General features: G+C 42.2%; 2 protein-coding genes across 9 annotated transcripts; one reads left to right on the forward strand and one right to left on the reverse strand.

Annotated features, from left to right (window-relative positions):
* Positions 1 to 5312: 5312 nt before the first annotated feature.
* Positions 5313 to 120584, reverse strand: C2H2orf76 (chromosome 2 C2orf76 homolog). Of its 7 annotated transcripts, none has more exons than XM_060411179.1 (8): positions 120464 to 120584; positions 103751 to 103948; positions 58863 to 58932; positions 57397 to 57541; positions 27978 to 28028; positions 21360 to 21397; positions 14223 to 14304; positions 5313 to 5489 (listed from the first exon to the last, which is right to left on the reverse strand). In XM_060411179.1, the coding sequence occupies exons 4-8, from the start codon at positions 57527 to 57529 to the stop codon at positions 5413 to 5415; spliced, it is 381 nt and encodes a 126-aa protein (XP_060267162.1). In that variant the 5' UTR covers positions 57530 to 57541; positions 58863 to 58932; positions 103751 to 103948; positions 120464 to 120584; the 3' UTR covers positions 5313 to 5412. The 7 variants fall into 7 exon arrangements, with proteins under 7 accessions (XP_060267162.1, XP_060267161.1, XP_060267160.1 ...); XM_060411178.1 differs by lacking the exon at positions 103751 to 103948 and adding an exon at positions 111574 to 111759; XM_060411177.1 differs by lacking the exon at positions 103751 to 103948 and having other exon boundaries at positions 58750 to 58932.
* On the forward strand, positions 96291 to 101411 carry DBI (diazepam binding inhibitor, acyl-CoA binding protein). Of its 2 annotated transcripts, XM_004004750.5 has the most exons (4): positions 96291 to 96377; positions 97411 to 97528; positions 99734 to 99796; positions 101127 to 101411. In XM_004004750.5, exons 1-4 carry the CDS (start codon positions 96369 to 96371, stop codon positions 101198 to 101200), a joined length of 264 nt encoding a protein of 87 aa, XP_004004799.1. In that variant the 5' UTR covers positions 96291 to 96368; the 3' UTR covers positions 101201 to 101411. The 2 variants fall into 2 exon arrangements, with proteins under 2 accessions (XP_004004799.1, XP_060267163.1); XM_060411180.1 differs by having other exon boundaries at positions 99734 to 101411.
* Positions 120585 to 129182: the final 8598 nt, after the last annotated feature.

Genomic DNA, 129182 nt, shown 5'->3' on the forward strand with positions numbered 1-129182 from the left:
TTTAGGCCTTGGGCAAGTGGCTTAACACCTGAGTGCATCAGGGTCTGGGGCTTCAAACTGAAGCTGATGCTGCTTCACAACTCATGAGTATCATAAGACATTCGATGAGCACTTACCCCACACCAGGCCCTGCCTACTAAGTGCCCTGTGGACAGTGTCTCACTTGACACTAAGATCCTGTAAGGTGGGCATCATCACCTCCACTTCACAGATGGAGCTACTCATAGCTCTATCCAACTCGAGGACTTAATATATAAAACGCATGCAGTGTCTGGTACACAGTGATTTTTCAAAAAGAAAATGAGACTTCCAGGACTTCCCTGGTGGTCCAGTGGTTAAGAATCCACCTGCCAGTGCAAGGGACACCAGTGTGATCCCTGGTCTGGGAAGATTCCACGTACCTCAAGGCAAGTAGACTCGTGTGCCAGAACTACTGAGCCCCTAAGCCACAATTACTGAGCCCAAGTACTGCAGATACTGAAGCCTGCTCACCCTAGAGTCTGTGCTTCACAACAAGAGAAGCCACCGCAGTGAGAAGCCTGAGCACAACTAGAGAGCAGTCCACGCTCGCTGCAACTAGAGAAAGCCCACACACGGCACGAAGACCCAGCACCGCCAAAAACAAATAGAGTTTGTAAAAAGAAAGAAAATGAGACCTCTATATATATGAGAATAGTTTAAAATATTTAAATGATAATGCTTTAAAATGCACACTTAAAAACTGATATATGTGCAGAAAAAAAAACAACTACAGTATGAACACCAAGTCATGCAAAAAAGAGACCGCTGAAGGGCATTTTATTTCACCTTAGAGCTGTTTTTAGTTATTTACTTAGGCTGTGCGGAGTCTTCATTGCATCTTTGGGGATCTTTCATTGCTGTTCACAGACTCCCTAGTTGTGGCGCTTGAACATCAGAGCGCACGGCCTCAGTATCTGCAACTCACAGGCTTGGTTGCTCCATGGCATGTGAAATTTAAATTCCTTCACCAGGGATTGAACCCATGTTCCCTGCATTGCAAGGTGGATTCATAACCCCTGAACCACCAGGAAAGTCCTCTAGAGTTGTTTTTAACAAGCACATATTACCTGTATAACTCAAAACACAACAAAAAGATCAGAAACATTAAAAAAAATACATAGAAAAAATAACCTAGGTGGAATATGCCAAAATATTAATAGCAATTGTCTGATGGGTTCTTTTCCTGCCTCTTTTAATCTCTATAGTGTACTGGTTTTTACTAATTCTTAACACAGATACATTCTCCTTAAATATTATAGATAAAGCCTTTTACCACTTTCACCTCCCAATCCTAGGCCCCTACCAAGGGGTAATCAATATTATCAGTTTGGTGTATAGTCTTTCGTGTATATGTACATATGCGTATACAATGTGTGTATTCACACATACACACGTATATATAACATTATATATATTATCATTTTGTGCCTTTTTAAAACAAATGACATCAGTTTGAGACCCTCTGCAATTTCACCCATCAAGATGTCTCAAAGATTATCCCATGTCACTAAGTAATATGAATGGCTCTCATTGCTTCAGATTAAGTAGCAACACAAAATATAGATACACCAAATGTCACTTAGTTACTCTCTACTAACAGCATTTAGTGTTTTTCTACTAACAATAATTCTGCAGTCAATTCTCTTGTAAATGCCTTCTTCTGCAGGCATTAGAGGGTTTCCTTGAGATTCATTTTAAGAAGTGAACTGCTAGGTCAAGAGAAGACACACATTTGTTATTTTAACAGACAGTACATCAAATTGCTTGACTAAGTGACTGCACACGAATTTATACTCCCAGTGTAGGCACACATCACTGTCAATACTTGCTAACAAAACCTTTAACTTTTTGCCAACTTGATGAATAAAAATGACTCTCTGCTGTTTTAATTTCCTTGAATCACAGGATGTGTGTCTTTTCAAATTTTTATAAGCCATATGTTTCCTTTTTTACAAATTTCTTCTTTACAAAATGTGTCCATTTTTCTGTTGCAGGTTTGTCCTTTTCTCATTGATTTTTATAAGAGTTCTTCATATATTCTGGAAACTAATCCTCTGTCCACCTTATATGTGCAAGTAGCTTTCCCAGTCTTTGTCTTTCAATCTGTTTATATTGGCAGGGGCGTGGGAGGAGAATCTAGTTTTTCATACCAATACATCAAATTCAGCAAATAATGGCATTTGCACGTTTTGTGTTTTAAAGCCAGCCTTACCCTGAGGTCATAAAAATAATCATTTTTTTCTAATAAATTCATTTATTTTTTCATGTTTATTTAGTCCATCTGAAATTTCAGTGAATGGTAGGAAGTAAGGTCCTTAATCATTTTTTTAAGACCTAGGCAGGTGCTAAATATCCATCTTTTTTCCACTGATTATAAACACTTTTATTATATACTAAGTTTCCATAGACATTGGTCAGTTTCTATTCACTGATATTTTGGTTTGCTGTATCACAACCAAGCTGTTTTAATTACTTCAGTTTTACAATGTATTTTGACACGGAGTAGGCAATCCTCCCTACTCCTTGTTTTTCCAAATTGATCTTGGCTCTTTTTATACATTTGCTTTTCCAAATGAACCTTAAAATCAATCTGTCAAATCCCAATATAAATACTGAGGTTGCACTAAATTACAGATTAGGTATAAATCAACATCTTTACTACACACCAAAGTTTCCATCTATGAACATGTAGTATCTCTCTACTTAGGTCTCTTATATCTTCTAGTTAACAGTTTTATAGCTTTTGTGCACATTTTAAGTTCATTATTAAGCACTCAAAGTCTCCTGTTAGTTCTCATAACTTGTCAGTTGATTCTCCTGCAATCATATTACCTGCAAATAAATGTTCTGTCTCCTTTCCAACGCCTGTGGTTCTCACTACTTTTTCTTATTGCACTGGCTGCAATATGAGGCAGAACCATTCTGAATCGTACTGGTAATACTGGTCCTCCCCGTCCCATTCATCTCATAGGTTTGCTTAAGCACTTCTCCATTAGTATGTTTCCTGTGGGTAACCTTCATCAGGTTAGGGAGATTCTGTTCTATTATTCACACATGGGGTTGTACATCATCATATGCTTCTTTCTGGCATCTCTTGAGATAGCACAATTTCCTTCTTTATAGATTTTGCAAATTATGTACAGTGATAAATTTTCTATGTTTTCAACCAATCTTTCACTCCCGGTAAAAATCCTTCTTAGTCATAATATATTTTAATTTCTGACTTTTACATCTGTGTTTACAAGTGAGAAAAGGCTATATGTAACTTTCTAATAAGGAAAATAAATACAGGCCAAAACAAAGGATTAGACATACATACATATTTTTGCATTATTTGTTAAAAAGAAAACATAAAGGTAAACAATGCTTAATTTTTCTTAAAAAAGAAAAAAGTGTGGGTAAACTGAATGTTTGAAAAATAATCAAACTGAATATGCTTTAACTTATTCTTCTACTTACTTAACTTTCTGTTTGGGTTCAGGCTGTCACCATCAATCCAGTCACTTGCTCCAGCAAGAATCTGGAAGAATTAAAGTCTCCTTTCCTCCTTCTTCTACACCTTCCACAACAGCCATTCAGCAAGTCCCAAAGATTTTACCTCAAAGCTCTCCTAGGAGGCCACAGGATAAAATGGGCAAGGTCAAGAATTTAAGACAGACCCGGCTCCGCTCACAGTGCACAGTACTGTGTTGCCTTGAGTAAGTTGCTTTACCTCTCTGGGCCCTAATTTATTCATCTGTAAATAGATATGATACTATCAAGACCAAAGAGCTGTGCATGCTTAATCACTTCAGTCATGTCTGACTCTTTTCAACCCTACGGACCATAGCCCACACCAGGCTCCTCTGTCCAGGGGATTCTCCAGGCAAGAATACTAGAATGGGTTGCCATGCCCTCCTCCAGGGGATCTTCCCAATCCAGGGATCAAACCTGTGCCTCTTATGTCTCCTGCACTGGCAGGCAGGTTCTTTACCACTAGTGCCACCTGGGAAGCCCCTTAAAGAGTTGTGGTAAAAATTAAATAACACATGTAGATATCTAACACAATGCCTGCCATCTGATGCGTGACCAAAGGTTAGCACTACTTCAGCAAGGTCTCCTGCCTTCCCCTCTGCTGGGTCCTAGGTTGAGGCCTTCCAACCTTCACCTGGTCTATGACAACTGTCTTCTAGTCTTTCTGCCATATGGACACTGCTGCCAAAGCTTACTTTCTAATATACAAGTCTAATCATGTAATCTACCTGTTTAAATCTTCCCACTGGCTCCCAACTACCTGCTAGGTAAAGTTCCACCTCCTCAGCATGCCTTATAAGGCCTAGTTCAATGGACTTTCTGCCCTTATCTTCCTCTACTCCAAGTGCTTTGCCTTTAGACAAAGCAACGCATCTTCTGGCTGTGTTAACCAGGCTTTCAAGTTTGATTTTTGTTTGTTTGCTTGTCTGTTTTAGCAGAATAGATTTTCTTATATTAGCCTCACCACAATGAAGCCTTACTAGCAATTTAAGGCTTCATGGAACAATTCTAGAGCCAACTAACCTCTCTCAGAGTTCTGATTAGATTTATGCTTGCTGAGAGGCCCCCTTGAATCCACTATTCTTCAGATGCTGGTAGTCAGACATCAAAGTATTATATTATTTTGAAAGAATGTATCATCCATAACTTAGACTTGTTCTCAATGGACGATTTTCTTCCAGAAGTGCAAACTTCCTGCTACCTCCTCTCTCCAAATAAATGAGTTTGATTCTATTATAGTTTGCTCCTGTAGTCAGGAAACATAGCTCAGAAAAACACATTTCAGCAATGTTATTTGTGTGGGCTGTAACATGAAAAGAAAGAAGAAACTCTCTTATATCAGAAAACCTCCCTAAAATATACCCAGTTTAATTTCATGTGTGGTGGTGTTTATCACAGTGACTGAAAAGACGGCATTCATGGTCATAAGAGACTCTTATGGTCATTCATGGTCATAAGAATCCCTGCTAGACAAAGATAGTAACAGGGGCTCCAATTAGAAAACTTCGGAGACAACACAAAATAAAAGAGAATGACCTTAGTCTTATAATCTTTTTTAAAGAATCCAACATGCAAGTCACCAAAATGACCTCTAATTTAGAGAAACAAATGATAACGAAAGAGCCAACACTCCATGGTGATTTTTGAATAATTATTTCTTTCACTTAAAACCAGATGTTTTTCCCATAAATAAACACATTATTTTACAACAAGAAAGAAGAAAATGAGACCTGCACAAGAGAGAACACACCACAGATTTTACCTCAAACAGCAGAGGCTGGGATTAATTTTTTTAAGTTTATTTGTCAATTTCAGAAACTCACTAGTGGAATAAAGAGCTTAATACAAGTATGCAAAATAGAAAGCTCTGTGAGGTTTTCACCAGGATGAAATGGGATTAGCTTTGTAGTTCTTATAGTCTTCTTCACAGAAGAATGCAATTTCAGTTTCACTGGCTGAAAAAAAGAATAGAAAATGGAAAAAAACTGTAATGTAAAACTAGATTTTAAATAAGTATGGAAATACATATTTCATTGATTTAGTGCTTCCAAGGCCCAAAGTTAGAAAAACAAGTATGGTTTCACATTTCATAAAATCAACAAGAAGTTTAAGTACGAGAATCTAAAATTCAACCAATTTAAAAGTAAAAAGAAAAATTACCAAAAAAATTAAAAACAAGAGTTAACACATGAATCTGGTTTCCAAGAAATCATAAAATTGTTCATTTATAGTCCTCTTGACAATCCTAGAAATAATAAACCATTATTTTTTTTTTCCAAATGTGTTACTCTGGTCCTGAAGGAGGAGGAAAACTCTTTTCTCCCCACTCTGAAATTAGCCTGTAGGTATAATAATTTAATACTTAGAGGATCAGTAGAATATTTTACAGATCACTTTACATTCTCCCTCATGACCCATCAAAATATGTGTCTGAAGAAGTTAATTTTTTGCCCGCTTATGACTAATTCATGAGGCTTCAACAATATGCAAAGTGAAAGACACAAATTGGCTTCTACCGCAATACCTTCAAATACCTCTAATTATTCACAAGGGATATGGCGCAGCTAAAGGACCCACAAAGGTTCAGAGCAGTCACAATTCTTTCAACCTAGCAGGTCAAGGACTCTGTCTTCTAAAACAATAAGTCAGCAACATTATTAATTCAGACTGGAGACAAATCTGATGGAAAGCCTTCCAATTATTAAACATGCAATTCTTTAAGGTGTTGCACCAACAAGTTCCACATTTTTTAAATTAAATCAGAAGTTAATACCGCCTGCTTAGCTTTTACAGAAAGAGCAAAAGGGCCTTCAGAATCTTGACAAGAAAACAGACAAGATTATTTGTAATGAATACTGATCACTCAATTAACATATTCTCTAAAAACAGACAAGTGAAACTCTTCAAGCCAAATAAATAGGATAATCAGGAAGGATGCCAAGGATTACCACTGGTCTCCCAGTTTAAAGCTCTCATCTCTTCATTAGAATTTATCACAGAAGAATGAAATTAAAGAGCTTAGCATAACATTTCATTAAAAATGTTTTTGCTGGTTTTAAGTATACCAAATTTAATGTTTCTCAAACCTAAATTTCTGTGGTCTTTACAGAAAATATGGAAATGTTGAAAGAAGAAAATAAAATCACCCAGAGTCTCAGATCTTCATTCCAGCCCTTTTATATATTCAAGATCAAATGAAGATTAATCTTTATAAAAATCATATTACGAACTCTTGTTACAACAAGCCTGAGTGTGTGTGTGTGTAGGCAAGCAGGGAAGACACAGCAGAAAGAAACTGGGAATCGATGAGAGGGGCTGTATAAAAATGCACCCTGGGCAAACGATAAGTTAATGTACAGTTAAATTTTACAAGAAAATGGCATTTAAAATAATAGCTAAGAGCTCTATACTAGGAATTAGTAAAAAGTTGAAAAGGGGGCTTCAAAAAATTCAGTATTCAAAGTTAAGATATTCTGAGATCTATCCTTTAAATAAAAAGCTCCTTTTTGGAAGAGAAGCAAGCCCAAAGGTAGACCTACAAAATTTGCAAGTGATTCTAAAATCCTCCTCCTGATGTTAGGAGAATAAGCAAAAGTCCCCTGTTCTTAATAATCACAATGCAAGATTTCATACACCATGTGCTATTTACATATAGAACTTTACACAGTGCTTTGCCCACACAGCACTTTGCTCAATACACACTAACTGTAATTACAATTTTCACTTAACCGTAGCTGACATTTATCTGCACCCCTTTTGAGAAACTAGTACATCTTACGGCTCTTCAGGATACCAATAATCGGTTTAGGATTAAATGAATGTATAGAAAAAACTGACAAAGCATTCCTGTTTTGACACATAAGTTCTCTTGGGTCTAATTAAGTTATAGATCAATCCATCTTTTATACACTACAGGGTTAAAAATGAGGTCATCTAAGGTAAATATTTTATTTTCAGATGAATGTTTTTTCAGGAAAACTAGATTGACAAATGGGTTAAACTCAAATGGTCCAGGCTGATAAAAATGTTCACCCTTAACAAATTGGAGAATAACACACAAATTAGGAGTTGGCTGGTTTGAACATTCAAAAGAAAGACATAAGGTGGATTTTAAATTTTAGTCATGTTTCTTAAGCAGAATCAGAATATAATGTTTTTTCTTAAATCTACAGAACCCTATTGGAAATCTCTGAGACAATGATTTCACATATTTAGACTGCAAATTTACTTGCCAATTACAGTGAAAACAAATTACAAAAGATTTTCAAGACCTCTACATAATCACCCTTTCCTCCATTATCCCAAATTCTATTTAAAATGGCTCCAGAAGAACCCTCAGGAAGTCTACCACACGCTGGTCCCCTAGGGCTCCTGATTTTAAATTAAATGTGCTGCAGGCGGCAGTGCACTCAGGTGCAGAGTGCCTTGGCATGTGAATGTGAAATGAATGTGCATTCTCAAATCCAATAAATATACCACCAGCTCATCCCTTTGTCTTACTAGCAAATGAAACCAAGTAAGAACGCTCCAAATACATTTGTAGACCATTTTAATACTGACTTTCAAGTTTAATGAAATGAACACAAGCCAGGACATTCAAATGTTGGATATGAAATTAATAATTAAGAATTTTATAATGTTTCCATTACAAAATGCACATATATACACCTTCAATGGGAAAATAATAACTTCAAATTTTTTAAAAGAAGAAGAAAAACCAATTTTAAATGCAAAAATCTCAGGAAAGTTGAGTATAATGAACTTAAACTCCTCAACTAACTTATTTCAATAAACCCATCTATAAACAAGGATTTACTGTATGGCTTCTAAATCCCAAGCTTCATATCAAAGCTGTATGCAGCACAGCAATTGTCGTCCAAGAAAAGAGGCTGAGAAATGTGTCCTGACTGTAGTACAGACAATTAATGATCAGAGCAGGCTGTAATGTGAATAATAACTCCAGATTATTGGCCAAAAAAAAAAAAAGCCAAGAAGGGCAAGGTGTGATTTCTGCAGCAATTTGACACCAAAAGGACAAAGTTTCACTGTCTCACCTGGTCCAGGAGTCATCCTTGCAAGTTTCACCAAAGTATAATCTAAGAATCATTCAAAACCATGCCCACAGCTGTGTTATATTTCTAACTTTTTACCAAAGGAGGTCAACAATCCAACAAGTAGTTCCAAACAACCATGTGTCTTTTATTTCTTATTTGCTTGAGATTCCGTTTTCAAGCTGGTTGAGAAAGATTTCAAACTATAGTTTGGAGAAAACAAATATAGAGATAAGTCTGACCTTTGATAGACTGGACACTGTGATTTCCACATCAGCATGCAAAGTGAAAGTGTTAGTTGCTCAGTCGTGTCCGACTCTTTGTGACCCCATGGACTGTAGCCCTCCAGGTTTCTCGGTCATGGAATTCTCCAGACAAAAATACTAGAATAGGTTGCCATTCCCTTCTCCACGGGATCTTCCTGACCAACGGATCAAACCCGTGTCTCCTGTATCAGCGGGCATATTTTTTACATCTGAGCTACCAGGGAAGCCCGAGGGGAGTGCAAAAAGGAAGAATCATGTCTGGAAGGTTCCTTCTGATCTTCTTCCTCTGGGATCCCAAATTCCCTGGGCCTACCACCTATTTTAGCAAGTACCAGATCATCGCTGCTATGATGTTAACATGAACAGCCGGTTAAACACACTGTCAAAGCAGGAAAGCATGTATGCCCCCAAGATATTACTACCTAAAAAGAGAATGGGAAAGGGACTCAAACCTTCAGGAAACACTAATCATATATGAGCCTGATAAAGAAGCGGAGCCAAGGAAGCCTACAATCTGAGCTGCTTAGCCAAGGTCACCGAGAGGTGCCGGGCACCAAGACTGGGTTTCGGCTGTAGGCAGACAATAGAGGAGCGACACACAAAGTGGAAACAAGCCACAAGGGAGCTGGGGAGTTAGCACAAGATGTGGCCTGACGCGGACTCTTCCCAGAGGTGAGCACTTAGAGTTTGCCAGACTGTATCTTGCTCTAAAATATTTCCGGTAAAACATAACTGACTTTAGAAGAGTTACCCTATCTCAGTTTCTTTCCTAAACCGGAGACGATTCAAAAGACAGCAATCGTAGAATCCAGCAAAATGAAAGAGATAAAATATAACCCCAAAAATATTTAACATGAAAATTTATTACCTAGGGGAATTAGTCCATAAAACTACAACTGTTAACAACAAGATCTTTAAATTATAAACAACAATTCTAGGTAAGGCCTTCTTCCTTCTTCCACAAAACAAATCTTTTTATTGATGTATTTTAGGACGAAATCCACAAGCAAAAACCTCCCCTGATGTCAAGCGTAGAATATACAATTGGGATCTGCAATGCAGATAAAAGGCTAGAGAATTTCTTGGTGAGAAAAGAAATCTTCAAACCAGTTTGTTCCCCTAATTTCCCCCCTTACAGTCTCTTTTCCTTTCATGATTTTTACAGAAAAGTCATAATGATACATTTGTTACACTGGCCTTATTCCCATGGCAACTGGCTGTGATGGCAGAGTGACAGCTCTACAGCAAGATCAAGTGGTAAGAAGGGAGAAAGCGATGACTTGGAATTTTTCTCCTAAAACCTCTTAAAAACCTAACCAGGCACAGCACCAAGGGAGGGAAAATTCCCTAGAAAAATCACACATTTCAAGTACTGCTTTTACAACTCTACTCCCACTTAGAATTTTTTGTTGCTCTCCAGGGGCCATCACCTCCTTCCCCATGAGTAGTAACTGTGGCTTGTTCTCAAGGGTACAGAAACACTGCTCTCAGCAACAAAGGGGAACATGCAGAAGAGGGGGTTGCTCCCAACAGGGATGGCAGACACCCTCAACCAGAGCTACAGACTTGCCAGGGCATGAGAACAGTTTGAAGTAACCTGAAACCAGTGGAGAACTCATGAAAACGATCCAATTCTGATCGAAGATCTATATCGCCTTAAAACAAGAATGACCAAAAAAAAAAAAAAAGTGATTTGATTTATACCTTTATAGGTGGTTTGTTATATAAGTCTGAAATTGATGACAATTAAACCAACAACTTGAGATTTTAACAAATTCAAAACATTTGCCAACTGCTTTCTCCAAAATGGTTTCCAAATAAAATGAAGTGTTTTTGAGGGCGTTTACATGCATTGCTCCAGATGTTTTCATATACATTCTTTTACTTAGCCCTATGACAACCGTCTGAAATAGGTTTATTATTTCTGTTTCATTTTACAGAAATCAAAGTAGAAGTTCAGAGAGTCTAAATGGCTTCCAGAAGGTCACAGATACCGAGCCATCATTCAAACCAATTTTCCCTAAATTTAGGAGTTGATTCCTTAAAATTGGGCCCTTACTTTATAAGTAATACATGTAAATTATACAAGAAAGTTTAAATTACAAGAACAACTAGATAAAATGGAGAATAAAGGGAAAAAAAAAAACAATTGCTAGCAATGCCACCACCCAGGGAAACCATTTTTATAATTTTAGTATATGATCTCTTCTTCATATACATATGAAAGAAAGTGAAAGTGAAGTCGCTCAATCGTGTCCGACTCTTTGTGACCCCATGGACTGCAGCCTACTAGGCTCTTCTGTCCATGGGATTTTCCAGGCAATAGTACTGGAGGGGATTGCCATTTCCTTCTCCAGGGGATCTTCCCAACCCACGGATCAAACCCAGGTCTCCCGCATTGTAGACAGACGCTTTACCATCTGAGCCACCAGGGAAGTCCTCATATACATATACAGACATGTAAATACATACATTTAAAAATAATAATGGTATCACACAATACATTTTCTATTTCCATTCAATAAAGCTCTACATCAATGAATCTCAAACCAGGAAGGTGAAAGATAACACTTCTGAACGTGTATCACAACCTTGGAGGAGTCACAGAGTTGAGGAAGCACTTTTCTGTTGGCTTGGTAATAGAGATGACAGAAAATTACTTAGTAAGGTTGAGAAAGTCTTACTGATCAAATTGATCAACAAAGTTAGAGGTAATACACCTTCCCAACAGTAGTACAAGAGAACATCCATTTTCTAACATTCCTTCAGATACAACCACTGTTCTTTGTGTCTGCTAGTCTTAAATTATTGCTTGTCTAAGGTCACCCAGACAGTACGTGGCAGTCAAGCTGCTAACCCAAGCACTCTGACTTCAGCCTCTAATTCTTAATCACTAGAGTAGTAAAGTACATAAAATTTAGTCTCTATTTTCATGTATATTGCTCTCATTACTAATAGGGCTGAACTATTTTTTATGTTAGCTATTTCTTCTTCTGCTGCTGCTGCTAAGTCACTTCAGTCGTGTCTGAATCTGTGTGACCCCATAGACGGCAGCCCACCAGGCTCCCCCGTCCCTGGGATTCTCAGGCAAGAACACTGGAGTGGGTTGCCATTTCCTTCTCCAATGCATGAAAAGTGAAAAGTGAAAGGGAAGTTGCTCAGTCGTGTCCGACTCTTCGGAACCCCATGGACCACAGCCTACCAGGCTCCTCTGTCCATGGGATTTTCCAGGTAAGAGTACTGGAGTGGGCTGCCGTCGCCTTCTCCGAGCTATTTCTTCTATCAGTAGTTTATTTCTCTTTTTTGTGCTAATTATAAGACCTCTTTATAAAGTCAGGCTTTCTTTGTCATATATGCTGCAAATATTTTTTCACAATTTATTGCTTCTCCTTTTAACTCTGTTTATGTGGTCAAATCTATCATTTCTCCCTGCTTTATGGCTTCTGGCTTCAAGGGCATGCCTAGAAAGCTCTTCTCCCCAAGATTATGAAACTACTGACCTGCATTTTACCTAAAACCTTTTTTACATTGCAAACATTTAATCTATATAGAATTTATTTTAGAGTAAAGACTAAGAACTTAAGTTTTATTTTCTCAAATGTTTTGGCAATGGGCCCAACAGTTTCTGGCTAATTCATTCTTTTCTCCACTTATTTGAGATGTCAAAATTTTTTCATACCATGAAACTGCTTTTTAGTTGGTTTTTGAATTTTCCAGTCTTTTCCATGGAGCTGTCAATTTCTGTATAAATGCTTCTGCTGCTGCTAAGTTGCTTCAGTCGTGTCTGACTCTGTACGACCTCACAGACGGCAGCCCACCAGGCTCCGCCATCCCTGGGATTCTCCAGGCAAGAATACTGGAGTGGGTTGCCATTTCCTTCCCAATGCATGAAAGTGAAAAGTGAAAGTGAAGATGCTCAGTCGTGTCTGACTCTTAGCGACCCCATGGACTGCAGCCTACCAGGCTCCTCCATCCATGGGATTGTCCAGGCAAGAGTACTGGAGTGGGGTGCCATTGCCTTCTCCGGCCTGTATCAATACCAGTCTGTTATACTAGGTACAGTTTTACGCTTAATAAGCAGTTAAGTGCTACTTGCTGTAATAAAATAAGCACCAAATTAAGAAGAAATAAATGCCAAATTAAACATTGTTTTTTCAGATAACAGCAATCAATCTTAGTCACAATATGGAAAGACACTAAATCTAGCCAGGAGTATAGACTTAGACACAGAAAACAAGTCTGAGATTATATAACATGGCATTCAAAATGATATCTAAGTTAGAGAGGTCAGGAATCCACTTCAACCACATGTGTCATTTAAAAATGACTTCCTGACAGATGCGACAATAAAACACCTGTCAAAAAAATGTAAGGATTCCTAACATGGACTTCGTGGACCTTGCTACTGCCAAGTCGCTTCAGCCGTGTCCGACGCTGTGCGACCCCATAGACAGCAGCCCACTAGGCTCCTCTGTCCCTGGGATTCTCCAGGCAAGAACACTGGAGTGGGCTGCCATTTCCTTCTCCAATGCAGAAAAGTGAAAAGTGAAAGGGAAGTCGCTCAGTCGTGCCCGATTCTTAGCGACCTCATAGCAACCCCATGGACCTTAAAGTGTCCCTTAACCAGTGCATATAAAAAATTAGAAAGTAAGTGTGATTTGTGCTGCTTCATTATGTCAGAGGCATAATGCCTTCAACTGCTCACATTTCTCTCAAAACCTTCGCTGTACTACCACATCATCTCTAAGTATACATGTAAGTAGAATTACAGTGACATCTAATGGTCACAACACATGTCACACAGCATTTCTTTAAAACAAAACTGCATGCATATTCCAAATGGAAAGGTTAAATCAGGCAATTTTTCAACTGCATACCATAGGCTCCTATTTGAAATTCCATGACTTGGTCGGCTCACAGTGATTTGGATAACTATCAGAAACCACGCTGCTTGTTATACAAACAACATCTCACTTCATTATTCCACGATACTTCTACTGGGCCCTTTTCTCTTAAACTATCAGCTCAAATGAAGCTGATATGAGTAAGTAGGTTATTAAGTGAGTAATAACCTGTCAATCACTTAAAATAACCCTCAGCAGAATTCTGAGCATACTTTCTAGAAAGAACTATTTGCATGTTGAACGCTGGGAAAGCAGATATCTACTGCCCTCAGTCAAACGATCTGAATGTACATCATTCTTGTCCTTCCCCTCTGAATAACTATCAGGTAGTGTAAAGAGCACCAAGGGTAGCATTTACTTTGCATTAAGTTATCTGAATATAATCAGCCAGACATCACCATCCAGGCCGGGAAAGACAGTGCCCCCTCCAGCCCCACATGCACACACACACACACACACTTTCTCACCAATTCCAGCTGCTTTCAGGGTACTATCTTCTTTTAACAGGAGTCTGTCATCGTCTTCCAAACTCAACACAAGTTCATTTGTCTAGAAAGAAAAAAAAATCCACTTTTTACCAGTACTTTTATTAGTTTCACATTTGGTGAGATTCCTCAAAGACAAACGAATTGATACTTTGGGTCACAGCAATAATCCAAGTCACATTTTGCTCCCATCGCTATAGGGAAAGCAGTGAACAGGTACATAGTGAGTGCTTCCTAAATACACACTACATAAAGCACTATGGAGACAGGGCTAGAACACAGAGCTTTTGTGCTAGAGCTGGGTTAAAATTCAGGTTCCACAAATATCCAGCTGTGTGGTCTCAATAAATTACATAGCCTTAGGAAAAAAAAAAAGTAGGGGTAGCAACGCATCTTCTTACTGCCATGTGGTGAGGATGGAGAGAGATGCAGTATATAAAACCCCCAGTGCAGTGTCAGTCACATAGGGAGCAGTGTCAGCTGTCAGTGTTCTGTTTCATCATCATCTCATCCTCACAATACCCCAGGAGGATTCAGAGAGGTTAGCACACAGACTGAGGATGTGATCAGGGGACTAAGGTTCTGTTAGTGGAAACACTGACGGAAACCGCCCACCCTGGTCAGGCACTACAGTAACCATTTGCGTGATTTTACAACAGCAGATCTTAGTAAGGAAAACAGAACTAACAAGCCACTATCAACTGGAAGCATTTGGGAAAGGTCAAAAGGAGATGCCACATCTCCTATCAATCTCCCAGAATCCTTCTCACTGGAATCCATCTTGGCTGAAGAATGCTTGCTCCACCAGGAAGGACCCTGAGTGAGAATGACTGGCCAGAGACAGCCCAGAAGCTAATCTCATCACCACAGAACCTGGGACTGCAGGCCACATGGCAGAGCAGTGCCCCTGGGCTCCCTTACCCTCCTGCTCTTCACCCGGGAGCCCTTCCCAGTAAAGCCTCTTGCTGTGTCAGCAGGTGTGTCTCCTCGGACAATTCATCTCCCAGTCTTAGACCAGAGCTCAGTCTTGGGTCCTGGTAGGTGTCCCTCTTCCTGCAACAGATCCAGTTTTGACCAGTCTGACTTCTGAGAGAAGCAAGTTTGCCTTTACTGAAAGCTCACGTATTTAAAAACCCTGCTCCAGCTAACAAACACTTGGTCCCAAGTCCTGTTAACTAACATTTCTCTTTGTGATTTAGGGAAAGTGTGCTCTCCAATGCTACTCACAAATCCACTTAAACACCATAAATGTTGATCCTGCCTCTAAACAGCACCTAGTAGTGAGCACTCGCTGGGCACACAGTACCACCTGTCAACCAGAACGCAGTTGTTTAGTACCAGACTCTCTTTCCAGAATATGGCTGAGAGGGAGGCTCAGAAGAAAGGCCTTCTCAGCAGTCAAAAGAGCCACCCTGGGAGGCATGCTCCACAGCTTTACGCACTAGAAAGAGCACAGGGGCTTAAACGTGCACAGATTAAAAGAGGGGACAAACTTTACCGAAGAAATCATTTTAGAATGGGCAATACATATTCACAAGACAAAATTCTCCAAGTACATATGGATAGAATGAGATGTAGGCTCCTCCCTCCTCCACCCAGCTACCCACCTTTCCTCCAGAGAATTTGTACTAATTCTTATGCATCCTTCCAGAGACTGTCCTTTTACCTTCCAGAGACTGTTGCTGTACATGTACATGCAGGCAGAGATGTGCCTATAAACCTTTTCACACAAACGGTGGCATGGTATATGCTGTATTATAACTTCTCTTTAAATATCTTAAAGTCATTCGGATACAATGAACTTACAAAACAAGACTTACAGAAAGAGACTCAGAGAACAAACTTATGGTTTCTGGGGGAAAGGATAGTTAGGGAGTTTGGGATGGACATATTTAAAGTGGATAATCAACAAGGACCTACTGTATAGCACAGGCAGCTCTGCTCAATGTCATGTGGCAGCCTAGATGGGAGCAGGGTTTGGGAGAGAATGGATACATGTATATATATGGCTGAGTCCCTTAGCTGTTCACCTGAAACTATCACAATATTGTTTATCAGCTATACCACAATACAAAATTAAATATCTTAAAATCATTCAAAATTAGTTTAAGAGCTGCATCATAATTTATCAAGGCTATAGTATATTCCAGTGGAAGGATTAACACTCTCTCTGTCCCTACTGATGGACATTCAGGTTGTTTCCTATCTCCTATCCTACTCAGTCCTGCATCAAATGTCCTTGTCCATGTATCATTTGGTATATGTACAAGTTTTGTCTGTAAGATAAATTCCTAGAACTGTTCGGTCAGAGAGGAAGTACAATTTTTATTTTGACAGATATTTCCAAATTACTCTCCAAAGAAGCAGTACCCATTTATACCACCACTACCCATCACTGGGATTCCCTGGTGGCTTAGATGGTAAAGCATCTGCCTGCAATGCGGGAGACCCGGGTTTGATCCCTGGGTTGGGAAGATCCCCTGGAGAAGGAAATGGCAATTCACTCCAGTATTCTGCCTAGAAAATTCCATGGATGGAGGAGCCTGGTGGGCTAAAGTCCATTCGGTCGCAAAGTCGGACACGACTGCGCGACTTCACTTCACTTCACTTCACCCATCACGGAGAGTCCCTGTTTCCCATACCCTCACCAGCACAGTGTATTATCGAAAGATTTTGATATTGCCAATCTGGCAAATGTAGATTAAGAATAGCATTGTGGTGGTTTAGTCACTAAGTCGTGTCCAACTCTTATGACCCCTGGACTGTAGCCCTCCATGTTCCTCTATCCATAGGATTTTCTAGGCAAGAATACTGAAGTGGGTTGCCATTTCCTTCTCCAGGGGATCTTCCTGACCCAGGGATTGAACCTGGGTCTGCTGCACTGCAGGCAGATTCTCTACCTACTGAACTACCAAGGAAGCCCCCAAGAAGAGTAATTTATATTTATTTGGGTGTGAATAAAGGCTGAGAGGTTAAAGCGTCTGCCTGCAATAAGGGAGACCCGGGTTCAATCCCTGGATTGGGAAGATCCCCTGGAGAAGGAAATAGCAACCCACTCCAGTATTCTTGCCTGGAGAATCCCATAGACGGAAGAGCCTGGTAGGCTACAGTCCACGGGGTCGCAAAGAGTCGGACATGACTGAGCGACTTCATTCAAAGGTGTGAATAGTTTCTATTTTTTAATAAACTTGTTGGATAATTTTTTAAATGGAATTGTGGAATATTGTTACATTCTAAGAAAACTAGGCTTCCTTGAAGGCTCAGATGGTAAAGAATCTACCTGAAATGCAGGAGACCTGGGTTCAATCCCCAGATCAGGAAGATCCTCTGGAGAAGGGAATGGCTACCCACGCCAGTCACAAAGAGTCAGATACAACTGAGTGACTAACACTCACTTTTCACTAAGAAAATTAGGTCTTTTCTGTAATACAAGTTAGAAAATCTCCCAGTTTTCCTTTGTTCCTTCATTTTCCTTCTAGTGCCTTTTTTTTTAAAATTTTTCTATCATATTTGAAAAGACCTTCAGTGTAAGGTTACTTTAAAATCCCATGTTTCCTTAAAATATTTTAATTAACTTCACCTTTTAAACTTCTAATCACAGAGTATTTCAAACATAAAATGCATGCAGGATAGTACAATGAACCCCTCATGTACCTAACACCCAACTTGAGCAGATTATCCACTCATGTTAATCTAGTTAATCTCTATCCTTACCTATGGGTTTCATCTTAGACTTCTTTGAGTATTTATTTTGGCATAAGGAAAAGGATATGGATTCAACTTAACTGTTTTTTAGTTGTTCCAGTAATATTTACTGAATCCTCCATATTTTCCCCATAAATTTGAAATGCAATGTTCACTATATACTAAATTTCCATATATAATTGGGTCTATTTTTGGACTTCTGATTCTGTGTCTTTGAACTAAAAGTTCATGTGACAGTACCACACTGTTTTAGTTACTATAGTTTTACCATATGTCTTAATGCGCCAGGGTTAGTCACTTTCATTTCTCTCTCTTCTGACTATTCTTCATTATTTATCTTTTGCATGTTAGTTTTATAATCAGTTTCTTTAGCTTTTATATACACACCACATACACACACACACACACACATATACAAATATATATACACACACCACTGTTACTAGAATTTTATTTGGGTGGCATTAAATTTGTCAATTAACTATGAGAGAACTGACATCTTCATACTGTTGCCTCTTCCCATCCAAATACCCTTTACATTTCCACTTAAATCTCATCTTATATCCCTCTTTGCATGTTTTTCTTTTTTGTTAAATTAAGGTGGAATTTCATATAAAGATAGCACATAGTTCTTAAGAGAAGTTCAGAGTCTGGACAGTCTCAATGAGTCTGGACAACCAAATAACCTCTCTGCAATTTTAAAGTTTTCTTCTTAAAGATCTTGCATATTTCTTACAAAGTTTACTACAGGGTGTGACTTCTTCCTTTCATAAACTTTTAACAAGGATAGCTATCCAGTTTCCAAACTCACAAAATGTAAAACAGAAATTGGGTTATTTCTTTCAAATCTTTTTTATAGGAATTATTATGACTTTACAAGTAGCCTACTGATTATACCCCATACTACACACATAGACTCACAAGTACATTTTCTTGCCAAAATAAACCATACTATAATAATTACTTGCACTGGACTACTGATTCATTCAAGAAACACTGAGCTCATCGTCCAAACAGGAGGCTTGGTGGGAAGGTATCCAGTCACTTTTTTATTGTGGTGATGGCACCAAATTTCTGTGGACACCTGGTAATTTCAATTAAGAAAGTCTAAACCTAGAAATTTGGGGAAATGGGGAACATGCCTTTTGTGAACAAGTTCATTAAGATACAGGAGTTAGTTGGAAGTTTCTCCCTTTGGCTAAGGAAGAAGACTAAAATTACAGCAGGGTTAGAAAACCGACAGGCTGGGCCAGTGACGTCTACAGGCCTTGTAAATGGGAAGTAGACGCACATGCAAAAACGAGAACCACGGCTGGCAGTTGGAAAAGGCACAAAGGAGGGACATGTGGGTAAAAGTTTTAAGTCTTAAAACTGTATCTCTAAAAATATATTGACTCCTTCCTTACAAAAGTTAAAGAGGAAATCTGAAGAACTATCTCTTAACTGGGTTTTCCTGGTGGCTCAGGGGTAAAGAACCCCTGAGCAGGGGACATGGGTTCCATACCTGGGTCTGGAAGATCCCCTGGAGAAGGAAATGGCAACCCACTCCAGGATTCTTGCCTGGGAAATCCCATGGACAGAGGAGCCTGGTGGGGCTGCAGTCCATGGGGTCACAAAACAGTTGGACACAACTTAGCAACTAAATAACAACAATCTCAACTAGAATCTCTATAATTTAGATGAGAAGTTTATAAAGCCAGATTCCAGAAACCTCCTCAGTGACTCAATTTGTTTGGAGAATCTTTAAGTAAATACATTGCTCAACTGAAAAATGGGCTCTAATTTCACAACTCTAATGTGCCAAGATGGAACATATGTTTTAAATATAAGAAACAATTCTAAGATATTTCCAACTATAGCAGGAAAACTTTCTGATTTTTTTAAATATCATAATACTGATTAATCTGAATATTATGAACTAGGTCTTCATTAGGATAAAGGAATACTCTACTTATTATTCCCTTTTAGGAAACATGAGCATATGAGCAAGCTATGATATAAATGCAACACTAAATGGAGGATGACAACCTTTTTAAAGAGCCTATTGTTTCATTTTAACTTCATTTATTTTCTTTCTACAATAAGATCAAGATTCCTACTCTCCACATTTTAAGGACAAGCCTAAAAACAGTCCTGGCTTGGACAAGAGAAAATGGATGGAGTCCGTGACCAGATACAATTCTAGCATCCATACAAAGTAAAGACTCCATACCATAGTCACAGACATACACAAGCACCAAATTTCAAAGCATTTGACAATTGGATCCTGTCAAATTTGTATACATAGTCCTTGGTATAGAAAAATAAAGTTACTGGAAAGAACCAGCTTGATTTTAGCCCAGGGAAACTGATTTCAGATTTCTGACCTCCAGAACTGTAAGACAGTAAATGTGTGTTGTTTTAAGCCACAGGGGGGAAAAAAAATTGAGTTACTAATCCACAGTCAACAGATATATCCTTATACCATCCTCTTTATGATCTCTTGCTATACGTTTATTTGAAAGCTGACGGAGTTTATGGGGGGCATCATCTATGAATAGCAAAGAGAATGAAATTAAGTGAATCCATAAATAAATACTTCCTTCAAAAATTGTTAGGAAACATTCCTTTGAATGAGGCATTGTGCTAGGTATTGGAAATATGAGGAATAAAATACAGTCCCTTATCCTTGAGTAGTTTCTATAATAGAAGAAATTATTGTTTTAATGAGAAGTCTATATGAGGTCACTGAGATTCAAGAAGAAAGATCACTCTGGTCTATCTAAATGAGATGCAAACATAAAAACATTGTTCTAAAAAAGTATGAAGACGGAAATGTAAACATACTATAAACACATAACTAAGCAGTCCTCTTTGGGGCAGCCCATGTCCTCTGTGAAACTAGTAGGCCTGTTTCTGAGAGCCACAGTACGGGGCCTTAACATACAGAGAGAGTCAAATGAGAGAAAACACGTTATTTTCATAATGCCCTCTTCTGGTATAGAAATAAGAAAATCAAAGAAATTGGACTAAATATAATATTTGATTTCCTTTATTTGTAAGCTGAATTTATTTCAACAAGTTTTATGCTTGTTAAACATTTGCTTGATATACCGGGTTGACCAAAAAGTTCATTCAAGTTTTTCTGCACCAAAAAAACCCGAACAAACTTTTTGGTCAACTCAATATATTAACAACATTTTTTTTTTTAATTAACACTTTTTTAAAAAAGAATCTATTACCAACAGGAATACAATTTAGAGGTGTTTTTTTTTCTTTTAATGGATAAAAGGCTATTTAAAGGGTAAATTCAAAATGAAAAATGCTACTATAATGAAAAATATCTTAGAAGTACACATGTTCATTCATTTATTCACTAAGTCAACCAAAATTGATCACCTGCTATGTGCCAGATACTGTCCATATGAAACATACCTTTGATTTATGTGCTTGATGAACAATCTTCAGTTTATCTGAAAGAAAAAAAAAAAGTTGTCTTTTTACTAAAATTATTCTAACCTAAGTGAAATATACACATTTATGACATAAAATAGGTCACAATGGCTAAAAATAAGCTTACAATGTATGTACACAAGAAAACAAACAAATGTGACTTTTGAATTATCTATTACACTAAGTTACCTATTACACTCTTTTTCTCACTATAAATATATATTGTTTGTTACTAGAGACAAGTTAGAGAAGCCAATAGTAGTTGCTTTTTTTTTTTAAACAAAAGGACCTTGATTAAAGTCAGTTATAATCGACCTGCAAAATTGCATACTGACCTCTCCAAGTGTCATCATGTTCTACATATTTTGCTAATAACTCTTTAAGTTAGAAATATCTTTGCTCTAATATGCTCTGCAACCCCACAATAAGGAGGCAACATTTTTTTTTAGCAGAAAAAGAAATGCTTTGAACATAAACTTTTACCAAATTTTTCTCTCCAACAGAAATTGGTAAGAATTGGGAAGAAAAGAAATGCCCCTTCCCTTGTTAAATCATCTTTTTCACTTGTTTTTACTTCTTAAAAAAAAAAAAAAACAATTTCAATTATTAACAGAAACAACTTCTGCAGGTATTGTTTCCTTAGTGCAGATTTCTTGAGGAAAACAACCTCATAAAGATAAAAATAAGATTTACAAGATTTACATTTGCAGAGTATTTAATGTGTTCACATTGTTTAATGTAATCTCACACAGCCTTAGAAACAAACAGAATTAGCAGCCTCACATTGCACAACAACAAACATTCACTGCACACATACACCATGCCTAAACAAAAAGAATTTAAAAATAAGACAACATCCCCTGTGCTTTAAGAACACACCATCTGACCAGGGTAAATCAGTAATAGATGCAGATGCCAATTAAACGGGAGGCAGGGCTCTGAGAAATCTCTGACTCTTGGCAGCTTGGCAGAGAGACTAGACGTTTGTCCAAGGACACAGAGATGGCAACCAACAAAAGTGAAATCTGACTCTGTGCCCTTTCCACTCCCCAACACCCAGTGTGTTCAGTCCCACAGAGAGTGTAGCAATAACGGCAGGACAAGGACAGGTGAGCAAGGAACACTTCAGCGTTTCTTGTCAAAAACAAAGCGGCAGATTGTTAGAGAGCCAAACACAGTCACCTGAATTCTACCAAAACCATGGTGGTTCTCTAATTTCCTCACAGGTAAATGTGTTCATTTTCCTGCCAATTCATCTGAGTAGTATAGAAACAAGAGGACAAGTGGATGTCAATAAGGTGGACTAATAAGAAAGATACACTATCTACCACCATGGTAAAAGAAAAAGCAACAAGGAAAGAGCACAAAATCAACTGCAGAATGAGGTTTAAATGGCAATAAAAACACATCTGGCAATAATTACCTTAATTATCAATTAACTAAATGCTCCAATAAAAAGACTTAGAGTGACAGATGGATAATAAAACAACAGCTTACAATATGTTGCCTACAAGAGACCCACTTTAGGGTGAAGGACACACATACATTGAGAGTGAGGGAATAGGAAAGATTCATGTATAGAGCTATAAAAGACCACAACTGCCAGAGCACTCCTGAGGGGAAAAAAAACAAAACAGAAGGCAAACCCCCCCAAACTTCGGGAAGGAGTCGATTGATACTATAATATTAACAATACTACAAATCTACAGTAATCAAAACAGTGTGGTACTGGGGTAAAAACAGACATATAGATCAATGGAACGTAACAGAGAGCCCAGAAATAAAACCACACATACAGTCAATTAATCTTTGACAGTGGCAACAGTATAAAAGAGGAAAGTCTCTTTAGCAAGTGATTTTGCCACATGTAAATCACTAAAGTCAGAACACATCCCTACAACATGCACAAAAATAAACTCAAAATGGCTTAAAGACATAAACATAAGACAAGACACCATAATACTCCTAGAAGGGAACACAGACAAAACATTTTCTGACATAAATCGTACCAATATTTTCTTAGGTCAGTCTCCCAAGCTCAGTTCAGTCACTCAGTCATGTCTGACTCTTGGCGACAGCATGCCAGGTTTCCCTATCCATCACCAACTCCCGGAGCTTGCTCAAACTCATGTCCATCGAGTCGGTGATGCCATCCAACCATCTCATCCTCTGTCATCCCCTTCTCCTCCTACCCTCAATCTTTCTCAGTATCAGAGTCTTTTACAGTGAGTCAGTCCTTCACATCAGGTGGCCAAAGTATTGGAGTTTCAGCTTCAGCTTCAGTCCTTCCAATGAATATTCAGAACTGATTTCCTTTAGGATGGACTGGTTTGATCTACTTGCAGTCCAAGGACTCTCAAGAGTCTTCTCCAGCACCACAGTTCTAAAGCATCAATTCTTCGGCACTCAGCTTTCTTTATAGTCCAACTCTCTCATCCATACATGACTACCGGGAAAACCATAGCTTCGATTAGACAGATCTTTGTCAGCAAAGTAATATCTCTGCTTTTAAATATGCTGTCTAGGTTGGTCATAGGTTGCTGTCTAGATTGGTCTAGGTTGGTCTCCCAAGGAAAGAGGCAATAGAAAAATAAATGGGACCTAATCAAACTTACAAGCTTTTGCACAAACAAAAGACAGTTTACATGAAGGGATAAAATATTTGCAGGTGATACGACCAACAAGGGCTTAGTTTCCAAAATATACAAGCAGCTCATACAACAATGACAACAAACCCAATCAAAAAATGAGCAGAAGATCTAAACAGGTATTTCTCCAGAGAAGACAAGAGATGACCAATAAGCATGGGAAAAGATTGCTAATTAACATTGCTAATTATTAGAGAAATGCAAATCAAAACTACAATGAGGTACCACCTCACACCAGTCACAGTGACCATCATTAAAAAGTCTACAAATAACAAATGCTGGAGAGGGTGTGGGGAAAAAGGAACCCTCCTACACTGTTTGTGGAAATGTAAATTGGTGTAGTTACTACAGAGAACACTATGGAATTTCCTTAAAGAATTAAAACTAGAGTTACCATATGATCCAACATTCCCACTCTTGTGTATATATGTGGACAAAACTATAATTCAAAATGATACATGCACTCCTATGATCATAGCAGCACTATAGTTCACAATAGTCAAGACATGGAAACAACCTAAATGTCTATTAACAGTTCAGTTCAATTCAGTCGCTCAGTCGTGTCCGACTCTGTGACCCCATGAATCGCAGCACGCCAGCCCTCCCTGTCCATCACCAACTCCCGGAGTTCACTCAGACTCACGTCCATCGAGTCAGTGATGCCATCCAGCCATCTCATCCTTGGTCGTCCCCTTCTCCTCCTGCCCCCAATCCCTCCCAGCATCAGAGTCTTTGCCAGTGAGTCAACTCTTCGCATGAGGTGGCCAAAGTACTGGAGCTTCAGCCTTAGCATCATTCCTTCCAAAGAAATCCCAGGGCTGATCTCCTTCAGAATGGACTGGTTGGATCTCCAGAGGAAGGGATAAATAAGATGTGGTACATATATGCAATGGAACACTACTCAGTCATAAAAATGAGGTAAACAATGCCATTTCTAGCAACATGGATGCAACCAGAGATGATCATGCTAAGTGAAGTAAGTCAGAAAGACAAATAGCATATGATATCACTTTAATGTGGAATCTAAATATGACAGGAACGAATCTACAAAGCAGAAACAGACTCAAAAACACAGAGAACAGATCTGTGGTTTCCAAGAGCAGTGGGAAGGGACAGACTGGGAATTTTGGGTTTGCTGTTGTTTAGTCACTCAGTCGTGTCCCACTCTTGTGACCCCATGGACTGCAGCACACCAGGCTTCCCTGTCCTTCACCATCTCCTGGAGCTTGCTCAAACTCACACCCATTGAGTCAGTGATGCCATCCAACCATCTTATCCTCTGTCATCCCTTTCTCCTCCTGCCTTCAATCTTTCCCAGCATCAGGGCCTTTTCTAATGAGTCAGCTCTTCAAGTGGCCAAAATATTGGAGCTTCAGCATCAGTCCTTTCAATGAATATTTAGGGTTGATTTTCTTTAGGATTGACTGGTTTGATCTCCTTGAAGTCCAAGGGATTCTCAAGAGCCTTCTCTAACACTACAGTTCAAAAGCATCGATTCTTCAGCACTCAGCCTTCTTTATGGTCCAACTCTCACATCCATACATGACTACTGGGAAAATCATAGCTTTGACTAGACAGACCTTTGTTGGCAAAGTAATGTCTCTGCTTTTTAATATGCTGTCTAGGTTTGTCATAGCTTTTCTTTGAAGGAGCAAGAATCTTTTAATTTCATGGCTGCAGCCACCATCTGCAGTGATTTTGGGGCTCAAGAAAATAAAGTCTCTCACTGTTTCCATTGTTTCCCCATCTATTTGCCATGAAGTGATGGGACCAGATGCCATGATCTTTGTTTTTTGAATGTTTAGTTTTAAGCTAGTTTTTCCCTCTCCTCTTTCACCATCATCAAGAGGCTCTTTACCTCCTCTTCACTTTCTGCTATAAGGGTGGTGTCATCTGCATATCTGAGGTTATTGACATTTCTCCCGGCAATCTTGGGTTTTGTAGATACAAAAATTACATATAGAATGGATGGACAACAAGGTCCTATTGTATAGCACAGGAAATTATATTCAATGTCCTGGGATAAATCATAATGAAAAAGAATACATACACACACACACGTACATACATACATACATATGAGTCACTTTGTTATATAACACAAATTATAAATTAAGTATAATTCAACTAATACATAAAAAAAGATTTTTAAAGATATTTTATGCAAACAAAAAGGATAAGAAAGCAGGGGTGGCAAAATACTCATGCCAGACAAAACAGACTTTTCAACAAAGGCCATAAAGAAAGAAAGACACTATAAAATGATAAAAGAATCAATACAAGAAGATACTCCACCTATTAACAAACTAATATACGTACCCAACATCACACCTAAATATACAAATACCAACAAAGGGAAAAATTGAAGGAATACATTATTTACCATCATGATGATTAATACCCAGATATTTTGATAATTTCATTATCTAAAACTTATCTTTCAAAATAATTTCCATGGAACATAGTTTGAATACATATCCACAGCATGTAAAAAAGGGAACCCACATGTAACTATGCTAATCTGAAGTGGTATCTGAAGGCAGATTCAAGTTTAAGGTTTTTATTTCAAGGCTTGACACTTTGAAAGCCGTGAAAGACAGAACTGAAAAGTTTCATAATTACTTAATCATGCTTTTTATTTCTCTCTTATTCAATATTTAGTATGTAAATTCTTTAAGTCCAATAAATCAAAGTACTTTCGACTCAGTGCCTTTAACTTCTGCGTGACTACCCCTTGTGACCTCACAATTAGTCTCTGAATATTAAAATGCATACACACGGTGAAGATTGTGATTTCAAAGTATTTTATGTCATAAGTTGCTCTAACAAATGGCAGCAGAATTAAAAACCACTCCAGAAATGATCTAGGGTAATTAAAAATTTATGCTTTAAAATGTCTGCACCAATTAACAGAAATATTTATTAGGTGCATCGTAATTCTCAAGTGAAGTCTCAAATCCAAAGTTTGGTGAGTGTCACTATCCTGAAGATTAATAACTGTACCATCTTTATAATGAATAATGAAACCTAGTTTCTTGACTTATTACTACATTTTAAAGTCCATAATTGCAACATACAAAATTACTATGTAACACGCTCAAGTTGCTGCTTTTGTTGTTTAGTCAGCTAAGTAGAGTCCGACTCATTTGCTAAAAGCCCTATGGACTATTGCCCACCAGGCTCCTCTGTCCATGGGATTTCCCAGGCAAGAATACTGGAGTGGGTTGCCATTTCCTTCTTCGGGGGATCTTCCTGACCCAAGGATTGAATCTGCCTCTCCTGTGTTGGCTGGAGAAGGCAATGGCAACTCACTTCAGTACTCTTGCCTGGAAAATCCCATGGACGAAGGAGCCTGTGAGGCTGCAGTCCATGGAGTCTCAAGGAGTCGGACACGACTGAGCGACTTCACTTTCACTTTTCACTTTCATGCATTGGAGAAGGAAATGGCAACCCACTCCAGTGTTCTTGCCTGGAGAATCCCAGGGACAGGGGAGCCTGGTGGACTGCCATCTCTGGGATCTCACAGAGTCAGACACAACTGAAGCGACTTAGCAGCAGCAGCAGCAGCAGCTGCAGCAGCTCCTACATTAGCATATAAATTCTTTACCACTGAGGCACCAGGGAAGCCAACATACTCGTTATTGACATCTAAAATGTTAAATCTCTTCTTTTAATTCCCTGTCTTTAATCATTTCTCCTTTTCTGACTATCTGACAAAGAAATTCATTTCAAATAGTTTTCCAAACATGCTATTCCTCATAAATATGCCACTTGATGACACAAGTAGTGTTTACTTTAACGATATGCTAGAATTCCTATATTTTTAAAGAACTTCCATATTGGTTTTTATATACAGGTTGCAAACTCATTTTTGAAAACCAAATTTAAATTCACTTCAAAATAAAACTAATGTGAAATTATATGTTTTAAAAGAATAAGAAAAGTTGGTTACCATATTTATAATTTCTGAATGGTGGTGGGAGGCTGGTCCTCAAAGGGATGTCTGTAAGATAAAGAGTATTTTTATTATAAAATATTCAAATAGTCATAGTATTAAGAGAATTGGCATTTTATTATACAATAGATCTACATACACTTGAAATATATAGTATGTATGAATGAAACATTATTATATAGTCGATGTTCATTTAGCACATGAGTCTGAGAATCCCTTGGGGTCAGTAGCAGAACAAAGATCTAGAACAATCTTATCACTCTTATCAAAATTCATATAACCTATAATGTAACTACTCTAACTCAGCAAAGAGACTATAAAATTTTCTTAAAACAGTGTTTTCAAACACTAGTATTAGTTTTCATTAATAATTAATTAAACTACAACCCTTACAGACGAAAATTAAGTAACATGTATCTAAATTACATATGCATATATCCTTTGACATAACAATTCCACTTGGAGAATTTACCATAGAAATATAATTTGCACATTCGTGTGTGTGTGTGTGTGTGTGTGTGTGTGTGTGACTTAATGACTTAAACAAAGGTACTAACTGTAGCACTGTTTGCACTAGCAAATGCCTAGGAAAATCCAAGTGTCTTTCAATGAGGGGACTTCCTAAATAAACTATAATATGTCTAAACATATTTTTCAACAACCAGTGAAACAACCAAAAAAGGAGGAGAAGGAAGCTCTTTACTAACATAAGATCTTCAAGACGCGTCAAGAGTAAACAAGGCAAGATTTTCCTGGTGGTCCAAGTGGTAAAGAATCTGCCTGCCAGCACAGAGAACATGGGTTCAATCCCTGGTCCAGAAGGTCCCACATGCCACAGAGCAATCAAGCCTGTGCGCCACAATGACTGAACCCACGCTCTAGAGCCTGGTGCTCCTTAACAAGAGAAGCCACCACAATGAAGTCTGTGCACAGCAATTAGAGAGTAGCCCCTGCGTGCTGCAACTACACAAAGCCTGTGCACAGCAACAAAGATCTAGTGCAGCCAAAAATTAAATAAGTAAATAATTTTTTTTAAAGAGCAAAGGAGGCATAAGGCAGAGCATTATTTTTAGTATGCTACCTTTTGAATAAAAGAGAGGAAAAATAAGAATATGTATTTGCTTTTGTTTATACTTCCATGGGAGAGAGCATGAGGTGCTGGTCAGATAAAGAACAGAAGTGGGAAGGAGACTTTTCACCGTATTCCTTTTATATATTCATCCTTAAAAACCATAGGAATGTGTTACCAAAGAAAACTTTTTTAGAAACCTACACATCCGAATTAGGGAAAGTGTTCAAGTACATTTAACATTTTAAAGGTCAGTAAAAGTGAAAAAGTGTTAGTTGCTAAGTTATGTCTGACTCTTTTGCAACCCCATGGACTGTGGCCTACCAAGTTGCTTTGTCCATGGAATTTTCCAGGCAAGAATACTGGAGTGGGTAGCCATTCCCTTCTCCAGGGTATCTTCCTGACCCAGGGATTAAATCCACATCTCTTACATTGCAGGCAGATTCTCTACCACTGAGTCACCAGGAAAGCCCAAAATTTAAAGGTCAAATAAACACCAAAATTAAAATATAATTTATTCATTTACGTTTCAAGCATTTAAAGTACCCACTACCAAGTATTCCAGAGACAGGGAAAATAAGAAGTTACTGAGACAAGTCCCCACTCTTGAGAGGGCATGCTCCCTGTGAATCCTGTAACAAATATGTGTTCATAGCTAGGGCTATGATCTCACCTGCCACATGCTAGAATCACCCAGCCCCACACCCAGAGATCAGACTCACAGCCAGCCAGTCCCAAGCATATTTAGACTCAAAATGAAAACCTGCTGAGATGATTCTTAGACAAACACAATCACAGGAGGACAACCAGATGACAGGACTGAGTGAGGCTGGGCAAACAGAAGGGCCGTGAGGTAAGAGCAAGCATCCCATTAAAGGGAGTACAGTCCCTTCATTCTAACTGGTCACCTAAAGGTTTAAATGGAAACACTAAGTCTGGGGTAGGGGTGGGGGAGGTGCTTCCCTGGTGGCTCAGAGGTTAAAGCGTCTGCCTGGAATGTAAGAGACCTGGGTTCGATCCCTGGGTTGGGAAGACCCCCTGGAGAAGGAAATGGCAACCCACTCCAGTACTCTTGCCTGGGGAATCCCATGGAGAGAGGAGCCTGGTAGACTACAGTCTATGGGGTCGGAGTTGGACACTGAGTGACTTCACTTTCACTTTTCACTTTAAAATACTGTAGGCAGGGACTTCCCTGGTTATCCAGTGGTTGAATTCGCCTTCCAACACAGGGGACACAGGGTGTATTCCTGATTGGGGAACTAAGATCCCCACAATGGTGGTAGTGTAGTCCCTCAGTCATATCCTACTCTTGTGACCCCATGGACTGTATCCCACCAGGCTCCTCTGTCCATGGGATTTCCCAGGCAAGACATGCCACAGGGCAACAAGCCCACATGCCACAATGAAGATCCCATGTGCAGCAACTAAGACCCAATGCAGCCAAAAAAAAAAAAAAATGCTGTAGGCCAAAGGAAACCTGTCTGTGGAGTCCACACGCCTGCCCAACCTCCATCTGAAACCTGTTTCAGCCTTAGCAGAGCACAGAACTTCATTTTATCTTTTGCTTCTTACTTTTGAATTATAGGCCAAAGAAGTGTTGACTAAATATCAGAAAGAAGAATTAAATCTGTTTAATTTATTGCCATTTGTATTTCCTAAACTAGACAGCAAAACTCCCTGAAGAAAGGACTAAGGCACAGAAGAAACAGTGCCATGACACTATCCTCATTTAGAGACGTCTACAGTCAGGACACAAATCACCCCCCTTGGACCTCAGAGGTCTAGGCTTCTGGAGAAGAGACTATGACAGACATGAAAGGAGCCATTTTTTCCATCTGTGGATCTCAGCTCAGCGGTCACCTCCACAAAGAGGCCTTCCAGGACAGCCCTACTAAAAGAGGGGTCTCCTCTCATAGTCCTCCACTCATAACATTTTTTACAATTCGAGCTCTGTTTACTTAGTTTGGTCTCTCTTCTCTACTAATTCATAAGTTCCTAGAGATTAAGACACAATGGCCTGTCTTCCCAAAACCTAGGACAGTGCCTGGCACATTATATGTTAATAAATACTGGTTCCAATGAGGGCAAGGACTACAGCCTATTTCCTTCATCATGTTGCCAAAACCTAACAGAGTGCCTGGCACACGGCAGGTGCTCTAAAACAGACATGAGTAAAAATGTATCATTTAATCCCTTTAATCAGCAGGTTAGGGCACTGAGGTCCCAAGAAGGCAGTCGATCAGCCCAAAGTGTCAAGAGCCAGGACTAGAATCCAGCCCTCCCAACTTCCATCTGCCACACTAAGAAGGGTAGGACTAAAGCTGGTATCTTCTGCGGTGGCAAAAGAAAAGAAAGAATAGATGTTAAACACATTCTGGTGAGGTGAACTTTACATATAAAAATGAAGAGGAAGAGAAAAAGAACGAACACTTCCTTATGAAAAAGGTTGTTTCCCATTTTGTACCGCTATGAATACGGCCGTGAGTATTCATATGTAGACACACACCTTCATTACACCTACAGGTGGAATGGCTGGGTTGTATGGTAGGTTCGTAAGTTTAACTTGTCAAGAATCTGCTGAATCATCTTCCAAAGTGGTACCTTTTTAACGCTCCCACTAACAACATATAAGAAGCTCCAGTTCTTTCACATCCTAGCCCAAAACTTGGTTTTTAACTTCTAAAGCTTTCTTATTTTAGTCATGTTAAGTGGGTGTGTTACGCTCTCATTGTGGTTTTAACTTGCATTTCACTAAAGACTGATGATGAGTATCACTGAATGTGCATATTCGTCGTCCATACATTTTCTCTGATGAAGTGCATGTTCAAATATTTTGCCCATTTTTAAATTGGGTTATATGTCATATAACTTGAGTGCTAAGAGTTTGGTCTCTTTCTTTAGTTACTATTATTCTAGACACAAATTCCTTGCTGGATATATGCTTTACAAGTATTTTCTCCAAAGTCTGTGGTTTGCCTCTTCATTTTCTTAACAGTGTATTATAAAAAGCGAAAGTTTTTAATTTTGATGAACCCTAGCTAGATTTTTTTTTTTTTTTGGCTCATTGTACTTTAAGAAATTTTGCAAAATCAGTCTTTAAGATTTTCTCTTATGTTTTCTTTCAGAAGTTTTTATAGTTTCAGATTTTAAATTTAGGCCTTGACCAATCTCAAATCATTTTTCATGTATGGCAAGAGGTGAGAGTTCAAGTTCATTTATTTGCATGTGAATATCCAATTGTTTCAGCTCCTTTTTAGAAAGATGACAGCTTCCCCCTAAAATGCTGTGATCAAAAACCAATTAAACATATATGTATAAGACTATTTTTCATCGATATACATGTCATCTGTATAACAATACCACTGAATCCTGCCACCGCTTTATAGTAATAAGTCACGCAATCAGATAGTGCCACTCTTCCAACTTATTTCTTTCTGTGATTTATTTATATAATTATTTATTTATATATTATGTCTTTACTTTCCTTATAATTTTTGAACACGTTAGAATAACTTATTCATAAACTTTAGAATAAGTAGACATTATCTGAAGGAAAAAAGAAAGCTTGCTGAGACTCTGATTGGGATTGGAATCCATACATTATTTTGAGGAGTCATGACGTCTTAACCATATTGAGGTTTCTGATCTATGAACATAGTATATCTCCATTTATCTAGGTCTTTTTAAACTTCTCAGTGATGTTTTAGAGTTTTCAGTGCAAAAGTCTTACAACTCTTATCAAATATACCCTATTTCAATTTTTTGGATGCTATTATTCTTTTTTAGTTTCCAACTGTATACTGCATAATTAGTTTTTATATATTCATTTATATCCTACAACCTTGCTAAAAGCTCAAGTTACTAGTTCCAGTAGTGTTTTTATAAACTCCACAAGATTTTCAACAAAGATAATCAACTCACCAGTGAATAATGACAATTTTACCTCTTTCTAACTTGGATGCCATTTATTTCTCTATCTTGTCTTACTGACCTGGCTAGAACTTCCAGCACAGTGTTTAATAGAAGCAATTTCTAAGAAAACAACTTGCCTAGTTCCTTATATTAGGAGGAAAGTCTTCAGTCTTTCACCATTAAATATGATGTAGGGTATCATTTTTTCACAAACATCCTTAATCAGGTAGAGAAAGTTCCCTTCTACTCCAACTTTCCTGAAATAGTTTCTAACAGAAGTGGATGCTGTAGAAGCATATACACTATCATATGTGAAACAGCCAATGGAAATTTGCTGTACAACTCGGGGGACTCACACCAGGGCTCCATAACAACCTAGAAGGGTGGGAAAGGGTGGGAGGTGGGCGGGAGGCTCTAGAGGAAGGGGACATAAGTACGCCTATGGCTGATTCATGTTGATGTTTGGCAGAAATCAAGGATTTCTTTCCTTAGTACCATCAACCTCCCTTCCCAGAAGTAACCACTAACTATCCTTAAGTTAGCATCACTTTCTTCATTGCTATATTTTCACTCTGTTAAGTCATAGCCACAGAATTTAAAGTATTATTTTGTGTTTTAAATTTATGGAATATTTAAACTAAGGAATTTATAGTACATTTGTAATACAAACAAGAGAGTATTACCCTAACACTGTATTGAAGGAAAGGTCCCTTTGTGATAAGGTGATAATGTGCTATGATTTTGCTACTATAAAATTATCCTGTTTCTTTCTAAATAGGAGGGACACCAGGGGAGCACCTCTTTACAGAAAAAATGCTAAACAATAAACACAGAAGGAGTCACAGAGTTAAAAAAAAACCCCAGTTACTGCAGCTACCAGAGATTTGGGTAAAGATCATCAATAGATACTAAAACCGGGACTTCCCTGGCAGTCCTGTGGTTAAAACTCCAGGCTTCCAATATAGGGGGCACAAGTTCGACCTCTGGTTGAGGAACGGTTTTGGTGTGGCCAAAAAATTTAAAGATGAATTTAAAAACAAAATAGATACTAAAACTAATGGAAACAACATACACATATGGTCTCAACCATTTATGAGTTGAAAAGATACCGTTACAACAGAGAAATCTAATAGACAGCATCTTAACCAAATGACTTAAACATCTATCACGAGAGCTTCCAGGTTGGTGAACGCATGTGACACAAGGGAGAATGGTGCCCGCCAGGAGGGCACAGAAGCTCCACCCCCTTTCCCCATGCTTTGTCCGATGCATATTTTCCATCTGGCCATTCCTCAGTTTAATCCTCTAACAAACGGCTGATCCAGTAAGTTCATAAATACTACCAATAACAAGTGCTTCCTAATATGATGCAATGAGGAGGAATCACCAACGTTAGGGATCAGCAAACTATTCCTGTAAAGATCAGTAAAAAATATTTTAGTTTTTGTGAGCCACATGGTTTCTGTCACAACTATGTAAGTGCCACTGAAACACAAAAGCAGTACATATAATATGTAAATCAATGGGTGTGGCTGTGTTTCGATAAACTTTATAAAAACAGGGGGAAGGTCAGACTGACCCATAGCTCGTGACTTGTCAACCTGCAACCTACATGGTAATCCTGTCAAAAATGCCTAATCTGAATCTAATCATACGAAAACAATCTGACAAATTCAAATTGTGGGGCATTCTATAAAAACTCAGATTTGGACTTTTCTCGAAAAAAAAAATCAATAAAATGACAGATAACTGAAGGTGAGGCCTGTTCTAGGTTAAAGGAGGTTAAGAAGATAGGACTTGCCATGAAAACATACAGAAAATCCTTAAATGCATGTTTCTAAGTGAAAGAAGCCAGTCTGAAAAGACTACATACTATATGATTCCAAGAACATGATATTCTGGAAAAAAGCAAAACTAGAGACAATAAAAAGATCAGTGGATGTCAGGGGCTTGCAAAGAGGATGAATAGATGGAAGCATGGGGGATTTTTTGGGCAACTGACTCCAGCTTGTGTTTGGAATTAAACAGGTAAGTAAATGGATGGCAGATGATAGGAGCCAGATTTCTCACAGCTGGAGTGAAGATGTACAGATAAGCAAACAGAGAAGGCTGAAATGATCCACGTGATAATGGATTAGAGTTGGAAGCACCAGTAAGAACTCACATTTAACATACAGATTCAGATAGTAAATATGAAAATATTTATACATACGTAAAAATAAACTGTGGACAATTCTGAAAGAGATGGGAATACCAGACCACCTAACCTGCCTCTTGAGAAACCTGAATGAAGGTCAGGAAGCAACAGTTAGAACTGGACATGGAACAACAGACTGGTTCCAAACAGGAAAAGGAGTACATCAAGGCTGTATATTGTCACCCCGCTTATTTAACTTATATGCAGAGTACATCATGAGAAACACTGGGCTGGAAGAAGCACAAGCTGGAATTAAGATTGCCGGGAGAAATATCAACAACCTCTGATATGCAGATGACACCACCCTTGTGGCAGAAAGTGAAGAAGAACTAAAGGGCCTCTTCATGAAATTGAAAGAGGAGAGTGAAAAAGTTGGCTTAAAGCTCAACATTCAGAAAACGAAGATCATGGCATCTGGTCCCATCACTTCCTGGGAAATAGATGGGGAAACAGTGGGAACAGTGTCAGACTTTATTTTGGGGGGCTCCAAAATCACTGCAGATGGTGACTGCAGCCATGAAATTAAAAGATGCTTACTCCTTGGAAGGAAAGTTATGACCAACCTAGAGAGTATATTGAAAAGCAGAGATATTACTTTGCCAACAAAGGACCAGCTAGTGAAGGCTATGGTTTTTCCAGAGGTCATGTATGGATGTGAAAGTTGGACTGTGAAGAAAGCTGAGCATCGAAGAATTGATGCTTTTGAACTGTGGTGCTGGAGAAGACTCTTGAGAGTCCCTTGGACTGCTAGGAGATCCAACCAGTCCATCCTAAAGATCAGTCCTGGGTGTTCATTGGAAGGACTGATGCTGAAGCTGAAACTCCAGTATTTTGGCCACCTCATGTGAAGAGTTGACTCATTGGAAAAGACTCTGATGCTGGGAGGGATTGGGGGCAGGAGGAGAAGGGGACGACAGAGGATGAGATGGCTGGATGGCATCACGGACTCGATGCACATGAGTTTGAGTGAACTCAGGGAGTTGGTGATGGACAGGGAGGCCTGGCGTGTTGCGATTCATGGGGTCGCAAAGAGTCGGACACGACTGAGCGACTGAACTGAACTGATAAATACACAGGTTGACATATTTCCTTGTTCTGTCAAGAACGCCTAAGAAATTAAAGTAGTGAAGAGCATACCTAGCACCCAGATTTTGGTCTAAAACCATTCTCCAATAAAAGCAACCAAGGCTCCTAGAGAAATGGCTGGTTCTAGGATTGGCACGGGAAATACACAAAATTAGCCTGGACCACCAAGGGGCACAGAGGACAACTGAAAGTTTTCAGTGACCAAATCTGTAACAATCTGAGCAACAAATATCTCCCATGCAAAAGAATTTCAAATAAATTATGTAGATATTCCACACTAAAGGAAGGAGAACATAATTCCCCACTCCTTAACTGTGTGCTGTGCATAGTGCCTTCCTTAGAGTACCTTATGAACAGGGAGATACCAGAGTAACCAGTGATACAGTGGAGAAACCTGTACTACTTTAGCCAAGTGGTCAAAGTCAACATCAACAACCACAAATCATTTAGAAAATATGTACCCTTGATATGATGTGATGTGAAAAAAGTGACACTATCTGTGTGATCTTCCTCTCGAAAACCCACAACTCCAGTCTAAGCATGAGAAAAATCATCAGGCACATTCCAATAGAGGGATATCCTACAGTAAGCTTGATGAGTACTCCCCAAAACTGTCGAAGTCCTCAAACAAGGAAACCCTGAGAAATTGCCATAGTTCACAGAGCCTAGAGAGACGTGACAACTAAGTGTAATGTAGTATCCTGGCTGGGATCCTGGAGCAGCAGAAGGACATCAGTAAAAACTAAGGAAACCTGAATCAACTATAGTGAAGTGAAAGTGAAGTCGCTCAGTCGTGTCCAACTCTTTGCGACCCCATGGGCTGTAGCCTACCAGGCTCCTCTGTCCATGGGATTTTCCAGGCAACAGTCCTGGAGTGGATTGCCATTTCCTTCTCCAGGGGCTCTTCCCAACCCAGGGATCAAACCCGGGTCTCCCGCCTTATAGACAGAGGCTTTACCATCTGAGCCACCAGGGAATCAACTATGGACTGTAGTTAATAAGACATCAATATTGGTTCATTAATTGCAATAAATGCAGCATACTAATATGTTAATAATAGGGAAACTGTGGAGGGGAGAATTAAATATAAACAAATAAATAAAGATTTAAAAGATAAGGAAAATTTTTCTAACTATTCTAGTAGTCACCCAACAGAACAGACTGCTCTGCAAAGTAACAGTTCACCAGGAGTAACCGGGTATAAACAATTGAGTTCTGAATTGGAAGTTTGGATAAAATCTCCACAGCTTTTCTTTATTTAATAGATGAAATGATTTTACATTCAGAACCCAAATCTAAAGTATTGCAAAGTATTAAAATGCCAGATCAACAAATAATTAAAATGTCATACAGTCGAGATAATTGGTTTGTATATTATTCTGAAATTTTGTCATCTATATAAAGTAATACATGATCAATATCCATTTCCCCTATGTTAATAATAGATTTGTTTTATTATATTTATATGCTTATACATGGATACAATCATGTATTATTATATTTACACCCTGGTGGCTCAGATGGTAAAGCAACTGCCTGCAATGCGGAAGATCTGGGTTCAGTCCCCAGGTTGGGAAAATCCCCTGGAGAAGGAAATGGCAACCCATTCCAGTATTCTTGCCTAGAAAATTCCATGGATGGAGGAGCCTGGTGGGCTACCGTCCATGGGGTCACAAAGAGTCAGACATGACTGAGTGACTTCACTTCATAAATGCTAGTTTACATCCACTACACTTATTTGTTCTATTTACACAACTTTAGATTTTAATGGCATGATATAGTGGTTCAATGATTCTCAAGGCAGAATCAATCCAATTTAACCAAAGTTGCTTGGTTGAGGGAGAAAAAGACAATTATGGGAAGAGACCACGTTAAGCTATGGATGGCAAAAGTGATTTATCAAAAGGACGGCTGGAAAGGCAAGAAGGCATCTAAAATAACCCCCAAAAGTCATTCACCACAATCAACATTCAGTTTCTATACAAGATTCTCTATGCCACGATGTCAAGCATCCTTCCAGCTTTCAGTGTTCAAAATGTTAAAGCAAGGCCAACAGGCACATGAAAAGATGCTCAACATCGCTAATTATTAGATAAATGCAAGTCAAAACTATAATGAGATCAGACCAGACCTCAGGCCAGTCAGAATGGCCACCCTAAAAGTCTGCAAATAGGTGACTCCCCCGGTGTCCAGCGGTCAAGACTCTGTGTGCCCCGTACAGGGCGCCTGGCTTCAATCCCTGGTTAGGGAACTAGACCCCACATGCCCAGAGACTAAGACCTGTTGCAGCCAAATAAATATATAAGTGAAATATTTTTAAAAGTCTACAAATAATAAATGCTGGAGAGTGTGTGGAGAAAACAGGACCCTCCTACACTGTTGGTGGGAATATAAATTGGTGCAGTCACTATGGAGAGCAGGATGGAAACTCCTTAAAAAACTAAAACCAGAGTTACCATGTGATCTTGGAATCCCACTCCTGGGCACATGTGCAAAAAAGACAAAAAGTCTTAACTGAAATGTTCACAGAAGCACTATTTACAAAACCAAGACATGGAAGCAACCTAAATGTCCATCGTCAGAGGAATGGATAAAGAAGATGTGGTATACACATACAATGGAATATCACTCAGCCACATAAAAGAACAAAGTAGTGCCATTTGCAACAATATGGATGAACCTAGATATTATCATACTAAATGAAGTTAAGTCAGACACAGAAGGACAAATATTATATGACATTACTTATCTGTGGAATCTAAAATAATAATACAAATGAACTTTTTTATAAGACAAAAATAGACTCACAGACATAGAAAATAAAATTATGGTTATCAAAGGGGAAAGGGTGGGAAGGATAAATTAGAAATTTGAAATTAACAGATACACACTACTATGTATAACATTTAAACAACAAGGACTACTGTATAGCACAGGGAGCTAACTATATTCAATGTACTAATCTATAATGGAAAAGAATCTGAAAAAGAATATGTGTGTGAATCTGTTTGTTATACACCTGAAACACAGTAAATCAACTATACTTCCACTAAAAATAAAACAGTAGAGCATGATGAACTAAATTCAAAGAGTCTTTTGACTCTAAGCAAATCCATTTATTTCAGAGATTCTATTTTAAACAAGTAAAGTAATAGAGAAGAATAAAGAGGCAACTGAGTGTACTGTTTAGGAGCACATGATTGTATAGGTAAACTGCAAGGGCTGGATTGCAGCTTTGCCTTGTTTTTGCCATGTAATCTCAGGCAAGCTTCTCAACTTCTCTCTCTGTTCTTTAGTTTCTTCATCTGCGAAATGGAGATAATAACAGTTCCTAATTTAGAAGGATACTGTGAGGATGAAATGAGAAAAATCTACGTAAAGCTCTTAGCACAAATTAGTTCAAACATCCCTCAGTAATAAGCTATTTGGTCTTTGTTATGTACACAATTCATAAAAGGTAAATTCACTAACTTTGCAGAGTTCCACTGTACCTCAAATTAGAGGACAAAGGCAGGCACAGAACACACAGCTCAGAAAGGCCTGAAGCCCAAAGTTTACCTTTTAATCAGTGGAACACATTTCCCACATGCACAATATTAATAGAAACAAGTAACAGGTGAAAGATGTGAGTAGGCTGTGCTGAGTGTTTGCAGTGATCCACACCACTGCTCTAATGGGGAGCAATTCTGCGGTACTTGGGAAGGAAAAGAACACAGTGACACTGGGGAGAATACATCTTCCCTTGGCACTGGAGCAGCCTGAAGACATCTTGTTCTCAAGGGCTTCAGAGGATCTATTCTGCACTGTACCAAGCAGAGCACTTACTGTACTAAGAAACACTGTAACCCATAATACACACAAAGATTTTAAAATAAAAAAAGTAGGGATTTGTTTTTCTTTCAAAATCTGAATATACTTTTGGTGATAGCCTTTCAAAAACAGGACACTCTGTAATTGGCAATATCTTAGTACCAACTCTCAGTCTCCCCCTAACAAGTAGAGTGACTAGCCTGTCTTCTCTATGAGTTAAAACACCATGCTTACTTCTTAGGCAAGTAACACTGAGCAGTAAAACCACTTGAATTAGATGGAAAAAAAAAAAAAGGGAGAAGAGTTTAGAAATATTACAAAGTCAATCAGGAAGCAAAATGTCAAGAATTCACTACATTTTTAAAAGTTAACTATGTACATTTATATTGCACACATATAAACCAAGTTTGTGGTTTCCCAATAACATTCTCCAGTAATGGAATCACAGCTCCTCAGAGAAATGACTGATCCCAAGACTGGGGTAGAGAAAGAACAGGACACATCTGGAACATCTTAGATCAAAAAGTAAGGAAGTGCTCAAAGAAGGATGTGGACATGTTAAAAGGACATGGAGCTTTGTCCTTTCTTTCTGTAACATAAGAAAATCCAAGGACATAACATTAGTTCAGCTCCTTTCATCTGAATTAATTTCTTCATTCAGGACTCTTTTATTGTCTTTCATTGGCAATTTTGAACAGTGTTTTTGGCTACCCCCAGCCAAAATGAGGATTATTAGACCATCAGAATAAAATAAAAATAAAGAATTATAATCCTCTGAATAAAGTAAGTATCCTTGACTGCACAATGATATAAACCGAAGATTAAATAAATGGGGCAGGAGCAGGAATGGGGGGTAGGATAAAAAGCTCTTCCTTACTGTAGAAAAACAACTAATATATGTAAAAGGAATGATGGAATAAGAAGAATCATCGTTTGCTGAACATCATAACTGATTCAGGCAAGAATCATCAAACTAGTGGATGAAAGATTGGGAAGTAAAGGACATTCACGTAGTTCAGAATGTATCCCTAACAAGTTACTTTTCAAGTACAATCAAAATTTACAGTAGAGAAACCTGGCAGCTATCACCTTCAGTTCAGTTCAGTCACTCAGTCGTGTCCGACTCTTTGTGACCACATAGACTGCAGCATGCCAGGCCTCCCAGCCCATCACCAGCTCCCAGAATTTACTCAAACATGTCCATTGAGCCAGTGATGCCATCCAACCATCTCATCCTCGGTCGTTCCCTTCGCCTCCTCCCTCAATCCTTCCCAGCATCAGGGTCTTTTTGAATAAGTCAGCTATTTGCATCAGGTGGCCAAAGTATTGAAGTTTCAGCTTCAACATCAGTCCTTCCAATGAACACCCAGGATTGATCTCCTTTAGGATGGACTGGTGGGATCTCCTTGCAGTCTAAGGGACTCTCAAGACTCTTCTCCAACACCACAGTGCAAAGCATCAATTCTTCGGTGTTCGGCTTTCTTTATAGTCCAACTCTCACATCCATACACAACTACTGGAAAAACCATACCCTTGACTAGACGGACCTTTGTTGGCAAAGTAATGTCTGTTTTTTAATATGCTGTCCAGGTGGGCCATAACTTTCCTTCCAAGGAGTAAGCATCTTTTAATTTCATGGCTGCATTCACCATCTGCAGTGATTTTGGAGCCCCAAAAAATAAAGTCTGACACTGTTTCCATTGTTTCCCCATCTATTTCCCATGAAGTGATGGGCATGATCTTAGTTTTCTGAATGTTGAGCTTTAAGCCAACTTTTTCACTCTCCTCTTTCACTTTTATCAACAGGCTCTTTAGTTCTTCTTCACTTTCTGCCATAAGGGTGGTGTCATCTGCATATCTGAGGTTATTGATATTTCTCACGGCAATCTTGATTCAAACTTGTGCTTCCTCCAGCCCAGCATTTCTCATGATGTACTCTGCATATAAGTTAAATAAGCAGGGTGACAATATACAGCCTTGACGTACTCCTTTTCCTATTTGGAACCAGTCTGTTCCACCTGTTGCTTCCTGACCTGCATACAGGTTTTTCAAGAGGCAGGTCAGGTGTTCTGGTAACCCCAGCTCTTTCAGAATTTTCCACAGTTTCTTGTGATCCACACAGTCAAAGGCTTTAGCACACTCAATAAAGCAAAAGTAGATGTTTTTCTGGAACTCTCTTGCTTTTTCAATGGTTCAGCGGATGTTGGTAATTTGGTTCCTCTGCCTTTTCTAAATCCAGTTTGAACATTTGGAAGTTCACGGTTCACATATTGCTGAAGCCTGGCTTGGAGAATTTTGAGCATTACTTTACTAGCATGTGAGATGAGTGCAATCGTGCGGTAGTTTGAGCATTCTTTGGTATTGCCTTTCTTTGGAATTGGAATGAAAACTGACCTTTCCCAGTCCTGTGGCCACTGCTGAGTTTTCCAAATTTGCTGCCATATTGAGTGCAGCACTTTCACAGCATCATCTTTCAGGATTTGAAATAGCTCAACTGGAATTCCATCACCTCCACTAGCTTTGTTCCTAGTGATGCTTTCTAAGGCCCACCTGACTTCACATTCCAGGATGTCTGGCTCTAGGTGAGTGATCACACCATCATGATTATCTGGGTCATGAAGATCTTTTTTGTACAGTTCTTCTATGTACTCTTGCCACCTCTTCTTAATATCTTCTGCTTCTATTATGTCCATACCATTTCTGTCCTTTATTGAGCCCAGCTTTGCATGAAATATTTGTTCCCTTGGTATCTCTAATTTTCTTGAAGAGATCTCTAGTCTTTCCCATTCTGTTGTTTGCCTCTATTTCTTTGCACTGATCACTGAGGAAGGCTTTCTTATCTCTTCTTGCTATTCTTTGGAACTCTGCATTCAGATGCTTATATCTTTCCTTTTCTCCTTTGCTTTTTGCTTCTCTTCTGTTCACAGCTATTGGTAAGGCCTCCCCAGACAGCCATTTTGCTTTTTTGCGTTTCTTTTCCATGGGGATGGTCTTGATCCCTGTCTCCTGTACAATGTCACGAACCTCCATCCATAGTTCATCAGGCACTCTATCTATTATATCTAGTCCCTTAAATCTATTTCTGACTTCCACTGTATAATCATAAGGGATTTGATTTAGGTCATACCTGAATGGTCTAGTGGTTTTCCCTACTTTCTTCAATTTAAGTCTGAATTCAGCAATAAGGAGTTCATGATCTGAGTCACAGTCAGCTCCTGGTCTTGTTTTTTCTGACTGTATAGAGCTTCTCCATCTTTGGCTGCAAAGAATATAATCAATCTGATTGTGCCTTAACCAACTGATTGAAGTCACCATTGTCAGCAATGTGGCCATTTGACAGCATGTTTGTCTTGGTGTAAATGCACTGAAAGTCAGCATCATTTCAATGTTCTCTGCCAAAAGCATAACCTAAATCTAATAGAGAAAACACTGGAAAACCCCACCTGAGGGAAGCATTCTACAAAAAAACTAGCCTGTACTATTCAAAATTGCCAGTGTTATGAAACACAATAAAAGAATCCCAAATGGGTTTATTTCTGGGTTTTCTATCTTGCTCCATTGGTCTATATCTCTGTTTTTGTGCCAGTACCATACTGTCCTGATGACTGTAGCTTTGTTGTATAATCTGAAGTCAAGAAGGTTGAAACCTCCAGCTCCATTCTTCTTAAGACTGATTTGGCTGTTCAAGGTCTTTTGTGTTTCCATATGAATTGTGAAATTTTCTGTTCTAGTTCTGTGAAAAAATGTCATTGGTATTTGATCGGGATCGCACTGAATCTGTAGATTGCATTTGGTAGTATAGTCATTTTCACAATATTGATTCTTTCTACCCAGGAACATGGAATATCTCTCCATATGTTTATGTCATCTTTGATTTCTTTCACTACTGTCTTATAATTTTCTATGTACAGTTCTTCTGTCTCCTTAGGTAAGTTTATTCCTAGATATTTCATTCTTTTTGTTTCAATGGTGAGTGGGATTGATTCCTTAATTTCTCTTTCTGATTTTTCATTGTTAGTGAGAGAGTCATTTCCTAGGCAGGTTGATAAGAAGTCTAGGGGTCCCCAAGGAGAGAAGGGTCTGGAATTCTCAAGGAGGAAGAAAGGACAAACTCTTTTTCCTTCTCTACATTCTTTAGGATTATATAGCAACAATGTATTCTGCCTGAGGACAGTCTCTGGATTAAACCTTCTGGCTAATTCTGCGCAGGCAGCTGCGACCGGCCGGCGTACTGACCACAGGCAGCTGCGACCAGCCGGTGCACTAAGTGTGGCTGAGAGGAGCTACCCCACGTCCGAGGTCAGGGACAGAAGCCAAGAGTGCCAGGCTGCGACGGCGCAGGAACGGCCGAGAGGAGCTACCCCGCGTTCCAAGGTCAGGGGCGATGTCCGAGAGGAGCTACCCCGCGTCCGAGGCCAGAGGCGGTGCCCGAGAGGAGCCACCCCACGTCCGAGGTCAGGGGCAGTGGCAAGAGGAGCCACCTGGTGCCCAAGGCCAGGGGCAGTGGCCGGGAAGAGCAACCCCATGCCCGAGGCCAGGGGCAGTGGCCAGGAGGAGCAACCCCACATCCAAGGAGCGGTGGCTGCCTGGATGCAGGAGGGCCTAGAGGAGCCATCCCACATTGAAGGACAGGAAGGGCGGCAGTGAGGAGACACCCCTCATCCAAGGTAAGGAGCAGTGGCTGCACTTTGCTGGAGCAGCTGTGAAGAGATACCCCACACCCAAGGAAAGAGAAACCCAAGTGAGATGGTAGGTGTTGCAAGAGAGCATCAGAGGGCAGACACACTGAAACCATACTCACAGAAAACTAGTCAATCTAATCACACTAGGACCACAGCCTTGTCTAACTAAATGAAACTAAGCCATGCCTGTGGGGTAACTCAAGACGAGCGGGTCATGGTGGAGAGGTCTGACAGAATGTGGTCCACTGGAGAAAGGAATGGCAAACCATTCCCTTCAGTATTCTTGCCTTGAGAACCCCATGAACAGTATGAAAAGGCAAAATGATAGGATACTGAAAGAGGAACTCCCCAGGTCAGTAGGTGCCCAATATGCTACTGGAGATCAATGGAGAAATAACTCTAGAAAGAATGAAGGGATGGAGTCAAAGCAAAAACCATACACAGCTGTGGATGTGACTGGTGACAGAAGCAAGGTCCGATGTTGTAAAGAGCAATATTGCATAGGAACCTGGAATGTCAGGTCCATGAATCAAGGCAAATTGGAAGTGGTCAAACAAGAGATGGCAAGGGTGAATGTCGACATTCTAGGAATCAGCGAACTAAAATGGACTGGAATGGGTGAATTTAACTCAGATGACCATTATATCTACTACTGCAGGCAGGAATCCCTCAGAAGAAATGGAATAGCTATCATGGTCAACAAAAGAGTCTGAAATGCAGTCTTGGATGCAGTTTCAAAAATGACAGAATGATCTCTGTTCGTCTCCAAGGCAAACCATTCAATATCATGGTAATCTAAGTCTATGCCCCAACCAGTAATGCTAAAGAAGCTGAAGTTGAATGGTTCTATGAAGACCTACAAGACCTTTTAGAACTAACACCCCAAAAAGATGTCCTTTTCATTATAGGGGACTGGAATGCAAAAGTAGGAAGTCAAGAAACACCTGGAGTGCTCGCTTCGGCAGCACATATACTAAAAAAAAAAAAAAAAAAAAAAGAAACACCTGGAGTAACAGGCAAATTTGGCCTTGGAATGCAGAATGAAGCAGGGCAAAGGCTAATAGAGTTTTGCCAAGAAAATGCACTGGTCATAGCAAACACCCTCTTCCAACAACACAAGAGAAGACTCTATACATGGACATCACCAGATAGTCAACACCGAAATCAGACTGATTATACTCTTTGCAGGCAAAGATGGAGAAGCTCTATACAGTCAGAAAAAACAAGACCAGGAGCTGACTGTGGCTCAGATCATGAACTCCTTATTGCCAAATTCAGACTCAAATTGAAGAAAGTAGGGAAAACCGCTAGATCATTCAGGTATGACCTAAATCAAATCCCTTATGATTATACAGTGGAAGTCAGAAATAGAGTTAAGGGCCTAGATCTGATAGATAGAGTGCCTGATGAACTATGGACGGAGGTTCGTGACACTGTACAGGAGACAGGGATCAAGACCATCCCCATGGAAAAGAAATGCAAAAAAGCAAAATGGCTGTCTGGGGAGGCCTTACCAATAGCTGTGAACAGAAGAGAAGCAAAAAGCAAAGGAGAAAAGGAAAGATATAAGCATCTGAATGCAGAGTTCCAAAGAATAGCAAGAAGAGATAAGAAAGCCTTCCTCAGTGATCAGTGCAAAGAAATAGAGGCAAACAACAGAATGGGAAAGACTAGAGATCTCTTCAAGAAAATTAGAGATACCAAGGGAACATTTCATGCAAAGCTGGGCTCAATAAAGGACAGAAATGGTATGGACATAATAGAAGCAGAAGATATTAAGAAGAGGTGGCAAGAGTACATAGAAGAACTGTACAAAAAAGATCTTCATGACCCGGATAATCAAAACGGTGTGATCACGCATCTAGAGCCAGACATCCTGGGATGTAAAGTCAAGTGGGCCTTAGAAAGCATCACTAGGAACAAAGCTAGTGGAGGTGATGGAATTCCAGTTGAGCTATTTCAAATCCTGAAAGATGATGCTGTGAAAGTGCTGCACTCAATATGCCAACAAATTTGGAAAACTCAGCAGTGGCCACAGGACTGGAAAAGGTCAGTTTTCATTCCAATTCCAAAGAAAGGCAATACCAAAGAATGCTCAAACTACCACACGATTGCACTCATCTCACATGCTAGTAAAGTAATGCTCAAAATTCTCCAAGCCAGGCTTCAGCAATATGTGAACCGTGAACTCCTGATATTCAAGATGGTTTTAGAAAAGGCAGAGGAACTGGAGATCAAATTGCCAACATCCGCTGGATCATGGAAAAAGCAAGAGAGTTCCAGAAAAACATCTACTTCTGCTTTATTGACTATGCCAAAGCCTTTGACCTAGATAGCATATTCAAAAGCAGGGACATTACTTTGCCGACTAAGGTCCGTCTAGTCAAGGCTATGGTTTTTCCAGTGGTCATGTATGGATGTGAGAGTTGGACTGTGAAGAAGGCTGAGCGCCGAAGAATTGATGCTTTTGAACTGTGGTGTTGGAGAAGACTCTTGAGAGTCCCTTGGCCTGCAAAGAGATCCAACCAGTCCACTCTAAAGGAGATCAGCCCTGAGATTTCTTTGGAAGGAATAATGCTAAAGCTGAAACTCCAGTACTTTGGCCATCTCACGCGAAGAGTTCACTCATTGGGAAAGACTTTGATGCTGGGAGGGATTGGGGACAGGAGGAGAAGGGGACGACAAAGGATGAGATGGCTGGATGGCATCACTGACTCGATGGACGTGAGTCTGAGTGAACTCCGGGAGTTGGTGATGGACAGGGAGGCCTGGTGTGCTGTGATTCATGGGGTCGCAAAGAGTCAGACAAGACAGAGCGACTGAACTGAACTGGCTAATTCTGTAAATTATGGGAGTATACCTACTCTTTACAAGGATTATATAACAATAATGTATTCTGCCTGAGGACAGCCTCTGGATTAAACCTTCTGGCTATTTCTGTTATCTTAAAATGTAAATTATGGGAGTAGGTCTGGTGAGGTCTTTACAACCTCCAGACATTCTTTGGATTCATTGGAGAGCATATAACTTCATTGCTAACACTAACAAGCGGATACTCTTTCTGCCCCCTTCTGATGCCTATGTCAGAAGCTTTCCCTATCTCCTTTATACTTTAATAAAACTTTATTACACAAAAGCTCTGAGCAATCAAGCCTCACCTCTGGCCCCGGATTGAATTCTTCTCCTCCGAGGGCCAAGAATCCCGGCGTCATGATTCAACAACAACCTTTCATCTTGGGGGCTCGTCTGGGATCCTTCAGGACAAGGTAAGGATGCTTGGAGCTCTAGTTCTTTGTTCTCTTAACAAACACGTTTTCTGCTGTGCTTTACTAACTCTATGGTGTGCTTGTGTGAATGAATGACATTCCCTGCATGAAGCAAGTAAGGAGCCCTGCTCTGTGGTTCCACGGTGATCTCATAGGACTTATGGCAGAAACCTGTCGGGGGTTTATACCGACCTGCCAATGCCAAGAGGCACCCCATGTCTCCTTTGGGAACCAACCAGAAATGGGCAAAGCGTGTGGACCAAACTCTCCTTTCTCGGTCAAACTTTTTTCGGTCTCTTTGATCATTTCATAACTCCTTGGGAATTAGAAGTACTAACCTAATCTATCAGATCTTAGACTTTCAAAGGACTTGTGATCTATACTGTTACTGTGTACTGTGGCTTAGGTCCCAAACTTGGATTGGTAGTTAACAAAGCACCTAGCCTCGCCTAGGAATCAGAAGTTCAGAAACTAGATGGAGCTCTAGCTCCAAGAACATCTCTGAGGTTTAAGGTTACTCAGATTGGGACTGCAATGGGTTTTTTCCTTTGGTAATGCTGGCTCTTAGTGGACCAGAGGAGGCTCTCATACTGGTGTGGTGATGCTTGAAAAGAACATCTCAGCTTTATGTTCGTATTGGTCTTATTGGTCAGGAATATACTCAGGGTCGTACACAGGCACTCAGGTGATGAATGTTTCCCCCAGCAGTCTTAGCTTGGGAGGCATTCCGGAAGGTTACTCTGACTGCACCCCGGGTGGCATCAGAGGCAAGCAAGGTTAAACGTGAAGAGCTGGACATCAGGTAGAGATGCTATCAGGTCTACCCCTGGTACATCTCCACCCCATCTCTGTGGTAGAACCGGGAGGGTTGAAGACGGTGCCTGTGTCGGTAAGGGACAGACTAAGTCTGACCAGGAAGGAAAAGCTTTTGGTGCAAAGTCTGTCTACACCCCCATCTTGAGCAACGAGGGATGCCTCTGGTAGAAAAATGGTGCTGGTCACTTTTTTCTCTCTTACAAATGGGAGCTAACAATTTCAGCCTCACTCCTTTGAAAAACTGGGATAGATTTGATCCCCAGGGCTTAAAGAAGACACACCTGGTCTTCCTATGCGATACTGCATGGCCACGGTATCCACTGGAGGACGGCGAAAGGTGACCAGTTGGAGGGTCTCTTGAGCATAATACTGTTTTACAATTAGACCGGTTCTGCAAGGAACAAGGGAAGTGGGTAGAAGCAGCACGTGTGTTGCCCTTTTTCTCTCTGTGAAATATGCCAGACTTATGTCCTAAGGGTATAGATTTGGGCGTGAAACCTTCAGCTCCCTCCTGTCCTCCTACTTTGCCCCCATACCCAGGGCTCCAAGCTGAGCAAACTGAAAACCAGAGAACCCCCCCTTAGAAGGGTTGCCTTTGTCTCAGTGGAAATCCAAACTGAGATTCAAACTGCCCACGTGGAGGTCCAAACAACTCCTGTCTCAGTAGGACCTCAGACTACTCTGGTTTCAGTAGAAATTCAGACCATCGAAGTTAGAGATGAGATGGAAGACAGGAGACAAAGAGAAAAAGAAAAACAGGTTTCTCCAATCTATCCCTGGGATCATATGTGCAGAGCAGCCAGAGAGACAGGAACAGCCACACAAGCTGTTTCCTCTTCATGAAACACCCACCGGGAGAAATAATCAGTCTATGAGAGTTAATAAGCCTTTTTCTTATCAAGAAATACAAAGAATCAAGGAGGATCTGGGAGACTATTTAGAGGACCCAGAAAAATATATTAGAGCTTTTAAAGGTGTTACTCTGCTTTATGACCTTACTTGGAAGGATGTGATGTATATCTTGGGACAAATGCTGACTCCTGACTCAAAGACTCGAGTTTTGGGAAAAGCAGTTGCTTATGGAGATGAATGGCTTGGTAATGAATCAGTAGGGAAGAGGGAGGACGAGATAGCAGACAAGATAGCGGCCCTCCCCACTGGGAATCAGGCGGTCCCAACTATAGAACCAGACTGGGACTACAACTCAGCTAAAGGAAGATGGGATCAGAGTCATTTTGTCAGATGCATTCTTGAAGGACTCAGGCAGGCACGTTCTAAGCCTTTAAACTATAGCAAATTGGCAGACATAGAACAGGAGGAGAAGGAAGCTCCTGGTAAATTCCTAGATAGACTAAGAGAAGCCCTTCGCAGATTCATTGAGATTGATCCTGAAAGTGAAGAAGGAAAAGTGATATTAAAAGATAGATTTCTCACTCAGTCGGCTCCAGATATCTGCCATAAGCTACAAAAACGGGCGTATGGACCAAATCAGTCTTTAGATACTCTGTTACAACTGGCTCAGATGGTCTATTATGGTAGGGAATATGAGGAAAAGAAAGAAAGGCAAAAAAAAGAACATCAAGGAAAAGATGGAAGCTTTAGCAATGGCTATGAAAAACGTTCTTAAACAGCCAGAGAAAAATGCCCAGAGGGACCCAGGTGAAAAGGGATGGGTTTGCTATTACTGTGGAAAGGAGGGGCATCTCAAGTGGGATTGCCCTCAGGCATCTAAGCTGCCCCCCTCCACCCCCCCCCCCACCCCCACCCCTGGCTTCATGTCTGCAAAGGACCACACTCCAGGGTCAGACTCTCAAGACAATCAGGACTGAAGGTGCCCAGGGGTCCCCACACAAGCTCCCGTCCTAATTATACCTAATTATACCTGAGGAACCCAGGTATTAATAATTGTGGGGGGCCAATCCATCGATTTCCTTTTAGATAATGGGGCAACTTACTCTGTGCTTACTGAAGCCCCTGGCCCACATTCTTCCCGATCCACTTCCATAATGGGACTGTCTGGACGAGCCAAAAGGTATTATTTCAATTATTCTTTATCTTGCAACTGGGATTCTGTGCTATTTTTACACGAGTATCTGACTGTGCCAGAATCTCCCTCACCCCTTTTGGGGAGGGATATACTGAGCAAGGTCCATGCCTCTGTTTTCATGAATACAGAGCCCTCCCTTTCTCTCCCTTTAGTTGAACAAAATGTAAATCCTAGAGTATGGGCTGATGGAAAATCTGTGGGTCGAGCACAAAATGCTATTCCTATAGTTGTCAAGCTCAAAGACCTGCACTTATTTCCACATAAGAAGCAGTATCCACTGAAACCTGAGGTTAAGGAAGGGTTAAAACCCATCCTCGAAAATTTAAAGGAACAGGGACTATTAATTCCCTGTAACAGTCCTTGGAACACTCCTGTTTTGGGTATAAAGAAATCGAATGGTAAATGGAGACTAGTTCAAGATTTACGTGTAATAAATGAGGCTGTAGTTCCTTTACACCCCGTGGTGCCTAATCCTTATACTCTATTGTCTGAAATTCCTGAACGAGCCAAATATTTCTCAGTAATTGATTTAAAAGATGCCTTCTATTCAGTGCCTTTGGCGGAGGAAAGTCAATTTCTATTTGCCTTTGAAGACCCTACCCAGCTAGCTTCTCAGTTAACCTGAACAGTTTTGCCCCAGGGATTTCGTGACAGTCCTCACTTATTTGGACAGTTTGTCACGGGATCTACAAAACTTTAATAGCTCTGAGGTGGTGGTGTTACAATATGTAGATGATATTTTGCTCTGTGCTGAGACAGAGGAAGCTTATTCTCAAGCTTCAGAAGATTTCTTAAACTTCCTGGCAGGCTGTGGTTACAAGGCATCAGAGAAAAGGCTCAGCTTTGTCAACAATATGGCTATCTGGGCCTAATCATATCAGAAGGGACTAGGGCCATAGGCCCTGAGAGAATTAAACCTATACTTAATCATCCCCTACCTATGACTTTAAGACAATTGAGAGGATTTTTGGGAATCACACGTTACTGCATTTGGATTCTGGGTTATGGGGAACTTGCCCGGCCTTTATATAAACTTATAGCTGAAACTCAGCAGGCCCAAACTGACAAACTGGTTTGGTCTCCAGAAACTCAAAAGGCTTTTAAGGTTCTTCAGACTGCTCTCCTGCAAGCTCCAGCTCTGAGCTTGCCCACAGGGTCAGAATTTAATTTGTTTGTCACTGAAAGAAAAGGTATGGCCTTGGGAGTTTTGACACAACCCTGAGGGCCTCACCAGCAACCTATTGCTTATCTAAGCAGAGAATCAGATGTAATTTCATGTGGTTGGGCTTCCCTGGTGGCTCAGAGGTTAAAGCGTCTGCCTCCAATGCGGGAGACCTGGGTTCAATCCCTGGGTCGGGAAGATCCCCTGGAGAAGGAAATGGCAACCCACTCCAGTATTCTTGCCTGGAGAATCCCACGGACGGAGGAGCTTGGTAGGTGCTAGTCCACGGGGTCAGAAAGAGTCGGACACAACTGAGCGACTTCACCTTCACCTTCACGTGGGTGGCCCCACTGCCTAACAGTAATTGGGGCAGTGGCTTTATTAGCACCTGAAGCTTTAAAAATAATTAATGGACGAAACCTTACTGTACTGACTTCTCATGATGTGAGTGGAATCTTAAATTCTAAGGTTAATATTTAGATGACAGACAGTAGGCTTCTTAAATACCAGTCATTGTTGTTGGAAGGACCAGTAACTAAGTTTAAAGTTTGTGAAATTTAAATCCTGCCACTTTCCTTCCTAAGAAGGAAAATGAAACACCTGATCACGATTATTCTCAATTCCTAACTTTAAACTATGCAGCTCGGGAAGATCTAATGGATACCCCATTAGACAATCCTGACATGGAAATATTTACAGATGGCAGTTCTTTTGTTCGGGATGGAAAGCGTAAAGCAGGTTATGCCGTGGTGACTGCTGAACAGGTTTTGGAAGCAAAATCTCTCCCCCAGGGAACCAGTGCTCAGTTAGCGGAGCTTGTGGCTCTGACCCAAGCTCTAGAGTTAAGCAGAGGGCAGCAGGTAAATATCTACACGGGTTCTAAGTATGCTTATTTGATTTTACATGCTCATGCTGCAATATGGAAAGAAAGACAGTTTAAAACGGCAACAGGAGAAGCTATTAAGCATTTCAGGGAGATCGAGAGACTTTTAACTGCTATATATTGTACAACGAAGTGGGAAGTATCCTGGAGAGGACTGGGAAATTGATTTTACTCATATGCCAAAAGCTAATGGATATTCTTGCTTACAAGTTTGGGTAGATACTTTTACTGGATGGATTGAGGCTTTTCTCTGTCGTGGTGAACAGGCTAAGGAGGTTATAAAGATTCTCTTCATCAGTGGAAGGCTTCCCGTGGTGGACATCTCCACTTCAAGGAAAGGACTTTCTCCAAGTCTGTGAATACCTTCAACAATCACATGCGATGCCTCTTCTTCATCTGATGACATCTGCCAACCCTAAAATGGACTGGTGCAACACGTTGCATTTTAACTATGGACATAATGTGACTTTTAATTTTGATTTTACCTTGTTTTAATGACTATGCTGCCTTACATCTGTATTGTATAACTGGATTTGTTTCCAGCCGCATGAAAGCTTTTAAGTTACAAATGGTTGCTCAAACTCCTGCTACTGCTACACCTTCCTCCAACTACTATTTGGGGCCCCTGGATCAGATATCCTCAATATGAGGATTAGGAGAATATGTTGCCTCGCCAATTTAGGGACAATGCCCCTTCTCAGCTTGAAAGCAGTTATGGAACAAGAACGACGCCCCTTTTCCCTAGGCAACATAATTCTCCTAAAAGAAAAGGGGGGAATGACAGAGTCATTTCCTAGGCAGGTTGATAAAAAGTCTAGGGGTCCCCAAGGAGAGAGGGGTCTGGAATTCTCAAGGAGGAAGAAAGGACAAACTTTTTTTATCTTAAAAGGTAAATTATGGGAGTAGGTCTGGTGAGGTCTTTACAACCTCCAGACATTCTTTGGATTCATTGGAGAGCATATAACTTCATTGCTAACACTAACAAGCGGGTACCCCCTTCTGATGCCTATGTCAGAAGCTTTCCCTATCTCCTTTATACTTTAATAAAACTTTATTACACAAAAGCTCTGAGCAATCAAGCCTCGTCTCTGGCCCTGGATTGAATTCTTCTCCTCCGGGGGCCAAGAATCCCGGCATCGTGATTCAACAACAACCTTTCATTAGTATATAGAAATGCAAGTGATTTCTGTGTATTGATTTTGTATCCTGCAACTTTGCTAAATTCACTGACTAGCTCTAGTATTTTTCTGATACTATCTTTAGGGTTTTCTATGTACAATATCATGTTATCTGCAAACAATGAGAGCTCTACTTCTTTTCTGATCTGGATTCCTTTTCTTTCTTTTTCTTCGATGACTGCTCTAGCTAGCACTTCCAGAACTATGTTGAATAATAATGGTGAAAGTGGACACCTTGTCTTGTTCCTGATCTTAGGGTTAATGCTTTCAGTTTTTCCCCATTGAGAATAATGTTGGCTATAGGCTTATCATATATGGTCTTTACTATGTTGAGGCAGGGTACTTCTATGCCCATTTTTTGAAGAGTTTTAGTCATAAATAGGTGCTGAATTTTGTCAAAAGCTTTTTCTGCATCTATTGAGATGATCATATGGTTTCTATCTTTCAATTTGTTAATATGGTGTATCACACTGATTGATTTGCATATATTGAAGAATCCTTGCATTCCTGGAATAAACCCAACTTGATCATGGTGTATGAGCTTTCTGATGTCTTGCTGAATTCTATCTGCTAAAATTTTGTTGAGGATTTTTGCATCTGTGTTCATCAGTGATATTGGCCTATAGTTTTCCTTTTGCGTGTTTTCTTTGTCTGGTTTTGGCATCAGGGTGATGGTGGCCTCATAGAATGAGTAATGGAACAAGATTGAAAGCCCAGAAATAAACCCATGCACCTATGGGTACATTATTTTTGACAAAAGAGGCAAATATACAATAGGGCAAAGACAGCCTCTTCAATAAATGGTGCTGAGAAAACTGGACAGCTGCATGTAAAAGAATGAAATTAGAACACTTCCTAACACCACACACAAAGATAAACTCAAAATGGATTAAAGACCTAAATGTAAGACCAGAAACTATAAAACTCTAAGGGGAAAACATAGGCAGAACACTCGATGACATAAATCAAAGCAAGATCCTCTATGACTCACCTCCTAGAGTAATGGAAATAAAAACAAAAGTAAACAAGTGGGACCTGATTAAACTTAAAAGCTTTTGCACAGCAAAGGAAACTATAAGCAAGGTGAAAAGACAACCCTCAGAATGGGAGAAAGTAATAACAAATCAAACAACTGATAAAGGATTAATTTCCAAAATATACAAGCAGCTCACACAAAACTCAATGCCAGAAAAACAAACAACCCTATCAAAAAGTGGGGAAAAGACCTAAACAGACATTTCTCCAAAGAAGACATACAGATGGCTAACAAACACATGAAAAGATGCTCAACATCACGCATTATTAGAGAAATGTAAATCAAAACTACAATGAGATATCACCTCACATCAGTCAGAATGGCCATCATCAAAAAGTCTACAAACAATAAATGCTGGAGTGGGTGTGGAGAAAAGGGAATGCTCTTGCATTGCTGGTGGGAATGTAAATTGATAGAGCCACTATGGAAAACGGTATGGAGATTCCTTAAAAAACTAGGAATAAAACCACCCTATGACCCAGCAATCCCACATCTAGGCATATATCCTGAGGAAACCAAAACTGAAAAAGACACATGTATCCCGTTGTTCACTGTAGCACTATTTACAATAGCTAGAACATGAAAGCAACCTAGATGTCCATCAACAGATGAAGGCATAAAGAAGGTGTGGTGCATATACACAATGGAATATGACTCAGCCCTAAAGAGGAATGCATTTAAGTCAGTTCTGATGAGGTGGATGAACCTAGAACCTATTATACAGATTGAAGTGAGTCAGAAAGAGAAAGTTAAATATTGTATTCTAATGCATATATATGGAATCTAGAAAAATGGTACTGAAGAATTTATTTACAGGCAATGGAGAAACAGACATAGAGAATAGACTTATGGACATAGGGAGAGGGGAGGAGAGGATCAGATGTGTGGAAAGAGCAACATGGAAACTTATATTACCATATGTAAAACAGATAGCCAATCATCTATTTGCTGTATGGCTCAGGAAACTCAAACAGGGGCTCTGTATCAATCTAGAGAGGGTGGGATGGGGTGAGAGATGGGAGGGAAGTTCAAAAGGGAGGGGATATATGTATAGCTACGGCTGACTCATGTTGAGGTTTGACAGAAAACAACAAAATTCTGTAAAGCAATTATCCTTCAAAAAAAATAATTAAAATCAACAACAAAAAAACTCCTGGATGAAGAAATTAATTCAGATTAAAGAAACTGAACTAACATATGTCTTCAGATTTTCTTTTGTTCAGAAAGACCTTACTGGGACAGGTAAAATCTCAGTAAGGTCTATAAATTAGTTGATAGCATTGTTTCAATGTTAAGTCTGATTTTCATTACTATAACTACAGTTATATAAGCAAATTCCCTATTTTTGGAAAATACACCCTGAAATGTTTACAGGTAAAAGGGAATAATGTCTGCAACATACTTCTAAATGGTTCAAAGAGAAAAATGAAGTGGAAGAGTAAGAAAGGAACTGGGGAGGAGGAGAGAGAAAAACAAATGTAACAAAATGGTGACATTTGGGGAACCTGTGTGAACAGGAGTTCTGGCAACTTCTTTGTCTCAAATTATGTCAGTTGAAAAAATTAAGTTAGATATAAAGTGCTACATCTGCCAAAATTCACAGAAATGTGCACTAAGACCTGTACATTATACCATATATAAATCGCAATTCAATTAAAGCAATAAAAGCTTATTCTAGATGTTTCATCAAATGTTGATGACTGGAACACTTCTGTAATTAAGACCAGAGGATAGAAACCCACCAAGGACCTAGCCAAATGAAGACTACATTTACACCTGCTGTATGCTGAGCTTGAAATGATACACTACACCAGTGAGGCTGGTCATCACTCTGTGCCCACAACGACCAGATGCTCTCGTGATCTCCTGGCTGGACAGATAGAGGTCTGCTACCTTCCTGTCATGCTCCCCAGGATGCCCTCTGTGTGCTCAGCCAGGTAACACTACCTTCTCTTGTTAACTAGCCTCCAAATACATAAAGCCATTTGTCATGAGGAATCGTAGATCTTAAATGTTTTTTAATTAAAAAAAAAAAAAGGAGAAGTCTAACATGCTAGTGACAATCCCTGAGGAAGGCACACATGTTGTTAAATAAGCCTTGGAGAGAATACTGCTGCTGATACCAAGGCCCAGAGCAAGAGCAAGCCTCACACCTGGCTTAGAACACAGATTGGTATCTTTCAAAGTGCTTTTAAAAGGTTACTATCACTCTAATACTCAACTACTCTTTTTTAAAACACTAATAAAGCCAAGTGGCTGAGACATCTCATACCTTGCTTTAGAAATACTATAAAATCCTTCACAGTTTGGTCCAAATGAACTCCATGATATACTACAGGTCTGAAATTGCGATGCTCAAATGAACGAATGAGGCGAACTGTAATGGTCACATCTTCGGAAGCCATGTGCAGAAATTCCTGTGGCAAGGGATAATAACATCAACTCATAACTATCCACCAGCCTGCATTTCCTCCATCAGCTCTCAGGCACCCAGCCCATCTCTCCCACACTGCACAGTTAACGACAGAATTCCTAGAACCAGACCAGATTCCAGGACAACCAAAGGGTGTCAAGGTCGCTCCCACCTACCCACTGTGATCCTGGACAGCTTTACCACAGTCCCTGATGTTCTGACAGGTAGAAAACTGACAAGGTACAGAAGATGAACACCGACGCAAGAGTGTGGGTGTATGTGGAGAAGTGGGGCTGCACACGTTTCTGCTCTGGTGTGCTACACCACCAATCTCATTTGGCCCTGAGAGGAAGTTCACTGACATTAGCATCAACTATCAGGCTGCATTTTCATTTCACAAATGCTGCCAGATTTCAGAACTGATTTAAACATGCGTCATAGTATTACCCAGGCTTCCCAGGTGGTGCTAGTGATAAAAAATCCACCTGACAATGTAAGAGACGAAAGAGACTCAGGGTTCCATCCATGGGTTGGGAAGATCCCCTGGAGGAGGGCATGGTAACCCACTCTAGTATCCTTACCTAGAAAATGCCATGGAAGAGCAACCTGGTGGGCTAGAATCCACAGGACTGCAAAGAGCTGGACACAACTGAAGCAACTTAGCATGCATACTATCACCCATTGTCCACACTATTGTTTAATTTGAATATGTTTATTTCACCCTAAACTATGTAATAGTCCTACATGCCAGTGTTAATGTTATCAGATTTAATTCTATTACCAAACCATACTTTATTACCAAATGATACTTATTTTAAGATGAGGTAAAATTCATTGCACTAAATGCCCAAGGTCATAAACCATGGAGCCAGGATTCAAGCACCAATTTAATTCCAAATTTCATGATCTAATATATAATATACTATTAAAAAAAATTCACCCCAAATAATTTCCTCCAAAAAATCTCCAAAGTTGCCAATGTTTTAAAAATAAAATTATGGTACATTTCTAATTAGCAGCAACTACTTCATGCTTTCAACTTTGCATATAACTTTCAGCCATAATACACAAGTACTAAAAAAAAAAATACCTGTAATGCTAACAAAATAAAATAAGATGTCCAACCTCACCAGTAATCAGAGAAATTGAAAATAACAATGAGCTATATATTACTCATCAAACTAACAAACGAAAAAGCCTGACAACACTTACTGTTGGCAAGAGTGCAGAAAAATGAGAGTTTAATCAGTTAAGGTGGGCATCCAAATGGATTCTACTTCTGGAGACAATTGGGCAATATTTAGTAAAGCTGAAGATTCATATACCTTTCAATCCAGCAATGTCATTCATATGTAGGTGCTCTTGGGAATCTCTCACATGTGTGCACAAGGAGAACTGTAAAAGAACATCAATATTCACATTGTTAATTGCAAAAACTGGTAACAACTAAATGTCCATCAGCAGGAGAACAGATAATTATGGTACTTTCATTCAACAAAATACTTCAAGCAGTGAAAATGAATGAACTTGTACATCAACACAGATGGAATCTCAGAAATAGCACGGTGAATGCAAAAAAAGCAAGTCACAAAAGCATCAGAATAACACATCAGTTCAGTCGCTCAGTCATGTACAACTCTTTGCGACCCCATGAATCGCAGCACGCCAGGCCTCCCTGTCCATCACCATTTCCCGGAGTTCACTCAGACTTACGTCCATCGAGTCCATGATGCCATCCAGCTATCTGATACTCGGTCATCCCCTTCTCCTCCTGCCCCCAATCCCTCCCAGCATCAGAGTCTTTTCCAATGAGTCAACTCTTCTCATGAGGTGGCCAAAGTACTGGAGCTTCAGCTTTAGCATCATTCCTTCCAAAGAAATTCCTGGGTTGATCTCCTTCAGAATTGACTGGCTGGATCTCCTTGCAGTCCAAGGGACTCTCAAGAGTCTTCTCCAACACCACAGTTCAAAAGCATCAATTCTTCGGCGCTCAGCCTTCTTCACAGTCCAACTCTCACATCCATACATGACCACAGGAAAAACCATAGCCTTGACTAGATGGACCTTAGTCGGCAAAGTAATGTCTCTGCTTTTGAATATACTATCTAGGTTGGTCATAACTTTTATTCCAAGGAGTAAGTGTCTTTTAATTTCATGGCTGCAGTCACCATCTGCAGTGATTTTGGAGCCCCAAAAAATAAAGTCTGACACTGTTTCGACTGTTTCCCCGTCTATTTCCCATGAAGTGGTGGGACCGGATGCCATGATCTTTGTTTTCTGAATGTTGAGCTTTAAGCCAACATTTTCGCTCTCCACTCACTTTCATCAAGAGGCTTTTAGCTCCTCTTCACTTTCTGCCATAAGGGTGGTGTCATCTGCATATCTGAGGTTATTGATATTTCTCCCAGCAATCTTGATTCCAGCCTGTGTTTCCTCCAGCCCAGCGTTTCTCATGATGTACTCTGCATAGAAGTTAAATAAGCAGGGTGACAATATACAGCCTTGATGTACTCCTTTTCCTATTTGGAACCAGTCTGTTGTTCCATGTCCAGTTCTAACTGTTGCTTCCTGACCTGCATACAGATTTCTCAAGAGGCAGGTCAGGTGGTCTGTATTCCCATCTCTTTCAGAATTTTCCACAGTTTATTGGGATCCACACAATCAAAGGCTTTGGCATAGTCAATAAAGCAGAAATAGATGTTTTTCTGGAACTCTCTTGCTTTTTCCATGATCCAGCGGATGTTGGCAATTTGATCTCTGGTTCCTCTGCCTTTTCTAAAACCAGCTTGAATATCAGGGAGTTCACGGTTCACGTATTGCTGAAGCCTGGCTTGGAGAATTTTGAGCATTACTTTACTAGCCTGTGAGATGAGTGCAATTGTGCGGTAGTTTGAGCATTCTTTGGCATTGCCTTTCTTTGGAATTGGAATGAAAACTGACCTTTCCCAGTCCTGTGGCCACTGCTGAGTTTCCCAAATTTGTTGGTATATTGAGTGCAGCACTTTCACAGCATCATCTTTCAGGATTTGAAACAGCTCAACTGGAATTCCATCACCTCCACTAGCTTTATTCATAGTGATGCTTTCTAAGGCCCACTTGACTTCACATTCCAAGATGCCTGGCTCTAGATTAGTAATCACATCATCATGATTATCTGAATCATGAATCATTTACACAAAATTCAAAAACAAAGGTTTCATTATGTTGAAAAAGAGGTGATTCTTGGAGCAAAGAAAGGATTATCCAATTAGGGAGAAGTAAAACAGGTGTTTCCATCATACTGGTTGCATTTTATATCTTAAGCAGGATGTCAAGTATATGGACAGTATAGCTACCATTCTTTAAGCCTTTTAATGTGTCTGGAATATTTCATAATATTTCATAACATACACAAAGGAGCCACACTAATTTGATCTGGAAAGTTTCTTTGAATCACAAAATGCTTATACAAATATTTCACTAAGTTTGAGAGACTATGCAGCACATTACGTGTGAAAAGCAAAGGTTCAAGCTGTTTTAATGCATAAAATAATCTGTAATTATAGTGTACTGTTTATAATTAAACAAATGGTTTTAATGAATTGGTCTTGAATTAAAAATAGTATTTTTCCTCTAAAATAAAGGATATAATCTTATTTTGTGGCTTGAGAGCTTAAATTAAATCTTTTGGTAATTCCATTATTAGCTGTTACACTATTTGTTATTAAATCTGGCTTTACAGGGCTTCCCCAAAATTTTGACCCTAAAATCTACCAAATAATGGCAGTTTAGCAAGACATCTACAAAATTACAATTTAAAATTTACTGCGATACCTAATAAAGAATCTCTCTCAATAAAGGGATAGCATAAAAGACTCTAGGAACTTCCCCTGTGGTCTAGTGATTACGAATCCATTGCAAGAATCCCTTGCAATGCAGGGGACTCAGGTGTGATCCCTGGGGGGGGAACTAAGATCCCACATGCCGAGGAGCAACTAAGTGCTGCAATTACTGAGCCCATGCTCTCTGGAGCCTGCGAGCCACAACTGGAGAGCGCCCGCCACAACGAAGATCCTGCACGCTACAACTAGGGCCCAAAGCAACCAAATAAATACATAAATAAATTCTAAAAAGAAAGAAAACAAGACTCCATATTTTAGAGGCAATGTTAACAGGTTTGTGAAAATTATGACCAATTTCTTCCTCCTCTCACCTAGCCCCCAAAACAACAAAGAAGCTCTCCAAAACACACACACACACACACACACACACACACACACACACACACACACACATGGACAGAAGCCCTACAATGAAGTCCAAATTCCTAAAGAGTTCAGAGCTAGACAGATCAAACTTAATTACTGACTCTACTTCTCAGCCCTAACGTATAGTTGGATCTCAATAAATAGTAGCTGCTTTTATCAAGGGTCTACTTGGGATTAAACAGGTTTGGGCATAAAGACAGCTCATGTAGGCAGCAAATAAAGATACAAGATTCCCAGGTGCAATGAAATAAATGATGTAAATGGACTAACAAAAGAGGCCAAGCAAGCTAGCACATGTATGCCTTATGAAACTTTTATAATTGTAGGCTTGTTTTTTCCACTTTAAAAAAAGCTGCCACATATGCTGTACTGAAATAGCTGAAGTTTTCAATTTAAAACTCCAAATGTGCGTTACTGTCGAATTTGATTAACAATGTATTGTCATCTTCATCAGAAATTTGTAGTAATTTATACTCAGTAACTAAGCCATATTAGCTACTATTAGAATGAGGCCATTATTTAATTTGTCTCAAGGACTGTGGGAAATATAGGTTGTTAGTTTAGGGAGCCAGACATACTGAAGAGACAGCTTGGAATGCAAGTATTACAAATTATAAATGTGATGTTTTCCCAGAAGGTTTGACCTACTTTTAAAAAATGAATCTGATCAAGTTTAAAAGGTATCCTTCAAATGAAGGGACAGAGAAACCAAAAGCAATAATTTAGAGGTAAATTAACAAAACATATTCAAAAACAAGAAAAAATGTGTGAATAAATGAAATGATAGACCATTTTCTTAACTATGAAAGCTCAGAGTTGTAAAGAAATAATTCTCCCTAAATTAATCTATAAATTAAATAAAATCCCCATCAAAATATAACAGGGTGGTCTGGATTTAAAACAAGTATTTCTAATCTAGAAGAACATGCTTGTGAACTTAGCAAAGTCATAAAAGGAAAAAAAAAAAAAAGAGAGAGACAGAGAGACCAGCAGTACCATAAATTATGTGACACTGGAAACTGACAAATCAGTAGAAGAGAATAGAAAACTCAGAAAAGACTCAAGATGCAAGAATTTAGTATAAAAATGGCATTTCACATTTGTGAGGAAAAGACACCCTAATCAATGGCATTAGGAAAACTGGTCAGACATTTAGAAAAAGGTAATTCTGGATCCTTACTTCATATCTTATACAAAATAAACTATACGTAGAACAAATATTTAAACTAAACTATAAAATCACAGGAAGGCATCAAAAAATGGGTATAAACTTTTATAAGCTTAAGGTAGAAAAGACCTTTCTAAGCAAGTAAAAATCAGCGACCACCAAGGAAAAGGTTGACAGATATAGCAAAAAAAAAAAAAAAAAATTATAAGAAAAGACAAATGTCTTGATAACATGGATAAAGGTAATCAATGAGCAATAGGCTAAATTTTTAAGTCAATATTACTGGTAACTGTAGAACTGAAAAATAGAAATAGTAAGATACTGGTTAGCCACAGATAGGTAAAATATATTTAAATTAAAAACTGGTCACACCAGTGTTGGCAAGGATATAGAAAAGTAAATATTTTACATACTCTTGCCAAGAACATTAAATGATAGACTTTCTGGAGAGGAGTGGAGATCAGTTCAGTTCAGTTCAGTTCAGTTGCTCAGTCGTGTCCGACTCTGCGACCCCATGAATCGCAGCACGCCAGGCCTCCCTGTCCATCACCAACTCCCGGAGTTCACTCAGACTCACGTCCATCGAGTCAGTGATGCCATCCAGGAGTGAGATAACCAATATCAAAATTTTAAATTTGCCTACCTTTTGACATGACAATTTTCCTTCTACTAATTTATCCGGAGAAGACAATCACATCAAATATTTAAAAATCCATGAGTTTATAATGATATTTTTTTAAGTCGATTAGTCACTCGGGAAGCTAAAGGGGCACTTATTTGTTTTCCTGAAAACTGGCTTACCAAGGTAGGGAACGGGGCATTGAAAATGAGAAAAATAATCAGATTCTTATACAGTTTGTATTTCAAGATTACCAAATAGCTGATGGAAAGTTTCTTCTTTAAAGAAGAACGATAGCTTAAAAGCACTGAAGGAATGACAGAATTTAAAAATTATGATTTACATAAATATCAAAATGGCTAAAATGAGAACAATGATAACACCAAATACTGGTGAGGGTATAGAGAAACTAATCTTTCACTCACTACTGATGGAAATGCAAAATGGTACAGCCACTCTAGAAAAGAATATGATAATCTCTTACAAAACTAAATGCATGCTTACCATAGACCTAGCAAATGCACTCTTGAGCATTTATGCCAGAGAAATGAAAACTTATCTTCACACACAACAAAACTATCTATAAATGCTCATAGTATATCCATGTTTAATATCCCAAAACTGGAAACAACCCAAACATCCTTCAACATGTGAGTGGTTAAACCAAGTGTGGTATATCCATATCATGAACCACTGGGGAATAAAAAAGAAAAAACTACTGATACAGATAACAATTTTGATAGATCTTAAGGGAATTAAATTGAAAAGAAAAAATCAATCTCAGAAGGTCACATACTGCGTAGTTCCATTATACATCATTCTTTTTTAACAGCAGACTTTTACTTGTGTGTTTATTTCTGGCTGTTCTGGGTCTTCACTGCTGCGCATGGGCCTTCCCTAGCTGTGGCAAGCAGGGGCTACTCTCTCGTAGCAGTGCACAGCCACTCACTGCAGTGGTGTCTCTTGTTGCAGAGCATGGGCGGTAGGGCACATGGGCTTAGTTGCCCTATGGCATGTGAAATCTTCCCGGACCAGGGATCAAATCCATGCCCTCTGCATCAGAAGATGGATTCTTAACCATTAGACAACTAGGGGAGTCCTGTATGCCATTCTTGTAATGACAAAAGTATAGAAACGGAGAATAATTAGTGTCCCTGGGGTTGGCAAGGAGGGAAGGAGGTGGCTCTGGCTGTAAAAGGGTAACAGGAGATCCTTGTGATGGGAAGTTTCTAATTCTTGACCGTGGTGTTATCCACACTTATCTACACATGTGATTAAAATTGCCTAAAGCCAAATACACATGCACGTGCACACATGCCTACAGAAGAGGATGTAAAACCAGTGAAACGTGAATATGGTCCATGGATTGCATCAACATCAATTCCCTAGATGTGGTTGATCTAAGACCACCCTGAAGCAGGATGTCACCCTTGGGGAAAACTGGATGAGGGGCAGAAAGGATCACTGGTATTATTTCTTATAACTGCATGTGACTCTGCAATTATCTCAAAATAAAAGTTGCTAAAGCCCATCATTTTGGAAACCCTAATGAAGTAATGAAAGTAGGCGGTGATCAGAAAGGGGTGACAAAACCATTAGGTAAAAGATTGATGGGAAACTTCAGAATGGATACTTCAAGGGCTAAACTTAGTAATCCAACTTAACAAATGAATCCAACTTAACAAATGAATTAAGCCTCTGGATCTAACTCCCAGCTTAGGGGTTATGACAGTGTCTGCAAGAACAAGTTAAATGACACAAAATAATTAGCATGCAATACACAGAAGGGGAGGAAGGTTGTAAACTAAGAGACTTAAAAGAGATATATCAACTAATGTTTAGATCATGCATGGATCTTAATCTGCATAATACTAGAAGATATTAGGAATCAATATCAATTCTGTTTATTTAATATTATTTTGCTTGTTAGTCTAACTTAAAAGACTGACATATATAGGTAAAATGATACTATGACTGTACTTGCTTTCAAATACTCTTGACAGAGGAAAAACAATTATGGATGTGTAGACTGAAAAGAACACTAGTAACTGCTGAAGCTGAATGTATATGGGACCTTATCATACTACACAGTTTTTAGATGCTTGAAATTTTTTAATAATAAAATCATTTTAAGAAAAGATAAATGTACAAAAATGTACATTCTAGGAAGGTTTTCCACTGATGTGCTTCTAATAGTTTATAAAAATTAGAATTCAATGAAGTAACTGAATTCATCAATTAAATCAATTGAGTTCATTAATGAAGTAAATTATGTCATGTCATAAAATGAAATCCCTTGTAGCCATTAAAGGGTGAAATGAATCCACAGATATTAACTTTAAAAGATGGGTATAAAATATTGGTGAATGAAAAAATAAATTTAGAAAACCATGGGTGCATGGTGTCTGCATAAGATCAGAGACAGGTTCAGAGCAGCATTGACTAAAATGTTCACAGCAGCTATGAATGGTAGAAATCCAACAGACTGCTACTTGTTTTATAAATTTTTAATATTGCTTGATGTTTTAAGAATGAGTATGTGTTTTGAAATTAGGCTAATTTCTCTGTATACTTACATTTTCACTTTTCTGAGGAATGTGGTATACATCAACAAAAAGTTATTTTTAAAACTAAGGTATTTCTATTTCCTTTAAGAAAAAAGAGCTTACTGAGCAAAAGCAAACAAAACAGAACTTAGCAAATACTAGAAAGGACAGAGAGGGTCAGAAACTTAGTTATATTACTGATATGCGTTGAAGGATACCAACTATTGATAAATTCAGAAAGTATCACTCAGCAGTCAAGAGGCACTAGAAGCAGGTCACAGGCCCAAGACGAGTTTACACTTGTCTAAGAAGTACAAAAGGCCTTCCATACTCAGCTCCTCCCTGCTCCTCTGAAGGTATTTGTCACCACCACAACCCATTTTGTACATATTACCCCGGTGGTAATGTCAGCCCACAATTTCCCACACACATCAGGCTGTTTCCAAGCCCCTGCCACACCTTTCCACCCCCAGCTTTTCTCTGAACTCCCTTTGTCCCTCCACTCTTCACCTTACTACACAGGCAGCCTCCAAAACCCAGGCTGGCACCATCTGCTCCAGGATAGCATCACAATACTTTCTCCTCTGCCCCAGCTAAAGGCCCTCTGTCCAGCCACAGCACCTGACCACGTCATACTGCAGTCATCTGTTTATGGCTTGTTTTTGTACCAAAGCAACATATGTGTCATGAGGCACATCAGAGCCCCCATCAGTGTCTGGATAACTGCAATGCTAAGGAACACCTGAATTCCTGACACAGTCCAGCACTACAGACACGGTTATTGTTGTTTAGTCGTTCAGTCGTGTCCGACTCTTTTGCAGCCCCATGCACTGTAGCTCCCCCAGGCTCCTCTGTCCATGGGATTCTCCAGGCAAGAATCCTGGAGCAGGTTGCCATTTCCTCCTCCAAGGGGTCTTCCTGACCCAGGGATCAAACCCACATCTCCTGCACTACAGGCAGATTCTTTATCGCAGAGCCACTAGAGAAGCACCCAGGTACCTATGAGTTTTTTCCAGGGTCCATGAAAATGCTTGAGATCTGGAGAAAAAACTTACTGCTCTAGAACATGGAATTTTTAAAAAATCAAATTTAACATTTAAGTAACTACAAGTAACATTTCAACACCAATTCAACTCTACTTTTAAATCTCAGATTTAATACAGGATACAAGACCATTTTCTACAATGTAGGGTGGGGATTTGAAAAGTAACAGTGCCTAGGGCTTAGGAGGGCTTCCCTGGTGGCTCAGACGGTAAAGCGTCTGTCTGCAATGCAGGAGACCCAGGTTCAATCCCTGGGTTGGGAAGATCCCCTGGAGAAAGAAATGGCAGCCCACTCCAGTATTCTTGCCTGGAAAATCCCATGGACGGTGGAGCCTAGTAGGCTACTGTACATGGGGTCACAAAGAATCAGACACGACTGAGCGACTTCACTTCAGGGCTTAGGAAGGTCTTTAAACTTCCCTGCCTTAGAAACCTGTCATGGCTGGTACCTTACCCAGCTGGTTTGGGATAATGAAGAAAAACCCATAACCATAGCAAAGCAAAACTCTTAAAGAAACAAAGCAAGCAAGCAAGAAACCCACATAAGAAGGCCCTCACGAGGAGCTCCCACATCCCACGTCCCTGCACCATCAGAGCCAAGAATAGACGCAGTCCAATATCCTCCCCTCCTGGACCAGCGTCACAGGTCAGGTTGGAGCTGCTTTTCATGGCCCAGGCTGCAGCAGCATGAAAAGGGAAGGTGGAAAGTCAGGATGGAGTGGTCAGGGAAAGCCAAGACAAGTTGCAAGCCAGGTTCCCTAACCAGCCAATGGCTCTCATGCCAGCGCTGATGCCTCTCCCTGAGGCAAAGCTCTGAGCTGATGAGCTGTAAACTAGCTAGGGCGCTCCTGAGATGAAAGTGCACAGCCCAGCATTAACATAAACACGAAACACACGTATGCATAAGATACTTGACTGATGATCTCTATCAGTCCAACAAAATAAAATAAAATAACTACAGCTGATTCTAGTTACTTGCAGTGGATGCTGTCTGTAAAGTGGTCTCGAACACTGAATTCATGAATACTAGACCACTGCTCCGGGGGAAATAGAGAGTCAGGTTCTGGGACATCTGTTTCCTCTAGCCACAATTTTCATCAACTGGTAAATACATAACCTTGTTTTATGTGCATTTCTGTTTAAAGACACCTTCTTTGATATATACTGTACACTGCTGATTCATAAATGTTAAACTCACAGCCAGGAGTCTTACAAGTCACGCCTGGACAAAGTTTGCTTAACACACATGTTTTCTAAGGCACACACAGACAGCAAGATATTTGGGGGCCATTTTAAAGTGACATCACCAACAACCATGAAAATGTGAAAAGCATGGCATTAAACGAAGCACAGTGTGGATACCTGTCTACAATATGAACTGAAACAAGAAGGCAACAAGTTGCCTCGTTTCACCTCAGCTGGCAATGTGAATTCTGTTGATTCAAATGTGTCACAGCCCTGCAGACTGGAGAATGACCAAGAAAGTGCCTGGGTATTGCTCTGGGGGTTGTGAGTAGGCAAATCACAAATACACAGTCTGTGAGTAACAAGGATTGACTGCATTACAGTTTAAAAAAAAAAAAGTGTATGTGCTTTCCGGGTTTCCCTGATAACTCAATTGGCAAAGAATCCACCTGCAATGCAGGAGACCCGGGTTCGATTCCTGGGTCGAGAGGATCCACTGGAGAAGGGATAGGCCACCCACTCCAGTATTCTTGGGCTCCCCTGGTGGCTCAGCTGGTAAAGGATCCACCTGCAATGCGGGAGACCTGGGTTTGATCCCTGGGTTGGGAAGATCCCCTGGAGAAGGGAAAGGCTATCCACTTCAGTATTCTGGCCTGGAGAATTCCATGGACTATATAATCCATGGTGTCGCAAAGAGCTGGACACAACTGAGCAACTTTCACTTTCATGTGCTTTCCAGTATTTGAAGAAAGCACGCTCTTCACTTTTTGTCAGAGAATGGAAGAGGATCCAAATGTCCTTGAGAGTTAAAAGCTTTTTAAAAAACCTTTTTATTCTGTATTGGTGTACAGCCGATTAACAATGTTGTGATAATTTCAGGTGAAGGGACGCAGCCATACACATACATGTAAAGAATCAGAAGTTTTAAGTGTAGAAAGGCACTCACCACTCAGGCAGTTAGCATTCAGACTCTGTAATCACCAGGAAGGAGAAAGGGTGTACGTAACTTGAAATTTAACAGATTCCTAAGGTGAATCACTTGGAAAAACTAAAATATTTTGTAAAGTTATATCTACTCCCTAAATTTAAGTATTATAAAATCAAAATTGCCATAATACCAAGTTTGCTTTAAAACTTGTCTTACCAATATGAAAAAGGTACAGCTTTCAAAAAACTAATGTTCTAAGCACATACAAAAAACATATATTACACTAAATGCTTAATTTTCCTCTAGATTTAGGAACTAATAGAACACAGCAAAGAGTAAATTTGCCTTCCTTTTGAAACAAATCAATAAAAAGAAGAAATATAGTTTATTGTTCTTTTATATGAGGAAACTAAACTGGCATAAAATTAGGAAAAAGAAGAGTACTGCTAAGACGAAAATTACTCAATATGCAAATGAGTCTGACAATGATTCTGAAGAAAATAAACATACGTACTACTAAATATCACCCAAATATGTGATTTTACTCCTAGAAAAAGTTGTTTGAGGCCAAAGAGGGAGAGGAAAGAAAACCTACATTCTTTTTTCCTTTAATGCTTTTGCCTTTTTTTTTTTTAAATTGGAGAATAACTGCTTTAAATTGTTGTGTTGGTTTCTTCTAAACAACTCGAATCAGTCATAATTATATACACACACCCTCCCTCCAGTGTCTCCCTCCCCCCTTCCATCCCACCCCTCCAGGAGGTCACAGAGCTCCAGGCTGGACTCCCTGTGTTATATAACGGCTTCCCACTAGTTCCCTATTTTACACATGATAGTGTACGTATGGTACGTGTAAGAATTGATGCTTTCAAATTGTGGTGCTGGAAAAGACTCCTGAGAGTCCCCTGGACTTCAAGGAGATCAAACCAGTCAATCCTAAAGGAAATCAGTCCTGAATATTCACTGGAAGGACTGATGCTGAAGCTGAAACTCCAATACTTTGGCCACCTGATGGGAAGAGCCGACTCATTGAAAAAGACCCTGATGCTGGGAAAGATTGAAGGCAAAAGGAAATGGGGGCAGCAGAGGATGAGATGGTTAGACAGCATCACTGACTCAATGGGCATGAATCGGAGCAAACTCTGGGAGACAGCGAAGGACAGAGGAGACTGGCGTGCTGCAGTCCATAGGGTCACAATGAGTCAGACACGACTTAGTGACTGAACAACAACAGAATGTATACATGTAAATGCTACTTTCTCCATTCATCCTACACTCTCCTTCCCCTGCTACATCCCTAAGTCCATTCTCTACACCTGCATCTCCATTCCTTCCCTGTAAGCAGGTTCCTGAGTATATGCTTTAATATATGATATTGATTTTTACTTTCTGACTTACCTCACTGTGTATAACAGGCTTTGGGTTCATCCACCTCACTACAATTGACCTACATTCTTTATACTATTCTTAAAAATACTGAGCACCTAGCACACTGCTAAATAGGTGAATGAGAAATGTTCACCTTTTAAAGAGAACATAACCTTGGCAAATTAGTAAGTTTATATAAAATTCCAATTTAACTGAAGTTGATAAGAATGACAAATTATAATCAAGTCAATTATTTTAGACTATGTCTAAAATGTTAATTTAATTCTAATATATTCCAGCCTACTTTAAAAGTATAATTATTTTTAAACTCATAAATGAAGAACAAAATTTTCTTCTAAAATTAGACCTTGGTAAAAATGAAATACCAAAAACTGGTCTTTATAATAAAAAGAAAAAAGTTAACAGAAATTTGCTTTAAATATTTTCAAAAGTATAATTTTTAGGATCATAAGCTATAACTTTATAGAATAGGTCCATGAGAGAATCAAATAAACATGTGAAAATCTCCTAGCCTTTTTCTTCCAAATGTTTAGTTGTATAATTGAAGTCAAAACACTATTACATTAGAAAAATCAGTTATTCATCTTTCAGTGACACAAAACTTTTGAGAAAGAGATTTTCAATGTATTAACTTATGAAAGACTTCAAAGTCTTTGACCTCAGCCATTTTTTAGATAGGTCAGAAAAATAAAATCTCATACATTAGATGTTTAAGATAACACAGAAGGTGCAAGACAAATAATTAGCTAAATTAAGGCTTCCCTTATGGCTCAGTGGTAAAGAATCTGCCTGCCAATAGAGGAGACATGGTTTCAATCCTTGGGAGGGGAAGATCCCCTGGAGAAAGAAATGGTAACCCATTCCACTATTCTTGCCTGGGAAATCCCATGAACAGAAGAGCCTGGCAGGCTACAGTCCATGGGGTCAATAGAGTCTGACATGGTTTAGTTTAGAGACTAAACAACAAACATTTGCTAAATCAGATGATTATGCAAATAATTCTCATACTGTAACTGCTTCACTGCAAGAAGGCATTAGCAGCTAGCCTTTCCTGAGAAGGAGACATGGTCAGTTCTAATAAGTAAACTCTTGCTGTTCACCCTGAGTGTATCACTCACTGACAAATCAACACCTACAATTCCACAGACCTGCCTTTATGACCTTCGATTTGGGGCAAATACACAAAATCATAATCTGGTTTCTCTGCTCAAGGACAAAAACAAAACTCTCAGAGAGCTAACTATTCTGGACAGTTGAGTTTTCCAAAGGGTTTAACAGTTAACCATTTGGTAAAAATACTTCACGCCATCCTTCCTGTTTGTAACAAGGTACATGGAATACCAATTCGATTTTTCTTGATACACAATCATCAATGAAAACATCAATCCTTACACAGTGTGTTGGAGATACTTCTCCATGGTGCTCTCACACTTCTGTACACCTTGTGAGCAGAGGCACTGCCTCCTCTAGTGCTCAGATATTCTCTTCAAGGATGTCTATAGAGCAAACAGTCCAGGAAGACAGATCTTCTCCCCCTCCAGAATAGAGGGAAGGTGTGTTTCCTGTCTAGTATAACAAAAACAATGGTTCCCTCTGGGCTAACATTGGGTAGGCTCACTACAGTTCTTTAAAATATATTGCAATATTTGGATTACCTAAATTCACAGCTGTGGACTCATGGGACAAAAGGAAATGACACAGACAGGGAGCTCATGCTGTTGGCTGTGCTGATATACAGTCCTTTGTCTCAGAACCAAGAGTCCCATGTCTTCTGCCAGCATCCAGGATGACAGGCTGACTTGCTGGCTTCCAAGTTGGGTAAAATCTCAAGACTCTTCACAGTTCTTAACAGTAGGTGACAAGGATGGGATGCTGGCAGAAACATGGCTTTCTGGAACAGAAAAGACAAGGGTCCCATGGGTTTAGGGTACACAAGAAGATTCCCTGGGATCCAGTAACAAAGGTTCTTCTCCAAGTGATGGGTGTGGGGGTGTTAGGGCTAATTGACCTCAGAGGACAAGCAGCAAAAGGTAGGACTGAAACATCTGCCCAGTGGACCTTTTGCTGTTGCTCACACTCCCTCAGGTGGGAGCAGGAAGGGATGTTACTGAGGCAGTGAAGCACCAGCCCCTGACTCTAGATGAGAAGCAATGCAGCTGCAGCTATTGAGTAGAGTCCTCAGAGCTGAAACAGATTACATCATCAGTGAGGATGCAGAGCTTTTGGATAACTGAAAAGTTCATTCAGTTGAGCCATGTTTAGTCACCAAGCCATATGAAACTAAAGATAAGTGGGGCTTCCCAGGTGGCGCTAGTGGCAAAGAACTTGCCTGCCACTGCAGGAGACATTAAGAGACACAGGTTCAATCCCTGGGTCGGGAAGATCCCCCTGGAGGAGGGCATGGCAACCCACTCCAGTATTCTTGCCTGGAGAATCCCATGGACAGAGAAGCCTGTGTCCATGACATCACAGAGAGCTGGACACGACTGAAGCAACTTAGCACACACACACACGCTTACTGGCACAAAGCTCCTCCACCCCTTTGTAACCCTGATCCTGCCCTGTGCCCTCTACCCTGACATCTGCTTTTAGGAGAAGCATCAGGGGTGGCCTGAGGCCTCTCTGCTCCCAAGAGAGACTGAAGACCTGATGCACCCAAGCATACTGGAGAACTCCAAGGAAAGGAGGGACTCAAATATCTGTGGCTCTGTGGATTCAGGCACCACGTCACTGTGCTACTTGGCCCTGTGCAGGAGGAGGTACTCAGATTCAGCTAACGGAATCTGGACAAGATTCACAGTAGGAGAGGGAAACTAACACGATGTAGCAGATGGGCGCTTCAGGCCAATTCAAAGTACTGCTGTTGTTTCTACATCTGATTGTACAAATGATGCTTATATATCCTTAATACTTCCCCGTCCACAGTGCCAGAGGAGATTCTTCCCCATGAGGAAGAGCTATAGATAGAGAAATGCTAGTGGGAGAAGCTCCCCTGCTGTGTGTCATCAATGGGTGGGTCAAGACAACATGTAATTGCCCTACCCATTGATGTTCAAAGTTTTCAATATATAAAAGATGTCCTGTTGGCTGGCAAATCAGACACCTCAGTCTCCACAGTCCTGCCTGTGCTGTTACCACACCTCTACCAGCCAAATCCAGGGCCCTACTCAACAAGTAAAGTTTCCTGGGATCATGTGGGTGGATTCACAATGCCCAAGCCCTTTGGTGATCAAGGAACAACAGCTGCCTCCTCAGCCTCCCACCACCAAAGAGAAAGCCTAGCACCTTGCTACACTCTTTGGGTACTGGAGACAGTATATGCCTGGGGTGGCTCACCGTGGCCAGGCTGAGCTACAGTCCCCAGAAAGCACAAGGGATATTCTCTCCAGAATGTCAGAGGAAGAAGGGGGCAGTGACCATTTTGTAGCATATTCATTTTGTAGATAAATTAAAGTCCATAATCAACTGGCCTTAAATTAATCAAAAGGGAGATTTTCCTGGGCAGGCCTGACTTAATTAGTTAGTTAGAAGCCCTTCAGGAGGACTTCCCTGGTGGCTCAGGCAGTAAAGAATCCGCCTGCAATGCAGAAGACCTGGGTTGGATCCATGGGTTGGGAAGATCCCCTGGAGGAGGGCATGGCAACCCATTCCAGTATTCTTGCCTGGAGAACCCCCATGACAGAGAAGCCTGGTGGGCTACAGTCCATGGAGTCGCAAAGAGCTGGACACAACTGAGCAACTAAGCACAGCACAGGAGGACATAGGCATCCCTGGGCTCAAAGAGTCCAAACTCCAGTGAGGCCTGCACTTGCTCTCCCTCCCCTGGGTCCTCCCTCCTGATCACTGCCTGGGACCACAGGCCTTGGTTGGTGTCTGTGGGGTCCAGTCTGCTCCTCATGGGCCCTTCCTGACTGCTGGCCTCTGGATTTCCAACCTGCTTATCCAGTCCCCACCATGGAGTAAGTCAATTCCATGTGTGTGTGTGTGTTTGTGTCTGTGTATTTTGTTCCTACTGGTTCTGCTGCTTCTCCAGTTGAACCCTGATTGATACAGTCCTCACATGGACACTCTACATGGTCTTTTAACCTACAAGGCAGCATCCTGAGTGGTGCCCAAATCAACTGACTGCATCAAAAGTGGTCCAATAAGCTGTACTACATGTCTAACTTTGGTTCCCACAACCCAACAAACTCGTTGAGGTACCAGTCTCTGTGGCTAATGATTTTGCCAACTAGAGCCTCTAGAAAAGGGAGACAGCCTCCATTTGGAGGCACTCCTTTGCGTTTTGGGCTCCTCACCTCCTTGACACAGCTACTGGCTCAGCAGGATGCTCTGTTCACCGAGGTTGCCCTAAATGCCTGGACTTAGTTCACAGATGGTTTGGATAAGCTCAAACCCAGCAGTGTCCATGGGCCTGGAATGGGACACACACATTTTTGTGGAGGTGGAGGGAGGGAATTAACCTCACCATTGAAGAAGAGAACCTGGAGATACCTGGGGTATCTCCGTACCCCAGGAGATACGGGTGGGAAGGATCATTCCCTAACGATTTTTCATCTTTCTGCGCTGCCCTGGAGCAGTTCACATGAAGCAAAACACCCTGACAAGCTTCCCCAAAATTGGTATAAGCACTTCAAATTTAACTGACTCCTGAATTTGCCACCCCTGACAGATGGCTCTGACCCCTATGTGATCACTGTTACCAAGAAAACAAGTGTCTCAGAACATCTGTCCCAGCTCCTGTATTTCTCATACAAGACATCTGTCCACACCTCCAGACATCTTCTCCACCCCATTCCCACAGCCACTGCTCAGCATGTGGTGTTACAGACAATGACACTCAGCGGGCAGCCTAAACAAACAAGACAGACTGACTGCCAGCCCTCATGCAGTGCCTCCAAAAACAAGGCCTAAGTGCAATAACGTGAACCCAAGTGATACATTTGGGTTGAGCAGGTCAAGGGTCATACTGGAGGCCCTGACAACCTATGTGTTCCGAACCAAGTGAGTCCCAGTTGCAAACTGTAAAGAAATCTTTTTCCAGGGATACCAAATGCACCTCCAGGCCTGTGACTGGTTGTATGTGTGAATGTGTATGTGTGTATGCGTGCGCGTGCACACCACTTGCCTCTCTCCCAAAAAACAGGTCTAAGAACACACACGAGTAAGATCTCAGATGACCAGCAACTAGATTAGAGGTGGCAATCTCTCCAAAACAGCCCTAGGGAACTCAGGAACGCTTCTAGGAGGGTTAACTATCTTAAGTAGACCCTATGGGCGGTTTCCTCCACAGTGAGCCATCCAATCAGAAAGGGTGGTTTGAAATCCATTCCCAGCTTAAGCTAAAGCGATAAGTGACACCACCTTGTCCTGCAGGTTAGCAAGGGTTCACTCACTGGCCAGCGTGGCTATGGGTGGCAGACTCTAGACTCCTGCCTTTTGCCCAGGGTGAAGTCTCTGCCAAGGCTAATATAAGCTGCTACACCTAGATTGATGTCTTGTACCCAGAGGGAAGGTCAATACAGAAACTTAAAGAGAAAGGGCCCTGGTTTTTTAAGGCCCATGGGTAGTTTCTGGGATTTGCTCAGGACCCTGGTGGTATGGTGGAGGTCAACACTGCAGGTTGCCCTAGTCCTGCTGCTTGGAGTCTTACTGACAGTAGTCCTAACAAAACGCTGTCGGAGATGAACAGAATTGATTTAGTCCCAGCCTGCCAGTAGATTAACCAGACTGGCTGAGAGAGTGGCATACTCAGAGGAAAATTCACTGGAATATGCTATAGAAATGAGGAGTGGCTCTTGCCATGCGTGATAAGTCACTTCAGTCATGTCTGACTCTTTGTGACCCCATGGACTGTAGCCACTAGGCTTCTCTGTCCATGGGATTCTCCAGGCAAGAATACTGGAGTGGGGTGCCCCTTCTCCAGGGGATCTTCCCGATCCAGAGATCAAACCACATTTCTTAGATCTTCTGCACTGGCAATCGGGTTCTTTACCACCAGTGCCACCTGGGACTGGCTCCTAGCCAGCGACAATTTTCCATGAGTCTGAATTTCTACATGTCTTACTGAGCAGAAGCACTGGCGGCCTTTGTTCTCAGCTATCTTTTCTCAGGATATCTATATAGTCTATGGCCTTGGAAGATAGTGTCTGCCCCCAGCATAGGGGTGGTATGTTTACTCTGCTGATGTAATTCCCCACCTCCCATTCTCTCTTCAATCTATTCTAAAGAAGACATTAGAATAAAGGTTTCTAACACTGTAGAGGAGTTGGTGATCAAAACCATCCCCAAGAAAAAGAACTGCAAAAAGGCAAAATGGTTGTCTGAGGAGGCCTTACAAATAGCCTAGAAAAGAAGTGAAAGGCAAAGGAGAAAAGGAAATTTATATGTTCATCTGAATGCAGAGTTCCAAAGAATTGCAAGGAGACATAAGAAAGCCTTGCTCAGTGATCAATGCAAATAGAGGAAAACAATAGAATGGGAAAGACTAGAGATCTCTTCAAGCAAATAAGAGCTACCAAGGGAACATTTCATGCAAAGATGGGCACAATAAAGGACAGAAATGGTAGGGACCTAACAGAAGCAGAAGATATTAAGAAGCGAGAATATAAGATATTAGCAAGAATATACAGAAGAACTACAAAAAAAAAAAAAAAAAGATATTAATGACCCAGATAACCACAATGGTGTGATCACTCACCTAGAGCCAGACATCCTGGAATGCAAAGTCAAGTGGGCATTAGGAAGCATCATTACCAACAAAGTCAGTGGAGGTGATGGAATTCCAGTTGAGCAATTTCAAATCCTGAAAGATGATGCTGTGAAAGTGCTGCACTCAGTATGCCAGCAAATTTGGAAAACTCAGCAGTGGCCACAGGACTGGAAAAGATCAGTTTTCATTCCAATCCCAAAGAAAGGCAATGCCAAAGAATGTTCAGACTATTGCAAAATTGCACTCATCTCACATACTCGCAAAGATATGCTCAAAATTCTCCAAGCTAGGCTTCAACAGTACACAAACTAAGAACTTCCAGATTTAGAAAAGGCAGAGGAACCAGAGATCAAATTGTCAACATCCATTCCATCATTAGAAAAGTGAGAGAATTCCAGAAAAATATCTAATTCTGCTTTATTGACTATGCCAAAGTCTTTGATTGTGTGGATCACAATAAACTGTGGAAAATTCTTCAAGAGATGGGAATACCAGATCACCTTACCTGCCTCCTGAGAAATCTGTATGCAGATCAAGAAGCAACAGTTAGAACCAGACATGGAACAATGGACTGGTTCCAAATTGGGAAAGAAATACATCAAGGCAGTTTATTGTCACCTTGCTTATTTAACTTATATGCAGAGTACATCATGAGAAACGCTGGGCTGCAGGAAGCACAAGCTGGAATCAAGATTGCCGGGAGAAATATTAATAACCTCAGATATGAAGATGACACCACCCTTTTGGCAGAAAGCGAACAGGAAATAAACAGCCTCTGATGAAAGTGAAAGAGGGGAGTAAAAAATCTGGCTTAAAGCTCAACATTCAAAAAACGAAAATCATGGCATCAGTCCCATCATTTCATGGCAAATAGATGGGAAAACAATGGAAACAGTGACAGACTTTATTTTCTTGGGCTCCAAAATCACTGCAGACGATGTCCACAGCCATGAAATTAAAATATGCTTGCTCCTTGGAAGAAAAGGTATGACCAACCTAGACAGCATATTAAAAAGCAGAGACATTACTTTGCCAACAAAGGTCCGTTTAGTCAAAGCTATGGTTTTTCCAGTAGTCATGTATGGATGTGAGAGTTGGACCATAAAGAAGACTGAGCACCAAAGAACTGATACTTTTGAACTGCGGTGTGGGAGAAGACTCTTGAGAGAACGGAAATCAGTCCTGAATATCACTGGAAAGACTGATGCTGAAGCTCCAATACTTTGGCCATCTGATGTGAAGGACTGACTCATTGGAAAACACCCTGATGCTCAGAAAGACTGCAGGCAGGAAGAGAAGGGGGCAACAGAGGATGAGATGGTTGGATGGCATCACCGACTTGACAGACATGAGTTTGAGCAAGCTCCAGAAGTTGGTGATGGACAGGGAAGCCTGGCATGCTGCAGTCCATGGGGTCGCAGAGTCTGACATGACTGAGCGGCTGAACTGAATAAAACTGAAAGACTTTGCACTCACCCCTCAGTGAAAATAGCAGAGGTGGATCCACTGAATACATTTCTCTCCTTTTCTTCATATCGCTTTGATCACACTCAACTTCTTAGAAGCACTCAACAGAGCTGAAGAACCTGCTCATCCTTCTCTGCCTCTCTCCAGCTGTCTATTACTGCATGGCTCCTTTCCTAGATCTTCTCCAGGCTCCTCTCCTCTCCGAGACCTTGAAATGTTACTGCTCCTCTGACCACTCTCTCAAATACATTTCCAGACCTAAGTTCAAAACTCAGACATCAGATGCTACTTAAGTTCTCTAGTTAGTTATCACCCCAGGCATTTAACATATCCCAAACTGAACCTGGCAGTTAAATCGGACCCCAACCCCTAATCCTAATTTCCCCATCTCAGTCCATTACACTTGAGTTACTCAAGCCATCAACAGAGCATTCCTCCTTCCCTACTCTTTAGCTAACCCAGCAAATCTTCTCAGCTCTTTCCCCAAAACGTATCTTGAATTTCCCCATTTCTCTCCACCTCCACTACACCAGTCTAAGCCTCCACTCTCACTGTCTCTACTGAAATAATAGAAACTGGTCTTGGTCCCAATACCAGTCCAGTTCTCTCAATCCATGTAACATATAGCAGCAGGAGTGATCTCCATAATATGTAAATCTGTATATGTCTCCCCTGCTTAAAATTCTTCACAGGCTCCCCAGAGCCCCTAAAGGAAAGAAGTGAACTCATCATTATGGCCAGCTAGTCCCTGCATGGTTTGGCCCTAGACACCATCTCCCCCTATGCCACTGCTCAACAATTACACCGGTCATCCTTTGGTTCTTCCAATACATCCAGCTTTCTGGATCATTCCAGAAACTAGACAACAGGTTGTTCTCTAGCTTGAAACATTCTTGCTTTTTCTAAAACTGGATCCTCCCTATTAGTGTAATTGGTACCACATCAGGAGGACCTTTTCTGACTGACTCAGCTCCACTTACTATTCCTTTGCTCTGTTTTCCCCTACTATAAAACAATAATGCTTGAAGAAAAGCACTTGTTTTTAATACCAATTCATTTATTTCTGATTTTTAGGTGAATGTTGTTGTGGGTGTTACTGTGTTCTCCCTAAAAAGATAAGTTGACATCCTAATACCTACCCCTTCCTCAGAATGTGACCTTATTTGTAAATGCAGTTGCTGAACATGCAACTCATTAAGGTGAGGTCATACTGGGGTAGGCTGGGCCCCATATCCAATACAACTAGCATCCTTATGAAAGCAGAGGGCCTTGTAAAGACAAGCACACAAGAAGACCACCATGTGAAGATGGGGGGCTGAAGTGATGCCTCTACGGGCCAAGGAATGCTTGGGGCTACCAGAAGATAAGGGAGACAAGGAACAGATTCTCTCTCACGACCCTCACAAGGAATCAGGCTTGCTCATTGATTTTGGACTTCTGGCCCCCAGAACTAAGGGACAACAAATATCTGTTGTTTGAAGTCTCCCAGCTTATGATACTTCGCTATAGCAACCCTAGGAGACTAACACAAATGTCTAATTGCAAAGACATATATGGAAGTGAAAGCTGTTCTTACAGAGGGAGGCAGTGGATAAAGGGGCACGAATGACAGTTTTAACATTTGTCTGCTTAAACTAAAACTTTCACTTTTGAAAGTAACCTAATTATTAAAATATGAACAACAGGTGTTCCCTGGTGGTCCAGGAGTTATGAATCAGCACTTGCACTGCAGGGGGGATGATTTGGATCCCTGGTCCAGGGAACTAAGATCCTCCACGCTGCATGGTACAGTACAAAATACATATGAGCTACAGTCACAGTGAAGCCTCACTACACAGAAATGTCATGATTTATGGGAAGTATATGTATATTTGGTCCTCATCCACAGTTCCTGCTCATGGTTTCCAAATCTCTTAGAATCTCCTGAACAATGGAATGGAATTTGGTCTCTCATCCTCAGTTTCTGAAAACCACTCCAGGGAAGATGATTTTTGGGGTCCACACAAAGGTGGGGGTTGGTGGTTAGGAAAACTAACTTTCAGTCCCACCCTGTGCTGGAAGTTGAATCGATCACCACTGGCCAGTGATTTAGTCAATCATAACTATGTAATGAAGCCTCCATAAACAACTCCAAAGAACAGTTTTTTGGACCTTTTTCAGAGATCTTCCACGTCAGGGAATCAGAACACTTCCACATGCCCCCATGCCCAGCTTCATCAGCCATGACGACGGAAGTCCCTTTGTAGGACCTCAACCCACGCATCTTCTCTGGCTGTTGAGGTATATCCTTTAACATCCTTTTATAATAAACTGGTAATCTAGTGAGTAAACAGGCTTTCCTGAGTTCTGTGAGCTCTTCTAACAAGCTAATTGAACGCCAAGAGGGAGTTGTGGGAACCTCTGACTTATAGCCAATTGATCAGAAGTATGGGCTGCAACCTAGAGTTGCAGCTGGCACCCTGAATTGGAGGGGTAAACAGAACCTCCAGTCTGTAGCTGGTCAAAAGCACAGATAACAACTTGTGTGACTGGCCTCTGAAGTGGAGGGCAGACTTGTGCAACTGAGCCCTTTGTGTATGGAATCTGATTCTATCTGGACAAGTAGTGTCAGAACTGAGTTGAATTTTTGAATACCCTCCTAGCATCAGTGGGGAAGCCTCCATGTATGTACACAGGAATTGAGTCTAGGAACCCAATTCAAACAGCTGCCCCCCCAAAAAAAAATCTCTATTACTACACCAATCCATATTAAATGGCACTGCAAACAGTTCCTGAAAAATTACAATGCAGTTAATGAAGAAAAGTCACAGATTCCTCAATCTCAACTCTATGATCACTTATAACAAGGACTGGGGCAAGTTATCTCTAATTTTGCTATGAATATGCTTCAAGGTTTTTGCTTTAACAAAGTGCAAGGATGATAATAATAGCTACTCAGAATGTGCTAAATGCTTTAGATATATCATTCGGTTCAGTTCAGTCGTTCAGTCATGTCCGACTCTTTACGACTCCCTGAACTGCAGCACGCCAGGCTCCCCTGTCCATCACCAACTCCCGGAGACGACCCAAACCTATGTCCATTGTGTTGGTGATGTCATCCAACCATCCCATCCTCTGTCGTCCCCTTCCACTCCTGCCCTCAATCTTTCCCAGCATCAGGGTCTTTTCAAACGAGTCAACTATTTGAATCAGGTGGCCAAGTATTGGAGTTTCAGCTTCAACATCAGTCCTTCCAATGAACACTCAGGACTGATCTTTAGGATGGACTGGTTGGATCTCCTTGCAGTCCAAGGGACTCTCAAGAGTCTTCTCCAACACTACAGTTCAAAAGCATCAATTCTTCAGCACTCAGCTTTCTTTATAGTCCAACTCTCACATCCATACAACTACTGGAAAAACCACAGCCTTGACTAGACGGACCTTTGTTGACAAAGTAATGTCTCTGCTTTTTAATATGCTGTCTAAGTTGGTCATAACTTTCCTTCCAAGGAGTAAGCGTCTTTTAATTTCATGGCTGCAGTCACCATCTGCAGTGATTTCGGAGCCCAAAAAAATAAAGTCAGCCACTGTTTCTCCATCTATTTGCCATGAAGTGATGGGAATGGATGCCATGATCTTTGTTTTCTGAATGTTGAGCTTTAAGCCAACTTTTTCACTCTCCTCTTTCATTTTCATTAAGAGACTCTTTAGTTCTTCTTCACTTTCTGCCATAAGGGTGGTGTCATCTGCATATCTGAGGTTATTGATATTTCTCCCGGCAATCTTGATTCCAGCTTGTGCTTCCTCCAGCCCAGCATTTCTCACGATGTACTCTGCATATAAGTTAAATAATCAGGGTAACAATATACAGCCTTGACGTATTCCTTTTCCTCTTTGGAACCAGTCTGTTGTTCCATGTCCAGTTCTAACTGTTGCTTCATGATCTGCATACAGGTTTCTCAAGAGGCAGGTCAGGTGGTCTGGTATTCCCATCTCTTTCAGAATTTTCCACAGTTTATGATCCACACAGGCAAAGGCTTTGGCATAGTCAATAAACCAGAAACAGATGTTTTTCTGGAGCTCTCTTGCTTTTTCAATGATCCAGCAAATGTTGGCAATTTGACCTCCAGTTCCTCTGCCTTTTCTAAAACCAGCTTGAACATCTGGAAGTTTATGGTTCACATACTGCTGAAGCCTGGCTTGGAGAATTTTGAGCATTACTTTACTAGCGTGTGAGATGAGTGCAATTGTATGGTAGTTTGAGCATTCTTTGGCATTGCCTTTCTTTGGGGTTGGAATGAAAACTTACCTTTTCCAGTCCTGTAACCACTGCTGAGTTTTCCAAATTTGCTGGCATATTGAGCGCAGCACTTTCACAGCATCATCTTTTAGGATTTGAAATAGCTCAGCTGAAATTCCATCACCTCCACTAGCTTTGTTCCTAGTGATGCTTCCTAAGGCCCACCTGACTTCACATTCTAGGAAATCTGCCTCTAGGTGAGTGTGAGTGATCACACCTTCGTGATTATCTGGGTCATGAAGATCTTTTTTGTACAATTCTTCTGTGTATTCCTGCCACTTCTTCTTAATATCTTCTGCTTCTGTTCAGTTCAGTTCAGTTCAGTTCAGTCGCTCAGTCATGTCCAACTCTTTGCGACCCCATGAATCACAGCACGCCAGGCCTCCCTGTCCATCACCAACTCCTAGAATTCACCCAAACTCAGGTCCCTCGAGTCAGTGATGCCATCCAGCCATTTCATCCTCGGTCGTCCCCTTCTCCTCCTGACCCCAATCCCTCCCAGCATCACAGTCTTTTCCAATGAGTCAACTCTTCCCATGAGGTGGCCAAAGTACTGGAGTTTCAGCTTTAGCATCATTCCTTCCAAAGAAATCCCACGGTTCATCTCCTTCAGAATGGACTGGTTGGATCTCCTTGCAGTCCAAGGGATTCTCAAGAGTCTTCTCCAACACTACAGTTCAAAAGCATCAATTCTTCGGCGCTCAGCCTTCTTCACAGTCCAACTCTCACATCCATACATGGCCACTGGGAAAACCATAGCCTTGACTAGATGGACCTTAGTCGGCAAAGTAATGTCTCTGCTTTTGAATATGCTGTCTAGGTTGGTCATAACTTTTCTTCCAAGGAGTGTCTTTTAATTTCATGGCTGCAGTCACCATCTGCAGTGATTTTGGAGCCCCCCAAAAATAAAGTCTGACACTGTTTCCACTGTTTCCCCATCTACTTCCCATGAAGTGATGGGACCAGATGCCATGATCTTCATTTTCTGAATGTTGAGCTTTAAGCCAACTTTTTCACTCTCCTCTTTCACTTTCATTAAGAGACTCTTTAGCTCCTGTTAACTTTCTGCCATAAGGGTGGTGTCATCTGCATATCTGAGGTTATCGATATTTCTCCCAGCAATCTTGATTCCAGCTTGTGTTTCTTCCAGTCCAGTGTTTCTCATGATGTACTTGGCATAGAAGTTAAATAAGCAGGGTGACAATATACAGTCTTGACGTACTCCTTTTCCTATTTGGAACCAGTCTGTTGTTCCATGTCCAGTTCTAACTGTTGCTTCCTGACCTACATACAGAATTCTCAAGAGGCAGGTCAGGTGGTCTGGTATTCCCATCTCTCTCAGAATTTTCCACAGTTTATTGTGATCCACACGGTCAAAGCCTTTGGCATAGTCATACAATTTCTGTCCTTTATTGAGCCCATCTTTGCATGAAATGTTCCCTTCGTATCTCTAATTTTCTTGAAGACATCTCTAGTCTTTCCCATTCTATTGTTTTCCTCTATTTCTTTGCATTGATCACTGAGGAAGGCTTTCTTATCTCTCCTTGCTATTCTTTGGAACTCTGCAATCAAATGAGTATATCTTTCCTTTTCTCCTTTGCCTTTCACTTCTCTTCTTTTCACAGCTATTTGTAAGGCCTCCTCAGACAGTCATTTTGCTTTTTTGCATTTCTTTTTCTTGGGGATGGTCTTGGTCCCTGTCTCCTGTACAATGTCACTAATAATCCTCAATTACCTATCAGCAAAGCAGGTGCAACTGCCCCTATTTTGCCGATGAGAAAACAAAGGATATGTGGATCTAGAATAACACAGCTAATTCAGTAGCAGAGACAAGACTAGAACACGTGCCTTGACTTCCATCAAGACCTACCTATACACAAATAATGTATTTGGCAGGCTCTACTAAAGAACAATCAGTGTCACTGCAGCAACATTTCTGGTACTGTTACACATAATCAGAAAATACTGTCATGTGCTAAGTCACTGTAGTTGTGTCCGACTCTGTGTGACTCTATGGACTAAGGGACCCTTTGGACTCCAGGCTCCTCTAGAGCCTGGGATTCCTCTGGAATCCCTTGGCAGGGATTCTCCAGGCAAGAATACTGGAGTGGGTTGCCATGCCCTCCTTTAGGGGATCCTTCTGACCCAGGGATCAAACCCACGTCTCCTACTTCTACCTGCATTGACAGGTGAGTTCTTTACCACTAGGGCCACCTGGGAAGCCCGAAAATACTGTTAAGATAAATTCAAAACTTACTTTTTGTATCACCCATCCCAGGAAGGATGCTTTTTAAAATAAATTGTTTTTAAATTAATATTTTAAAACATACATTATATTAGGCACTAGCTAAAGTTGGATTTGGCCTTACTGAAACTCACTTTCTGGGCTTCCCAGGTGGTGCTAGTGGTAAAGAACTCACCTACAATGTGGGAGACACAGGTTTGATCCCTGGGTCAGGAAGATCCCCTGGAGGAGGAAATGGCAACCCACTCCAGTATTCTTGCCTGGAGAATCCCATGGACAGAGGGGCCTGGTGGGCTATAGTCCATAGGGTTGCACGGAGTTGGACATGACTAAAGCCACTTAGCATAGCACAGCACAAACTCACTTTTAATGGCAAACCACTTGGCTTGTATTTGACCACTTGGCTTCTTTTTTCTTTAATTTAAGAAGTTGCTGCTGCTGCTACTACTACTGCTGGTAAGTTGCTTCAGTCATGGCCGACTCTGTGCAACCCCAGAGACGGCAGCCCACCAGGCTCCCCCGTCCCTGGGATTCTCCAGGCAAGAACACTGGAGTGGGTTGTCATTTCCTTCTCCAATGCATGAAAGGGAAAAGCAAAAGTGAAGTCGCTCAGTCATATCCAACTCTTAGTGACCCCATGGACTGCAGTCTACCAGGCTCCTCCGTCCATGGGATTTTCCAGGCAAGAGTACTGGAATGGGGTGCCATTGCTATAGAATACTATGTAAGTTACAAGAGAACAACATTTTTTAAAGGTTATACTCCACTTATTACAAAACATTGGCTATATTCCCCTACCACTTGGCTTCTTAAGAAGAAAATAATCCTGCTATTGAATTTGGGAGGTTGTAAGCTTCAACCCGGTGGCTCAGATGGTAAAGCATCTGTCTACAATGTGGGAGACCTGGGTTCAATCCCTGGGTCAGGAAGATTCCCTCGAGAAGGAAATGGCAACCCACTCCAGTACTCTTGCCTAGAAAATCCCATGGATGGAGTAGCCTGGTGCAGACTACTCCATCCATGGGGTCACATAAGAGTCGGACACGACTGAGCAACTTCACTTCACTTCACTTCAAGCTTCAACCACGTGAAACAACTTTCAAACAGCCAAAAGAGAACTAATGCTCTTCTGAAAAGAATGGAGAACACTGAGTTTTTATTCAACTTTAAAAGCCACAACTTAGGTTATGAATTCAGAATCTAGTCTAATTCATGGAGAAATTAATGATGAATTTTAAGTGGTACTATTCTTCATTTCTGTGTCTAGGAAGATGGAGTAGACGTATCTTTCCCTATATGTCCTGATAAAATACAACTAAAAATCCTGGACATTATCTATAAAACAAATGTAAGAAGATCAGAAAGGTGGAGGGAGGGCAACAGATTAGCTAGGGATCTACAGACCTAAGGAACAACATGGTGGAGAGGTCCCTAGTTTTTCATATATCTCAGACACAGAGCTGAAGAAGTCAGCAACCCAGAATCACAAACAGGTGCAGGAAAAGAAAAAAAAAAAAGCTTGAACAAGTCTTCTCTATCTAGCCGAAGGACTAGGAAAGGGGCAGCCTAGCCAAGAAAGAAAACTTTTAGACAAAGGGGCCCTCTAATCCAGCCAGAAATCACATAAGAAACTGCTGCCCCACCCCCACTAGCAAAGGTAGAGCCGGAGCCTAGACTTCTGCCCTCCCCAGGCCTTAATGAGGAGCCCCAACCCCCCGCCAGGGTCACGTTAGAGAAGGCTGAGTAGGGAGCTGGGCAATCACCGGCTTGATTCCCCGGCATCCTGGAGTCACTAAAGAGCTCGGACTCTCCCACCTCCACAGAAATAAAAGGCCCTCCCCTTCCCCATGGGGGCTCTGTGGAGAGTTTACCTAAGCTACTACGTGATACTGCTGCCCCAGCAAACATTTTGTTTGGCTGTGTAGCCCCACAAGGACCTTAAACTGAAACTTGCCCCCTCATGGAAGTATGTGCCCTAGATAAAAGCCCTGAATCACAGAGAAAAACAAGCTCCTGATAAGACTTCCCCAACAGCCCTTGTGATCACCAGTTTCCCCTGCCTCCGGGGCCTGCCCTTTGACACTCCTTAGATAAAACCCCCACAGAGCTTACTAGAACCCTGCACATTTGGTTTGCACTGATCAATCCAGTGTTAACCTGGGAACCCCAGGGGTTCCACCCATAGACCATGTGTTCCAGGTCCCACAGCTCACTCTCTCCCTGTACTCAGTCTTGACCTCCTCCCCACGTGGGTCCTCGAGTAGTGCCATGTACTTCCTTCAGGACGGGTGAATAATAAATATCTCTATTTCAATTTCTCTGTGGTCCTCCTCTGACCACAGCTTGCCATCCAGCAACCTGTGCTCCACTTCACAAACGTTAATAAAACAAAGCAGCTAGTGTCACAGGGGCCTGGTGAAGAGTCAGGAAGCTTTCATCTCAGGCACCTAGAAAAATAAAAGCAAAACAACCCAAAATAGGCAGGAGGAAAGAAATAATAGAGAACAGAAATCAATAAAGTTGAAAACAGAAAGACAACAGAAAATCAACAAAAAAAGGGCTAGTTCTTCAGAAAGATCAAAAAAATTGATAAATCTTTTGCAAGACTGGCCAAAAAAAGAGAGAAGATCTAAATGATCAGTATCAGAAATGAAACAAATATTCACTAAGACTCTGTACATTTCATAAGGGAATACTATGAACAAATCTACATAAACACATTTCACAACTTAGATTCAAGGGGCAAATTTCTTGAAAAACACCAACTACATCATTAATCCAATAAGAAATAGATAATCTGAATGGAACTTTTAAGGAAACTATTAAGGAAAATCCATAATTTTGATACTCCCAAAAGAGAAATCTCTAGGCCCAGAAGGTTTCACTGAAGAATTCTATACATTCTCTTCTAGAAAACAGAAGAGGAAGGAACATTTCCTAATTCATTTTATGAATTTAATAGTTACAGGATAACCAACCAAAAACATTATAAAAACGAAAGCCACAGACCAATATTCTCTACAAATCCAAGGCAAGTATATATTCACTCTCATCACTCTTATTCAATATAGTTATGGTTCTAGAACATAGTTCTGGAAGTTCTAGACATAGACAAGTTTATTCTAAAATTTATATGGAATGAGAAAGGAACTAAAATAACTAAACAATTCTGAAAAAGGAGAATAAAGTAGAAAGAATTAGTTTACCCAATTTCAAGACTTATTATACAGCTACAATAATCAGAACTGTGCAGTATTGGTGGAGGAACAGATGCACAGATCAACAGAAGACAGGACCCAGAAAAGACCACATAAACATGCCCAAGAGGTTACAGATAAAGGTGCAAAAAGCAATTCATTAAAGGAAAGATATCTTTTCAACAAATGGTGCTGGAACAATAAGACATCCAAGGTAGGGGAGGGGAGGAGAACCTCAATCTAAATCTTATACTTTATACAAAAATTAACTCAAAATAAATTATGTGAATTTTAAAATGCAAAACTATAAAACTTTTACCAAAAAAAAAAAAAAAAAGAGAGAAAATTCTCAGAATCTAGGGCTAGGTCAAAATTTATTAGACATGACACCAAAAGTGTAATCCATAAAAGAAAAAATTGGAAAAACTGGATTTCACCAGAATTAAAATTTTATGCTTTGTGAAAGACTCTGTTAAGAAGATGAAAAAAAAAAAAAAAAAACAAACTAAAAACTGGAAGAAAATATTTGTAAACCACATATCCAACAAAGGAATAGTATCTGGAATATATTAAGAACTCCCAAAACTCAACATTAAAAAAAATCCAATTTAAACACAAGTAAAAGACACAGAAAATTCAGAAAAGAGATTATACATGAGGCACAAATAAACACATGAAAAGATGCTCAACATCATTAATAATTAGGGAATGCAAACCTAAAACCACAATGAGATACCATAACACACTTGTAAGAATGCCTAAAATAAAAAATAGTGATAACACCAAATTCTGGTAAGGATGTGGAGAAACTGGATCTCCCCTTTATTACTGGTAGGAATGTGAAATGGTACAGATACAATGGCAATTTCTTACAAAACCAAACATGGAATGGCCATATGGCCCAGAGCTGCACTCCTGGGCTTTCATTCCAGAAAAATGAAAACATTCACAGAAAAATCTGTACATGAGTGACTAGCAGCAGCTTTATTGGTAACAATTAAAATGTGGAAACAGTGCAGATGTCCTTCAACAGGTGAATGGTTAAACAAACTGGTTCATTCATATGATGGAATATACTCAGCAATAAGAATTAATTACTGGTACATACAACAATCTGGATAAATCACTAGAGAATTAGGTTGAGTAAAGAAGCCAATCCCAAAAGGTTACAAACTACATGATTTCACTTACATAACATTCTTGAAATGACAGAATTATAGAAATAGAATAAATTCCTGGTTGCCAGGAACAGAGGAAGAGTAAGGACAGGAAGGAAGTGGTTGTGGCTATCACAGGGCAATAAAAGGACGATGATGAGAATGTTCTGTATCTTCAACCTATTATTGTCAATGTACTACTTGTGGTAGGTACAATAGCTGTGCAAGCTGTTACCATCAGGACAAAGAGTACAAGGGATAACAGCACAGAGGGACGTCCCTGACTGCCTAGTGGTTAAGAAACTCCACACTTCCACTGCAGGGGGCACAGGTCTAAACTCTGGTTGAGAAGCTAAGGTTCCACATGCCTGGTGGCCAAAAAAATGAGAAACATAAAACAGAAGCAATACTGTAACAAAAGCAACACAGATTTTAAAATGGTCCACATCCCCCCCCAAAAAAATCAAAAATAAGCAAATAAATAAAACTGCATTATCTGGCTGAGTTGGACACAACTGAGGGACTTCACTTTCACTTTTCACTTGCATGCACTGGAGAAGGAAATGGCAACCCACTCCAGTGTTCTTGTCTAGAGAATCCCAAGGACAGGGGAGCCTGGTGGGCTGCCGTCTATGGGGTCGCACAGAGTCAGACACAACTGAAGCGACTTAGCAGCAGCAGCATTATCTCCAAAGGGATTATCAGCCAAATCATTTGTCATCAAATTTTAATATTTCTATTTTTTTGTTGTTGCTGACAGGCAATAGGAAAGCACACTAGAAAATTCATCTCTAACAACCTAGTTTCAAAGCATTTACCAAGAGCTTGTCACATGCAACTAGGAGCTAGGGAAACAGGCAAAGTGAGGAAGACAAAGTAGATTTAGAAGAGAGTTTATACTTCTTCTAGTGAAGTTGAACAGGAACTACAGTACTGAACTTATCTTTGTAAAGCACTTCATTATGCCTGCCCACATTCTTAAGTATTTCTAAATAGAACACAGGTAGCAGCTCACCAGTGCATGACCAACTTATAAGTAACTTTCCTTACTTCTTAACTCCCAGCCAGTGAAGGTCACTTCCTGCCAGGAATACACCCCACCTCTACCCAAGCCCTGGTCTTCACGTCTCAACTAAGCCCAAACCACTCCCCCACCCCACGTTGGCTGGGCAAAAACAGGACAGGGGAAAGGTGAGGTTCATACACTCATGTGTCTTACACCATGCCCATTCTTCTCTCACCCAATTTCTCCAAATATAGACACCCAAAGGAAGAAAAGAAAGGCAAAGGGGAAGGGCTGGTTAAGATCTCTGGTAACCAGGCCTCCTCTTACCAGCTTTTTCATCAGAAAAGAAAAAGAGACAAAAGGGGAGAAAAGGCAGGAGGGTGGGGAGGTGGGCGGGAGAAGAAAAGCTATGGTACATTTTCACCTCAGCTGTCAGTTCCCCCCACCTTCACAAAATAAAGGCCACAACTCTATCCAGCTCTCCCCACTCCTATCCCAGCAGCAGTTCCCAAGTGCCTCTGAACCCAAGTCCCCCTAAAATCAAGTTCCCTTACCAAGTTTATGGTTAATCTCTCTGTTCAAAATTTTATTCCCTTTTTTATCCCCTCTGACCTCAATTGGGTGCTGAGCACTAAGCAACCAGAGTCAGATGACTATAATCACTGTTACTGATAACATCTTTCTAAAACTGCTATTATAGGTATCATCATTAATGAACAAACTCAGGTTGTTTCTCCAGGACAACATGAGCTAATAGACCCCCAAGCCATGGACTACCCGGCCAGAGAACGGTAAACCAGCGCACTCTGACTCCCGAAACTAGAAATTACAATTTTAAAATGTCACAAAAATGATTAACCCCCGTCTCTTATGCCAAGAAACCAGAAAATAAATACAAAATGAATATAAGTCATTATTTGTGAATACACTAACCCTTGCCTTCTAGTAAAGCTTTACCATAAAACTTCTGGTAATAATTTTCATGTTTTAATGACTAGGTTACTCTTAGAGATTTAGTTTATACCAAGAAACATAATATTAAACTACTATTCACACCCACTGGGCAAGAACTGCTTTTACCTGTTAATATAACTTGCCTGGCTGGCTTTACACTGACACCCAGCAAGTGAAGCCTGTGAGTAGCCAAAACTGGCAAGACAAGGATGTGGGGGGAAACTGCAGTAATGATAATGGCCCCTCCACTAACTCGGAGGGTCAATTAGGCTGACAAGTCAGCTCATCAGGTTCTCATCTTCCCTTAATATTTCAAGTGTTCTATTTCCAAGACTGCAGGCAGAACATAGAGATGACACAGCCCTTGCACCAGAGTTCATCTACTTTAATCTAGCTCATAGTCTCACATTTAGTTCTAATAAACCTGGCTGGTTTCTAAGTTCATGGCTAATTAGAAGGAAAATGTTTCATAGAGAGAAAAATACTCTGTTCCTTCACCCACCATTTAAGTGCCAGGTGCTTGGAGACAGAACACTAACTGATACTCAGTGATCCCTATCCTCCCTGACTTAGGTAGGGCAGGGGCTCAGACAGTAGAGGAGTAAATTAAAATAAAATGATTGTAAATAAAATAATTACAAAAAGTAATTACCAACCGTGATAGTTGTTAACAAGAATACGAACAGAGCTAACAACCTTGCCCTTTCTTGGGATATGAAGACCCTTCCAGTAGTGTCAAAACGTAGAATCAAAAAATTCTGGGCTTCCCTGGTGGGTCAGTGGTAAAGAATCCACCAATCAGTGCAGGAGACATGGTTCCCTGGTGCAGGAAGATGCCACAGAGCAACTAAGCCCGTGCACCACAACTACTGAGCCCATGCTCTAGAGCCCGGGAGCTGAAACTACTGAGCCATGTACCAAAACCACTGAAGCCTGCACGTGCCCTGGAGCGTGCGCTGCACAACAAGGGAAGCCACTGCAACGAGAAGCTCTTACACCACAACCAGAGAGCAGCACCTGCTAGCCAACTCTAGAGAAAAGCCTGCCTGACAACAAAGACTCAGCATAGCCAAAAACAAATAAATTACTTTTTTAAATTCATATCATCTATTGACCCCAAATATACGCTAAAATTTACTTTTAAAAAATTAAATACCAGCTGCTGACTTGTTACCCTCTCTTTATGTTAAAAGCTGAATGACATTCCAATTCCCTAGAGCAGAGATAGCTCAGTTCAGTTCAGTCACTCAGTCATGTCCGACTCTTTGCGACCCCATGAATTGCAGCACACCAGGCCTCCCTGTCCATCACCAACTCCCAGAGTTCACCCAAACTCATGTGCATCGAGTCGGTGATGCCATCCAGCCATCTCATCCTCTGTCGTCCCCTTCTCCTCCTGCCCCCAATCCCTCCCAGCATCAGAGTCTTTTCCAATGAGTCAACTCTTCGCATGAGGTGGCCAAAGTATTGGAGTTTCAGCTTTAGCATCAGTCCTTCCAAAGAACACCCAGGACTGATCTCCAGGGCATAAAGCAGCATTTGCATAGGTGGAGGTCACTGAAAAGTGAGGGAAGGAAGCACAAAGTAAGCATGCCTTCAGCCATTTTGAAACTTGGCCTAGGCTGGATCCCCTAACAAGGAAAAACATTCTTCCTTCTCCTCAAGATCACATAGCACCCGGTTCCCTGGGATCTGCAATCACTACTAGTTCTGAGGCAGGAGGCAGATGCCACAGCTCCCCTCCCACCCACCACCCCAGGGTAAAGCAACTGAAGATTCATTCTCTGTGGACCAGAACTCCACGTGGAGAACAGCAGGACAATTGAGGAGGCTGTTCCCTGCCCAGACCACATATTTCCCATTCTTGAAGTCAGGAGACTCCCCAGCTACATATGTGCAAAAGGGTTCTGTGGAGGTCAAAAGGGGAGTGATGATAAGAGATGTTCTACCCTTAGGCCTTTTCGGTAGAATCTATCTTGGCTAAGAGATACATACACACATGTGGGAGGATCCTGAGATGTATCAAATATGGACTCTGAACCAGGCAATTCAAAATGACTGGCCAACAGAAACTTGGAAGAAATGTCCCATAAAAGTAATTCAAATTACCACGAAGGCACAACTCAGGGACTCTCTCTCAGTCCTCCCGTGTCTCTATCCACATATAATGTATTCTTTTTCCTCTCGATAAATATTCCACTTGCTTCACCACTTTCTGACTTCGTGGAAATTCTTTTCTGCAAAGCTGAAGGGCCAGGGCCCTTGTTACTGACCACTGGCCTAGTGGCTAGGATTTGGGGCTCTCACCACAGCGACCTGGCCTCAATCTCTGGTTAAGGAACTGAAGCCCCACCTCAAGCCACTGCAGACTCAGGCTCCCTGAGATCAGTTCCATACTTCCATCACTTTAAGCAACCTGGGCACAAAACCACCATGTGGAAGGTCGGTTTTTTCAAGAAGAGTGGCATATATTCCAAAGAAGCAACCAAAAAATCAACCCCACTTAAGCTGGAGATTACCAAGTTAATTTAAAACACTAGCTTTGCTTTCTGCAATGCTGAACTTCAGTCAAAGTTCAATCACACTACCCAAACTTGGAGGAATAAAAAGAAAATTTCATTTTCAGAGGTACCTAATCTTTTCAAATGTGCCAAACACAACATAAACACAATAACTTTGTGTTTACTCACGTCTCCTGAGGCTCCTGCACTGCAGGCAGAATCATTGACATTGAGCCACCAGGGAAGCACAAAACCTACCTACTAGAAAATATATTTGACTGCAAATATGATCCACGCAAGGAATAATCTGAATTTCATCAAGGAAGCTGTAAGCACTAAATGGTGGAGGCAAAAGTGAATCCAAGTTTCACATGGGACTAAGGGCAAAAAGACAGTTCTGAATTGTCATTTTGGAAGAAACCCACATCTCTTACAATTCAAAAGTAATTTTCCCCAAAGTTAGCTCCAAAATTTGTTAATTCATTTGGCTTTGCTTTTTCAAACAAAATTACACATAGGCTGAAGACAAGAGATGTGCTCCCTGCTATTGCATCTCTACTTTTCCCCTTTTTATAAAGCCTGATCTCCATTAAGTTAGTAAGTTATATCTGAAAGCATCTACCTGGCCTTTCTTTAAACACCTACAGCTATAAATTAATGTGGGAAGGATCTGGAGGCTGATCTGCAGTCCACTCCTCCTTACAAACTAGGAATTGGAGAGGAATGGTCTCTCTTTATCAAAAGATTTCTGGAGACTTATTTTCCATCAATTCCCTCCTTTCACCTAGCTCCTCTGTAGCTGCAGCCTGAAAATTCTCCCTTTGGTCTCTTAGGTATCACCTTCAAACTCCCCCACTCACCTTTCTCCCATGGAGACTATCAGCCTCTGCAACAACTTTGCAAAACTGCGCTAGTCTTCTTATCCTCTGCTCAAAAGCCTCTAACTTTCCATTTCACTCAGAATAAAATTCAAGGTTCTGCATCATCCAGCCAGCCTGCCACCTCCTTAACCTTCCAGCCTCATCTCCTATCTTCCCCTCACTCCCTGCTCATACATTTACACTCATTTTCTGCCTGGAATGCTTCCTCTTGAGGGGCTTTCTCAAAAGTTACCTTCCCTTAATCCTTCACCCTACGGTCTGGAGCAGTGCAAGCAATCTGACAAGACTTTAGTACACATTCATGAACGAAGAAAAGTCGTAACAGATGCCTGCTGAGCACCTAGTCCGGGCCAAGTCTGTTAACGTGAAAGTGTTACTCGCTCGGTTGTGTCCTGCTCTTTGCGACACCACGGTCTGTAGCTCCTTCAGGTTCCTCTGTGCATGGGATTCTCCAGGTAAGAATACTGGAAGGTGTTGCCGTGCCCTCCTCCTGGGGATCTCCCCGACCCAGGGATCCAACCTGGGTCTCCCACACTGCTGGGCAGATTCTTTACCGTCTGAGGCACCAGGGAGGTCAAGACAACTAAGACACTGTCCCTGACTTGAGTGCACCAGACGGATTACTGCACACGAAACAGGACTACAAATCACGGCCAACGGCAAGTCACAGAACATGTCAACAATTCAGAGGAAGAGCCTCGGCTTCGACCCTCTGGGAACCAATCCAGCTTCCCACTCTCGCGCAGTTCTCCAGGGACCACCCCCAGAAAGTCTCTTCTAGTCCCCACAGAAGGACCGGGGCCCTCGCCCTCCCCAAGCGTGAGCGTTTGCTCGTCTGGCGACGCGACTTCCGGCATTTCACGCAGAACACAAGATTTAATGAAACAAATTTTAAAACCTCCGCTCTTCAGCTTCTACCCCCTGTCTTCTGCTTCGCTGGTCATTCCCCACGGTGAGCCGGGAACCCAACTCCCGCTCTGACCAACTGGCAGTCACTACCGAGAACGCTGTACTTCCGCTATCCTCACCTGCTCCTGGCGTCCCCTTCGGCTCCTCCCCGCTGCGCTTGCGCAAGCAAACCCTCCCTGGTTCAAGCGGTGTAGACAGCGAGGTTGGCAGCGTGGGTTGGTTGGGCACGCCCCCAGCGTACATCTGGCTTCTGATTGGCTGTCTCTCCTGGTCCGAGCACCGGTGGAGAGGCCTAAGGCTGCGCTTCCAGAGGCGCTGCCAGTTGAGTCTCTTGTGCTCCTGCTTCCTACTCTTCGCCGCCTCCGCGGGCTTCCTGGAATCTTTGCAACACCGCCGGCATGTCTCAGGTAATATGCGTGCCCAGCCTTGGCTGCGAAGGTACCACGAGGCGGGAAGCTGGTGCGGGGTCATCCCGCAGACACAACCCCGCAGGGTCTTTCCCTTCTGTGCTCTGCTGTTATTTCTGGACCCTTGCCCAGCCCAGACTGAACAGAACCCTGTAAGCGAAACTTTCCGGTTTGGGGCTCCTAACACCTTACTGAGCCCGCAACGGCTGGCAAGTTGCCCATAAGGAAGACTTCGTTCGCAGTGAAGCAGGAATTGAGGTCGAAGGCTAGCGTCCAACATAGACAGATGGGATGTAATGGTTTTTATAGATTGAAAGACTAAGGGGACAGAGTGCCCCATCCGGAAGGACACGGCAGGAGTAGGGGTGCCATATAGAGTGGAGAAGCCAGGAGGCCGCGGTTGAGAGCTTGGAGGTCAGGGGGCCGAGTGTCCAGCGCGAGGCCAGGGGAGGGTCGCAGCCTGAGGAGGGGTGACCTAGAGGCCTTTCTCTTCGACTGTAGACGCTTTTCCGGGACCTAGCAGTTGGGGAGGGGGGGGGGGGGGGGAGGAGCGGTGATCTTTGGCTCCTTCCGGGTCTTCAGTACGGACACTGGGACAGGCCTCAGAGGGAGGGAACCAGCGGGCTCTGGCCGCTGACACCGCTGCGCTCATGCAGTTTTCTCCGCTGTTTCAGTCACCCATTTCCAGCCCTATCGCAAGTCAGGGCTATCCTGAGACCTCTGTCTGGCCAGCCAGTTGGCTGTGCTGCTTTTTCTGTGAAGTGTGTGTCCACTGCAGCCAGTTTCAGCCTGCCTCCTTCACCTCTGTTTCCAGCACATAATACCTGGTTTAGTGAGACAGCCCCATACATAGCTGTCCAAGTGAGTGAAGGGATGTGCTTACCCTCCTGGTTTTGCTGAATCTCTCTAGCTGCCCTGTTGAGATGAGGAAGACTGCTTTTCCTCACCAGCAGGGCAAGAGAGTGCTTCCTTTCCAACCCCTCCATCCTCATTACCAAACTCTAGTCAGGCCTCTTCTCTCCCTCATATTTAGGCTGAGTTTGACAAAGCTGCTGAGGAAGTTAAGCAGCTTAAGACCAAGCCAGCAGATGAGGAGATGTTGTTCATCTACAGCCACTACAAACAAGCAACTGTGGGTGACATAAATACAGGTATGTTGAGGTGGAGTTGGGAGGGCCCAGATTCATCAAAGTAGGCTTGGCAGCCTTGGTTGGTGCTGAAACTGTTCATCTCTGGGAACTTCATTCTCAAAACCACCCACAGCCCTACTCTTAAGGCGGTTCCTGGGGTTTAAGCTGGGAGAGGTTGCCCAAAGATCATGTTCCTGAATGGGGTTTACAGACCCTACACAGTTCTTGGTTTCTTGGTAGCTCAGATAGCAGAATTCAAATCCCAGTTTGAGGACTTGTCTTGTTATCACCAGCATTTTCCATCTATTTGGGAGGAACAAAGATCCCAGCTTTGAAGAGCCTTGTTCCAAGCTCTCAGCTCAGTAGTAATTTTGTTGAACCACACTGTTTCCACCCCAGTCCAACAGGATCAAAGTTGGGGAGCTTGGCAGCTGGGCCAAGCCTGATGTCAGCTCCTACAGCCAGGGTAGCAGCTGGCTTTCTGCAGCAGGTCAGAAGCATTTTTGCTGACAGCAATTCCACCATTTCTTCCCTGTCAAAAAATCTAGGTACAGATTTGAAGCCTTGGTTTGGCCCACCATATTCTATAATGTCTTTTCTCCCTTGGACAGTTTTCATTCTGCCCCTAAGTTCTTCAAACTCCAGAGTATATGGCAATAGCATGATGCATTGTACACAGGAACTCAGAGATGTTGACCACAGAAGCATAGAGGAGGTCACCCCTCGCTCCTGTTTAGGAGGGTGAGCATAGCCCCTAATTCCATTGCAGTTAGGGTAGAGGGTAGAGCAGGTGGGCTGGCTGCTAAGGATCCTGGGCAGTGCCAAATCAAACATCACAGGGAGTGGGACTTCCCTGATGGTCCAGTGGCTAAGATTCCATACTCCCACTGCAGGGGGCCCAGGTTCTATCCCTGGTCAGGGAACTAGATCCCACAGTTAAAGATCCTATATGCAACAACTAAGACCCGGCACAGCCAAATACATAAAATATTTTAAAATAAAAATCACAGGGAGGGCTTAGTTAAGAAAGGTCTTGTGGTGAAGGTAAGTTTTACCCTGGGTTTATAAATTCTGCCTCTTCCCAGGGAGGCAGGGGAAATGAAGTAGGGGTGACCAGAGTGACTGAGACACTTTTCTGACAAATGTGATTGTCACAGAGATGGTCCTCTGCCCTGCTTTCGCAGTAGTGTAGGAAGACTGGCTCAGGATTCTTACAGCTTCCTGATCAGCTCCCTCTAGGACTGTTCGGTCCAATACAGCAGCCACTAGCCACATGCAGCTATCTAAATTTAAACTGAGAATAGTTAACATGAAATAAAGTCAACAGTTAACTCCCCAGTCACACTTCAGGTGCTCAGCTGCCACCAGTGGCAGGAAGCCCCTGAGTTCGACAGTGCCAATGTACCACCCTTCCATCATCATGAGAGGGCCATTGGGATGTGCCAATCTCAGATTCTGATGATGATTCCAGGGCGCAGTTTCCCTCAGCTGTCCCTGGGAATGCTTCCCGGCAAGCACTTCGGGGGAGACTTTATGTTTCTCAGACTCTGTGGTCCTGGCTGTGGGCACTGCAATTGCTCCCCTGGGCTTTCTTCTTAGCATGGCAGTGAACTAGGTCAGCAGGGAGGCGGTAAGTGTGTTCCCTAAGTGCAACTGATAAAAGGTCTACAGGTATAAAACCATGGTATACCTTAAAAGAAGCTTGCCCTCGGTGGGGAGGGGTGGAATAAAATTCCCTTAAAACAATAAGAAATAGACTAACAATTTGGTAGCAAAATGGGGCAAGGATATGAACAGACAGTTCACAGAAAAGGACACCTACAAAACTGATAACAATAACATGGGAGAGAGACCTTGGGTGGGGAGAGTGGAAGGAAACTTTATAGTAATCCCTTTTGGTGTTTGAATTTTAAGCCAGGTGAATGGATTGTGGTACTTGTTTAAAAAAAATACAGTACCGTTTTTAAAAGAAATTTTGGAGTTAATTTATAAGAAAGGGGCTCTCTAGTAATGAGAACAGTTTTCCTCCTATTTTCTCTAGATTTTAAGTTTGAATTTCTGTACATGTGGGTTTCTGAAGGCAGAACCCACTATACTAGACCCATTTAACTCCGCAGCAGAGCCTGGAAAAAAGAAGATAAAATATGGCTATCATGGCAAGAAAATGGATACAGTTCCCCATTAGAACTTGCAGCAGATCTAATGTCTTTCCTTCCCTTGTTTAAGAACGTCCTGGAATGTTGGACTTCAAAGGCAAGGCCAAGTGGGATGCCTGGAATGAGCTGAAAGGTAATTGTTCTGATACACTTCCCTCATTTGGGAACCCCAGTAATGAAATACTGTTAAGAAGTGTAAGGGGTGAGGAGAGAGAACAGAATGGATGAGGCACATGCTGGGAACCAGTTTGACCTAGATCAGAATGGAAAAAAAAAAAAAAAACTAGACCGCTTATGATACCATGTGTGCCATTTCCAAAAACACCATCTCTGAGTCATAATATCATCTGGAGAGTGGAGGGGCAGGGGACCAGGCCACTGACAGACGGGGAGGTGATGAGTTGCCTTGGGCTTTATAATATTCAGAATAGGGATGGCTTCCTGTCCACACCTTCCTTTCCCTCACAAGGCCAGGCAGTGACCCCCCCACCCCCACCCCGGCCCAAGTAGCCCTCCCTAGTTCCCTTCCAGCCAGAAAGGCACCTAAAAACAGAAATGAATTAATGCATGGCAGGTTGCTGGCACATCGTAGCCTCGGTGAATGGAGCTATTATATGCTAAGAACAGAGGCCAAGAAGTATCCCAGCTGTGACTTAATCACATGCCACCTGCGGCAGCAAGACCCAGAAGTTGGCACTGAAGTGCCTGTCAGCTTTTGTGTCCTAGCTTGCTCGTTTCTGAATAAGCCCTCTGTCTTCCTGCAAATGAGAAACCCTTGAGTTCAAAAGGGGCCAGAATATAATAAATACACTCCTAGGATCTGCAAGTAAGTAAAACAGGAATGCCCCTCTGACTGTCCATTCCCATTGGGTATTTCCATACCATTCTGAGGCCCCATGTACTCGCCCTTGCTCCAGAACATACACTAATTCCCACTGAGTATCTCTCCTTCAGCATAGAATCCAGGACACCAGGCATCACTATCTCTGAGGGATATCTCCAGTGTCCTCTGTCTTCCCCTCCAAGGGCCAGCTGCTTGTCTTCAGAGTTCCCAAAGCTGCTCTCTGGGGAGAAGAGGGTATCTGGCTTTGTTTCTTCCCTGGCAGCTTAACAGCTCTGAGAGATAAGAGCCCAACAGAGAAATACTTGATAGATCAAAGCCAATCGTGAAAGTCAGTGGGACACAACAGTGGGATACTCACCTGGCCAGCAAGCCAGTGACAGGCCTCAGGCAGCTGCACACACATTATGAGCTCAGTGCTTTATGGAGCCTTCCCTGTGGGCCAGGCTCCTTAAGGACTTCAAAAGTCACATCCTGGCCAGGTCTGTGAGGTGTAGGTAGTAGAAGCCCCACCCCCTTCACAGGTGAGAAACAGCCTCACAGCATTAACCTGGGGCTCTAAAGTTTGCTGCCTTTCTACAGTACTGCCTTTCTGACAAATAATCTTGTTGATGCCTCGCAGGGACTTCTAAAGAAGATGCCATGAAAGCTTACGTTGACAAAGTAGAAGAACTAAAGAAAAAATATGGAATATAAGAGGACTGGGTTTGGCTGCCAGCCATTCATTTCAACTAAACTGATTTAATGCCTTGTTTTTCTAATACTGTGGATGAAGTTAATAAATAACTAGCTAAACCAGAAGCTCAAGACAGCCCAGGATATGAACAGATTAGGAGCTGAAACGGTTACTAATCCTTGCTGAGTAATTTTTATCAGTAGATGAATTAAAAGTATCTTTGTTACTTTACTTCGATAACTTGGGTTCTTGAAATAATGTCCTCTGTTCCGATCTCTCTTCCTCACTTTTTCTAAAGATTTCATCTAGAAGTGTTTGAACTTACCTATCTCCCCCTGTACACTTTGCTGGAGAGTGGGCAGGCGCACCCACCTGTTCAGACCTAGCCTGTGTTCACCTCGGTGCAGAGGAGTTGTTATAGCAGTGGCCTTCCCTGTCTCCATCTTCCCCGGCTTCAACTACACCAGTCAGGTGAGCTGAGACACCAATCTGCAGGTACTGCCAACCCTCTGTCAAGAACACTGCTGGCCTCATACTCTGAGGAAGGCAGAGTTGATGAGCATTTGAGGTTTGGCTGAGGTCCAACCAGTCCATGGTTGCAGGGTAAACAAGTAAGGAGGGAAGCCCCAGTCAGGGCGAAACGTGCATTTTCAGGGAGCATCCCCAGTGTCCTCTGAGGAAGCTTGGCCACATGCACCTGGGCAGGCAAAAAGCCAGTAAGAGAAGTGAGGGCTTAGCAGGGAGAAGGGCAGTCAGGACCTCAGAAGGGCAAGGGGTTAAGGCTGCAAAGAAGACAGGCTGAAGCTTGACTTTGCAGGTGATTGAATAGTAAGAATTAAAGCAGACAGCAATCAGATCCTCTGTGCCTCCTGTTCCCCTTCAGTCACTTCCACAGTCCTGCAAGGGAGGCAGTCATATTTCCATTTTGCAGGTGAGGATGCTGAGGCAAAAAGGAGTTACAGAGAGGCTCTCTGAGGCCAGGCAGCTCTTAGATCTCCCCTCCAGAGCCAGTGCCCTGCTCCTAGACATAGTTCAGCCTTGCTCCAGGACAGTGAGACCTAAGCACTACAGTAACTTGCCTAAGGTCGCTCAGCTGGCAAAGAAACCCAGGACCAGCATTCAGGTGCAGGTCTTGGCTCAGATACCTGTACCAGCCAAGGCACCCTCAAATGAGTGAGTAGCACTGGTGGGAAAAACAGGAGCAAGCAGGGAGGGCATCTGGTATGGCTAGAATACAGCGTGCCTTCAATGTGGAAGGAGACTAGGCAGTGGGAAGTTGACAACCAAGTTTAAAAGTACAGTTTGACCATAGGTGATGGGGAGTTGCAGGGGAGGCAACATGGTCAAGGCATTCAGACAAGTCAGTCTGACCATATCAGTGATTATTGAGAATAGTGAGTCATTCAGTTCCAGCCCATGCTACCCATGGAAAACGAAATCCCGCAGTTCAGATGTGCAGTGTAGGGGAGGTGACGTCCTGAGTAGCAGTGTCATTTGTGCAGCGCCAGTTCTAGGTGCTGATGTGATTAAGGGCATATGAGGCAGGGAACCTGGCCTCCCACCTGGCTCCACTCCACCCAGGCTGCCAAGACCACCCAACTCAGGGGGCACCTCTGAGCCCTAAGGGAGGCAGTAAGGAGCCATAGCCACCCACCTGGACCCATATTTAGATCATCTTTGCTCAGTTATTGGCTGTTTTGGGGAGTAAGCCAAAGGAAAAACAATCTTAGAGTCCAAGGTATGGTGCTTGTCTTAAATAGACCTGGCTCCAGGATCAGGCCTAGTGTAGCCTCCAGGGGTGTGAGAAGGTCCTGCCATAAAGGAGACACCACAGTGTGTAGCACTTTATCAGGAATTTCTCTCCCACCCTCCTTCAAACCAGTTTTTGTCCCTGGCAGCATCCCTTGCAATATCTATCAGTCAGGGACCTAGCCCAAGAGCCTAACACTGGAGATGGTGGGAAAGAAAATCAACTACCTGGTACCCTGCCCTATTTCTAGCTTGGAAAGGCAGCGCAGACCTGTGCTCAGACATGTCATTGCCTTGTTGCCAGCCAGGATCCCAGAAGAGTGGACCTGAGCTTAGGGAAGCCCTGACAAAGAGCACAGTATGGCCCTCCGCAGTTACACTCGGCTTAGATTGTACTATGACGACTTGTATCTCTTCTCCAGTGGATGCCAATGGGAGAGACACTGGAGTGAAAAGACAGACCCAAGGCCCCTCTGCCCACCAAGGGCATGGCCTCTGATGAATGGCCATTATTTGCAAAGGACCTGCAGGGTCAGGCTCTTTGCTTCAGTTCTGAAATTTATCCACGGTGCCTTGAGGTGGGAACTGTACCTCCTTGCTGTGTTACCATGCCCATTATTCAGATGAAGAAAAGGCGGCTCAGGTGATGAGTTGATCTAACCCAGGGCTCTCTGACCAGAAGGGCCTTGCTTGTCCACTTCTGTCACGTCCCCTCTGGTCACCACTCATTACCTGGTGACCCCTGTCTCGCTAGGCTAACATAAAGTCAAAGTCACTCAGTCGCGTCCAACTCTTTGCAGCCCCCATGGACTGCAACTCACCAGGCTCCTCTGTCCATGGAATTCTTCAGGCAACAATGTAGAGTGGGTCACCATGCCTTCCTCCAGGGGATCTTCCCAACCCAGGAATTGAACCCAGGTCTCCTGCATTGCAGGCAGTTGACAGACTTACATGTGAATCCCACTCCAGCCTCTCAGGTGCTGAATCACCTATCTTCTTTGAGCCACACTTTCTTCCATCTGGAAAATGAGCCCATAAAATGGGGAAAGTGCTTGGCACAATGCCCAGCAAATAGTGACTACTAAGGAAACGGCAACCCACTCCAGTGTTCTTGCCTGGAGAATCCCAGGGAAGGGGGAACCTGGTGGGCTGCCACCTATGGGATCGCACAGAGTCAGACATGACTGAAGTGACTTAGCAGTAGCAGCAGCCTGGAGGCCTTCCCTAGCCAGCATCCTCACCCTCAGTACTTCCCTGCCCAACCGTTTGGACAAGCCGTGGCCTGAGGACACAAGCTGCGGCTCCCCACTTTGTTGCTCTTTAGTTGCCAAGTTGTCCAACTCTGCAACCCCATGGACTACAGCCCCTGTCCATGGGATTCTCCAGACAAGAATACTGGGGTGAGTTGCCATTTCCTTTTCCAGGGGATCTTCCCAACCCAGGGAATGAACCCAGGTCTCCTGCATTGGCAGGCGGATTCTTTACCACTGAGCCACCTGGGAAGCACCCCCTCCTTAGTAGTGCTTCAATAATAAGGCTGGGGGGGAGGGGGTCACCATGTTTTCCCTACACTAAAGTAGTTCCAAGATCCAAAAGCCTGGGAACTGCTGCTAGAGACCAGGCATCTTAGGGGACACAGAAAGGCCCCTGGATTGCAACTGGACCTTGGCTAAGCACTGCCCAAGTTACATAGACATAGCGCAAGTTGTGTCACCTCTGTAACCCTCAGCTTCTTCATCAGTAAAATGGGGCTGAGCAGGTCATGGGGTCCAGCACAGAAAGGAAGGAGGCAAAACAGGGGAACGAGAAGGCCCCAGGGCTTCCTGGCTTGCTGGAAAGTTGTGAGTGGGTGGTTTAAGCAGCATAAAGGTGTGTAAAGTAAAATTACAGGTATTCAGAGTTGAGGATGAACCAAAAGAAATTACCAGCGGAGGCAGGCTTTAAGGAGCTGAGGCTTTGGACTGGCTCAGTGCAGGACAGCGCCTCTGCCCTCAGCAGCTCCCAGGAAAGAAAGGGGCAGAATGGTTCTTCCCTTTTTATTTATTTGTGTGACTACACACAACCTGTCTTTTGAAGGAACGTGGGGTAGCTAAGAACAGACCCCCCAAATGAGCATGGCCCCACCAGGATCCTAGGGTTTAAAGATCAGTCAGATGCCCTCCTTGTTCTGAAAGAGCCATAAACCAGGAAGTGCACCAGAAGGGCCCAGGAATGCCCTCTGAGCACACCTCCAAGCAGAGCATCCCCCTTGCTTCACAACACCCTCCTGCCTTGGATGCAACTCGATCCTTGGAGGACTGGAAATTATTCGACCTACACCATTTTTGTTTTATGATTTTTTGATAAGTATCCCTGCTCAGGAATGAACGAACTAATGTAAGTCCAGCCTGCAAACATTTAGATACCCCTACAAAGCCTTTCCATAATAATCAGTGAGATATAAAAGACAGTAAAGGACTCTGTACTTGGTGGGGGGGTAATCTCAAGTAGCTTCAGTGTGTAACTTGTGGGGCTTCCAAATACTCTGCTAGAGTGGGGTAGATGGTGTTCCCTCAGGATATAGGTCCAAGTCCTAAGTACCACCACCCCCAAATACACACACCACACCTCAGGATGTGACCTTATTTGGAAAGAGGATCTTTCTAGTTGCAATTGAGATAAGGATCTCAAGACAAGATCATCCTGGATTAAGGCTGGGCCCTAATCCAATAACTGTTGTTCTTAGAAAGTGAAAATTGAGACACAGATAAGCACAGAGAGAAAGACAATGTAAACATGGGGGCAGAGACTGGAATTAGGCATCTGGGAGCCAAGGAGTGCCAAGGGCTACCAGCAGCACCAGAAGCCAAGAGAGAGGCAAGGGACAGATCTTCTCTAGGTCTCCAGAAGGAACCAGGCCTGCCAACACCCTGAATCTCGATTTCTAGCATCTAGAACTGTGGTAAATAAATTTCTGTTGTTTTAAACTATCCAGTTTATGTGATTTGTCAGAGGAGCCCCAGGAAACTAATATGCCTGCTAATAATCCTCATATGGCTGTCCATGGGCTGGTCTTGTCCACCAGCGGCCCTCCTTCAGAAGACCCTTAAGGTCTTTGTCAAGTACAAATGAGACACCATTACCCAGAGGGCTCTCTGGTGAATACCTGATTGGGCTCACCTCAGTTAAAAATACACGGAAGGCAATGCCACCCCACTCCAGTAATCTTCCCTAGAAAATCCCATGGATGGAGGAACCTGGTAGGCTGTAGTCCATGGGGTCTCTAAGAGTCAGGACACAACTAAGCGACTTCACTTTCACTTTTCACTTTCATGCATTGGAGAAGGAAATGGCAACCCACTCCAATGTTCTTGCCTGGAGAATCCCAGGGACGGGGGAACCTGGTGGGCTGCCATCTATGGGGTCGCACAGAGTCAGACACGACTGAAGCGACTTACCAGCAGCAGCAGTTAAAAATCACCAGCCTTAAGTTATGAGAGTCAGCACAGTTTTGATGGAAATCATGAAAAAGCTAAAAGCTCAGGTTGCTGCCAAGGTGACCATTCTTAGAAATCACCCATGGGCACCGGGGCATGAGTTTTACCAAAAGAGAGTGGGGACTGCAAAGTGGGAGGGTGTTGGAGAGAATGATTACCTCAGCCCTTCACACAGCTTTGCCTAAGTGTGGCCCTGAGGGACACTATGTTCACCAGAAGATATGTACTGGTGGAAATAGCATGGGCTTCCCTGCTCCTGCTCCTGCTAAGTCACTTCAGTCATGTCCGACTCTGTGTGATCCCATAGACAGCACCCCACCAGGCTCCCTCGTCCCCCAGGCAAGAACACTGGAGTAGTCGGTTGCCATTTCCTTCTCCAATGCATGAAAGTGAAGTTGCTCAGTCATGTCCAACTCTTAGCAACCCCATGGACTGCAGCCTACCAGGCTCCTCCATCCATGGGATTTTCCAGGCAAGAGTACTGGAGTGGGGTGTCATTGCCTTCTCCGAAGGGCTTCCCAGATAGATTTAAATTTGAACCACAAAGTGGCTACTTTTGCTCTTTCTGACCTTGAGCCAGCTTATTTTCTCTGAGCCTCAGATTTTTTTCTTTTCTTTTTTTTTGTCTATAAAATAGGGATAATCTCTATGGTGCAGAATTGAGTGGAGATTTTAATAAATGCCTAACACAAAAAAGAGAAATGAATATACACTATCGACAAAAGCATTTAAGATGACTAAAGAATGGATTCATCTATTTAGAGTTTTAAAATTTGAGAGGTTCTGGTTGAGACAGCCCAGACTCTTCCCTGATCTTAAACTGTATCTTTTGTGTTCATGTGTGCTTGGACCGGCATCCCTGCTTTTGAGGAATAACACCCCCTCCCCTATTCCAGGGCAATTAGTCCACCAGAGTCCTAGAGTATAAGAGGGGTCATTTTTCCTGAAGGTCTCAGCATGAAAATCCTAGGAAAGAATGATTGCCTGGGTCACTTGACTGTCTTTGAACCAATCTCATGGCCAGGGGCATAGAACACCTTAAAGTGGCCAGGCCTTGTTGGAAAGTTCTCCCTTCCTCCAAAATCTCTAACTATAGGGACTTTATAAGTGGGAGCTGCTTGCTGCCATCTTTCCCAGAAGCACGGAAGAAGCTGTTTGGCATAGCAAAGAATGATTTCAGTAAAATCTCTTACCTGAGATTCTATCTGGATACCAGAAGAAAAAAGATATCTGTTGCTGTATAAGTCACCCCCAAGGTTAGTGACTTAACAATGATTTCATTATCATTCTCATGGTTCTGGACTTAACTAGGCTCAGCTTAGTGGCTCTTGTTCAGGATGGCTCATATGGTTGAGGCTAGATGATGGTGGGGATAGGGGTCACCTCAGAGCTTCCTCACTCGCATGTCTAGTGGCTGTTAGCCAGGACACGGATCCACAATTCTCCACGTGGCTTGGACTTCCTCACAGTATGGTGGCTGAGTTCCCAGAGTGAGTGTCTCGAGAGATTCAGAGTGAATCCGTACTGCCTTTTATAACCTAGCCTGGAAAGCCACATGGCATGACCTCTACCATAGTCACAAGCCCACCCAAATTCAAGGAGAAAGAACACAGACCCCATTCTTGATGGAAAGTCTCATGATCACAATGTAGGAAAGGCTGGTGAGATGGGAGACACTGTTGCTGCTCTTTTGGGAAAATATTAGTATAACCTGCCAGAGATTTATGACCATATAGCATGTGGCCACCATCAAACTGTCCTTTCCAGATAACTGAACCCCTACACTCCCATTCTGCTTCAGCTGGCTTAACATAGGTTTCTGTCACTTCCTGGTTACAACAATATAACAATATCTCACAGGGCTACTCTAAGGATTAGATGATTGCTAATGCTTGCAAAACTCACAGCAAAGTGCAAACTATAAGAGCTCCACAATCAAAGTTCCCATATCCCTGCTCCTTCCCTTCCAATAACTCATTTCCCCTGTGGATAGTGAGAATCCGCAACTAATGTCATCTATGTTGCAAAACCGGAGAAGGCAATGGCACCCCACTCCAGTACTCTTGCCTGGCAAATTCCATGGACGGAGGAGCCTGGTGGGCTGCAGTCCATGGGGTTGCTAGGAGTCGGACACGACTGAGCGACTTCCCTTTCACTTTTCACTTTCATGCATTGGAGAAGGAAATGGCAACCCACTCCAGTGTTCTTGTCTGGAGAATGCCAGGGACGGTGGAGCCTGGTGGGCTGCCATCTATGGGGTCACACAGAGTCGGACACAACTGAAGCAACTTAGCAGCAGCAGCAGCATGTTGCAAAACAGCAGTAGCAGCAACCTTTATCATCATGGACAGTTCATACCCTATGCTTACAAGTACCCTCAGGAAATTTGTAATACATGGCTCCAGCCCAGTACAGACAGAGCTCTGCTCTTAGGCAGCAATCTTTGTTCCTTCTACCTACCAACTTAACATTTACATCAATATGATCCAAAACTGGGACCTGTACTGACTTTATACTATAAACAAAAGATTTTGCAATTGATTTTTAAGAGTTTTTAAACAAGTCTTTTAAGATACAGTTTCTTTACAACATATCCCAAATCCCTATGCAGACATCGCTCTCATATCCCAGTCCCAGACTGTGCAGCATTAAAAAAAATTTTTTTTCTGGACATCCCTGGTGGCATAGTGGACAGGAGTCTGCCTGCCAATCCAGAAGGCACAGGTTCAATCCCTGGTCCAGGAAGATTTCATATGCTCGGAGAAACTAAGCCCGTGCTCCACAACTACTGAGCCCACATGCCGCAACTACTGAAGTCCGAGCTTCCCAGAGCCTCTGCTCTACAGCAAGAGAAGTCACCGCATTAAGCCAGCGCAGCACAGTCATGAGTAGCCCCCACTCTCAGAAACCAGAGAGAGCTCATGCAAAGCAGTGAAGACCTGGCACAGCCAAAAATGAAATAAATAATGAAATAAATAATAAATTAAAAATTAAACAAATTCTTTTCTGATTTGAAAAACAATGTGCATGCATTGCAGAAAACTTGGGAAATGCCAGAAATGTGAAAAAGAGAACAAGTTAAATCTCATAGTCTTATAGCATATAATGGAAATCACATTGTATATAAAATTCTGTACCCTGATTCTTCTTTCCTAAAATCGTTTCATGAAAAATGTCTGCATAATAGTTGGATCACTTTGTTGGACTATAATTTAATTAGTACCCTGATAGACAATATCTACTTTTTGTTATTATTATGATAATTTGTTAAACATCTTTATATACAGATCTTCGAAAACATTTTGATTTTTCACTTAGAATGTAATTTATTGATTCAAAATTTATCATCTTTTATACATATTTTTAAATTATTTCCAAAATAATGCTTTTTCACTATGACTTCCTTGCCAGTACTGAATATTATCACTTAAAATTTCTTTTTACAATCTGGCAGGTAAAAAGTGGTGTCTTGCAGTTTGAGACTCCCTTGAAAGTGACAGTGTTTGAGGGCTGTCTTTAGGACCTCTGCTCCTACAGATTCTTTCTCCCTCTCTCTCTCTCAGCCTCCCAGCCATCTTTCATCATCTTGCACAGTTTCTGCTCATTTCTTTGGAGCAGACGTTTCTTTCTCAGTTTCACCTCTGCTCTCCAAAGTCTCATTCTGCTAGGGAGCACAAGGCCAGATGTTTTCTATTACCCAAGGCCATGTATATTAAATGGTCAGCTAGGAAGCCCCTGGAGATGGCAGGAGTGCAGAGTTGGACGGCACCCAAGAAAGCGGCATGGGGAAAAGGTGCCTCCCCCAGGCAGGCTGCACAGGCCAGATGCCACAGGCTGGGAGAAGAAGGCTAAGTGCCTAGCCTTTCCTGGAGTCACCGCAGGCAGTGGGTGAGGACTCAGTCCTCCTACACCAGGCCAACCAGTCAAGACACACAAGCCTGCCCGGGAACATGAGCTCCTGGCTAGGAGGGAGGAAGCCGCTCTCCTGCATGGGCAGCCACAGGACAGGAGGACACAGACTGAGAAAGGATCTCAGAAACAGGTGACTGCAGAGCAAGAGGGGCGTCTCTGGTGGCTCAGCTGGTAAAGAATTCGCCCGCAATACAGGAGACTCCAGTTTGATTCCTGGGTCAGGAAGAGCCTCTGGAGAAGGGATAGGCTATGCACTCTAGTATTCTTGGGCCTCCCTAGTGACTCAGACAGTAAAGAATCGCCTGCAATGCGGGAGACTTGGGTTCAATTCCTGGGTTGGGAAGGTCCCCTGGAGGAGGCCATAGCAACCCACTCCAATATTCTTGCCCGGAGAATCCCCTGGATAGAGGAGCCTGGTGAGTTACAGTCCATGGGGTTGCAAACAGTCCAATGCGACTAAGCACAGCACAGCAGAGCAAGAGAAACTGGCCTTCTTTTAGCCTCGCCCAACTTTAAAGGACTTTCCAAGGACTTTTAACTTATTTCTGCCCATTTTTAATGAAACTGAAGACATAAAGTGAAAATACTGTTTTTTACAGTGAGCTCTCGAGTACTTCCTACCTAGATTTTTACCACAGGATTTTACTCTAGCTGTTTTATCATATAGTTAGCTATCCTTCCACTACTCTTATCCGGCAACCTAAATGATTTTTGGATGCCATTCAAAGTAAGTTGCAGGCATTCATATGCTTCTCACTGAATATTTCAGCTTATATATTGGGTTGGCCAAAAAGTTCATTCTGGTGTTTCTGTAAGATGTTATGGAATATTATTAAGTACAGTTCAACATTTGCTTACATTTTATTATTTCTTTGGAATAAAATTTATTTATAATAAAATGTAAAATCTTAAATACACCAAGTGGTAAGTTTCAACAAGTACATGTACCTGTACAACCCAGATCCCTATCAAAATCTTAGAGGAAACACTGACTGAAACCACTCACCCTGGGCCAGGCACCATAGTAATCATCTGCACCAGATACTTTACGACAGGAGGTCCTGGTAAGGAACATGGAACTAACAAGCCACCACCAACCACAGGAGTTCGGGAAAGGTCAGCAAGAGATGCCAAAAGTCCTACCAATCTCCCATAATCCTCCTTGCTGGGATCCATCTTGGCTAAGCAAGGTGTATACCACAGGACGGACCTTGAGCCAGAACAACTGATCAGAGAGAATCTGGACAGTACATCACCTAAAACCGGAGACTGCAAGCCACATGGTAGACATTCTCCTGGGCTCATTCAGCCTCCTGCTCTCCGCTGGGGTGCCTCTTCCCAATAAAGTCACTTGCTTGGTCAGCACCATGTTTGTTCTTGGACAATCCATTTCTGAGTGTTAGACAAGAGCTCAGTCTAGGGCCCAGGAAGGGGGCCCCTTCCTGCAACAAAAATATAGAATGCTATCATTGATCCAGAAAGTTCCTTCACGTTTCTTTCCAGTCACTGTCTGTCATCATGCTCCCAGAGGCCAACATCACTCTCATTTTTTTCCTACCATAAATTAGTTTTGCCTGTTCTACAACTTATGTGAGTGAAATCATACCTGTGTATCCTTTCTGTAAGGCTTATTTCACTTCATCTAAGGACACTTTATTATGTGAGAGGAAAGTATCAAACTATAGGGCCCACCAGCAAGTTTTCATTTGAGATGAAGAAAAACTGTTCATTACATAGAACTTCATTTAAAACCACAGTGGGAAATACCATTAAGAGAGTATGAAGATGCTTTCTAAGGTCCACTTGACTTCACATTCCAGGATGTCTGGCTCTGGGTGAGTATTCACACCATCATGGTTATCTGGGTCATAAAGATCTTTTTTGTATAGTTCTTCTGTGTATTTTTGCCATATCTTCTGCTTCTGTTAGGTCCATACAATTTCTGTCCTTTATTGAGCTTATTTTTGCATGAAATGTTCCTTCGGTATCACTAATTTTCTTGAAGAGATCTCTAGTCTTTACCATTCTATTGGTTTCCTGTATTTCTTTGCATTGATCACTGAGGAAGGCTTTCTTATCTCTCCTTGCTATTCTTTGGAACTCTGCATTCAAATGAGTATATCTTTCCTTTTCTCCTTTGCCTTTAGCTTCTCTACTTTTCTCAGTTATTTGGAAGGCCTCCTCAGACAACCACTTTGCCTTTTTACATTTCTTTTTCTTGGGGATGGTCTTGATCACTGCCGGGGACCAGCCCCGGTGGATCCAGGGTAATTTGAAGCGGGGACACCATGGCGAGAGAGATATATAGATTTAGAGAGAGATAAGGAAAGAGTCTGCAGTTAAGAGAATAGACGAGAGAAAGAGGGCTGTATTCCTTGGTTTACATAGAAAGCCAATAAAGCCTCAGACAAGAGACTTTCACCGTCTGCGTAAGCCCACAGGCACCCCCTTGAATAGCGGAGGGTGCCCTGCCTTGGGCTCCCTCTCACGTGGGTCTCAGAAGCCCAGGCAAATAAGTAGACATGATGAGCCTCTATGCTCCAGACGGGAATCAGCCAGAAAATAGAGTAAGAAAGAAAAGACATGGGGGAAGCCAGTCTTTCCAGGAACTGCTCTGAGAAACTGGTCCGTCCTTTATTTTCCAGGAAAAGCTTTTATACTTTTAGTTCTACATAGGTATCAATGGATAATACAAAGTCATGCAGGGTCAGCAGCCCTGACCCTTATCGAGACCAGGCTTTCTCTCTGCATACTTAGCTGTATACACAGGTCTTAGGTGATTTACATCATCTTCTGGCCAGGAGGCCTATTAGCATTTTATGGCCCTTTTCTGATAAGGGTCCGTCAACCAGAAAACTTATTTGCCCTAAAAGTGTTGTTCTTACTGAAGTCTGGTGCCACTCTCAGAAAGCACTAATTAAGGTTACATTCTTACATAGCAAGGACACAACAATTTATAACAAGGAAAGAGGAGTACGGTGATTTATAACAAAGAGAAAATTCATTAACTCAAAAGTCTAGTATTGCTAACATCAAAACTATTATATTCTTTTTTCTACATCCCAATTACATTGATTAATATCCTCCAGGTGCCTAAAAGATAAAGGATATGGAGGCCTGGCAGCAGTCATTAACTAAACAATGAAAACCTACACTGATATAATTCTTAGCTTTTTAAAAAAGGCTCTGTATCTTTAAGATGTTTTAAGCTTAGTGCCTCTCACAGTTGGGGGGCTGTAAACAATCACATGCGTAGTTGTAAAAGTCCAGACAGACCAATCAGGTAAGTTAGAAAGCTATCAGAGGGGTTTAAGCCGAGACATTCTTTTTATGCCCAGGAGACTTACTGACTGGAGCTCTAAGTTAATTCCTTTTAGAGGAAGGTGGTGGGGGACAGCCGCTGTTAATGCCAGAAGCGTAAGCGAAAGCATAATGCAGTACGGCAGGCAGACTCTGGTTTCAGGGGTAGATGCTCAAGAAAATCCAGCGAGGCTCCCTTAAGGCCGGACTCACCTTTGCCTGTCGGACCCCTTACCCTCATGACCTTTGCCGAGAGCGGGACTCCTCATGCTGGCTCCCGGCAGATCACTGCCTCCTGTACAATGTCACAAACCTCTGCCCTAGTTCTTCAAGCACTCTGTCTATAAGATCTAATCCTTTGAATCTATTTGTCACTTTCACTGTATAATTGCAAGGGATTTGATTTAGGTTATACCTGAATGGTTTAGTGGTTTTCCCTAGTTTCTTCGATTTAAGTCTGAATTTTGCAATTAAGAATTAATCATCTGAGCCACAGTCAGCTCCCAGTCTTGTTTTTGCTGACTGTGTAGAGCTTTTACATCTTTGGCTGCAAAGAATATAATAAATCTGATTTTGGTACTGACCAACTGGTGATGTCCATGTGTAAAATCTTCTCTTGTGTTGTTGGAAGAGGGTGTTTGCTATGGCGAATGCATTCTCTTGGCAAAACTCTGTTAGCCTTTGCCCTGCTTCATTTTGTACTCCAAGGCCAAATTTGCCTGTTGGTATTTGACTTGACAAATATACCTGACAAATATCAGTTCAGTTCAGTCGCTAGGTCGTGTCCGACTCTTTAGTCACCCCATGAACCACAGTACGACAGGCCTCCCTCTCCAACACCAACTCCCAGAGTCAACCTAAACCCATGTCCATTGAGTCGGTGATGCCATCCAACCATCTCATCCTCTCGTCCCCTTCCCCTCCTGCCCTCAATCTTTCCCAGCATCAGGTTTTTTTTTTTTTTCAAATGAGTCAGCTCTTCACATACGGTGGCCAAAGTACTGGAGTTTCAGCTTCAACATCAGTCCTTCCAGTGAACACCCAGGACTGATCTCCTTTAAGATGGACTGGCTGCATCTCCTTGCAGTCCAAGGGACTCTCAAGAGTCTTCTCCAACACCACAGTTCAAAAGCATCAATTCTTCGGCGCTCAGCTTTCTTTATAGTCCAACTCTCACATCCATACATGACTATTGGAAAAACCACAGCCTTGACTAGATGGACCTTTGCTGACAAAGTAATGTCTCTGCTTTTTAATATGCTATCTAGGTTGGCCATAACTTTCCTTCCAAGGAGTAAGCATCTTTTAATTTCATCTGCAGTGATTTTGGAGCCCCCCAAAATAAAGTCAGCCACTGTTTCCACTGTTTCCCCATCTATTTCCCATGAAGTGATGGGACTGGATGCCATGATCTTCGTTTTCTGAATGTTGAGCTTTAAGCCAACTTTTTCACTCTCCTTTTTCACTTTCATTAAGAGACTCTTTAGTTCCTCTTCACTTTCTGCCATAAGGGTGGTGTCATCTGCATATCTGAGGTTATTGATATTTCTCCCGGCAAGCTTGATTCCAGCTTGCACTTCATCCAGCCCAGCATTTCTCATGATGTACTCTGCATAGAAGTTAAATAAGCAGGGTGACAATATACAGCCTTGACGTACTCCTTTTCCTATTTGGAACCAGTTTGTTGTTCCATATCCAGTTCTAACTGTTGCTTCCTGACCTGCATACAGATTTCTCAAGAGGCAGGTCACGTGGTCTGGTATTCCCAGCTCTTTCAGAATTTTCCACAGTTTATTGTAATCCACACAGTCAAAGGCTTTGGCACAGTCAATAAACCAGAAATAGATGTTTTTCTGGAACTCTCTTGCTTTTTCGATGATCCAGCGGATGTTGGCAATTTGATCTCCATTCCTCTGCCTTTTCTAAAACCAGCTTGAACATCTGGAAGTTCACAGTTCACATACTGCTGAAGCCTGGCTTAGAGAATTTTTTAAGTATTACTTTACTAGTGTGTGAGATGAGTGCAATTGTGCGGTAGTTTGAGCATTCTTTGGCATTGCCTTTCTTTGGGATTGGAATGAAAACTGACCTTTTCCAGTCCTGTAACCACTGCTGAGTTTTCCAAATTTGTTGACATATTGAGTGCAGCACTTTAACAGCATCATCTTTTCAGGATTTGAAATAGCTCAACTGGAATTCCGTCACCTCCACTAGCTTTGTTCCTAGTGATGCTTCCTAAGGCCCACCTGACTTCACATTCCAGGATGTCTGGCTCTAGGTGAGGGTGAGTGATCACAGCTTCGTGATTATCTGGGTCATGAAGATCTTTTTTATACAGTTCTTCTGTGTATTCTTGCCACTTCTTCTTAATATCTTCTGCTTCTGTTAGGTTCATACAATTTCTGCCCTTTATTGAGCCCATCTTTGCATGAAATGTTCCTTTGGTATCTCTAATTTTCCTGAAGAGATCTCTACTCTTTCCCATTCTATTGTTTTCCTCTATTTCTTTGCATTGATCACTGAGGAAGGCTTTCTTATCTCTCCTTGCTATTCTTTGAAACTCTGCATTCAAATGGGTATATCTTTCCTTTTCTCCTTTGCTTTTCGCTTCTCTTCTTTTCACAGCTATTTGTAAGGCCTCCTCAGACAGCCATTTTGCTTTTTTGCATTTCTTTTCCATGGGGATGGTCTTGATCCCTGTCTCCTGTACAATGTCAAGAACCTCTGTCCATAGTTCATCAGATACTCTATCAGATCTACTCCCTTAAATCTATTTCTTACTTCCACTGTATAGTCACAAGGGACTTCCACTGTATAGTCATAAGCGATTTGATTTAGGTCATACCTGAATGGTCTAGTGGTTTTCCCCACTTTCTTCAATTTAAGTCTGAATTAGGCAATAAGGAGTTCATGATCTGAGCCACAGTCAGCTCCCAGTCTTGTTTTTGACCGTATAGAGCTTCTCCATCTTTGGCTGCAAAGAATATAATGAATCTGATTTCAGTGTTGACCATCTGGTGATACCCATGTGTAGAGTCTTCTCTTGTGTTGTTGGAAGAGGGTGTTTGCTATGACCAGTGTGTTCTGTTGGCAGAACTCTATTAGCCTTTGGCCTGCTTCATTCCATATTCCAAAGCCAAATTTGCGTGTTGCTCCAGGTGTTTCTTGATTTCCTACTTTTGCATCCAGTCCCCTATAATGAAAAGGACATCTTTGGGGGTGTTAGTTCTGGAAGGTCTTGTAGGTCTTCATAGAACCGTTCAACTTCAATTTTTTCAGCATTACTGGTCAGGGCATAGATTTGGATTACCATGATATTGAATGGTTTGCCTTGGAAACGAACAGAGATCATTGTGTCATTTTTTAAATTGTACTGCATTTCAGGCTCTTTTGTTGACTATGACGGCTACTCCTTTTCTTCTAAGGGATTCTTCCCACAGTAGTAGATATAATGGTCATCTGAGGTAAATTCACCCATTCCAGACCATCTTAGTTCACTGATTCCTAGAATGTCGATGTTCACTCTTGCCATCTCTTGTTTGACCACTTCCAATTTGCCTTGATTCATGGACCTAACATTCTAGGTTCCTATGCAACACTGCTCTTTACAGCATTGGACCTTGCTTCCATCCACAACTGGGCGTTGTTTTTGCTTTGGCTCCATCCCTTCATTCTTTCTGGTGTTATTTCTCCACTGATCTCCAGTAGCATATTGGGCACCTATCGACCTGGGGGTGCATCTTTCAGTGTTGTATCTTTTTGCCTTTTCATACTGTTCGTGGGGTTCTCAAGGCAAGAATACTGAAGTGGTATGCCATTCCCTCTCCAGTGGACCACATTCTATCAGACCTCTCCACCATGACCTGTCTTGAGTGGCCCTACATGTCATGGCTCATAGTTTCATTGATTTAGACACAGCTGTGATTCATGTGATCAGTTTGATTAGTTTTCTGTGACTGTGATTTTCATTCTGTCTGTCCTCTGACAGATAAGGATATGAGGCTAATGGAAGCTTCCTGATGGGAGATATTTTCATATCTGTTCTAAAAAGTACTCTAAACACTCATAAGAATGCCCGATGGGCACCAAGATGAAATGCAATCAGCTACCATCTCATGCAAAGTAACTACATTTAGCAAACATTAATATGTGTCCTCTTAAAGCATATATTAGTATATGATAAAAAACAAAGTCAAAAATACTATATTATTAGATTAATATTTTAAATAAAATCATTATTTGAAATCTAGAAAAACCATATAGATGATCTTATTTGCAAAGTAGAAATAGAGACACAGATGTAGAGAAGAAACATATGGACACTAAGGGGATAAATGGAGTGGGGTGAATTGTGAGATTGGGATTGACATATATACACCACATGTGGCGAAGTTGCTTCAGTAATGCCTGATTCTTTGTGACCCTATGAACTGTAGCCCATCAGGTTCCTCTGTCCATGGGATTTTCCAGGCAAGAATACTGGAGTGGGTTGCCACGCCCTCCTCCAGGGGACCTTCCTGACCCAGGTATCTTGTGTCTCCTGCACTGCAGGCAATTCTTTACCACTAGCACCACCCAGGAAGCCCTAGATATACACTGCTGCTGCTGCTGCTGCTGCTGTCACTTCAGTCGTGTCCGACTCTGTGCGACCCCATAGACGGCAGCCCACCAGGCTCCCCAGTCCCTGGGATTCTCCAGGCAAGAACATTGGAGTGGGTTGCCATTTCCTTCTCCAATGCATGAAAGTGAAAAGTGAAAGAGAAGTCGCTCAGTCATGTCCGACTCTTAGCGACCCCATGGACTGCAGCCTACCAGGCTCCTCCGTCCATGGGATTTTTCCAGGCAAGAGTACTGGAGTGGGGTGCCATTGCCTTCTCCGAGATATACACTACTATGTATAAAATAGATAACTAAGAAGAAGAACCTACTGCATAGCACAGGGAACTCTACTTGGTGCCCTGTAGTGACCTAGATAGGAAGGATATTCAAAAACAGGAATATACAGGCGGATGCTGCTGCTGCTGCTGCTGCTAAGTCACTTCAGTCATGCCTGACTCTGTGTGACCCCATAGACAGCAGCCCACCAGGCTCCTCTGTCCCTGGGATTCTCCAGGCAAGAATACTGGAGTGGGTTGCAGCAGAAACTGACACAGCAGTGTACAGCAACTATACTCCAATTTTTAAAAATGACATGAAAAAATAAGATAAAATAAAGTCACATCAGGAAATATACCATGGTGAAATCAGAAGCATGTTGGTAAAAGGGCATTATTGTACAAATATTTATGCAGGCTTTAAGACAAGATGATACTGTAAGCCAAGTGGAAACTGTTAAGTGCTCCTTGGAAAATTCCTGATTATATATATAATGCATGCTTATTAGAAGGGCTCTCTCCTTATTTACAGGAAGAGAATGTATCTCCTGAAATCCGTTAGAAGAATGAAAAGCTTTAACAAGACACAGACATACATTTTCTGATACAAAAACTAAATAAAGGAAAAGGAAAGAAATGGGGAATGAAGAACTATATATAAAAATATCAATTCTTTTGGGAAAGGAGCTTATTAAAAAATAAAATTATGGACATTCTAATTTACCATTCGAATAGAGATATACAAAATTAATCTAAATTCCTTCAAATATTGAAGTTATTAGGAGAAAGTTTATAATTTACAAAAGTTTCTAATCAGCAGCCATTGTCTCAGCTCTTACATATGCTAAAGTTTTGAGTTTTAATATAATTCATCTTAAATTATCTTAATACGCAATGGCTAGTATTTTTTTTTTAAATCACAACTGTCTTTGGATCTTCTAAAAGTGATTTGCAGTATTTTCACTATATTCTTATAAAAACTTGGTAATAACCTGGATATTATTATTTTAACATGTCTAGTTGCATTGTAATCCTGCAAAAGATGTTTCAATGACCTAATATTTACACATATCTAAGATGGCCACTGTGTTAAAATAAACTGTCAAGCATGGCTAGTATTTTTTTTAATACTTTTGTAAATTATAAACTTTCTCCTAATAACTTCAATATATGAAGGCATTTCGATTAATTTTGTATATCTCTATTTGAATGCTAAGTTAGAATGTCTATAATCTTATTTTTTAATAAGCTCCTTTCCCAAGCATCTTAATCTGGAAATGAGGTTAAGAAGTATATTAAGTATATTTTAGATAATTTGCATTCCTTTAAAGTCAGGAAATTAAAGTTATAGAAAATCCTGGTTTTTGCATACTTAAAATATTAAAGTAATGTAACACACTTCCTCTTTACTTTTTCAGTATTTTTTCAACTACTATTCCATTCTATCCGTATTGTCCGCACAGACCAGGAATTTAGTAAAGATCTTTGCACCAGGGACTGAATAGTTCAGTGCCCTGTGGACAAGGGGAGGCAAACACTCTCAGTCAGTAAGGAAAACAGACATATTTATAACTTTTCGAGGGCAAGTGAGCAAACAGTAACGGAAGAACGGGGATAACTGTAAACTCTCCCTTCTGCCCAGGGATCCTGCGTCTCCCAAGGCCGGTCCTGAGTCCTCCTCATCCCTCTCCCGAGGCTGCGGGGTCCCCAGCACCGCATCTCCCTCCACGACGATACATCTGTGCTGCTGCTGCTGCCGCTAAGTCGCTTCGGTCGTGTCCGACTCTGTGCGACCCCATAGACGGCGGCCCACCAGGCTGCCTCGTCCCTGGGATCCTCCAGGCAAGAACACTGGAGTGGGTGGCCATCCCCCACAAACCACCCTGCCCCTGACAGACATCTCGGCAGCACGACCTCCGTCCCAGCTTCCGCACCGGCGCCCGCTGCACAACCAGCCCCTTCACATGATCACCTCCTCAGACGCGCGGCGTAGCCGGAAGCGCTTTGCCGCCTCGGACGCGACGACGCCAGGCAACTGCCCCAGAGCCACCGCAGCGGGCCCTCCGTCTTCCTAAGGGAAAAATCCGCTCCTTGCCAAGGACGCCGGAGAGGTGCGCATGCGCCCGTGCAGAGGCCAGGAAGGTTCTGGCTCCACCTGCCGGCCACTAAGGGCCGAGCAGGACGCTCGGGGTCAATAGTCGGAGGACATGCGCCCCCTCCTGGCCGGGATGCAAAGCCATTCAATGTACTAGTGCCTCAGCCTCTGCTGATGAAGCTGCTGCCCTGCTCCAGCCATGCCTGCTTTCCTGCCTGGGACATGCCTCATTCTTTGGAGCCACCGCCTGAAGAATAAGAGAGTCATCAGTGTTTTAAGCCACTGGAAAGTAAAACCTATTCTCTCCCTAGAAAAGAGATGCCCATTTCTACCATCACATTCTTTGCTGGATCGTCAACCTATTAAGATACATAGTACTGCAACTCTGATTGGAATAAAATCCTCCGTGATTAACTACGATGCAGTCTTGATCATGATCACAAATAACTGAAGCAGAAGATAAAAGTGGAAAACTCTGGACTTGTCTCAATTTGGAAACTGAGAGCCAGAGGTGACTCTAATAAAGCGATAACTATCTGAAGCTCTGGGAAACAGTTGTCATGCCTTGGAGCTTGCTAGGAAGGGGCTCAAACTGTGTTTTTCTCTCATTTAACAATTTCTCTCAAAATGCAAAGAAATAAGGAAGAACATTGTGCTCATGACCCTCTATTCAATTGTATTATTACGTATAAGAAAGTAATTTGCATTCATACCAGCTATAAAATATCTGGAAACAACATAATAATCATAGATTTTAAATATGATACATCTTGAGAATTCCCTGGCTGTCCAGTGGTTAGGATTTGACTCTTTCACTGTCGAGGGGCCAAGTTCAATCCCTGGTCAGGGAACTAAGATGCTGCCAGCCAAAAAATATGTGTTCATATATAACACATCTTGAATATCCAAAAACTGGATGGAAAGTGACCAACCCTCTAGGGAGCCCCCAGCTTCCTCCTTGGGGGTCTTTTCCTCCACTTGTTTCAACTCCCACAGCAAACCCTGCTCTCAAGATAGGAACTGGGGAGCCCACTCAGACTGGATCCGGGAGCTGTGATGGTCTGCTATGGAAAATAGACATTGACCTGCTTCCCTCCTGCTGTGGATGGGTTACCTTATGCCAGGAGGAGGGCTGAGGCCACACACAGCCCAAGCTGATGACTCGCCTGAGAGACCCAGAGCAAGGGGACTAGCACAGTGTACCTATATGAAGCCCGGGACTGCCCTATCTGGGTTATGTGTCCACTCATCAGGCCATCACTGTTGCTGCCCCGGACCGTGTACCTATTGTCATAGCCAAGGTGTGCGATTCTGAGATCCTGGCTTCAGTGGGATGGAGTGACATGGACAAGATGACAAGACTTCACGGTGAAGAGAACAAGACTCCACCCACAACATCCACAGCCGTACCTTGTCCAGGAGAACTGGGCGACATCAGCAGAGGTGTGTGTTGAAAGGAGGCAATGGGGTGCCAGGCTTTGGTGCCAGGCTTTGCCAGACTTACAAGTGGATTCTTTGCCTGCAGTACTGAGATGGAGCAGGACCATAGACCCCCCACCCCCACACCACGTCCTCTGCCTGCATTTGCCTGTGGAAAACTTTAGTCAAAGGATAAGTTTAATCAGAGATGTGAGAAATGCAGAAACAAAGGAAAACAGTCAAAGAGACTAAATAATAATAATGTAGTCATTAGATGTAGTCAAGGACTTTAGTTCTTTCTCAAGGGCTATAGATAATATTCTGAGCCATATCCTGTGAGCTGTCTTATAGATACCGAAATACCAGGTGGAGGAGTTAGCTGGGAATGGACCACGAAGAAATGGGGACAAATGGACCCTGGAACTGAAGATTAACTGTACCTAAAACAATCATGATGCTGGTCAGACCACTGATGACCAATTTGAAGATGACTGTTGAAGATGACTGTGCTGTTTCTGCCTGTAACACGCACCCTGCCCCCTCCCTACCCCCGCCCCAGCAACTCTGTCTGTAAAAGCTCTCACCCCCTGCTTGTCAGGGGCGGAGAGCGGGCCTTTGGACAGATGTCCACCACCCTCGCCCAGGGCTGTTGCTCTGAAATAAAACAAACTTTCCTTTCCACCAACCTGACCTGTTTATTGCCTTTTGGGTGGTGAGCAGCCGGACCCACGAATTCCTTTCAGTAACAATAGCAGGCAGAGGCCAGCAGAGGAAGGTGTAGTGATTTGCTGGGCTTTTGTGGCATCCTGCCCAAGCAGACAGGAAGCCCCATGTATTCCCAACTGGGACCAGTTCTGTGGGTGGCAACCTGGGGTGAGTGGCAAGGGAGGGAAGAGTGACAGAAGGTGTCTTCCCTTGTCTCTAGCACTGCCTGGCCGGGCCAGACTGCCTGGGGCAATGGGGCGGGTAGGCTGAGAGCCCCAGATCCACAAATCTCCCACTCTATCCAATCCCCACTGACACTTTCCCCAGAGAGAGGCATTTTCTGGTTCCCCGCTCACCATCTCAGCGGCTTGGCATTCTGCAAAGTCTCTAGGAAATATCTGAGATAGATTTGTGAAACCCTTTAAAAAGAGTACCCAGGATACCAAGCAGTGAGGTTATGAAGTATGTATCCATCACAATATTTTATACCCATCAAAATAACAAATGTTAGTAGGAGGAGAAAATCACATTTGGCAAGGATGTTGGGAAATGAAAACTCTGCTGCTTTGGGTGCCCATGTCCACTGAGGGGTCATTCTGTGCAGCCACAGGCGTGTGTAACAAATCTAAGTGTGTACATATACCTCTGACCTGGCATCTAGGGAGTAGGTAGTGTGCATCGGCCAGGTTGCTGGAGAACATTCAGTTCCATCAGGCAAATGGGAAGGGTGAAACACAGAAGGTTTGTGAAGTATAGGTAGATAAGACATGAGACAGATCCAGAGAACACACCGTGAATATAGATGAAAAGGGATGGAGGGCCCAGAAGACTCTCAGTGCCCCTGCCCCGTTCAGTCTTCATGAGGCACAGACTGTGAATCATTAGGCATGTAACAGTCATGATCTGAATGCAGCTCTTATTTGGTGACAACCGCTCTGCCCTAAGGGTCCTCTGCTGCAGCAAGCCCAGGGCTGCTGATCAGACTAAATGTTGAGTTACAGCTGTGGCCAGACCTACTCATCCTTTGTCCTTTGACTCTGATCGCGTGCCCTCAGTCACCTTCTGTCTGCTGGGACCCTGGCTCAAACCTCAACTGTTGTGCTAATAATTCACCTTCGTTGGAAAAGGCTAGTATCAGAGAGAGTAAGAAGGAAAAGACAGGTGAGGACCACATACCAAGATTCAGGTGGTACATACCTCCCAGCCTCTTGTACGGCATCCTAGGTCTGCATGTGAACCCACTCCATCTCCCCCGCCCACCTGGCCTTCTCGCTGAGCGCTGACTTATTAGTCTGTGTGATCCAGGCATCTAATTTGGCCTATGAGCCTTTCTATTTTGTGAACTCTGGCTCAGCCTGTTTGGTGTTGTGCTTGGAGGCATCCAAGACGTAAAGGTTCACGTGACAGACATGGATTAAGATATTCATCCGTGTGGTTGGTGGTAGGGTGCAGGTTCTGGAGTGACCTATTGTTCATCACTAAGGTGAACAAATAAAAGGCAGTGGATGAATAACAGCAATCGAAAGCAATATGCAGCAATGAACTTGACTGTTTAAAGGTTTCTTACTGGGACCCTCAGTAAAGAATACTTTTTACAATGCAACCTATATCTGTCAATCTATTTTTTATTAGTATTTTTAACACTTTATTTATTACTTTTGGCTCCACTGGGTCTTTAATGCTGCATTCGGGCTTTCTCAAGTTGCAGCAAGCAGGAGTGACTCTTCAGCTGCGGTGTGAGGGCTTCTTGTCTCGGTGGCTTCTCTTGTTTCAGAGCGCTGGCTCTAGGCAGCAGTGGGCTTCAGTAGTTGTTGTGCATGGGCTTAGTTGCCGGGTGGCTTGTGAAGTCTTCCTGGACTAAGAATCAAACTCACGTCCCCTGCACTGGCAGGCTGATTCTGAACCATTGGACCATCAAGGAAGTCTAATCGATCTATTTTTGGGAAAAAATTCATGGAACAATGTGTATGTGCTCAGTCACTAAGTCGTGTCTGACTCTGTGATCCCATGGACCATACCATGCCAGGCTCCTCTGTCCGTGGGATTTCCCGGGCAAGAATACTACAGTGGGTTGCCATGCCCTCCTCCAGGGGATCTTCTGTACCCAGGGATGGAACCTGGGTCTCCTGTGGCTCCTGCAATAGTAGGTGATTCTTTACAACTGAACCACCTGGGGAGCTCCCATGAAACAATATTTACCCTGATGATGTCTGAGGCACTCTGATATTGTCTTATATGTTGTATTCATTTCCTGTATATGGTGATTATGCCCCAGCAGAATTGATCTCACCAGCCACTACTGGGACCCAACCTATTATATATAAAATATTGAGTCAGATTTATACATATTATCAATAAGGATGGCCTCTCATCATGCTTCTGGGTGAGAACAGTGGGAAACAGAGCAAGATTTATAGCATAATGCCACTTAGGAAAGCAAAAATCACACACATACACACACACACGCACACACACACAAGGATACACAATGGTTAAGGACATACATCAAACACATAAAGGCCATCCCATTGGGGAAATGAAAAAAGGAAAAGAAACTCCTGGAGGATCTGAATGTTCAAGTGTTATGGTCTAAGAAAGATTGGCTAGGCTCTGAACCTCAGTTCAACAAAATGAAAAGATGAGGGTGGGTCATTTACAGGAGAAGTTTGAGAATCACATGAATAGCCAGGAAATATATCAGAGTTGGAAAATGCTGCTGTTAGAATTCTTGAAATGTAAATAAATGATCAGTTCATGAGGTCGGAGACGAAATATCACCCAGAGCAAAGCTTGAAGAGAGAAGGAAGGGTCCCCTCACCATGCATGAGTTGATACCAGGTGGAAAGGAGGTAGTCGGCTTGGAGGCTGGCAAAAAGGAGAGTCTGAGTGGTCTGGCTGGACAGCGTACCCTTGGCACACTTCAGGGGAGGGGCCCAGGATTGGGGGATACCATTATTCCAGGTAGGGATTCTCTGTTGAGTGTACAGCCCCTGCCTCATTGCTTTCTTGCCCAGAGCCTCTGCTGCTCAGGAGGATGCCCTGCTCCCAGCTCTTGGTTACAGCTCTTTCGAACAAAGTTGGACCCCGAGCCCCAGAATGACCTACTCAGGCCACCTGCTTTTTCAAGCAACCTCACCTTTCTGGACTAAGGAGATTCTCTCTCAAGAACCTGAACCAGGAAGGGGGCAATCACTGCCATAGGGGTGAAACTGCAGCAGAAGTTCTCAAATCTGAACAAGAGAGATGGCTGGGTCTCAAGCAAGCCGAGTTACACAGAACAAAATCTGGGGCCTGTCAGGGAAGAAGTGGCGGAAACAGACCCTGAAGGTGTGGCTGGATTACTTACCAGCACAACACAGGACTGGGATTATCAACTTAAATCCTACAAGGGCCAGGCAGGCAACGTGGTAGAGTGAACAGAGCCGAAAGTAAGATTGGGAGCCCCAGAGAGAACAGTCCATCCAAAGGCATTTGCGTGCTCATTTGATAAGTTGTGCCCGACTCCTTTGCAATCCCATGGACTGTAACCTGCCAGGCTCCTCTGTCCATGGGATTTTCCAAGCAAGAATACTGGAGTGGGTTGCCATGGCCTCCTCCAAGGCATCTTCCTGACCCAGAAATCAAACCTGCATCTCTTATGTCTCCTGCATTGGCAAGCAAGTTCTTTACCACTAGCACCTCCTGGGAAGGCCATCCATCCAAAGGCCAGTCATCCAAAGTGGCCACTGTTCACACAGTAAAAGAACGCTTGGGGGTCCAGATCATCTTTTCTCTTCGGCTGCGCTGCACAGCATATAGGATCTTAGTTCCCCAGCCAGAGACTGAAACTGCGCCCCTGCAGTGGGAGCAAGGAGTCCGAGCCGTCAGGGAAGGCCCTGACCTTTATGGACGTTCCAAACCAGCACCACCCCCCCTTTTTTTTTTTTAATTTATGGCTGCACTGGGTCTTCCTTGTTACGCACACATGGGCTTTCTCTAGTTGTGGCAACCAGGAGCTAGTCTCTAGCTGTGGTGCTTCTCGCTGGTGGTGCCTTCTCCTGTTTCCGAGCTCGGGCTCTACAGCTCGGTTCAGTAGTCGTGAGGCACCAGCTTAGTTGCTCCAAGGCATGTAGGATCTTCCCAGACCAGGGACTGAACCTGTGTCCTCTTCATTAGCAGGAAGGCTAAACCCCTGGTCCACCAGGGAAGTCTCCCAAACCTCCCAAGTTTTGAATTGACAACATTTTTTGTTTTTAACATGTCTACAGACTGAGGTAGTAAGTGGCCAGACTCCCAGACCCTGCTGGCTCAAAGTCTGGAAGCTACCTCCCACCCCATCCCTCTACTCCCCCAGGAAGATCATACCTCTCTCCCTTACGACTCCTCTGGGCCTTCTGAGGGAAGGGAAGTCTACCTTCCTTGTAAATATCAAATCTTATAAAGTGAGTGGTAGGATATTGCCTGGGCTTCCCCAGGATTTAGGTGAAGCCCTGTCCAAACCATTTAAATTCCTTTGTCACCATTCATGCTCATGATCAATTTCTGGCATCTAATTTTGCTTTTTGGACCCTTTGATGTGACAGGTGGGAGCACCAGTGCATTTTGGGAAGGGACGGGCTGGCAGTCTGCTCTATATAAGCACCCTGGATACGTCTAGTGTGTCTGGTTAGTGGAGACCATCCCCTAGAGACTGGTGTCTCGGAGTGTGTGCTGAAAAGTCCAAGGAAGACGCTAAGAAGATGCTAGAGGGACTTCTCTGGCAGTCCTGTGGTTAAGACTCTGCACTCCCACTTCAGGCACGGGTTCAATCCCTGGTCTGGGAACTTAAGATTCCCCCAGGCCCTGTGGTATAGCCACAAAAAAGAACAGAAGGTGCTAGAAGTCTCTCTGACTCTGCCTGGAAATATGCAGGTACTAGTGCTCTGAAAGGGCACCCATTTTCAAGGGCAGACTTGAATTTAGAAAGGGGAGACCCTACAGAAAGACCACCCTCCAAGCCCACCTACATCACTCCCTTTCACCTTTGGACAACATGGCAGAGAGGTGGTTCTGATATTCAGGGATGTTCAGGTATGATGTCTGGTTCCTGCTTCATTCATTCATCCCTTCCACTGGTCAGTTCAGTCCCCTCGCCCACCTCCCGTCACCATCACTGATGCCCTGGGGCTCTCACACCTGCTGCCCTCCTGGCCATGGGGGACGTGCTATACAGTAAAACCCCAGGGCAGGCAGAGAAGCCCCTGGGCCACTAGAATGCTGTAAACAAAGTCTGTGTTGCAACTGGGCACCTGGAGGAGGTCAGAATGCAGGGCTGGAGCTTGAGGAAGAAAAGGCAAAGTGTAAGGGAGGTCTGGCATGGAGAGGATGGGACTGGGCTAGAATCAAGAAACCTCAAGGAGGGGGCTAGGAAAAGAGGAAGACCTGGTGGGTGAGGGCAGAGTCATGGGAGAGGGTGGGGGGGGCAGGGGTCAGGGAAGGGGGCTGGCCCATAAGGCAGGTGAGAGTTGGAGGGACCCGACGTCCAGGCTTAAGGCAGGCAGAGGTAGTTATCAGGTTTGACACTGCCCAGTGAACTAAGCAACTCCTAACAGATTCCCCACTATTGCCTCTGGGTCTCCCTGGGTATCTGCCCCACCTCATCTTGTGGACCCTGTGCCCCAGCTCCTCAAAGGAGAAAACCCCAGGGCAGGGGCCTACTAAATGTCAAAGTGGAGCCGCCTGCCCCATCTAAGCTTCCTTGGGGTCAGGGGTCATTCCACACTCTGTGCCGGGCAGTTGGCTGGACCCTACACACCCACTGCTCCAGTCCACTACCACGACCCTCGCAACACCGAGAAGGATGTGTTTCCCCATCTGACAGAAAGCTGAGGCTCACAGAAGAAAAGTCATTTGCCCACAATGCATCTGAGGCTGCTTCATCAAATAGCAAGCTTTATGGACCATTCCCTGCTCTTGCAATGGGCATGCAGGGGTGAGAGAGAGGCCGAGTGCTGCAGTTGTGTGTTGGGTTTTAGAGAGAAGTTTAGCTAATGGTCAAGAGAATATGAAGGTCTACAACACCGTAAATCAACAGTACTTCAGTAAATTTTTTTTTTTAAAGAGTGAGACAGTATATACACAAGAAAAGAAAAGAAATACCAAAGTAACAGGCTCAAGTGTGGGGGAGTGCTACTCTGGCTGGTGAAGTCAAAGGAGGTCCTTGAAGAGGTGACAGCCTGTCCAGCTGTCACCAGGGAAGGCCTGTCACACCAGGGGACCACGAGCATAGGAAACCTAAAGCTGGACAGAGCTCCCCACTCAGGGTGCCACATATCCACCTGGGCCAGCCAAGAGCATGAGGCTCTGAGGGTAGAGCAGCCAGCAGCCTCATGGGCCTTGGGAAGGAGGGAATGGGAAGCTGCACGTAGGGACAGAGGAGGTTGAGAGTGGAGGCAGGGAGGTCCAGCTGGAGGCTGTTAAACATCGTCCACATTAGAAGTGCTGGAGCCTAGAG

This window comes from Ovis aries, chromosome 2, assembly GCF_016772045.2.
Source record: "Ovis aries strain OAR_USU_Benz2616 breed Rambouillet chromosome 2, ARS-UI_Ramb_v3.0, whole genome shotgun sequence".
Taxonomy (NCBI): domain Eukaryota; kingdom Metazoa; phylum Chordata; class Mammalia; order Artiodactyla; family Bovidae; genus Ovis; species Ovis aries.

Excerpts from the sequence above, each read along its gene's own strand:
- C2H2orf76 (XM_060411175.1), bottom strand. The coding sequence starts at position 96,717 with ATGGGGCACTCTGTCCCCTTAGTCTTTCAATCTATAAAAACCATTACA. Across the intron at positions 58,933-96,089 it reads GAAGGGGACGCCAGGAGCAG|TTCTCCTTGTGCACACATGT; the intron begins GTGAGGATAGCG and ends GTTCTTTTACAG.
- DBI (XM_060411180.1), top strand. Across the intron at positions 97,529-99,733 it reads TGTGGGTGACATAAATACAG|AACGTCCTGGAATGTTGGAC; the intron begins GTATGTTGAGGT and ends CCCTTGTTTAAG.